The sequence below is a fragment of the Ranitomeya imitator genome, chromosome 6 (genome assembly GCF_032444005.1).
Source record: "Ranitomeya imitator isolate aRanImi1 chromosome 6, aRanImi1.pri, whole genome shotgun sequence".
NCBI classification, from domain to species: Eukaryota; Metazoa; Chordata; class Amphibia; order Anura; family Dendrobatidae; genus Ranitomeya; species Ranitomeya imitator.
In genome coordinates this window covers 528,864,509-529,008,687 of record NC_091287.1, presented here as the reverse complement: position 1 = coordinate 529,008,687, position 144,179 = coordinate 528,864,509, and the positions used below count along the sequence as shown (strand labels likewise).

General features: G+C 45.3%; 1 protein-coding gene across 3 annotated transcripts; it reads right to left on the bottom strand.

Moving 5' to 3' along the window:
* Window positions 1–37,520: 37,520 nt before the first annotated feature.
* Window positions 37,521–117,627, bottom strand: ZHX1 (zinc fingers and homeoboxes 1). Of its 3 annotated transcripts, XR_011314132.1 has the most exons (5): window positions 117,334–117,627; window positions 106,720–106,760; window positions 97,455–100,272; window positions 40,110–43,677; window positions 37,521–39,990 (listed from the first exon to the last, which is right to left on the bottom strand). XR_011314132.1 is itself a non-coding variant. In XM_069731860.1 (4 exons), the coding sequence occupies exon 3, from the start codon at window positions 100,080–100,082 to the stop codon at window positions 97,458–97,460; it is 2,625 nt and encodes an 874-aa protein (XP_069587961.1). In that variant the 5' UTR covers window positions 100,083–100,272; window positions 106,720–106,760; window positions 117,334–117,627; the 3' UTR covers window positions 37,521–43,677; window positions 97,455–97,457. The 3 variants fall into 3 exon arrangements, 2 of the variants coding, with proteins under 2 accessions (XP_069587961.1, XP_069587962.1); XM_069731860.1 differs by having other exon boundaries at window positions 37,521–43,677; XM_069731861.1 differs by lacking the exon at window positions 106,720–106,760 and having other exon boundaries at window positions 37,521–43,677.
* Window positions 117,628–144,179: the final 26,552 nt, after the last annotated feature.

Genomic DNA, 144,179 nt, shown 5'->3' with positions numbered 1-144,179 from the left:
GCGCAATTTTTTTTTTTTTTTTTTTAGCAAAGTTTGGATTTTTTTTTCACCACTTAGATAAAAAATAACCTAGTCATGTTAGGTGTCTATGAACTCGTACTGACCTGGAGAATCATAATGGCAGGTCAGTTTTAGCATTTAGTGAACCTAGCAAAAAAGCCAAACAAAAAACCAATGTGGGATTGCACTTTTTTTGCAATTTCACCGCACTTGGAATTTTTTTCCCGTTTTCTAGTACACGACATGCTAAAACCAATGATGTCGTTCAAAAGTACAACTCGTCCCGCAAAAAATAAGCCCTCACATGGCCAAATTGACGGAAAAATAAAAAAGTTATGGCTCTGGGAAGGAGGGGAGCGAAAAACGAACACAGGAAAACGAAAAATCCCCTGGTCATGAAGGGGTTAAGCTAAAAACCTGGCAGTAACATTTTCATGAATTGGGCCTGTAATGTTTTGTCTTAAAGGCAAAAAATGTTCATGCTAAATTTTAGCAGTTATTAAGGAAATATCTATAATACTACATTTGTAATGTGCTTTTCGGTAGCTTTTTCATGCATTAGAGGTTTCGTTTTTTCTGTAGGATTTAGGCCCAGTCCTTTAAATAGTTTTTGCAAGAATTCTAAAGTAAAATTTGAGATTGAAAATTTGGCGTTCTTATGCCAGTCCTGGTAACTTTTTGGTCTAGTGATCAACTAAAAATGAAAACTTCATCATATCAAAGATAACAACTGAAATACACACCAGTGCCTGAGTGGTCACACATGGCAACTACAAGATGCACCAAATTCATTAAAGGGAATCTATCAGCAGGTTTTTGCTTTGTAATCCGAGGGCAGCATAATGTAGGGACAAAGACACTGATTCTAACAATGTATCACATATTAGGCTGCTTAGTGTAATTTTGATAAAATCCCTGTTTTTTCAGCCGTACATTTAGCAGTGCTCAGAATGCCGAGCCCTAAATAGCCCCACCCACAGCCCTGATTGGCAGCTTTTTGTGTACACTGTGCATGGTCACCAAGCTGCCAATCAGTAGTGGGGTCGGAGTTACACAGATTAGCCTGACTGCCTGGCACAAGGCACCTAATGATAATCCCCTCTTGATGAAACACTGATTGTTTTGAAACTACAGCACACAGCCTAGTAAGTGACACATCCCTGGAATCATGCTGCTCTCCGATTAAAAAACTAAAACCTGCTGATAGATTCCCTTTAAGAAGTGCACGTCTTAATTAATTTGCCTCTTCCCACTCCAGTGCACTCTTCATAAAGTCTGGTGTACAAAAAGACTGATTTGATAAATTATAGCTTTATTATTTTTTATTCATAGATTTGTTTGTTTGTTTTTTTTTGGGGGGGGGGTTGGAAAAATGTGTGACAAAAATTAAAAGAAAAACATAAAAATATCTAAGAAATAAAAACGCCACACAAAAAATCTTGTAAAAAAAACAGGAAATGTTAATTTTTTTTTGTTCAGTACCAATATATTTTGCAGCAGTTTACAATTCAGAGAGGACTTGTGCAGAAAATTAAAGACGTTACAGAGTGACACATAATTTAACACAAACCAAGAGGAGTGAGGGCCCTGCTCACAAGCTAAAATATCAGGGGAAATAGTAGGAGACAAAAGCCAGTGATACAAAGAAAAACAAACTTGCTCAGGTGCCGCCACCCCGGATCCTGGCGCCCTAGGCACATGCCCTCAAGTGCCTAGTGGCAAATACGGAGCTGTACAAAGTGCTGCTGAGTGCATGGAGGGTGAGGAAACAGACAAAGGGACCAGAATTTGATGAAAAGTTATGAAGGGAGAAGAGAAATAGTTAGATTAGTGATGTGGAATGATAGGCCAGTCTTAAAGAGCACACTTAAAACTGTGGCTACTAAGAGTTGCTTAGCTTTGCTTGTAGGAAATAATTAAGCAAAATCTCTTGGTGGAGGTGTACATAGTCTTAAAACAGAAAAAGCAGTTCAGTTGCAGGCTGTAACAGTACGTTTCAGTTAAATGCGAAAACATGGGGTGATACCAGCCTTATGAGTACAGACGCTGCTGAATTTATTAGGAAGGAGGTCTAAACGCCACATGTAATTTTATAAATAGGTAATATCCCGGTGTATGATTGGTTATGTGTTCTGTATGGCACATCCGCCTTGTGACACTACATTATCATGTCACAGTTATCTTATAGCCAGTACTCACCAATAAATATTTCACTGTGCAGTTTGTCAATAAGTCTTGTAAACCAGAATTCTTTTCCTACCATCTAGAAACTCTGAAATTTGAAAAGATCGAGTACAGAAACCTAACAAAATTGAAAACATTTGTGCTTAAATCTGGAAAAATGAATGTCTACGGGCACAAAGTAACACGCAGGCAAACTGATTTTTAGGGAAAAAAATGAACAAGCAAATTTTTGCAGAATTTCTTTTTATTCTGAAGAGTTCTAAAGTAAACTGTCGTAAACTGGTTGGTCTATAGCTCTCTCTCCCAACCTAAGCCTAGACACAGTAGCTCAATCAATCACGTAAAAAGAGTGAAATAAGGATATGTGCACATTACGTTTGTTTGAGGAGATTGCTAGAGCTGGTCTGCTTCCAAAAACCGCCTGAAATATTGCTTAACTCCTTCATGATGGAGTCCATTTTCGTTATTGCGTTTCTGTTTTTCACTCCCCTTCTTCACAGAGCCATACCCTTTTTTTCCCATCAATATGGCCATGTTAGGGCTTGTTTTGTGGCGGGAAAAGTTGTACTTTTGAACAACACCATTGGTTTTACCATATCGTGTACTAAAAAATGGGGGAAAAAATTTCAAGTGCAGTGAAATTGCAAAAAAAGTGCAATTGTGCAACTGTTTCTTTTTTTTTTATTTATTTTTTACCATGTTAACCAAATGCTAAAACTGACCTCCCACTATGATTCTCCAGGTCATTACGAGTTCATGGGTACCAAACATGTCTAGGTAACTTTTATTTAAGTGGTGAAAAAAACTGTGTTAAAAAAATTGCATCATATTCCAAGATCCGTAGTGGCTCCATTTTTCGTGATCTCGGGTTGGGTGAAGGCTTATTTTTTTGCATGCCGACCTGATGTTTTTAATGATACCATTTTGGTGTAAATATTATCTTTTGATCACCTGACCAAAAAAACGTAATTCTGGCATTTTGACTTTTTTTCTCACTGCGCCATTTAGCGAGTGGGTTAATTCTTTTTTTATATTGAAAGATCGGACAATTCTGACCACGGCGATACCAAATTCGTGTATGTTTGATTTTTTTATTTTACTATGAATGGGTCGAAAGGGGTGATTTGAACTTTTATATTTACATTTTTTTAAATATTTTTTAAAACTTTTTTTTTTTTTTTTTACTTTGGGCATGCATCAATAGTCTCCAAGGGAGGGGTGGTCACTGATGGGCGGATTTCAGTCGCGATTGCCGGAAGCGCGCGTTAAATGCCGCTGTCAGAGCTTAACAGCAGTATTTTTTTTTAATTCAAATAAATTTTTGCTAAGAATAACAAGACAATTAACATGTTACATTCACATTTTCAATACAGAGTATTTCCCCCCCTCACCCTTCAAACAACCCCCTTCAATCCCAAGGCCCCCCGCCCCCACCCCACAAAGCAGCTCATCTTGTTAATTACTTCCATCATTAAGACAATAGACTATCTAATCCCTCAACCAATCGTATAAGCCACACTTCACATTACTATCCCATAGCTATCCATGAAGACCACATTTTATTGAACGTTTCAATTTTCCCTCTCTTTTTATAAATCCCTTTTTCTAGTGTCAGGCCCTGCTTCACATACTGGAGGAATTCTCCTCTTGACGGCGGCTCTTCCCTAATCCAATTTCGAGCTATCACCTTCCTAGCCATGTATAGCAATCTAGCTATAGCTATCTTTAGGTGTTTATCTACTCCAATCTCATCCACGCAACCCAACAAACAGACAACTGGATCCCTTGGCACCGTGCACCCATACGCACCTTCCATACGACTCAAAACTACCACCAAGAAGGCAGCCAACCTCGGACATGTCCACATCATATGGAGAATATCTGCATCCGCAGACCCACACCTCGGACATTCAGAGTCATTACGCAATCCTGCCTTATATAGCACCATTGGAGACTTATAAACTCTGTGTATCACATAAAGCTGTGACAGCCTATACGGTTCACTCAGCGACAGTCTTGGGACCCATTCCAACACCGACTCCCAAGTCTCATTATCCATTGGACCCAGATCCCTTTCCCATTTAGCTCTTGCCATTATTGGAAACCCCAATAGGAAAGTGTGCAACAGATCCCTATACAGCGTGGATATGACTCCTCCAGTCGTCCCATCATTACACACATACTCCAGTACTATATCCCTTTGAATCCTAATACCTCCGTTCCTACTCTGAGCTCCAAAGGCATGCCTCATCCGCAAATATTGATACTCCCCTGCAGTCCCACGACAAAATTCCGCCTGCAATTGGGAAAATGATTTCAGTTCACCTTGCTCAATTATTTGGTATACATACTGAATCCCTTTGCCCAACCACTCTATCAGTACCCCCAATGCCTCAAATTCTTTCAGATTGTTATTATGCCATAGCGGCGAGTATCTAGTCAAGTCCGTGATCCCACGTATGTGCCTCAATCTACTCCACAGCTTGCGTATCAACAGCACAGTCGGATGTAACTTCCCCAGACTCTCCAAGGATCCATCCTCCAAACATTGCACCACTGGCCTTCTTTTTGTCACCACCTCCATCAACCGCTGTACCGCCCCAGATGACCCTTCATGCGCCCAGCCCCTTAGATGCTGACTCTGGGCTGCAAGAAAGTACAATTCCGGGTTAGGCAATGCCAGACCCCCATCATCCTTGGGTCGCTGAAGTGTCTCCAGTTTGATACACGGATGCTGCCTCCCCCATATCAAATTCCTAAACAGAGAGTTGATCTGTCTAAATTTCCCGCGCGGTATCCAAACCGGTGCATTGTGGAGAATATACAGTATTTTCGGCATCAGAATCATTTTGATAAGATTCACCCTACCTACCACAGATAAATGCAGCTTAAGCCAAGCATCCGCCTTTGCCTTGAGGGCACCCAAGATTGGAGTCAGATTCTCATGTATATACTCAGTGACCGGCATAGATACCCATATTCCAAGGTATTTAAATTTACTCGTCACCTCCAGTCGTCCATCCTCCAATGGTTCCCCACCCTCATCGTCCACCTTAAACAAGATAGACTTACTCCAATTTATCCTAAGCCCCGACACTGATCCGAATCGTTCAATAATCCCCATGGCTCCCTCCAAGGATGCAACTGGATCAGCCAGAAACAACAAAATGTCATCCGCATACAACGCCACCCTTTCTTCAATCACCCCATATTTAAACCCCGTCATCTCATCAGACCGTCGAAGCGTAGCAGCCAGCGGTTCCACAGCCAGAGCAAACAAAAGGGGAGAAAGCGGACACCCCTGTCTCGTCCCTCTAGCCAATTGTATAGTCCGTGACAACTCCCCGTTTACCCTAACCCTGGCCATCGGCATCGAATACATTAGTTGAATCCAGGATATGAACTGCGGTCCAAACCCCATTTTTCGCAACACCTGCCAGAGATACCCCCACTCCACACTATCGAACGCCTTGTGAGCGTCTAAAGATGCAAGTTCATATACAGCCTTCGTAAGTTGATCGCAGTTGACCTATCAGGCATAAAGCCAGATTGGTCTGAGTGTATCAGGCCAGAGATAACACTTGTCAACCTCATCGCCAACACCTTAGCCAGGAGTTTAACGTCGATAGTAAGTAAAGAAATTGGCCGATATGAGTCCGGCTGTGTCGGGTCTTTCCCCTCCTTTGGAATCACCACTATTGTGGCCTCCCGCATAGATGCCGGTAGCCTTCCACCATTCCTAGCCTCCTCCAAGACCGCCTTCAATTTAGGGATCAACACTTCCCCCAAGCTTTTATAAATTTTGGCAGGAAATTTGTCTACGCCAGGTGCCTTCCCATTAGCCATCGACTGCAATGCCCGTCCCAATTCCTCCTCCATAATGGGAGCCTCCAAATCCTCCCTAGCTGTGTCACTCAGCCTCGGGAGCTCCAACTCCTCAAGGAACGCCACCGTGTCCTCCATTGACCCATCTACCCATCTAGAGGAGTATAAGTCTGCATAAAATTCTGCAAAAATCTCCAAAATCTCTGAAGTCTCAGAAACAGCAACACCACTCCCAGACACCAAAGAGTGAACAAAGGAAGTATTTCTCTGGGCAGATGCCACCAGCGATAGCAAATGACCCACTGATTCACCCTCCTGGTAGTAGGCCAGATTCATGAATTCCCTCTTCCTTTCAGCCTTACTCAGCAAGACCGCCACCAACTGACTCTGAGCTGCCTTTAACCTCCTCCCAGCCTCCAGAGTACCCGTTATTACCATCTCATCCTCAGCCACCCTCAGCCCATCAATCGCCAACCTCTCTGCCTCTCTCGATTTCCGCTTACACCTACTAATATCCCTGAACAACAGCCCTCTCAAGTACGCTTTCATGGCTTCCCACACAGTAAGCACGTCTACACTTCCCTCATTTATCTAAAAAAATTCCAACTCCTTCTTAATCTTCTCCAAGTCTATACTGTGTAGCCAATTAGGGTGAATTTTCCACTCCCTCCTGCTCCTGGTCTGCGTCCCCACTGGTCGAAATTCCACTTCAACTGGACTATGGTCTGAGAGAGCCCTAGGCAAATATCTCACATCCCCCACCATCGTATCTAATAATCGGTTACCCAGTGCCAGATCAATCCTAGACAACATACCATGAGCTGGTGAGTAGCATGAATATGCCCTTTCCCCGATATGCCTAACTCTCCATAAATCAACCATGCCCACTTCCCGGACATAAGTCCCAAACATAGTGATATGTCCCGCCGTCCTATTCTGGGGGGTTTTGTTCTTATCCCAAAAGTCATCACCTATATTATTAAGGTCGCCGATAATTAGTAATGGTAACGGTCCCCAACGCTCTACCCTCTCCAGCACCTCTCTTATCTTCTTGCTTGAGTATGGGGGCGGAATATACATTGCCGCTATACACATCAATACTCCATTCATTTTACATTTCACCACCACATACTGACCATCCACATCTTCCTTTACCGCTACCTCCTCATATTGCACCCCAGTAGGAATCAACACAGACACACCCCTAGAGTACGTCGAGAAAGTAGAATGATACGCCCTCTGTATCCAGCGCCTATTCAATACGTTTACCCTCTCCCGCACTAAATGCGTCTCCAGCAGGCAAATCATTGAGACCCTCTGCTCTCGAACATACTGCAAACTTGCCGCTCGCCGTGTTTTATCCGCCAGACCTCTCACATTCCAACTCAATATTTTAATACACTCTCCCCCCCTGTGGCTCATCATTTCTCATAATATCCAATTTCCCAAGTATGAGCTGCCCCACCCCTCCCATCCCCCCTACCCCCTCCCAACTTACCCCCCTATCCCTCCCAGTGTAACGCATTTTTCCTCTCAGCAAGAGTGGGGCTCCACTGCCCACTGCGAACACTCGCCCTCACTTAACCCTCTCCATTCGCGTCCCGCTGCCATATCAAACATAATTTCCCCCAACTTTCCACTTTATTATAACTTAACATTGCACTTATATAACATATAAGAAAAGTACCAAACCAGTTTACAGTACCCTCCATAGCCCTCCTCCCCCACATTTAGTAGACGGTACTATCCCCTTCGGCCAGTCCTCAACAAGGCCCAGCAAAACCCTCAGCAGTTGTTCAACTATTTAACCGACGCTAACAAGTGCAAAATGCTCCAACAATAGAGAAAACAATTTCTAATTCTAATTTCAGCCAAATCTCGCCGACATGTCAGTCGCCCATTCCTTTCAGCTTTTTCTCATTGGTGTCAAGCCACTGGGTAGCATCCTCCGGTGTCAGGAAAAAGTGGGTCTTATTAAAAGCCACCAGTCTCAGCTTGGCGGGAAACATCACTGAGTACTGCACTCCTAGCTCCCTCAGTCGCCGCTTGACTCCAGTAAACTTCATCCGCTGCTTCTGAACCGCAGCGGAATAATCCGGATAAATGGCAATTTTCTGACCTCCAGCCGTCAGATCCTCCATCTCTCTAGCCTTTCTAAGGATAATGTCTCTGTCCCTGTAATTGAGTATTTTAGCAAGCATGGTACGGGGATTCGCTCCTGGGGCAAGGGGCTGCGGCGGGACCCTATGAGCACGTTCAACAGCAAAGACTTTTGTCAACACTGTGTTCCCAATCTTCTCCAACAGCCAGTTCTCCACAAACTCAGTGGGATTTCTCCCCTCAGTCTTTTCAGGCAGCCCCACTATACGTATATTATTTCTTCTGGATCTATTTTCCAGATCCTCATTTTTGGCAGCGAGCTCGGCTATTGCTTGGGCGAACTTCTTTTCAGCTTTTTGTAATTTAACTATGTGATCTTCTGCCGTGCTCACCCTATCCTCCACCACTCCTATACGCAGGGGTGGATTAAGGGTAGCCAGGGCCCCGGGCTGTTCAGACACTGTGGGCCCCCCCGGTCATGTGACGGGGGTCATGTGACGGGGGTCATGTGACGGGGGTCATGATCTACCCGAACCAGATTATTCCAGAAAAAAGGCCGGGCCCTACTCTACTGTAACCTATTAAATATTTGTTAAAATCTGTAATACAATTTAGGTGTATTTTGACCAATAATATCACATACAAGGAACAAATACCACCGCACCATGACCAAACCACAAATTACCACCACAGTGATCAAATAATATCACATACAAGGAACAAATACCACCGCACCATGTCAAGACCACATATTACCACCACTTGGTGACCAAATAGCACATACAAGGGACAAATACTACACCATTTCCAGACCACATATTACCACCACATAGTGACTGAATACTACAATACTGGTCAGTAATAAAAAAAAAACAAAAAACACAATATTATCACCATAAGTGCCAGTATTCACAGGAGATCTGTACTTAGTATGCAGTGTCTGTGTAGCGGTAATACAGAGATCACTGGTGGTATTATACACAGAAGCTCTGTATATAATGTATAGGTAATACAGTGATCACTGGTGACATTGTACACAGGACCTCTGTATATAGTATACAGTGTATAGTGTCAGTGTATAGGTAACACTGACTCACCAGTGACGTCTCTAGGTGAAGTCCTTCATCTTTCATCCAGCACAGACCGCCATCATTTCATCCAGCCAGGACTCGTTTCTGCAGGAAATAACACAGTTATCTCGAGCTCCGCTTGCAGAACATTACTTAATTTTTCACAACTTCTACATTACACCACATGAAGAAAAAAAGGCGATATAGTGTCACTCTGCACAGTAACAGGACCGCCCCCCCATTTAAAACAGTATACTCAAAAAATAAAATAAATACATCACTGCAGTAATAATATCCCTTAATTAGCCACTATGGTAATAATATTCCCCACCCTGGCCCCATGTATCCAATTCCTCGCTCCAGCCATATGTTGTCCCATCCTGCACTCATGAGTATCCATTCTACACCATATGATCTCCCCATCCTGCCCCATCTGTCTCCATCGTATCAATCCTGCCCCATGATCCAATCCTGCCCCATGTCTTTCATTCTGCCCCGTGTCTACATTCTGCCCATGCCTCCAGTCCTGCCCCCAGTGTGTCCAGCAATCTGCCCCAGTGTGTCCAGCATATTACCCCCAGTGTGTCCAGCAATCTGCCCCAGTATGTCCAGCATATTGCCCCAGTGTCCAGAAATCTGCCCCCAGACAGTGTCTCCAGCAATCTGCCCCAGTGTCTGACTCCAGCATATTGCCCCCAGTGTGTCCAGCAATCTGCCCCAGTGTGTCCAACATTGCCCCTAGACAGTGTGTCCAGCAATCTGCCCCAGTGTGTCCAGCATATTGCCCCAGTGTGTCCAGCATTGCCCCCAGTGTGTCCAGCAATCTGCCCCAGTGTGTCCAGCATATTACCACCAGTGTGTCCAGCAATCTGCCCCAGTGTCTCCAGCATTGCTCCAGTGTCTCCAGCATTGCCCCAGTGTCTCCAGCAATCTGCCCCAGTGTGTCCTCCAGCATTGCCCCAATGTGTCCAGCAATCTGCCCCAGTGTCTCCAGCATTGCCCCAGTGTCTCCAGCAATCATCTGCCCCAGTGTGTCCTCCAGCATTGCCCCCAGTGTGTCCAGCAATCAGCCCCAGTGTCTCCAGCATTGCCCCAGTGTCTCCAGCAATCTGCCCCAGTGTATGCAGCAATCTGCCCCAGTGTGTCCTCCAGCATTGCCCCAGTGTGTCCAGCAATCATGTGTCCTCCAGCATTGCCCCCAGTGTGTCCAGCAATCTGCCCCAGTGTCTCCAGCATTGCCCCAGTGTCTCCAGCAATCTGCCCCAGTGTCTCCAGCAATCTGCCCCAGTGTGTCCTCCAGCATTGCCCCCAGTGTGTCCAGCAATCTGCCCCAGTGTCTCCAGCATTGCCCCAGTGTCTCCAGCAATCTGCCCCAGTGTCTCCAGCAATCTGCCCCAGTGTGTCCTCCAGCATTGCCCCAGTGTGTCCAGCAATCTGCCCCAGTGTCTCCAGCATTGCCCCAGTGTCTCCAGCATTGCCCCAGTGTGTCCTCCAGCAATCTGCCCCAGTGTGTCCTCCAGCGAGACAGAGAGCGACTGACAGAGAGCGACTGACAGAGAGCGACTGACAGACTGACAGAGAGTGACTGACAGACTGACAGAGAGCGACTGACAGACTGACAGAGAGGGACTGACAGACTGACAGAGAGGGACTGACAGACTGACAGAGAGCGACTGACAGAGAGGGAGGGAGACTGAAAGAGACCTCAGGGACTTGTCAGGAGGGGAACAGTGTGCTGCCTCCTCCTTACTGCACAGTGCAGTCACCTCCAGCCCCCGCAGCCTGAGCTCCTCTTCGTCCTATCTCCTGTCCTGCTCCTGTATGCAGGGCTCAGGGAGGGAAGAAGCAGCGTCCTGACTTTCTCCTGCTCCTCTCAGCAGGAAGAAGCCGGTGCCCTGTCATGTGAGGTCTCCCCTGTAGACACAGCCTGCAATGTGGGCGTGTCTGCAGTTTGACCCCTGCAGCAGAGGTACAGTTCCAGGCTGGCATTCAGCGTCCCGGTCTATAGAACAGACAGCTGTAGTGCAGGGAGATCATGTCTCTCTGCACTACAGTGGAGCTTACCTATATCGGCGTGTTGTGCTATGCTACTGGCCGGCGGGCATTCACAGACCATTATCAGAGGGTCAATATGGGCGGTAGCCCAGGGCCCCCCACACCACTGGACCCTGGGCTACCGCCCATATTGACCCTCTGATAATCCGCCCCTGCCTATACGTTTGTCCATTTTCTGCAGAGCCGCATTAATCTGTGCCGTGTCCCCTTTAACTTCCTGCATCTGCTGGGCCAAGGAATTCAGGGATTGCTGGCACGAGATAAGGGTAATTACATCCCTAAGGGTCGGCTCCTCTCCCTGCGGTATGCCTCCAGGTCCCCCACTAGCCCCCGCCATGCTGCCTCCTTCTTTCCCCCTCTGTATCTCATGCTGCTCGGCTGCGCTTGCTTCCTCCACCTCCTGGTCAGCTCCAGCTCCTGCCTCCTCAGCAGCCTCCACTCTGGCATACTGCTGCAGCTTTGCGGCCACCTCCATGCGCCGCTGACATGCGGCGTTCTCCTTCTCGGCGTCCTCCCTTACATCGGCGCCATCTTGTCCGGCTCCTGCATCGCCGGTGCCAGCGTCTTTCTGCCGCCTCCTGGTCATCGCCGCCAACTCCGGACCCACCGCTCTGCACCACTGCCCTCTCTGGACCTTCAGCCAGCCGGAGGAATGTAAGTATCCCCGCAGGTCGGGGTTAAAACAGGATTATTAGTCCTTCTGGCAGCAGGAGCGCTCTTCCCTGCGTCCGCTCACATGGCCAGCTAGGACACGCCCCTCTTAACAGCAGTATTTAACGGCTTAACAGCAACGGGTGGATTGCGATTTCACCCTCGGCTGTTCCGGGAACATGTCAGCTTTTCAAAAAGGGGGAGACACTGCATGTGCAGTACTAGTAAGGCGCATGTCGTGAATGGGTTACAATATCGCTGTAAAAATTCACATTAATTTCTATTTTAAGCCAATTTGCTGTCCATATGTACAGCATTTTGACAACTTTTTTTCTTACATTTCAGGTTTAGAAAAAAGCCTGGGGGAAAAAGAGAAAGTGCTTGTCACTTCTTTATCCACAATAATCAAAAGGTAGCAAAATAGCTTCTGTAAAAAAAACCTCTACCAATATGCTTCAGGAAATAAACTACTCCTCCAAAACCTTCCGAAAGAAGGAGCATTTCCTGAAGCAATTTTTACTAGGCAACGCATTATTTTTGAATGCCTCAAAAAAAAAAATGTATGTGCACATAACCTAATCCACCATGCAGTGGCTGGCTTATCCAAGTAGACCAAAAAATCAAGCAAGTTAAGACCACGCTACTCACAGTAGTACGAGCAACATGCAATCTGGTGCCGTCGTGTTGAAAAATGGCTCCTGGGACACTTTGGAGAATTGGCTGTACCACTGGTTCCAGGAGCCATGTTTCAACATGACAAAGCCAGGTCACATATTTCTTGTGCTACTGTGAGCAGCCTGTGTGGCCTAAACTTGGTCCCATGGCCACAGCATCTCCGTACTTGTCTCCCATTGAGCACATCTTGGACACAATTGGTCGGCAATTACACAGGAGATGCCAGCAGAGGATCTTGATAAATTGCTCAAGTGTACTCAGCAGAAGAAAATTCCTCAGACGACCATTAATAACTTTATTTAACAGTGTGGACAGTATTTCCTCACTTGGTTCTCATACTTGATACTGAATTTATAGGAGGTTTTCATAATTTTGTTTCCATTTTTCATCACTCCTATATCATTAAGATGTCTATCCATCCTGTGATTTCCAGAGTTCCATGACTTTTCCTTCTTGGTGTTGCAATTTAAATGTTAAGGAGAATATGGTAATGGTTATTTTTAGTGAATAAATTGCACTTTACAGTCTTATCTAAGTTTCAGATGTTTTTTTCTTGTGTGTCTTTCACAGTCATATAGGCGGTTCTAATTGTGTTGATGTATAATAATTGCTGTGATACTCTTTTATGCTGTTGTTATCCTATTTCTTTATCCTGTTTGTATGTTTACAATGTATGCCTTATTATAGGGAAAGTGCAGTTTCCTAGTTAGGACACTAGATGGGGCACAGTAGTGTACATAGTTAATTATAAGAGGGGTCAACTGCAGTTAAGATAGGGAAGACTTCCTGATTTCAGTCAGTTGGGCCAGGGTGCCCAAATCGCCTGCATGGGCTTAAGTGCCCGAGATGATAGCAGTGGCCTCGCAATGTTCACCAAGGGAGAAGCCCAGCCATCCACAGCATCGGGCCTGATCAGCAGTAGGCCAGTACAGCAGCAGGAAAGGAGAATAAAGGGAGAAACAGTGACAGAACTGGGACGCAGGTAGCTCTATGATGTAGCAGCTTATAGCATGGGCAGATGCCCTCAGAACTGTTGCAAAACAGCTGAGGGAACTCTCAAACGCAGTGACCTTGGACCAGGAGTGCGCTGTCACCGCAAAGTACAGTACAGATGGGCAGGTCGCTGATCAAGTGGCAACTGATTTCGAGGCTAATATTCTCTTGTCTGGGGGTGAAACAGACTAAGGAAGGTCTAACCATGGCAGAGCTGAATTGGGAGGACGCTGAGGGACCGTGCGGTATGGTACAACCTGGGTACGTGCTGTGTGACAGAAGAAAAAGTTCAGGGAAAGAAGAAATGTGAAATGTGAATCCTGTTGTAAATGCTGTGAAGCATATGGATGTGCTGCAAAATTAGTAAAGTTGTTTATTTGATGGGCGTGGCCTGAGAGTCCATGTGAGCGGACGTGCGGCTATGAGCTCCCGCCGCTGTACATTCTAAAATCCTGCAGAGCCGCTGCTGTTTGGTCCCTGTGGGGGCTTACCGGCTGCGGGGAGACTTGGAGGGTCCGGCGGTGCTGAGCGGTGGTGCTGGAGCCGGCGACCATGACCAGGAGAAGGCAGAAGGACGCGGGAGCCGGGGATGCAGGCGCAATCCAAGATGGCGCCGACACGAGGGAGAAGACAGACAAGGAGAACGCCGCATGTAGAAAGCGCATGGAGGTAGCGGCAAAGCTCCAGCAGTTGGCGAGAGCGGAGGCCGCAGAGGAGGGAGCCGGAGCAGATACTGAAGAGGAGGAGGAGAGCCCAGCAGGAGAACATGAGGTACAACAGGGGAGAAAGGAGAGTAAAATGGCGGTGGCAGAAGGGGGACCCGAGGAAATGGCGCCAGAAGCTGAGCCTACCCTAAGAGACGTTTTTGCGCTAGTTTCTTCATGTAAACAGTCTCTGACCTTACAGATACAGGAGGTTAAGGGGGATACAGCCCAGATAAACGCAGCCATGCAGAAGATTGACAAGCGTGTGGGGGAGGTAGAGGAGAGAGTGAGCACTGTAGAAGACCATATAGTGCAGCTGCAAAAAGCAGAGAAAAAGTTCACTCAAGCAATAGCTGAATTGGCTGCGAAAAATGAGGACCTTGAGAACAGGTCCAGAAGAAACAATATTCGCATAGTGGGCATCCCTGAAAAAGCTGAAGGGAGGAATCCAACGGAATATATTGAAAAATGGCTGTTAGAGACATTTGGAGATATGGCGCTAACAAAAGTGTTCGCGGTAGAAAGAGCGCATAGGGTCCTGCCGAAACCACCTGTCCCTGGAGCGAATCCCCGTACCATGCTCGCCAAAATTCTAAACTATAGAGACAGAGACATTATCCTGAGGAAGGCCAGAGACATGACAGATCTGACAGTTGAAGGCCAGAAGATTGCTATATACCCAGACTATTCTACTCTGGTGCAGAGACAACGGATGATGTTCACGGGTATCAAGAGACGGCTGAGGGAATTGGGTGTGCAGTATTCCATGATGTTCCCAGCAAGACTGAGGGTGGTGGCGTTTGATAAAATTCATTTTTTTCAGAAGCCGGAGGACGCTACCCAGTGGATCGATATTAATGCTAAAAAGCTTAAAGGAAAAGGAGACTGAAACTGTGGGAAGAGTCTGATCTTGTTTACTTATCTGTCAGTTGGCAAAGAGTCATGTGATTGACAACTCAGGGGGTATGGGGGGTGAAGAAGGGAGCTGGATTGTATTCAGTTAAGTTAAAGGGAGAGTGTAATGGTTGCTGGGAAAGGGGGAGGAAGGGTATGCGGCATATTTTAAGTGTATGCAGGTTTCTTGCGTGTGTAAATAATTCTACGTTAAAATGTTTTGTGATATGTTAATTTTCAAAATGTCTGAAATCCTGTTATGTACAGTGGTGGGAGGAGGGTTGGGAAGGTAATGCCAAACGGAGTGTTCGCTATGGGCGATGATGCCCCACTCTTGAAAAGAGGTGGAACGGTTAGATGTGAGGGGGGAAGGGTGGGTGGGGGAGTTGGGAGGGGGGGAGGGTAGTTAGACAGCTTGGGCTCAAAATTGACGATATTTATAGTGAAGATGAGCCAAGTGATGGGGAACCGTTTTAAGATTTTGTGCTGGAATGTGAGAGGTCTAGGGGAGAAATCTAGACGTGCCGCGTGTTTGCAATATGCAAGAGACCAACGGGCCTCAATGATATGCTTGCTGGAGACGCATTTGGTAAGGGAAAAGGTGGATGTTCTGAATAGACGGTGGATCCAGAAGGGATATCATTCTACCTTCTCCACGTATGCAAGAGGAGTCTCAATCTTGGTTCCAGCGGGAGTTCAGTATGAGGAGGTGAAGGTTTGTGTGGATGTGGATGGGCAGTACGTACTAATACGGTGTATACTGTATGGAGTGAGGTTGTGTGTTGCAGCGATGTATATTCCGCCTCCCTACTCTAGCAGGAAAATTAGAGAAGTAATGGAGCGAGTGGAAAGATGGGGGCCGACACCGTTAATAATTATCGGGGATCTAAACAATATCTGTGATGAATATTGGGACAAAAATAAAAATACTCAGAATAGGTCAGAGGGACATATAACAACATTTGGCACCTATATACAGGAGATAGGTTTGATTGATCTTTGGAGGGTTAGACACGTTGGAGAGAGAGGGTACTCATGCTATTCACCGGCGCATGCCACGCTCTCTAGGATTGATATGGCTCTGGGTAACAGGATTTTGGACACATTGGTTGGGGAGGTGAGATATCTGCCAAGGGCCTTGTCGGACCATAGTCCAATTGAAGTAGAGGTTAGATTGGAGGGGGCTCACTCGCTAAGGGGGAGAGAATGGAAGATTCATCCTAATTGGTTACAGAGTATTGAGTTGGAAAGTATAGGACGGGAGGTAGAGGAATTCTTCCTCTTAAATGATGGAAGTACTGATGCTCTTACGATTTGGGATGCAATGAAGGCGTATCTGAGGGGACTACTGTTTAGGGACATTAGTAGGTGTAAGCGGAGGACGAGAGAGGCAGAAAAAGTGGCAGTTGAGGAGTTGAAGGAAGCAGAAGACGGGATGGCTACACTGGGAACCCCTGAGGCAGAGAGAAGGATGAAAAACGCACAAAATCATTTGGAAAAAATTCTGTTAGGCAAAGCAGAGAGGAAGCGGGATTTCCAAAGGGTATTGTTCTATCAGGAGGGAGAAACAGTGGGACATATGCTGTCGGTAGTGGCTGCTGCTCAGAGAGGTTCTTCATATATACACTCTTTGGACTCTGCTAGTGGAGGTAAAATAACGGAAATGCCTGAAATCTTGAGAGCTTTTGCGGACTTCTATGCAGATTTGTATTCCTCTCAGGTTGGTGAATCGGTCGAGGACACACTGACTTTCTTGGAAGGTCTGGATCTGCCGAGACTGAGTGAGACAGATAGGGAGAGCCTTGAGGCCCCTATCACTGAGGAGGAATTGAGTCGGGCATTGATGTCTATGGCTAATGGGAAAGCGCCTGGGGTCGATGGGCTACCCGCTGAGATCTATAAAGGGTTGGCAGAAGTGTTGATTCCTAGATTAAAAATGGTATTGGAGGAAGCTAGGTCCTGTGGGTGCTTGCCAGCCTCTATGAGAGAGGCCATAATAGTGGTCATTCCAAAAGAGGATAAGGACTTGGGGAAACCGGAGTCGTACCGCCCAATTTCTTTACTAACTATTGATGTCAAGCTTCTGGCCAAGGTGTTGGCTCTCCGCCTCTCTAGTGTTATTGTGAGTCTGGTGCATTCGGATCAGTCTGGCTTTATGCCGGATAGATCAACGGCGATCAATTTGCAGAGGTTATATGTAAATTTGCAGGTAGAGTCTGATAACTGTGGTCGAAGAGTGATTGTATCGCTAGATGCACATAAGGCGTTTGACAGTGTCGAATGGGGGTACCTCTGGCAGGTGCTGGAATGTATGGGGTTTGGTCCGCAGTTTGTGGCCTGGATACAGCTGTTGTACTTATTACCGTCCGCTAGAATTAGAGTAAACGGGGAGCTATCTCGACCTATAGGGCTGGCTAGGGGTACTAGGCAGGGATGCCCGCTTTCACCCCTCCTGTTCGCGTTGGCTGTAGAACCTCTTGCTGCTAAGATTCGGCAGTCGGATGGGGTCCCTGGGTTTAGGTATGGGAAAGTAGAGGAAAAAATAGCGTTATACGCGGATGATGTTTTGCTGTTCCTGGCGGATCCAGATGAGTCACTAAGAGGGGCCGTTGAAATTGCTGAGAGATTTGGTACTGTGTCGGGACTAACAATTAATTGGGATAAGACGGTTCTTTTTAGAGTGGATGACGTAGGAGAGAATGTGAGTGAGGATGTTGGGGATGAGAGGCTGAAGGTGGTTTCCCAATTTAAATACCTTGGAATATGGATTTCGGTGCCAGTTGCGGAGTTCCTGCAAAGAAATTTGACTCCTGTTATGGGGGTACTCAGGGCAAAGGTAGATGCCTGGAATAAGCTACATCTATCGGTCGTCGGTAGGGTAAACCTTATTAAAATGGTTCTGATGCCTAAAATTCTTTATGTTCTACATAACGCACCAATTTGGATCCCTCGGGGGAAGTTCAGGCAGATTAACGCCCTTTTTAGAAGTTTGATATGGGGAAGACAATATCCACGTATTAGCCTGGAGACGCCTCAGCGACCCAAGGAAGATGGTGGTTTGGCTTTGCCCAACCCAGAAATATACTTCCTTGCGGCCCAGAGCCAGCATTTGAAGGGCTGGGCGCGAGGGGCGTCATCCAGTGCAGTACAACAGCTAATGGAAGAGGTGACGGACCGACGACCGATGGCCAGGTGTTTGGAAGATGGCTCTTTGAGCGCTCTGGGGAAAGTATACCCAACCCTGTTCCTGATTCGTAAATTGTGGAATAGACTAAGGCAGATTCGTGGGGTTACGGGGTTGACTAAATTCACACCGATATGGTCTAACCACAATTTAAAGGAATTTGAGGCCTTGGGAGGACTATTGGAATGGCAGAATAAGGGAATTTGCTTTGTTCACCAGATAATCCAGCGACAGGAACTGAAGTCCTTCTCCCAATTGCAGGAAGAATTTGGTTTGCGATCCACAGGGGAATATCAGTATGCGCAGATGAGACATGCCTTTAGAGCTCAGAATAAGAAGGCTGATATCAGGGTTCAAGATGATATAGTGTTGGAGTATGTGTGTGGTGACGGAACTACAAGGGGAGTTATTTCTACTCTGTACAAGGACCTTATGCACACGTTCCTGTTAGATTTCCCTATAAAGGCGAGAGCTAAGTGGGAGAGAGAAGTGGGACCGATGGAAAATGAAACCTGGGAGTCGGTGATGGAGTGGGTTCCGCGACTATCCTTGAGTGAACCATATAGGCTCTCGCAGCTATACATTCTGCATAGGGTATATAAATCTCCGGAAGTGCTATACAAAGCGGGATTGCGTGCCAATTCTGAGTGTCCGAGGTGTGCGAGTGAGAATGCAGGAATATATCACATGATGTGGACGTGTCCGAGACTGGCTGCCTTTTGGGTGGTGGTTTTGAGCCGAGTTGAAGCTGCGTATAAGTGCAGAGTTCTTAGAGACCCGATAGTATGCGTGCTGGGATATGTGGAAGAAATTGGAGTTGACAATACTTGGAAGATTGCAATCGCTAGGCTACTCTACATGGCCAGGAAAGTAATAGCACGAAATTGGATAAATGCGGAACCACCTGTGAGAAGGGAATTTCTCCAATATGTTCAACATGGTCTGAAATTGGAAAAGGGGGTGTACAAAAAAAGGGGGAAATTAGAAACGTTTAATAAAATATGGTCTCCTTGGCTTGATTTGGATTGAGGAGTATAGTCGTCGAGTTTCCTAGGACTTGGATGAGGATAAATTATACGAGGCAGAGAAGGCCTCAGTGGGGTGAAGATTGAGACTGAGCTGTCGTAGGGGGGAGGGGGGTAGTTGGGGTAATGTTGGGGTTTATTAAAATAAGAAAACGTGTATGTGATATAATGCAATGTAAATGGCATTCTGATGTTTTTCCTTATTTTGTTAATAAAAATCTATTTAAAATTAAAAAAAAAAAAAAAGTTGTTTATTTGAAAGTTGAAAAAGACTGTGTCTCAATCTATGCAACACCATCTAAAGGGAGCCTACGGGACAGTAGAGAGGACCCTGACGGAGCAGAAAGTGAAGCCACAGGTATGCAAAATATTGGACATTGTTTCTATGTGATGGGATGCCCCAGTTTCCTCGGCCATGACTATGGCCCTGGCACTCTCTCACATTAGATTCATGCCATATTTAACTGAATTGGGTAGGAGAAAGCAATGGACTTTGGTTGCTTATAGGGAAGGGCACTGTGCCTAGATGTGGTCTAGTTAGGACGCAAACTGTACAATCACTCTTGTTCATAGCGAGTGCAGAGTATCTTACCCATTCTAGCCAATAATTGGTATCAGAATATCCCGTTTACACATTTATTTTATCCTCATAGGTTAGGGGCAATAGGAACGAGTCTTTGGAAGCCTTAGGTTGTGGGTCTCAGTTTTATTTAGAATAGGCCGGTCCTTGATATTCTTTAGATAAAAGTGTCCTAATTGGTCAGTGCCCCTTGGAATATTTATGTCCCATCACACATAGGCCAGAGTCCGTAACAGAGGGGTTCTCTATTGTAAAATATACAAGTATGTGAAGACAGCAGCCAGACTTACAAGTGAGACAGGAACCTTCTGTACAATGTTTGGATACATATTCTGGTTTAACAAAGTAATTCTAGTAAGAAGGCTTCTACACTTGCTTTCTGTCTTTTCTTAGGCTACGGAAGATTTGTAGGCCCACTTACCCAGTGTTTCATACCAACATATTTGAGGACTCACAATCAGATCCATAGGCAGTATTGGCGATGGTGACACATACAGTTAGGTCCATATATATTTGGACAGAGACAACATTTTTCTAATTTTGGATATAGACGGTACCACAATGAATTTTACACAAAACAATTCAGATGCAGTTGAAGTTCAGACTTTCAGCTTTCATTTGAGGGTATCCACATTAAAATTGGATGAAGGGTTTAGGAGTTTCAGCTCCTTAACATGTGCCACCCTGCTTTTAAAAGGACCAAAAGTAATTGGACAATTGACTCCAAGGCTATTTCATGGACAGGTGTGGGCAATCCCTTCGTTATGTCATTCTCAATTAAGCAGATAAAAGGCCTGGAGTTGATTTGAGGTGTGGTGCTTGCATTTGGAAGGTTTTGCTGTGAAGTAAACATGCGGTCAAAGGAGCTCTCCATGCAGGTGAAAAAAGCCATCCTTAAGCTGCGAAAATAGAAAAAAAAACATCCGAGAAATTGCTACAATATTAGGAGTGGCAAAATCTACAGTTTGGTACATCCTGAGAAAGAAAGAAAGCACTGGTGAACTCATCAATGCAAAAAGACCTGGGCGCCCACGGAAGACAACAGTGGTGGATGATCGCAGAATAATCTCCATGGTGAAGAGAAACCCCTTCACAACAGCCAACCAAGTGACCAACACTCTCCAGGAGGTCGGCGTATCAATATCCAAATCTACCATAAAGAGAAGACTGCATGAAAGTAAATACAGAGGGTTCACTGCACGGTGCAAGCCACTCATAAGCATCAAGAATAAAAAGGCTAGACTGGACTTTACTAAAAAAAACATCTAAAAAAGCCAGCACAGTTCTGGAAGAACATTCTATGGACAGATGAAACCAAGATCAACCTCTACCAGAATGATGGAAAGAGAAAAGTATGGCGAAGGCGTGGTACAGCTCATGATCCAAAGCATACCACATCATTTGTAAAACACGGCAGAGGCAGTGTGATGGCTTGGGCATGCATGGCTGCCAGTGGCACTGGGTCACTAGTGATTATTGATTATGTGACACAGGACAGAAGCAGCCGAATGAATTCTGAGGTATTCCGAGACATACTGTGTGCTCAGATCCAGCCAAATGCAGCAAAACTGATTGGTCGTCGTTTCATACTACAGATGGACAATGACCCAAAACATAAAGCCAAAGCAACCCAGGAGTTCATTAAAGCAAAGAAGTGGAATATTCTTGAATGGCCATGTCAGTCAACTGATCTCAACCCAATTGAGCAGCATTTCACTTGTTAAAGACTAAACTTCAGACAGAAAACCCCACAAACAAGCAGCAACTGAAAACCACCGCAGTGAAGGCCTGGCAGAGCATCAAAAAGGAGGAAACACAGCGTCTGGTGATGTCCATGAGTTCAAGACTTCAGGCAGTCATTGCCAACAAAGGGTTTTCAACCAAGTACTAGAAATGAACATTTTATTTAAAATTATTTGAATCTGTCCAATTACTTTTCGTCCCTTTAAAAACAGAGAGGCACATGTTAAAGAGCTGAAACTCCTAAACCCTTCATCCGATTTTAATGTGGATACCCTCAAATGAAAGCTGAAAGTCTGAACTTCAAATGCATCTGATTTCTTTTGTTTAAAATTCATTGTGGTGATGTTTATAACCAAAATTAGAAAAATGTTGTCTCTGTCCAAATATATATGGACCTAACTGTATATCCTTTTGGGTGAGTCTATAGGTGTCCCCATGCTGACACTCCACCCTAGACTATCTGAGGTATTAAAGCAGAAAGTACAAACTACCTCCCCATTCTTTCTCTCTTGGGACATAGCCCTCAATGTGCCCCCACTCATCAAGGCAAAAAGGATAAGGCACAGGGTGTGCATCCACATCACTTGGTGGCTTTCTTGGGCTCAGCTGTCTTCTTACAGTGTGAGGCGTGAATCCAGTTTGGCTTTCCCTCAAGCTTTACTACCATCTCAGTTGTCAACAAAAGTTGGGAGGACCCATCAAATTGAGGCTAAAGGGCTCTTCCAACGTGTCTTTTGACCACCACCCAGTCTCTGGGCTGCAGGAAGTGGCTCCCTTCCACAGAATCTGGATCTGTAAGAGAAGAGTAAACTTGAAAGCATAATGTTAGACAAACATTTTGTGAGTGCAATAACATAAGAAGACAGCCTATCATGTTGCATCTGGAGCTGCTGTGCAAAATACAATCCTAGCCTAGGGTCTGACTCAAATAACACCTTATATGGGCCTAGGGCTGTCTTTTTGTTAGGAGTATATTTGATTGAGAAGAGTGCAAGGGGCAAGCATTCTGTCCATGGTCTGCCCGTTTCAGCCATGGCTTTTTGGATTTTCATTTTCAGGGTCCCATTCAATGTTTCTACTCTACCGCTACTTTGCGGATGTTACAGAGTGTAAAATGTCTTTACTCCCAGGGAGGACATGATTTCCTGCATCACTTCTCCAGGTAAATTGGGTGCCTCTTTCACTCTCTATTGTCTCAGGCACTCTGTATCTGCAGATGACTTCTCAGATTAGTTTGCCATCTGCAGCCATAAGGTACTGTCACACTAGACGATATCGCTAGCGATCCGTGATGTTGCAGCGTCCTCGCTAGCGATATCGTCCAGTGTGACAGGCAGCAGCGATCAGGCCCCTGCTGTGCTGTCGCTGGTCGGGGAAGAAAGTCCAGAACTTTATTTCGTCGCTGGACTCCCCGCAGACATCGCTGAATCGGCGTGTGTGACACCGATTCAGCGATGTCTTCGCTGGTAACCAGGGTAAACATCGGGTAACTAAGCGCAGGGCCGCGCTTAGTAACCCGATGTTTACCCTGGTTACCATCCTAAAAGTAAAAAAACAAACACTACATACTTACCTACCGCTCTCTGTCCTCCAGCGCTGTGCTCTGCACTCCTCCTGCTCTGGCTGTGAGCGTCGGTCAGCCGGAAAGCAGAGCGGTGACGTCACCGCTCTGCTTTCTGGCTGCCCGGCGCTCACAGCCAGACCAGAGAAGCAGAGCGCCGAGGACAGACAGCGGAAGGTAAGTATGTAGCGTTTGTTTTTTTACTTTTTAGGATGGTAACCAGGGTAAACATCGGGTTACTAAGCGCGGCCCTGCGCTTAGTTACCCGATGTTTACCCTGGTTACCGGGGACCTCGGGATCGTTGGTCGCTGGAGAGCTGTCTGTGTGACATCTCTCCAGCGACCAAACAGCGACGCTGCAGCGATCCGGATCGTTGTCGGTATCGCTGCAGCGTCGCTATGTGTGACGGTACCTATAGCAGTGGCTTCACACATGGAGTACCCTTCTGGTAATCCTGAGAAAAGATTAACACATACAGGTACTTACTAATAGGTTTGCATCTTGGGAAGTTGAATGTAGTCTATCTGAAGACCCTGGAACAGGAACAGGGGCCTCGGTGTGTGTCTCATAGGTGTCTTGGTGATCCGACCCACATTGTTGAGTGCACAGGTCAGACAGGTTTGAATGTGTTTAGCTGCAGTGACACTGAACCCAGGAGCATACCAATGGGGGTGGATGAGGTCTGCCATGGCAGTCTTCAATTGGTGGGCATTGCCGTGGGTGGCTTGAACCATCATGAGATAAGGACCCGTGGAAGACAAGATTTGTCCCCCATGTGCCACAGTCCTACTGGTGACTGTTCAGCTCCCTTCTTTTGCCATCTGGCGAATTCCTCAACAACAACCTGTTGTAGCTTCTGGAGGTTATATGTCACAGGTGGGTCTGTGGCAGAGGCCAACTGCGCAGGATTCTTTCTTAGTTGATAAGCTAGAGATTTTGAAGCCTGGTCGGCCATGTGGTTGCCTTTAGTTGTGGTCGAGTTGTCCTTTCCATGGTGTCTGACTTTCACTATGGCAACTTTCTTGGGTAGGGTCTCCATCACGCGTTGGATGGATTTATGATTCTTGGTAGGTTTGCCTCCTGCTGTGAGGAAAGATTGAGCTCTCCATATAGGTCCATAGTCGTGAGCTATGCCAAAAGCATAGCAGCTGTCTGTATAAATGATGGCATTTTGGTGTTTAGCATGTCTGCAGGCTTCTTGTAGGGCAGACTTCAGCTTCCTGGGCAGACATGTGTGGAGGCAGAAGTTCTACTTTTATGGTTTCATGGAGGGAAACAACAGCATATCCAATGTAGAACCGGCCATGCATGCCATACCGTGATCCATCCACAAAGAGCTCATGGTCTGGGTTATCTACTGGGATATTGATAACCTGATTGAAACCAACTGTTTCCCGGGGCATTGGTTGTATAGTCATGTTCCTCTTCTGGCTCAACTAGCAGGTCACCCAGGATAGCAGTATAACTCCCCTCCCCCTCCAGAGGCAATAAGGTGGCTGGATTTACAGTAGTACAACAGTGAATGGTGATGCTATCAGGAATAAAGAGGGCATATTGAAGCCTAAGATGGCGAACAGCACCAAGATGCTTTGGTTGTACTTGAGAAAGAATGGCAGTATAATCATGAAGGACATAGTCAGAAAAATTTCAGCAGACTTATCCAAGAGAGCTGCACAGCATTTTTGGTTTAGTGGGACCCTGGCTCCCCCGCTGGAGAAGGGGGTTATTATGCTTTCTTCTGGGTCTAGGAGAGAGCCTTCAATTTCTTCTTATGTGTCCAGGCTTTTTACATTTATAACATGTGATGGTTCGTCATCCTTGTTGGGTCTGGTCATACATAAGAGGGGTTCTGGACCAAGTTTTTGCCTTGCTATTTAGGGTATTTGTTGCTTTCACGCCCTTACCTACTTGGGGTATCATGGCTGGGGACATAGTCCGGTACTCTGGGAAGGACACTATGCTTGACTCTTTTTTTTTTACTTCGTTTATTGAAAATATACATAAGAACAAACACATTTCCTATGTCCGTAAACAGGAGTACACTTTGTTATTACACTGATCTACAAAATTAAAAGCAACAATGTATGAATTAGTAGTGTTCATTCCCATGTCTGGTCATTAACCATCCAGCAATGTTACAATGTGTTTATATATTTCACATACACCTAACCACACATTCTAACTTGTCATCTCAGTATACATTTACTGGATCGCATATAACGTCGACCTCGAAACTTGGAGATCGATACTCAATAACTATTTACATAACAATAACTAAAAATTAAAATTTCTGCTGGAAGAACTGACGCATCTGTAAATGTGGTTTGGGCACCCCCCAAACGTCAATATTCTTAGGTACTTGTTAGATAGTGATGGGTATTGAGTTCCAGAAGTCACATATTTTATAGAATTTCCCAGGGCACCCTCTATTTTGTTTTCATATGGAATCACTGAATTGACAGGTTCTACCCAGGATCTCAGTGTTGGGTGTAAACTACCCATCCATCTCAGAGCAATTCATTTCCTGGCCAAAAATAGCATCTCTTGGAGAAATATTTTAATATAATGGTCCCAATTATCTTCTTCCACAACCCCAAACAGGCACACCAAAAGATCCAGGATAATTGGTATTGCTATTAGGGATGACAAGAAGGAGGTAACCTCCTGCCAGAAAGTATGTATTACTGGACACCTCCACATCATGTGTATGAAGTCAGCCTCCAGCACATGACACCTCGGGCATTCTGAGGTCTGAGAATGACCCATTTTTGCTCATTTTGCTGGTGTAAGATATGTTTGATGGATTATATATAATTGGGTCATTTAGTTGTTAGCTGGTGGGAAACCTTGATTGAGGACTCCAGAATCTCCTCCCAGTCCTCCTCCAGAATGTTAGGAATCAAGAGCTGCCATTTTCCCTTAACCGCCAAAGGAGTAGAGTCCATGTTTGCTGAAAGTAGATAGGTGTATAGAGTGGAGATAAGACCTTGTGGTCCCTGTGATTTAAGTATGCAAATCAGCAGGAGATATCTGCGTGCCTGTACCTACGTGGGATTGGATCGCTGACCTAAGGGTACCATCACACTATACCATTTCGATCGCTACGACGGTACGATTCGTGACGTTCCAGCGATATCGTTACGATATCGCTGTGTCTGACACGCAGCAGCGATCAGGGATCCTGCTGAGAATCGTACATCGTAGCAGATCGTTTAGAACTTTCTTTCATCGCTGGATCTCCCGCTGTCATCGCTAGATCGGTGTGTGTGACACCGATCTAGCGATGCGATCCAGCGATGCGTTCGCTTGTAACCAGGGTAAACATCGGGTAACTAAGCGCAGGGCCGCGCTTAGTAACCCGATGTTTACCCTGGTTACAAGCGTAAAACTAAAAAAAAAAAAACAGCACATACTTACATTCTGTTGTCCGTCAGGTCCCTTGCCGTCTGCTTCCCGCACTGTGACTGCCGGCCGTAAAGTGAAAGCAGAGCACAGCGGCTGTGCTTTCACTTTCACTTTACGGCCGGCAATCACAGTGCGGGAAGCAGACGGCAAGGGACCTGACGGACACCAGAATGTAAGTATGTGCTGTTTGTTTTTTTTTAGTTTTACGCTTGTAACCAGGGTAAACATCGGGTTACTAAGCGCGGTCCTGCGCTTAGTTACCCGATGTTTACCCTGGTTACCCAGGGACCTCGGCATCGTTGGTCGCTAGAGAGCTGTCTGTGTGACAGCTCCCCAGCGACCACACTACGATTTACCTACGATCACGGCCAGGTCATATCGCTGGTCGTGATCGTAGGTAAATCGTAGTGTGACGGTACCCTAAGTTGTAGGTACATGAAGAATTGAGCTCTTGGGCCTGCGTTATGAGTCTGTATTTGTTCACAAGACATTAGAATATTTTAATTATGTCTTTTACTTTCAATACATTTCTGGGGCTCCAGAAAACACAGGAGGGATGTAGCAGAGGAGGGATGTATGCTTGACTCTTTAATCATAGGTTTAAAACCTTCAACAAAGGCACAGTACAGTAAACGAGTGTGGACTTCGGACGTGCTCTCGTATCCCAAGTCCTGCCATCTTTGCCAGAGTTGGGTGTAATATTTTTCTACTGACTTTGTAGCATCCTGTTGGATATCATGAAGAGTGGCTGACTGGGAAGCTAAACTGGCCTGCCCTCACTGTGTGAGGTAAGTTTCCTTACATACTGCTTCCCCGAATTCAGTGAAGTATCATCTGCGGGTGGTGCCCCTATTGCCCCCACATCAAGGGGGTAGAAGGTATGCCCTGCCTTTGCTGACACCAGGTCCTCTAAATCTTGCTGACAACAGAAGGCCTTTCTAATTTTCTCTTCTTCTCTACTCATCATGGCCAGCATTTCAGTAGGACTCCAGGGACCTCATACACCCTCCTGTGGCTCTTCAGTATCTGGTCCCTGCCAGCGCTGCGGAGGACCAGCAGGGGTTGAGGTGAGCTGCCCACCTTGACTAATTGCCCTAATGAGTCTCGGATGGCAGTGAGAGATTGACATATAACTGTGTCATCCATTTTGGTTGTGTAAGGGGAGGAGCTGAAGGCAGCGCAGGGCTCAAAGGGGCGTTGACCCCATCCAGTGCAGGCATGATATTCATTGAGGATGGAGACTTGTGGGGGAGTAGCACTTGGGGCACTGGTCAGGGGGCTACACCGGCTTGACCGGGCTATGGGGGCTTATAGTATGATTTTGGGGCAATTAAGAGTACAAACCTGTCTTAGGAGTAGGAGCTTTAAGAGTTTCTATGTGCCAACAGGGGGCACCACATACACGTCAGGTCTCCACACAATCTGAATTTTGATTCCTGCATACAGAACATATCAATCCTTTAGAGACAATGTAAGGGGGTGGATTCACTATGTGAGTGGCAGGGAGGTCAGTGCTATCTTTGTAACATACAAACTTTTCACCATGTTTTTCTTCCACCACATCTCAGCCTGATCTAGCAAGCCAGCGTCGTTTAACCGTCCTCTCTTTTCCTTCAACACACTTTTCCAGAAATCTTCATTAACCCTGCCACCACTGCGGTGAACAACCAGATGCTGAATAAAACCTACACATTTTGTGCACAAATTTCTTTTCTTCACCAATTCGATAGCATCTCTACCTTGCTCAGTCTGTCACTTAGACGAGGACAGATTACCCATTTTCTTTCTTTTACAACAGGAATACTGGACTAGAGAGGTAAACAAGTGATGACTCTTGCTTTTCACTGAGGTTTCCTACTCTTTAACCCCTTTGTGACGGAGCCAAATTTTTTAAATCTGACCAGTGCCACTTTATGTGGTAATAACTCTGCAACGCTTCAACAAGTCCCAGTGATTTTGAGACTGTTTTTTCGTGACACATTATACTTTATGATAATGGTAAATTTAGGTCAATATGTTTTGTGTTTATTTATAAAAAATATCAAACATTTGAGAAAAATGTTAAAAAGTTAGCATTTTTCAAAATTTGAATGATTATCCCTTTAATCCAGATGGTCATACCACAGCAAACCATTAATAAATAACATTTCCCACATGTCGGCTTTACATCAGCATCATTTGTAAAATGTTTATTTTTTTAGCATTTTAGGAGGTTTAAAAATGTAGCAGCAATTTTTCATTTTTTTCAAGGAAATTAACAAAATTTTTTTTTGGGGGGACTTATCCATGTTTGAAGTGACTTTAGGGGTCTCATATATTTGGAAACCCCCAAACGTGATACCATTTTAAAAACCGCACCCCCTGACATATCGAAAACTGTTGTCAGGTAGTTTATTAACCCTTCAGGTGCTTTACAGGAATTAATGCAAAGTGGTATGACAGAAATGAAAATGTGTCTTTTTACCACCTAAATGCCTCTAACTTCTGAACAGATTACTATAGCCGTCAGACTCTAAGGCCGCTATTTGGTCATGAATTGCCATCGCAAACATCAGGACCACAAAATCATGATCTGAGGGCACCATTTGGGATAAATAGGAAGCCCCCACACTCTGTTAACCATTTATAATGATGTAGTCATTATTTACAGCAGCATCTAATGGGTTAAACAGATTTGGACGGTGCAAATACTGAGAAAGTTGTCAGCTATAGTGAACAGCTGACAGCTGCTGGATTGTCTCCTGTATGGGGAGGCTATTCTCTTATATGTCAGGTCAGTTAAAAGGCGTATTGGCTGTCATTAAGGGGTTAACCCCATGCCTGACATATATAATCAGACAAAAACAGTTGTCCCCTATGTCTATGGGTCAGACCCATGTGGGTTTCTTTAGCACTACAAAAAGTTCCTGCCAGCAATCACGGGAACAATCAACTAATTGTTACAATCCAGCCCCATAGACAGATGACCAGTAAAATGCCAAATCTACACTTCCCATACAACAAAGGAATTCAACCCAGTACACAAGGTCTCCTCAAGGTTCTATGTCTAACAATAATGGACCCACTTACTATGATCAGATTGAATGACCTGCAACACACTTACACAGAACACACCGGGGCCAAGATATGCTATGTTCACATTTGCGTTGTTGGGCGCAGCGTCGTCGACGCATGCATTCAACGTTTACCTGAAATATGACGCAGAAAAACTGCATCATGTAGCGTCGGCTGCGCCCTGACTGTTGCGCCCAAAAGACGCATGCATCAGACGCTAGACAACGCATACCGGCGCATGCCCATGCGCCCCCCATGTTAAAGATAGGGGCGCATAACGCATGCGTCGGTATCCGTCGACGACGCTGCGCCCAACAACGCAAATGTGAACATAGCAATAGAGGTACAAATTCAGGTAGTGGAAGTACATGTGCAAAGAGAGAAGTACCACACGGACACTCTTGGTATCAGAACAGAAATCTATTTATTACATCATTGGTCAGTGTTTATATAGCTTATATTCAGCTTATTTCTACATATGTGCTGGCATTAGAGTACATACATCTAATTGGCGAAATTTACTTGGTTACGTTGCTCTTACTTCTTTCTTGTACTTTCCTGTTATTTCCAAGCCCCATTAGGAGAAAGAAATTCCTGAGAATCCCTTAACTCAAAACATGTACAGACTCCATTTTGGAAAGCAAGGAGATGCCCATACAATAACCAAACTGGAGTTAGGATAGACAAATAACTCCTGCTTTCAGATGTCCTTCCCTCGGCAGCAATTGACTTATGGCTTTTTTTCCTGATTATTTACCACTCGTCCAGAAGGCATTGTATTCCAGAGGAACGTAGGTGCCCGGAGCAAAAGCCTTTCAGTGTGATTTTATTTTTTGTATTCCAAATTTCACAACGCTGACCAATATCCGGGTTTCTTGTCATTGCAAAATATTGCAATCTTTAGTTTTAAGAGCCTATGTGACGGTTGCAATGGTGATGTTGCTTTGGATGGTTCATTTGTGCATGGTAATTAGTGAATACTTCTTAAGCTAAATTCACAAGCAGCATTTTTCTTCTGCAGCTAAAACCTGCTCTCCTGGCAGTAAAAATGCTGCATGCTGTGATTTACATGTGTGATTTGTCTACAGTACAGGTTTAATAAATTTAATTTTATTGACCAAAAAAGCTGCAGAAATGCAACAAAACCTGTGTGATGCGTTTTTTTTTTTTTTGCACTTTCTCATTGCTGAAAAAAAAAAATGCTTAAACAATAGACGTGTTGCAGATTTCCAAAACACAAAAGTTGTCAAATTCAGTCAGGCAAAAAAAACAAACAAGTGTAGGAGAATTCTAAAATCGCATTGCTTTTGCTGGTAATGTGAAATGCAGCTTAATTTCTTCATTTAAAAAAACCAAAACACTAGCGTTAGGGTATTTGAACACGTATAGGATTAGCTGCTTATACACTTAGGCCGGCGTCACACTAACGTTTTTACGGACGTATGAGAGGTGCAGAAAATACGGATTGCACACGGTACAATGATTCTCTATGGCCCATCTCCTATCTGCCGTATTTTACTGATCCGTATTATGCGGTATTGTACGGGCGTAGAATATCGCAGCATGCTGCGTTTGTCACCGTATTGCGCAAAAAAAATCGCCAATGAAAGTCTATGGGGACGAGAAAAATACTGATTACACACGGACCAGCAGTGTGACTTGCGAGAAATACGCAGCAGTGTTCTATAGAAAATCTCGCAGTACGGATGCCATACGGATTACATACGGAGGATGCCATGCGCAAAATACGCTGACACACCCTGCCTATGGATGACATACGGATCACTATTTTGGGGACTTTTCTGCATATTACAGCCGTACATAACGGACCGTATTTCCCTACGCTGAGTGTGAGGCCGGCCTTATACATCAAGAATGGGTTCTCTTGTCAGGAAAAATGTTGCATAAAAAAATGCATGTGTTTTTCCCATTATAATGGGGGGGGGGGGGGGGGGAATAACCGGATTACTTACGGTAATGAACTTTTAATGAGTCCATGACAGCACCCACTGGAGAGATAGGGATCCGCCCCAAGGAACAGGAAACCTACAGAGACATAAAAGGGGGCGGTCCCCCTCTCCTCCTCAGTTTAATTTCAGAGTACCCGGAGGACCGCCAGTGTTAGTCATATATTGCAACATATTATCAGGTTATAAACTTCATAGAAGTAATTACATTTTTCCTCTATTAGGGAGGGATGTGACTGGGTGCTGTCATGGACTCATTAAAAGAGCATTACCGTAAGTAATCCGGTTATTTACCCTTCGTCATGACAGCACCCACTGGAGAGATTTCCAGAGACCAACACCTAGGGGGGGACCACCGTGCTGAGGATAGTCCTGCCAAAGTGTAGGTCAGAGTCTGATGAAAGATTAAGCCTGTAGTGATTATAGAAAGTGGAAGGAGCCAACCAGGTTGCGGCCTTACATATGTCCTCAATTGGAACGTTCCCTTTTTCGGCCCAGGAAGAAGCCATGGCTCTAGTGGAATGTGCTTTAATGCCCTCCGGAGGTTCTATATTCTTGATGGAGTAGGCCAGCCGGATAGCATCTCTTATCCACCAGGACAATGTTGCTTTCGTGACTCCATACCCTTTCTTTCTACCCTGAAAGGAAATGAACAGAGCCCTACTCTGCCTCCAACTACTAGTTTTCTCAATATATTGTAAGACTATTCTCCTGACATCTAAAGTGTGAAATTTTTGTTCTTCAGGAGTAGAGGGGTCTTTAAAGAAAGTAGGAAGGTGTATTTCTTGTGACCTGTGGAATTTCCCTGCTACCTTAGGAAGGTATAAGGGGTTTGGTTTTAAAACTAGTCTGTCATGAAATGTGAGAAGGTAAGGTTGATCTATCGACAAGGCCTGAATGTCGCTGACTCTTCTAGCCGATGTTAAGGCTACTAAGAAGGCTGTCTTTAGCGATAAGTGTTTCAGGGATATTGTGTCTATAGGCTCAAATGGAGGTTCCGTTAGAGAGTCTAAAACTAGGTTTAGGTCCCAAGGAGCTATTCTAGGTATGTGGACCGGAGTAACTCGCTCACAAGCCGTGATGAATCGGGATACCCATTTATTACCCGCAATATTATGGACATAGAGGGCTCCTAGAGCGGACACCTGTACTTTTAGTGTGTTAACTGACAGACCTAATTCTTTCCCTTTCTGTAGAAACTCTAGGATAGATTTTATTGGAACCTCAGAGGGGTTTGAACCTGTATGGAACTGAAGAAACTTTTTCCATATTTTGGTATAAATTTTAGTTGTAGATGGTTTCCTGCTGAGCAGGAGTGTATCAATGAGGCCTTTTGAGAACCCCCTGGAATTTAGTATCTGCCTTTCAAATTCCAGGCCGTCAAGTGGAGGCTGTCCACTTGAGGGTGGAAGAAAGGTCCCTGAGAGAGAAGGTCTGGGATTGAGGGAAGGACCCATGGATCTGTCACCGACATTGACTGCAGGCACGAGAACCATGGTCTTTTGGGCCAGAATGGTGCGATCAATATTATCCTGGCTTGTTCTTCCCTGATCTTCCATATTACTTGCGGAAGCAGAATTATCGGAGGGAAGGCATATGCCAGCTTGAATTGCCAGGGTGTTTGAAGAGCATCTAGAATGTCCGGGTGGTCTGCACGGAACCGAGATGCAAATTTCTGGACCTGTCTGTTCTGTTTCGTAGCAAACAGGTCTATCTGGGGCCTGCCCCACAATACTGTCACTTTGTGGAATATGTGAGGATTTAGACACCATTCTCCTTGATGTAGAGTGTGTCGACTTAGAAAGTCTGCTTGTTGATTGTTCTCTCCTTTGATGTGGACCGCAGAGAGGGACAATAGATGATTTTCGGCCAGGGTTAAGGTATTCTTTGCGGAAGACATTAGAGCGTCTGATCGTGTGCCGCCTTGTTTGTTTAAATATGCCACTGTCGTAGTGTTGTCTGAACAGACTCTGACGTGGTTTCCTCGTAGCTGTGGGAGAAATTGATGCAGTGCATAGTTTACTGCCTTCAACTCTTTCAAATTGGATGAATCTAAAATCTCCTTCTTATTCCATATTCCCTGGCAGAATTTATCTCCCATGTGTGCACCCCACCCGTGGGGACTAGCATCAGTGGTTACCGTGTGGGATGGTGTTATCACCCAAGGGACACCTTCCGTTAAGTTTTTGCTATCCAACCACCACGACAAGGAAGATAACACTTTTCCTGATAATGTTATTTTTGATTCGAGGTGCCCTAAAAATTTCCTCTGTTCCCGAAGTATCTGATGTTGCAATGTTCGGGTATGGAGTTGTGCCCACTGAACGGCTGGAGTACAGGAGGAAAGGGATCCTAGTAAGGACATACCTGCCCTCAAGGACATATGGGATTTTTGAATGGCCGCTGCTACTTTCTCCTCTATTAGTGATATCTTTACTTGTGGGAGTAGACATTTTTGTTTTGTGGAGTCTAGATTGAAACCTAGGAATGTCTGGAGAGAAAGTGGGATGAGTCTGGACTTTTCGGAGTTGATGATCCAGCCCAGGTCTTTTAGGGATGAGACAGTGTCAGCTAACCGCTCAGCACACTGAAGGGATGAATTTCCAACAACTAAAAAATCATCCAAATAGGGGATGATTAAGGTGTCTTTTTGGCGGAGGTAGGCCATCACTTCTAACATAACTTTGGTGAAAATCCTTGGAGCTGTAGAGAGACCAAAGGGCATAGCCGTGTATTGGAAATGATGTATCTCCCCCTCAAGAGTTACCGCCACTCTTAAGTATTTTTGATACCTGTTATGAATAGGGAGATGGTAGTAGGCATCTTTTAAATCAATGCCGCCCATTTTACAATTTGGATACAGGAGTTTAATGGCAGATCTAATAGATTCCATTTTAAACGTATAATTTTTTATAAACGTATTGAGTTTTTTTTAGATTTATAATCGTTCTAAAGGAACCATCGGGTTTAGGGATTAAAAATAACAGAGAGTAGAACCCCCTACCCTTTTGTCCCTTCGGCACCCTAAGACATTTTTAATTATCAGACTTTGGATTTCCAGTTCAAGGGCCCTTTGTTGAACTGGTGAGGAAAGGGCTGTTAAAACAAAAGAATCATGGGGAATTTGGAGGAATTCTATTTTCATTCCTTCTTTAATAATATTCAGAACCCAGGAATTTAATGTAATCTTCTGCCATTGGGGAAAGAAAAATTTTAACCTGCCCCCTATTGGGGTAACTGGCCCTTTAATATTTGTTGTCTCTACGGAAGGGGGGCCCTTTAAACATAGTGCCACTCTGTTTTCCCTCTCTTGTAGCCCACCGTGACGGTCTTTCATTTTGCGTTCTTTTCCCGAACGGTCTCCTCCTAAAGGTCTTCCTATAGAAAGGAATTGAGGGGTCAGGGAAGGCTTTTTTCCTCTCTTTTGCTTTTTTGAGGATGTCATCTAAAGCTTTTCCAAAAAGAAACTCACCCTCACACGGGATACCACAGATCTTAGCTTTCGAATGTGTATCCCCCTTCCAACTCTTCATCCACAATGCACGTCTGGCATTATTCACTAGGCCTGCTGACCTCGCTGCAAGGCGTAGAGAGTCGGCTGACGCATCGGCCATGAATGCTGCTGCTCCTCTAATTAATGGCAGTGCATCCCGCAATTTTTGTCTGGAGATCCCCTGCTCAATCTGTTGATCTAACTGATCGATCCAAACAAGCATAGATCTAGCTGTGCACGTGCTGGCAATCGTAGGCTTAAATATGCCCGTGGAAGCTTCCCATGACCTTTTCAGTGACGACTCTGCTTTCCGATCTAGAGGATCAGAGAGTAGCCCTGCATCCTCGACTGGTAAGGCTGACTGTTTAGAAGTGGAGGCCACCGCAGCGTCCACTTTAGGAATTTTGGTCCATGTGTTTAATTCCTCGTCGCTAAAGGGGTACTTCCTTTTGGAGGCTGATGGGAGAAAGCCCCTCTGGTCCTGCTTTTCCCATTCCCTCCTTATTAGTGCCTTAACCGCAGGAATTACTGGGAAGGCTCTTCTCTTCCTCTCTGCCAACCCTGCAAACATGATGTCTTGTGCAGTTTGGTCGTCTTTTGCATCCTCACAACCTATGGTATTCCTAATAGATTTTACCAGGTTGTCAACCCCATCAAGGGGGAAACAAGCTCGACCTCCAATGTCAGATTGTGTCGAGGATGAGGATGATGAACGTGAGGAATCAGAGTGGATGACGCCTTCCTCATCAGACTCAGAGCTGGATACAGCCTTTTCCTTACTGGATTTTTTAGGAGGTGCACTGGCTTGTGTAATGGCCTGCAACTCTTCCCTAATTATGGCCCGTATATCCGTAACCGACATGGATTGACTCTGCATTGTTTCGGTGATACACTGGTTGCAGAGTTTTTTGGGGTGGGCGTCTGGGAGAGGCTCGTCACATAATGCACACTGTTTGTGTTTAGACTTTTGTCTCCTTTTGGCCTGGGTGAGGAAGATATTGTGGAAAAGTGTGTCAGCTTTATAGGCAGAGGGATTTTAACACTCACCCAGTGAAGCTGTACGGTACCGGATCAGGTTGTTGAAGCGTCTTCCTGGATCTGGAATCTGTGGCTTCACCTCTACGGCTGGCATCTGAGGACCTCCTGCTGGATGGCTCACCTGCTGGGTCCACTGACTTGCTTGGGGACGACATGTTGCATCGCCTGTGCGTTTGCAACCATCCCCTTTTAACTGCCAGGATCCGGTCTTTTTTTTTTTTCCCCCTTCCCCTTCACACAGCGGTGTACTGCGCATGCGCGAAACCGCGCTTTCCCTCACCGCTGTGTGAGTGACCCGGAAGTAGTCCAACACCTCCGGGTCAGTAAGGGGAATCTTCCACCGCTCCCCGCATGCGCGGCCGCCATTATTCCGGCCTGCGTCTCGGAGCGGTGTGCCGGCTGCCGCTGCTGCAGAGCCACGGATTGCGGACCCCAAATAAGCCGGTCCAGCGTCCGGCGTCTCCTTCGGCCGCACTCCCGCAGCGTCGTACCAGGATTCGGCCGGCCTCCATGGACCCAGCCATCCCACATGCCGGCCAGACGAGGGGGGAGCCGTCTAACGGAGTCTCCCCCGACGCTGCTACTGGACCGCATCCCCTGCCGTTCCCGCAGAGACCGCACAGGTGGATACTTATGGCCCAGGTATGATTTTCTGTAAGTCTTCTTGGAGAATCCAGAGATCCTGTCCCCTGGGAACAGGAAACCTAAACTGAGGAGGAGAGGGGGACCGCCCCCTTTTATGTCTCTGTAGGTTTCCTGTTCCTTGGGGCGGATCCCTATCTCTCCAGTGGGTGCTGTCATGGCGAAGGGTAAAATACAAATTCTTTGAAAGAGATGACGTGCTGCAGACATAAAACTGCAAGGAAAAAATAGGTAATGTGTGCAGTAGACTTCATAAATGTCATTCACTTTGCTGGGACAGTGAAATGCAGTTTTCTGTGGCCATAACATGGTGTATGAACATACCTTTCTTCTGAAAAAGCTTAGCTTAGGCTAGTTGCACACTACAATCCTTTTCATTTTTTGGCTCTCATCTGGACAGCATGTGTCTACATACCATACACCTGGATGGAAAAGTGCAGCAGATTTTGCAAAAAAAAAAAAAAAAAAAAAATAATGCCTCCATGATGGATGGATCCCTAGTATCCAGACCAGGTTCACTGAGCCGGATGTTGGTGGCTCTATACACCTAAACCGAATCAGCTCTTTCTGCCGGGGTCCTGTATTCTGGATACAATAGACTTTTGTACTTAGTGCAAATGTATTTTACAAAAGGCAAATACGAGGCAAATAAAAAAAAGCATCAGTACGCAGCAAATTAAACAAAGTATATGTTTATTCTTCTCTGAAGAAAACTGACAAAACAATGAAATGGCTTTAAAAGTGTGGAGGAAAAACGGAAGGAAAATACAACCTTACTAAACAGTTTTTTTTTTTCCATGAAATACAATTTTGCGGTGTAATGGTACGATTGTGAATTAAACCAAAAGAAACCGTTCGTCATCCACCCCATAAACAAAGATAGTCTGTCGAGGTGGCGCCAACCATATAAAGTGGTAAAATATCAAAGTAAGCTGCGGTCAAGGAAATCTATAGGAGTATAATAAAATCAAACAATGAACCAAAAAGAGGAAGACAAAAAAAGCAGCGCAGTACAGCTAATATTAAAGGGATTGTTTCAGCGTTCTAAAAAGCTTGTTAGATCGAAACTACACAAGTCCTGCTTCTCCAACGAGACCACTAGCTGTTAAGACAGAGACTAGGTCAAGTGGCCAAAGGTTGCGATGTTCCACTGCCGCATTGCCGTATAATGTATGTGAATGGTGTGGCATTACGACGACAGTCGGCACAAATAATCCAACTTTTTGCGACCTACTTGTCGTGGCACAAAAGGAGTCGCAATGTGGCCCCATTCACCTGCACTGTGGCAGAGCAGAATTGCAAGCAAAACTGACGTCTAGACACATCCTTATGGTTGAAGCGAAAAAGTACAACAGTATTACACGGAGTCCATTCAAAATAAGCCGTCAACCATGTAATTCTTGTAAGTCCACTGGAGTACTACTAGATGCCCCAGTAAGGAGCCTGGGAAGATATTGTGCAAACTGGGCGATTCTTTAAGATCCAGTTTCTAAAAGTTGCAGGGTGCACGTCATAAACTCTATTATTAAGGGTATGTGCACACGTTGCGGATTCTCTGCGGATCCTCAGCGTTTTTTAAGCTGCTGAAACGCTGCAGATCCGCAATTGATTTACAGTACAATGTAAATCAATGAGAAAAAAAAATGCTGTGCACACTTTGCGGAAAATCCGCTGCGGAAACGCTGCGGTTTAAAAGAAGTAGCATGTCACTTCTTTTTTGTGAATCTGCAGCATTTTTGTACCCATTCCATTATAGAAACCCGCAGGGGTAAAAAACGCAGCAAAACCGCAAGAAAACCGCAGCAAAAAATGCACAAAAAACGCGACAAATCCGCAGGTGTGTTTTCTGCCAGGAGAGGCAGAATCCGCACCAGAAATTCCTAAGCCTAATCCGCAACGTGTGCACATAGCCTAAAAGGAATTTACATATACATATGTATTTTTACAAATGAAAACCGAATAGCGTTACATATTTTTATTTTCTGATTGTACTTGTATTCTGCACGCGATTATGAGCAGAATTATAATTATGTTGCTCAGGTGGTCTCCGAGTATTTGCTAGTGTTCGGAGATTTAGTTTTCGTCGCCGCAGCTGAATGATTTACAGCTATTAGCCAGCTTGAATACATGTGGGGGTTCCCTAGCAACCAGGCAACCCCCACATGTACTCAGCCTGGCTAGTAGCTGTAAATCATTCAGCTGAGGCGATGAAAACTAAATCTCCGAACACTAACAAGTACTCGGAGACCACCCGATCATGCTCGAGAAAACTCGAGCAACGAGTATATTCGCTCATCACTAGTCGTCTGCTCTTCACAACATTGAGATTTGCTTTAATACGGCCACAAAGACCACGGATGCAGGTGCCACTGACGTCTGATTTAGGGGAAGGAGTGTTGTGTGACCGGCACAATAGCCATTGTGCAAATTAGGTTTAACAAAAGCACGTTTTAAACAATAGGTTATTTTCGGATGATACGTAAACTTTATAATGAATGAATCATTTTATAAAAATTGTTAAAAGGGTATTCTGATAATAGGAAGTCATTGCCTATTCACAGGATGGGTGATAACTTTTAGATTGGTCACACTGATTGCTTTTTCTTGTCCCTCATTTTAATGTGGCAGAGGTGTGCATGCCCTATTCATTCTATATGGGACTGTTGATGAAAGTCGAGCTTCATACTCAAAATTTTATTCTGATGATAGTAGTTATTTCCAATATGTATTTAAAGGGGACCTGTCAGCAGGATTGTGCACAATAACCTACAGTGTCAGTTCGGCGCCGTTATACTGATTAAAATGATACCTTGGTTGATGAAATCCGTCTTGTGGTTGTTGTGTAATCTTTATTTTCAGTTTTTAGTTAATGATATGCTCGTGCACCGGAGCGGCCTGTGGGGGGTCTTCATGTGGTGCTCTGATTAGGTATTCATAATGTGATCCCTCACTGACCTGCACCCTAGTTTGCATAATGAATTATCTGTACATACTTAAAAAAAAAAAGAGAGAGAAAAGAACCCTTCTGCACGCAGGAGCCAGCCGAGGCACCTGCTCTGCAGCATAATCGCATGTTTCATGTGCCAATAACTGTTTCTCATGTTATTCAGCTAGAAACAAAAAAAAAATCAATTTGAAAATGGCGCCTGCGCAGTAGCAGCTATCGGTGTATATAGCTGTGCCCTGAGAGCTGCTACTGCGCATACGCCGGCGGCGCCATCTTCCTGGAGAGGAAAAAAACCTTCCTCATCCAAGATGTCGCCACCTGCGCAGTAGCATCTCTTGGCTATATCCAAACCTTTTTTTTGTTTTGATGAAGGAGGTTTTTATAATATAATTCACTACCTTATTTGTCTCATTTTCCTTTTCATTGTGCCATGAAAGCCGTAGAACTGCAAAAGTTTTGCCGCCATTTTGTAACACGATTGACGCAGAAACAAACAAAACAAAAAACAGCGTGGCTGTAAAGTGTGAAAGCAGCCTCACACTTTGAGCCAATAAATATGCTTTATGGTGAGGAAGACAAACAGAAACAGCAAAAGATGAAATAGCCACTTTAGGACAGGAGCAGCAGGTAGGATAATGTGGAGACATGTTCTGCCTCACTGCATTTCTGAAGGGGGACAAGAAGGAAGTGCGCAAAGCACAGGATAATCGGCCACCGATTCCAGCTCTGCTCGTACGAGGGAAGAGCGCGTCCGCAAGTCTGTCTGTATTCTGATCGCAGGTCTAGAGAGAGGACAGATGTTCTAATGCAGCAAAGGAAGATGAAATCCAGCCATAAGACCAGCACCGCATTTCACGGAGAAGAAAACCAAAATCGGGTAAGTATTTTACAAAATCTCTTAGAAATTGATTATACAAAACAAAGTTTAGTTACTCTAAGGCCGGGATCACACATGCGAGAAATACGTCCGAGTCTCGCATGGTAATCCCCGGCCCTGCACCCGACACTCAGGAGAGGAGCGTGCGGTTCCATGTATTGCTATGCGGCCGCACGCTCCGCTCCGGAGTGCAGGGCCGAGGGTTACCATGCGAGATTCTGACGTATTTCTCGCATGTGTGATCCCGGCCTAACTTCCACCACTCCAAATAACAAAAGGATGTCTGAATGAGGATTTAAAAAAAAAAAAAAGAAATACGGTACATAATGCAGTGAAATAATTTTTAAACCATTTCTTGGAATCTCTTAAAACACTGTCCGCTTACTGCAACTTTTGAAACCAGTGCGGTTAAATATTCCTCTGTTACATGCAGATTTGTTCCATATTTTGCATTGTAAAGTTTGTTATGAAAATTCACAGCATATTTAAGGATTTAAAATCCACAATGCAGATCATTTTTCACTGAGGATTTTTTTTTGTTTTTTTGCAGAAAGCGGATGAGATTTGATTAATATTTCTTCCACTGTGCCGATACAGTAATACACTGCAAATTCAGATGAAAAAAAACTCTACCGGGTATGAACATACTCAAAAACTGCTACTGGATGGCGCTTACTTCATACATTGATCTAAATAACCCAGGGATACAGGGAGCTCCCTCTAGAGGCGGCTGAAGGCCCCCAGAGTTGTTTTAGTAATCTAACTCGAGGCAAAGAATTTGGAGCCCAGACAAGCAGAATATGAATCAATGCAGAATACTGGTCCTAAAAGCGACAACGTTCAAACAGAAACAAAAAAAAAGCATATTTTCTTTTCTGGTGCATTTATGTGCAGCAATTTTATATAAATCTACAATACAACTGTGCTTCTGGTAACAGCTGTAACATCTGAATGAATATGGGGCGTAGCTTCCTGCTAAAATCTATTTTAGCAAAGGCACTTTATTTTTGTAAAACATATAGATCTATACTTGCGTCGTGTTTTGGCGGACCGCCGGCACAAAAAAAGTTCCATGTAAAGTTTTCTTGTGCGTCGTGTCCGCCATTTTCGACCGCGCATGCGCGGCCAAAGCTCCGCCCTCTCCTCTCCGCAACTCACAATGGGGCAGCGGATGCGTGGAAAAATTGCATCCATGCCCCCGTTGTGATTTTATTTCACAGTATGCGTCGGTACCTCGGCCCGACGCACTGCGACGGGCCGAGGCCGACGCTAGTGTGAAAGTAGCCTTATACTTTTCCTCTAAGGCCGGCGTCACACTGGCGCTTTAAACGGCCGAGTGCAATGCGATAAAAAATTGCATTGCACCCGAACCAATGATAAGTTATGGGCCAGCTCCCAGCAGCTGCGATTGTCTCGGACCGAGGAAAACTCTCAGCTCACTCGCACCCATATAAGCCTATGGGTGCGAGTGAGACAGCGCACACCACTCGGATATCATCTGAGTGATGTGCGCTGTAAGCGGACCCCGGCAATGGAGGAGATGGAGAAATTCATTTCTCCGCCTCCTCCGCAGCTGTGCTCCGATCCTCCCTGTGCGAGAGAATTGGAGCACAGACGCATTACACTCGGCTCCTGCTCTGCTGCGAGCCGGAGCCGAGTGTCATTAGCATATCGCATCCGATGATCTCGCATCGGATGCAATACGCTAGTGTGACTCCGGCCTAATTGTTCCACTCCTGGTTTTGGCTTACAAATACTGTTGTAAAATACTGACCAAATACTGCTAGTGTGACTGCAGCCTAATGCTGTCATGTTCTTGAATACAGCAGACATTGACATCAGAATAGAAGAAAGTTATCAGGTACCTCAGATGGCTAGTCTTCTTGTAGTGAAGGAAATTATGCAGAAAAAAAAAATTACCGTATGTACAATTTTCAGATTTATCTTGAGTTATGATCTTGTAAATACATTTAAAACCCCCCACATATCTAAAGTGCAAGAGACTAATTACATTTGGGAAAATCACAATGTGCTTTATGATAAAAAAAAAAGGAAAAGAAAAAGCAGAACGACCTAGAAGTTGTGCAATTCTTCAGAAATTTCAACAAGTCAATTTTCAGAAAGTACAAAGCTGAACATACATACGTATAAGACACCGTTTATTGGCAGGTGCAAGTCTAATTATTTTTTTTTTTTTTTTTTTTGCCACGCAGATTTACAGAGCCATTTTTAGAAAAAATAAAGAAACAAAAACCATTGTTTTCCTGCAAAAAAACAATGACACTTGGCAACCCCACAGAACAGCAATAAAATACAAAGGAGAATACCAAAAGTTTCTCACCTGAAAAAAGAAACAAAAAAAAACCTTTTTAGTCGTATTTGTACTACTTGCTTATAGACTGTATAGTATTAACAATATCATCTGAAGAGGGGGAACTGCAAAATACAAATCACAGAGAACAAAATCAACAGATGCTGTTTAATGTGGGGTAGCTCTCTCTTTAGGCAACCACAGAAAATAACTTTTGGTCAGTGGTCACTCAAAGCTAAAAGCTTCTTTTTTTTGTTACATATCAAAAAGGAAAAATATTAGATTTACCAACTGTGTAACTAGCACATAGTAATGTTAAACAGATGTAGCAAAAAGCAAGAAAAAAAACAAAAAAGAAAAACTAGTGGTCACTGTGTTGTCTGCCATTTCTGTCCTCTCATACAAAGGAAAAAAATACCAGCAAAAAAAAAAAAAAACAAACAAGTCAGTAAAAATGTATTAAAATCTTCTTAATTGTACAAGTTATGTGCTGCCCACATTATTAATTCTGTATTTACAGTAAAATCCTCTGCAGTGTGGCTACTACTTTGGCACAGCATGCAGATCGACTACTCCACGACAGCAGAGATCGCCGCCGCCGCTCCTCCACATCGCACTGTGGTTTTCAAGAGAGGATCTCCATGCACTTCACAGTAAACTGGACACCGCTGTCTTCTCCGCTGACGTCGCTTTCCTTCCTGAAAGAGCGAGAGAAGCAATATAAGCCCGAGTGTGAACTTGCAAAAACATTACCTAACTCTCCTCACTGCCAAGATTCACAATTCTGAAGAGCACAATCAAAACCTAAAAGGCAAAATGGCAGAAAAATGGACAAAAACGAAAAATTATTTTAATACTGAACTTTTATTATACCAATTAAAATTTAACCCCTATTAAGAGACTTAAATAGTCATTGACTAAACTACAAATTTATGCTACATGTGCGGTAAATATTGAAACCGCCTGCCTTTTGTTTGCGCGGAAGTTTCAATATTTGGATATTTCCGAATAGGGTTACCTAACGAAGTCCATTTTTTACACTAAGGCCGGAGTCACACATGCGAGAAACACGTCCGTGTCTCGCATGTGAACAGCAAGCTCTGGCGCCGGCACTTGCGCCTCCATGTGTTGCTATGCGGCCACACGCTCCGCTCCGAAGTGCCGGCGCCAGAGCTTGCTGTTCACATGCCAGACACGGACGTGTTTCTCGCATGTGTGACTCCGGCCTTAGTCTCGTGTTTTAGTCGATGACTATCTGAAGCTCCCTAATAGGGGTTCATTTTTAAGGTAGATTTCAATAAAAGTTTTTTTTGTTGGTCATTCTTCTGTTATTTTGGATGTTTGCTTTATTTAACACTTCTGCGCCAGAGCCTGCTTTCGCCTTCATGACCAGGCCAATTTTTTCAATTTTGACCAGTGTCACTTTATGATGTAATAACTCTGAAACGCTTCAACGGATCCCACTAATTCTGATATTGTTTTTTTCGTGACATATTGTACTTAAATTAGTGGGAAATTTAGGTCAATATTTGTATTTATTTGTGAAAATTTGACAAAAATGTCGAAAATTTTGCATTTTTCAAACTTTCAATTTTTACGCCCTTAGGCTTCTTTTACACTTACCGTTTTTTTGCGGCCCGTTATTGCGGGTCTTTTTTTCAAGGTCTGCAGCAATATCGGATCGCAAAAAAGTTGGGAATCGCTGTTTTCAGGTTCCCAATACTATAGCAAAAGTATTGGGAATAATAAATGTCGGTCCGCAAAACCGGAAGTCACGGCGCACAGCAAAAACAACCTTCCTTTGTTTTTGCAGCCCCATTGATTTACAATGGGGGCCGTGTCCGTAAGTCGTGAAAAATGTCGAGCAAGCTCCATATTTTTTCACGGTCGTAAATACGGCCTTCATGGCCATACGGCGCTCCAACAATTTTTCGCAGCCCGTTTTTGCGGCCTCATAGAAATCTATTGGGGCCGCAAAAACACGGCAAGTGTAAAAGAAGCCTTAGGGTATGTGCACATGTTGTGGATTTGGCTGCGGATCCGCAGCAGTTTTCCATGCGATTTACAGTACCATGTAAACCTATGGAAAACCAAATCTGCAGAGCCCATGGTGCAGAAAATACCGCGCGGAAACACTGCGGATTATTTTCCGCAGCATGTCAATTTTTTGTGCGGATTCCGCAGCGTTTTACACCTGCTCAATAGGTGAAATCCACCCCAAAAACGCAGAAATCCACGGGTAATACGCAGTGTGTTTTACCTGCAGATTTTTAAAAAAACAGTGCGGAAAAATCCGCACACGAATCCGCAATGTGGGCACGTAGCCTAAAGCTAGATATTTATACCACACAAAACAGTTAATAAATAACAATTCCCACATGTCTATTTTCCATCAGCACAATTTTTCAAATTTTTTTTCCGTTAGAAGGGTTAAAAATCTATCGACAATTTCTGATTTTTCAAACAAAATGTTTGAAGTGACTTTAAGGGGCCTATATGACAGAAAATAATCAATCAATGTCAGTTTTAAAAACTGCACCCCACAAAGTGCTCAAAATCACAATCAAGAAGTTATTAACCTTTCACAAGAATTAATGCAATGTGGAAAGAAAAAACGAACATTTTATTTTTTGCCCCAAAAATGTTACTTAAGCCCCAAAAGTTAAACTTTCGAAAGGGTAACAAGAGAAAATGCATCATGCAATTTCTCCAGAGTTGTGCAATTTCTCCCGAGTACGCTGATGCTCCACTATGTGGGTGGAAAACCATTGTTTGGGCGCACGGCGGGGAAAAAGCACAGCATGACTTTTGGAACACAAAATTCGCTGGAATAGATAGCGGACGCCATGTCATGTTTGGGAGCACCAGGGGCTCTTCAAACAGTGGAAATCCCCCACAAGTGACCCCATTTTGGAAACGACACCGCTTGAGGAAGTCATCTGCTGGTGTGATTACTATTAAACTATTGGGTTGTGAAAATGAAGTATTACATTTGTTTTCACAAAAAAAGTTGATTTGGCCTCAAATTTCTCATTTTCACAAGGGTAAAAGGAGAAAGTAGACCACACAACCGAATGTTCAATTTCTTCAGAGTACACCAATACCCTATATGTGGGGAAACCACATTGCAACCACAATACAAAGCTCAAAAGGGATCAGGGGCTTATCTACAGCATTCTGTAAAGCTGTAACTAAGTCTCCGATGTATCCTGAAAGGTAAGAAAAACAGGTTATATTATACTCACCCAGGGGCGGTCCCGTCCGATGGGCGTCACGGTCCAGCTCCTCCTATCTTCATGCGATGACGTCCTCTTCCTGTGTTCCTGCCGCGGCTCCACAGGCGCCGGGAAAGGTCAGAGAGGCCCGGCGCCTGCGCACTGCAGTACTTTGCTCTGAACTCAACAGGGCAGACAAAGTACCCCTGCGCCGCAAGAGAAGAAGAGGACGTCATCGTATGAAGATGGGAGGCACCGGACCTGGACCGCGACGCCCATTGGACTCGGACCGCAGCGGGACCGCCCCTGGGTGACTATAATACCGTATAAGCTGTTTTTCTTACCTTTCAGGTTACATCGGGGGCTTATCTACAGCATTACAGAATGCTGTAGATAAGTCCCTGATGCCGGTGGCCTTAGCCAATATACGATTTGTGGGGTGACAGATTCCCTTTAAAAACATGAGTCTGTGAGGAAGATTTTAAAACAGTCAGTGAGGCATAAGGCTATGTGCACACGTTGCGGATTTTGCATGCGTTGTACAGCACCATGTAAACGTATGGAAAACTAAATCCGCTGTGCCCATGGTGCGGAAAATACAGCGCGGAAACGCTGCGTTGTATTTTCCGCGGCATGTCAATTCTTTGTGCGGACTCCGCAGCGTTTTACACCTGTTCCTCAATAGGAATCCGCAGGTGTAAAACCGCAGGTGGAATCCGCACAGAAACCGTAGGTAATCCGCAGTGCGTTTTACCTGTGGATTTTGCAAAAACAGTGCGGAAAAATCCACACACGAATCCGCAACGTGTGCACATAGCCTAAGGCTGGTAACAATGGGCAATAATAGCGGGTATAACGCCTCATTCTTCTCTTGGTACATACACATCTTCTCTGGAGGTTCTTTCTTGTTTCTGTTGCAGGAATGAGTACAATAAAATGTCGCTCAGTGAGTCTTTTGATATCTTCAGATTCTAATGGATGAACAGGGCCTTACATTGCAAAAACAAGATTTTCAATTACCTTTTCCTGGTAATCAAGGAAAGTATCTGAATTTCCTGATTTTTTGTTTAACACAAAAGAATTATATATGGCCACTTGAAACAAGTAAATGACTAACTTTTTATACCAGTTACCGTATATGATTTTCTTGATACCTGATATGGCTGTAGAACCTGGTCTGCAAGGTTCAGCCCCTCCCCCGAGATGTATTTGTTGCAATCAATGACAGACACGGGTTTTTGCTTTGAAGTAGTGGATCCTAGTTCTACAATAGCCCTTGTGGCATCTGTGTGGATCGAGAAGAGGATAAAAATATATTTCGTATCCTTATACTTGAGGCCAAGCAGCTCTCCATTGCATACAGCCCCTGACTGCCCCTTTTGGAACATTTCATTGACCAATGATTGTAGAAACCCCTAACGGTTTTTACAAATGATCCAAAACCATTTTAAATAGGGGAATACTGGTGTAGTAACTGTCTGCATACAGGATAAGTCCATTTTTTTAACCCCTTCCCGACCCATGACGCCACGTAGGCGTCATGAAAGTCGGTGCCAATCCGACCCATGACGCCTATGTGGCGTCATGGAAAGATCGCGTCCCTGCAGGCCGGGTGAAAGGGTTAACTCCCATTTCACCCGATCTGCAGGGACAGGGGGAGTGGTAGTTTAGCCCAGGGGGGGTGGCTTCACCCCCTCGTGGCTACGATCGCTCTGATTGGCTGTTGAAAGTGAAACTGCCAATCAGAGCGATTTGTAATATTTCACCTATTATAACGGGTGAAATATTACAATCCAGCCATGGCCGATGCTGCAATATCATCGGCCATGGCTGGAAATACTAATGTGCCCCCACCCCACCGATCGCCCCCCCAGCCCCCCGATCTGGCCGGTACACTGCTCCGGCTTCCCTCAGTACAGGGCTCCGCTCCCCCCCCGTGCTCTTGTCCGCTCCCCCCGTGCTCCAATCACCCCCCCGTGCTCCAATCACCCCCCCTGCACTCCGATCCACCCCCCCCGGTGCTCCGTTCCACCCCCCCGTGCTCCGTTCCACGCCCCCCGTGCTCTGTTCCACCCCTCCCGCGCTCCGATTCCCCCCCCCCCCCCCGTGCTCCGATCCCCCCCCCCCCACCCCATCATACTTACCGATCCAGCCGGGGTCCCGTCCGTCTTCTCCCTGGGCGCCGCCATCTTCCAAAATGGCGGGCGCATGCGCAGTGCGCCCGCCGAATCTGCCGGCTGGCAGATTCGTTCCAAAGTGCAATTTGATCACTGAGATATAATCTATCTCAGTGATCAAAATAAAAAAAATAATAAATGACCCCCCCCCCTTTGTCACCACCATAGGTAGGGACAATAAAAAAATAAAAAAAATTTTTTTTCCACTAATGTTAGAATAGGGTTAGGGTTAGGGGTAGGGTTAGGGCTAGGGTTAGGGTTAGGGGTAGGGTTAGGGCTAGGGTTTCGGTATGTGCACACGTATTCTGGTCCTCTGCGGATTAATCCGCAGTGCTAAACCGCTGCGGATTTATGGCGGATTTACCGCGTTTTTTCTGCGCATTTCACTGCGGTTTTACAACTGCGATTTTCTATTGGAGCAGTTGTAAAACCGCTGTGGAATCCGCACAAAGAAGTGACATGCTGCGGAATGTAAACCGCTGCGTTTCCGTGCAGTTTTTCCGCAGCATGTGTACAGCGATTTTTGTTTCCCGTAGGTTTACATTGAACTGTAAACTCATGGGAAACTGCTGCGGATCCGCAGCGTTTTCCGCAGCGTGTGCACATACCTTTAGAATTAGGCTATGTGCACACGGTGCGGATTTGGCTGCGGATCCGCAGTGGATTGGCCGCTGCGGATTCGCAGCAGTGTTCCATCAGGTTTACAGTACCATGTAAACATATGAAAGACCAAATCCGCTGTGCCCATGGTGCGGAAAATACCGCGCGGAAACGCTGCGTTGTATTTTCCGCAGCATGTCAATTCTTTGTGCGGATTCCGCAGCGTTTTACACCTGTTCCTCAATAGGAATCCGCAGGTGAAATCCGCACAAAAAACACTGGAAATCCGCAGTGCCTTTTACCCGCGGATTTTTCAAAAATGGTGCGGAAATATCTCACACGAATCCGCAACGTGGGCACATAGCCTTAGGGTTAGGGTTGGAATTAGGGTTGTGGTTAGGGTTGGAATTAGGGTTGTGGCTACAGTTGGGATTAGGGTTAGGGGTGTGGGGGGGTTAGTGTTGGAGTTAGAATTGAGGGGTTACCACTGTTTAGGCACATCAGGGGTCTCCAAACGCAACATGGCGCCACCATTGATTCCAGCCAATCTCGTATTCAAAAAGTCAAATGGTGCTCCCTCACTTCCGAGCCCTGACGTGTGCCCAAACAGTGGTTTACCCCCACATATGGGGTACCAGCATACTCAGGACAAACTGCGCAACAATTACTGGGGTCCAATTTCTCCTGTTACCCTTGTGAATCTAAAAAAATGCTTCCTAAAACATAATTTTTGAGGAAAGAAAAATTATTTTTTATTTTCACGGCTCTGCGTTGTAAACGTCTATGAAGCACTTGGGGGTTCAAAGTGCTCACCACATATCTAGATAAGTTCCTTGGGGGGTCTAGTTTCTAAAATGGGGTCACTTGTGGGGGTTTCTACTGTTTAGGCACATCAGGGGCTCTGCAAACGCAACGTTACACCCGCAGACCATTCCATCAAAGTCTGCATTTCAAAAGTCACTACTTCCCTTCTGAGCCCCGACGTGTGCCCAAACAGTGGTTTACCCCCACTCATGGGGTATCAGCGTACTCAGGAGAAACTGGACAACAACTTTTGGGATCCAATTTCTCCTGTAACCCTTGGGAAAATAAAAAATTCTGGGCTAAATAATTTTTTTTTTTGAGGAAAGAAAACGTATTTATTATTTTCACGGCTCTGCATAATAAACTTCTATGAAGCGCTTGGGGGTTCAAAGTGCTCACCACACATCTAGATAAGTTCCTTTCGGGGTCTAGTTTCCAAAATGGGGTCACTTGTGGGGGGTTTCTACTGTTTAGGCACATCAGGGGCTCTGCAAACGCAACGTGACGCCCGCAGAGCATTCCATCAAAGTCTGCATTTCAAAACGTCACTACTTCACTTCCGAGCCCCGGCATGTGCCCAAACAGTGATTTACCCCCACATATGGGATATCAGCGTACTCAGGAGAAACTGGACAACAACTTTTGTGGTCAAATTTCTCCTGTTACCCTTGGGAAAATAAAAAATTGCAGGCTAAAAGATCATTTTTGAGAAAATAATTTTTTATTTTTATTTTCATGGCTCTGCGTTATAAACTTCTGTGAAGCACTTGGGGGTTCAAAGTCCTCACCACACATCTAGATTAGTTCCTTTGGGGGTCTAGTTTCCAAAATGGTATCATTTCTGGGGGATCTCCAATGTTTAGGCACACAGGGGCTCTCCAAACGTGACATGGTGTCTGCTAATGATTGGAGCTAATTTTCCATTTAAAAAGCCAAATGGCGTGCCATCCCTTCCGAGCCCTGCCGTGCGCCCAAACAGTGGTTTACCCCCACATATGGGGTATCAGCGTACTCAGGACAAACTGTACAACAATATTTGGGGTCTAATTTCTCCTATTATCCTTGGCAAAATAGGAAATTCCAGGCTAAAAAATCATTTTTGAGGAAAGAAAAATTATTTTTTATTTTCATGGCTCTGCGTTATAAACTTCTGTGAAGCACCTGGGGGTTTAAAGTGCTCAATATGTATCTAGATAAGTTCCTTGGGGGGTCTAGTTTCCAAAATGGGGTCACTTGTAAGGTTGCTCCAATGTTTAGGCACACAGGGGCTCTCCAAACGCGACATGGTGTCCGCTAACGATGGAAATAATTTTTCATTCAAAAAGTCAAATGGCGCTCCTTCCCTTCCGAGACCTGCCGAGTGCCCAAACAGTGGTTTACCCCCACATATGAGGTATTGACGTACTCGGGAGAAATTGCCCAACAAATTTTATGATCCATTTTATCCTACTGCCCATGTGAAAATGAAAAAATTGAGGCGAAAAGAATTTTTTTGTGAAAAAAAAGTACTTTTTCATTTTTACGGATCAATTTGTGAAGCACCTGGGGGTTCAAAGTGCTCACTATGCATCTAGATAAGTTCCTTGGGGCGTCTAGTTTCCAAAATGGGGTCACTTGTGGGGGAGCTCCAATTTTTAGGCACACGGGGGCTCTCCAAACGTGACATGGTGTCCGCTAAAGAGTGGAGCCAATTTTTGATTCAAAAAGTCAAATGGCGCTCCTTCCCTTCCAAGCCCTGCCGTGCGCCCAAACAGTGGTTTACCCCCACATATGAGGTATCAGCGTACTCAGGACAAATTGGACAACAACTTTCGTGGTTCAGTTTCTCCTTTTACCATTGGGAAAATAAAAAAATTGTTGCTAAAAGATAATTTTTGTGACTAAAAAGTTAAATGTTCATTTTTTCCTTCCATGTTGCTTCTGCTGCTGTGAAGCACCTGAAGGGTTAATAAACTTCTTGAATGTGGTTTTGTGCACCTTGAGGGGTGCAGTTTTTAGAATGGTGTCACTTTTGGGTATTTTCAGCCATATAGACCCCTGAAACTGACTTCAAATGTGAGGTGGTCTCTAAAAAAAATGGTTTTGTAAATTTCGTTGTAAAAATGAGAAATCGCTGGTCAAATTTTAACCCTTATAACTTCCTAACAAAAAAAAATTTTGTTTCCAAAATTGTGCTGATGTGAAGTAAACATGTGGGAAATGTTTTTTTTTTTTTTTAACTATTTTGTGTCACATATCTCTCTGGTTTAACAGAATAAAAATTCAAAATGTGAAAATTGCGAAATTTTCAAAATTTTCGCCAAATTTCCGTTTTTATCACAAATAAACGCAGAATTTATTGACCTAAATTTACCACTAACATGAAGCCCAATATGTCACGAAAAAACAATCTCAGAACCGCTAGGATCCGTTGAAGCGTTCCTGAGTTATTACCTCATAAAGGGACACTGGTCAGAATTGCAAAAAACGGCAAGGTCTTTAAAGGGAACCTGTCACCTGAATTTGGCGGGACTGGTTTTGGGTCATATGGGCGGAGTTTTTGGGTGTTTGATTCACCCTTTCCTTACCCGTTGGCTGCAATATTGGATTGAAGTTCATTCTCTGTCCTCCATAGTACACGCCTGCACAAGGCAAGATTGCTTTGCGCAGGCGTGTACTATGGAGGACAGAGAATGAACTTCAATCCAATATTGCAGCCAGCATGCAGCCAACGGGTAAGGAAAGGGTGAATCAAACACCCAAAAACTCCGCCCATATGACCCAAAACCAGTCCCGCCAAATTCAGGTGACAGAGTCCCTTTAAGGTCAAAATAGGCTGGGTCATGAAGGGGTTAAAAAAAAGGCTAAATCATCTTCCAAATGATTTTTCCAGATGTCCCCACATAAGTAGGACATCCTGGTGGGTTTAGTTGTCTATCTTTATCCTTATTAATGTGAAAAGCTGATGTTTATCCTGTTGAACTCTCATACATTATTTATAGAGGTTTATACCGAATGTAGTAATTTCTAGAGGCTTTTTTTGCGGCAAAAAAACGTATTGCTGTGTATGTAAACGCATGCGTTTTTAAGCACATGCGTTTGCTTGGGTTTTTAAACGCATGCGTTTCAATAGAAAAACACAATACACACTGATAAGCCACCCCCCAACCCTAACCCTAAAGGGATCCTAACCCTAGGGATCCTAACCCTAACCCTAGCTATTTCTGTTTATAGTGGGTTTTCTAGTTGATTTTGATGATTGGCAGCTGTCACACACTTCTCATCATGCGTTTCAAAAACGCAAACGCAGGAAAAAACGCATGTAAAAGCCACGTTTTTTTTACCACATGCAAAAACGCACGCGTTTACATGCGTTTTTTTTCACCACCTGCATTTGCGTTTAAAACGCTGCGTTTTTAAACGCAAATGTGACACTAGCCTAAGATGGAATAAATTGATTGACGTGCTGTCTTCCTTTGAATTTTACAAGCAACTCATTAATATAAATGTTTCGTGTTGAGGTGTGCAGCCTTGAGAACATTTCTGTCAATTTTACGATGATGGGACTGATTTTATACAGTCTGTCATGTTCTGAGGCATTTCTGTGCAGGAATTAACCATTGTCGTTAAAATACCAAAATCTCACAATCATTTCATAGCAGGTCCTAGGAAGGGGGAGCTTGAACAGGGTGGTTGGACCAGTAAGACCAAATGCTCGTTTTTTTAACAAACCCCCTTGCAAATTTAAGTCCTAAAAATTTTTTTATTTCAGGAAGATTAGTTGACGCCCAAAAATTTGAGGTAGTATAATAGAATTGTGGATTCTGACTGATAAAACGGTACATAAATAAATTTGTTTGGAGGACAATATGCCTCTTTGACAATATTCATTCTTCGTTTCATTGCAGCCATTTGGTAAATTAAAAAAAGTTCATTTTTTTTACATTAACCCCTTACCGGCATCGGACGTACTATACCGTCCGATGCCGGCTCCCCTGCTTTGATGCAGGGCTCCGCGGTGAGCCCGCATCAAAGCCGGGACATGTCAGCTGTTTTGAACAGCTGACATGTGCCCGTAATAGGCGCGGGCAGAATCGCGATCTGCCCGCACCTATTAACTAGTTAAATGCCGCTGTCAAACGCAGACAGCGGCATTTAACTACCGCTTCCGGCCGGGCGGCCGGAAATGACGTCATCGCCGACCCGTCACATGATCGGGGGTCGGCGATGTGTCTCCATTGTAACCATAGAGGTCCTTGAGACCTCTATGGTTACTGATGACCGGTGGCTGTGAGCGCCACCCTGTGGTCGGCGCTCAAAGCACACCTCCATTTCTGCTACATAGCAGCGATCAGCAGATCGCTGCTATGTAGCAGAGCCGATCGAGTTGTGCCTGCTTCTAGCCTCCCATGGAGGCTATTGAAGCATGGCAAAAGTGAAAAAAAAATTTTAAAAAAATGTGAAAAAAATAAAAAAAAACATAAAAGTTTAAATCACCCCCCTTTCGCCCCAATCAAAATAAATCAATAAAAAAAATATCAAATCTACGCATATTTGGTATCGCCGCGCTCAGAATCGCCCGATCTATCAATTAAAAAAAAGTATTAACCTGATCGCTAAACAGCGTAGCGGGAAAAAAATGTGAAACGCCAGAATTACGTTTTTTTTGGTCGCCGCGACATTGCATTAAAATGCAATAACGGGCGATCAAAAGAACGTATCTGCACCGAAATGCTATCATTAAAAACATCATCTCGGCACGCAAAAAATAAGCCCTCAACCGACCCCAGATCATGAAAAATGGAGACGCTACGAGTATCGGAAAATGGCGCAATTGTTTTTTTTTTTTAGCAAAGTTTGGAATTTTTTTTCACCACTTAGATAAAAAATAACCTAGTCATGTTTGGTGTCTATGAACTCGTACTGACCTGGAGAATCATAATGGCAGGTCATTTTTAGCATTTAGTGAACCTAGCAAAAAAGCCAAACAAAAAAACAATGTGGGATTGCACTTTTTTTGCAATTTCACCGCACTTGGAATTTTTTTCCCGTTTTCTAGTTCACGACATGCTAAAACCAATGATGTCGTTCAAAAGTACAACTCGTCCCGCAAAAAATAAGCCCTCACATGGCCAAATTGACGGAAAAATAAAAAAGTTATGGCTCTGGGAAGGAGGGGAGCGAAAAACGAACACGGAAAAACGAAAAATCCCCTGGTCATGAAGGGATTAAAGTACAGCAGAAATTCTATTGTAACCTTGGCCAGATCTGTGCCTTGCCACAGTTCTGTCTCTGAGCTCCTTGGCCAGTTCCTTTGACCTCATGATTCTCATTTGGTCGGACATGCACTGTGAGGTCTTATATAGACAGGTGTGCGCCTTTCCAAATCAAGTCCTATCAGTTTAATTAAACACAGCTGGACTCCAAAGAAGGAGTAGAACCATCTCAAGGAGGATCGCAAGGAAATGGACGGCATGTGGTTTAAATATGAGTGTCTGAGCAACGGATCTGAATACTTATGACCATGTGTTATTTCAGTTTTTCCTTTTTATTAAATTTGCAAAAATTTGTACATTTGCTTTTTTCAGTCAAGATGGGGTGCAGAGTGTACATTAATGTGAAAAAATTAACTTTTTTGAATTTACCAAATGGCTGCAATGAAACAAAAAGTGAAACGTCTGCCGAGACGTTTCAATGGCCCTTGAGGAAGCAGCTCTTGCTTCTCTTTCTGTACTTCTTTCAGTAAGTCTTGCCTCCCTTTCTTCTTTCAGTAAGTCTTGCCTCCCTTTCTTCTTTCTGTAAGTCTTGCTCATTGAGGTGTAATACAGTTTTTATCTTAGAAAAAGCAGCCTTGTGGGAGTGTAATACTATTGAGTTACAAATTTTAAAGAAGGACATATTTAGAGTGTCATTAGTTGTAGCCGTATAAATAATTTTAAGGTGAACCGGTCATCAGGATTTTGTTAAGTAAACTACAGGCATTGCTAGGTTGGTGCTGTTACACCGATTTAAATGAAACTTGGGTAGGAGAAATCCGTCTTATGTTTCTTTTTTCGACCTATGCTTGAAGTTTTAAATTAATGAGCTTGAAGTTTTAAATTAATGAGATGCTGGTGCTCTGGGGCGTGCCGGTATGCAGATCTTTTTTGGTGCTCTGGCCTCATCATGACCATTCTGGGCTTAAATGACAGGTCTCTGAACCTTCAGTGATGTACTTCCTATTTTAAATACTGTGCCTGTGCATTTAATATTGTGGTCTTCAACAACAAAAAGAAAAATTTTGCTTCAACAAAACAGTGCTGGCGCATGCGCAATAGCATCTATTGGCAAGCAATACTCTCAATCTGAACATGCGCAGCTCACTGTGTTCCGAGGACCAGTGTTGGAATGCGCACAAGAAATTGTCGCTGTTCAACATAGCAACTTGGCTCCCGCACTGGTACAGGGAACCCAACTGGTGCCATTTTGTTGAAGCAAAAGGGTTCTTTTAACTCAATGACAACTGCCAATACAACTTTTAACAGCGGCAATTAAGGGGCCTTATTCCTCCTGCACCTTTTTACACAGCCTCCTCCTGCACCTCACTCTCCTCCTGCACCGCACGCTCCTCCATTAGACACAGCCTCCTCCTGCACCTCACTCCCCTCCTTTATACACAGCCTCCTCCTGCACCTCACCCTCCTCCTTTATACACAGCCTCCTCCTGCACCTCACGCTCCTCCTTTATACACAGCCTCCTCCTGCACCTCACCCTCCTCTTTATACACAGCCTCCTCGTGCACCTCACGCTCTTCCTTTATACACAGCCTCCTCCTGCACCTCACTCCCCTCCTTTATACACAGCCTCCTCCTGCACCTCACTCTCCTCCTTTATACACAGCCTCCTCCTGCACCTCACGCTCTTCCTTTATACACAGCCTCCTCCTGCACCTCACTCCCCTCCTTTATACACAGCCTCCTCCTGCACCTCACGCTCCTCCTTTATACACAGCCTCCTCCTGCACCTCACTCCCCTCCTTTATACACAGCCTCCTCCTGCACCTCACGCTCTTCCTTTATACACAGCCTCCTCCTGCACCTCACTCCCCTCCTTTATACACAGCCTCCTCCAGCACCTCACCCTCCTCCTTTGTACACAGCCTCCTCCTGCACCTCACCCTCCTCCTTTATACACAGCCTCCTCCTGCACCTCACTCTCCTCCTTTATACACAGCCTCCTCCTGCACCTCACTCCCCTCCTTTATACACAGCTTCCTCCTGCACCTCACTCTCCTCCTTTATACACAGCCTCCTCCTGCACCTCACACTCCTCCTTTATACACAGCCTCCTCCTGCACCTCACCCTCCTCCTTTATACACAGCCTCCTCCTGCACCTCACTCTCCTCCTTTATACACAGCCTCCTCCTGCACCTCACTCCCCTCCTTTATACACAGCTTCCTCCTGCACCTCACTCTCCTCCTTTATACACAGCCTCCTCCTGCACCTCACACTCCTCCTTTATACACAGCCTCCTCCTGCACCTCACACTCCTCCTTTATACACAGCCTCCTCCTGCACCTCACGCTCCTCCTTTATACACAGCCTCCTCCTGCACCTCACGCTCCTTCTTTATACACAGCCTCCTCCTGCCCCTCACTCTCCTCCTTTATACACAGCCTCCTCCTGCACCTCACGCTCCACCATTATACACAGCCTCCTCCTGCACCTCACTCCCCTCCTTTATACACAGCCTCCTCCTGCACCTCACTCTCCTCCTTTTTACACAGCCTCCTCCTGCACCTCACTCTCCTCCTTTATACACAGCCTCCTCCTGCACCTCACGCTCCACCATTATACACAGCCTCCTCCTGCACCTCACTCCCCTCCTTTATACACAGCCTCCTCCTGCACCTCACGCTCCTCCTTTATACACAGCCTCCTCCTGCACATAACTCTCCTCCTTTATACACAGCCTCCTCCTGCACATCACTCTCCTCCTTTATACACAGCCTCCTCCTGCACCTCACACTCCTCCTTTATACACAGCCTCCTCCTGCACCTCACGCTCCTCCTTTATACACAGCCTCCTCCTGCACCTCACACTTCTCCTTTATACACAGCCTCCTCCTGCACCTCACTCCCCTCCTTTATATACAGCCTCCTCCTGCACATCATTCTCCTCCTTTATACACAGCCTCCTCCTGCACCTCACGCTCCTCCTTTATACACAGCCTCCTCCTGCACATCACTCTCCTCCTTTATACACAGCCTCCTCCTGCACCTCACTCCCCTCCTTTATACACAGCCTCCTCCTGCACCTCACACTCCTCCTTTATACACAGCCTCCTCCTGCACCTCACACTCCTCCTTTATACACAGCCTCCTCCTGCACCCCACTCCCCTCCTTTATACAGCCTCCTCCTGCACCTCACCCTCCTCCTTTATACACAGCCTCCTCCTGCACCTCACACTTCTCCTTTATACACAGCCTCCTCCTGCACCTCACCCTCCTCCTTTATACACAGCCTCCTCCTGCACCCCACTCCCCTCCTTTATACACAGCTTCCTCCTGCACCCCACTCCCCTCCTTTATACACAGCCTCCTCCTGCACCTCACACTTCTCCTTTATACACAGCCTCCTCCGACACCTCAAGCTCCTCCTTTATACACAACCTCCTCCTGCACCTCACACTCCTCCTTTATACACAGCCTCCTCCTGCACCTCACACTTCTCCTTTATACACAGCCTCCTCCTGCACCTCACACTTCTCCTTTATACACAGCCTCCTCCTGCACCTCACGCTTCTCCTTTATACACAGCCTCCTCCTGCACCTCACACTTCTCCTTTATACACAGCCTCCTCCTGCACCTCACGCTCCTCCTTTATACACAGCCTCCTCCTGCACCTCACACTTCTCCTTTATACACAGCCTCCTCCTGCACCTCACGCTCCTCCTTTATACACAGCCTCCTCCTGCACCTCACGCTCCTCTTTATACACAGCCTCCTCCGACACCTCAAGCTCCTCCTTTATACACAGCATTTTTCTGCAGCACAGCTTTTCTACTTTATAGTCGCCTCCTCCGGCAACGCCTCACACTCCTCCTCTTCGATATACAATTGGAAACAATTGATCTCAAGAGAAATTGAAGTAATTGCAATAAAGCATATCATATACACAGCCTACTACTTCTTCTGCAGCACCACACTTTTCTCCTTTGGACCTCGTTCACACGTTATTTGGTCAGTATTTTTACCTCAGTATTTGTAAGCTAAAACTTGAGAGTATATCAATCTGAGGAAAAGTATATTAGAAACACGTCACCACTTCTGTATTTTTCTCCCACTCGTGGTTTTGGCTTATAAATACAGAGGTAAAATACTGACCAAATACTGAACGTGTGTCTGTGGCCTTATACACAGCCTCCACCTGCAGAGCCTCACTCTTCTCTATACACAGCTTCATACAGCAGCACCTTACTTCTCTCATTTTCCCCCTCACACCTCTCATTTTCCAATCACTCTACTATTTTCCACTCACACCTATTTTCCCCTCCCTCGTGCACAGCAACTTCCTGTTATGAGCACAGTGGTGTAATCCATGAGGCTCCTCTCTTTGACTCACAGGAGCAACTCCATTCTAGACACGACGGAGCTAGATGGGGCCTATGCCTGCCGCACACTGATACTCTGAATCTACACCTGAAAACACAAAAAAAGCACAGTAAAACCAAAAACACACTGTTGCAAAAAAATCACAGTGGACAGCAAGTGCAAGTAAAAAGATGGAAAAAACAGGGTATTTGGTTGATACGTTTTTTGCAAAAAAATGTATATTAAGCCGCTCTACACCTGTAGATAAATTTGCAAAACAGGGTCATTTGAGGGGAATTCTGCTCTAATGGCACTTAGGGGCTTTGTATATGGTATGGAGTCACCAAACTATTCTACGATAATTTGTTCTCCAGGAGTCAAAGAGCGCTCCATCCCTCCCGAGTCTCACCATGTAGATAAGCAGTACTGTACAGCCACATATGGGGGTATTGTCCCATTCAGCAGAAATTATGACAAATTTTGATGAAATTTTTACCCATTTACTCATATGAAAATCTAAGACCAAACAAAAAAATTTTGGTAAAAATTTAATTATTTTTTTCTTCACCGCCCAATGGTGTAAAATTTTATGACACACCTCTGGTGTCAATGGGATCATTGCACACTTAGATGAAATCATTCAGAGGTGTAGCTTGTAAAAAGGATCACTTGAGGGGGTCATGGCACCCGCAAACCTTAAGGCTATGTTCACAAGTTGCTTTTTTGCCGTTTTTCTGCAGCCAAAACCTGATCTCATGGCAGCAAAAAAGCAGCAAAAAAAAAATGCAGTCTAAGGCCGGCGTCACGCTAGCGAGTTATACGGAAGTATGAGAGGCGCAGAAAATACGGATTGCATACGGTACAGTGATTCTCTAAGGCCCAGCTCCTATCTGCCGTATTTTACTGATCCGTATTATACGGTCTTCTACGGCCGTAGAAAATCGCAGCATGCTGCGTTTGTCACTGTATTGCGCAAAAAATACGCCAATGAAAGTCTATGGTGGCGAGAAAAATACGGATTACACACAGACCAGCAGTGTGACTTGTGAGAAATGCACAGCAGTGTTCTAGAGAAAAGCCGACAATTCAGCGTGGTGTACAGTAAAATCACACTGACAGGTTAGAATAGAATAGCTAAAATAAATGTCTACACATAGTATAGGTTATATATATATATATATATATATATATATATATATTTCATATAGCGCTAGATAGCAGAAAAGCCGGTAATTCTCTTTCTGAAACCTGACATGATATGAGACATGGTTTACATACAGTAAACCATCTCATATCCCTCCTTTTATTACATATTTCTCTTTAGTAATGGAAGAAGTGTCTGTATGTTACATTTGGGCGCTGTAGCTATTAAAATAAAGGGTTAATACGCGGAAAAAGTTGGCGTGGGCTCCCGCGCAATTTTCTCCGCCAGAGTGGGAAAGCCAGTGACTGAGGGCCGATATTAGTAGCCTAGAGAGGGTCCACGGTTATTGGCCCCCCCCCCCCCCCCCTGGCTAAAAACATCTGCCCCCAGCCACCCCAGAAAAGGCACATCTGGAAGATGCGCCTATTCTGGCACTTAGCCTCTCTCTTCCCACTCCCCTGTAGCGGTGGGATATGGGGTAATGAAGGGTTAATGTCACCTTGCTATTGTAAGGTGACATTAAGCCAGATTAATAATGGAGAGGCGTCAATTATGACACCTATCCATTATTAATCCATTAGTATGAAATGGTTAAAAAAAACACATTATTACAAAGTCTTTTAATGAAATAAATACACCCTATGGGAGGTGGAGCCGCATATTCATCACTGTAATGAGCGGTGCCACGTGACCGCTCACACAGGACAAGCTGCGGCGCTGAGAGGAGTCATCGCGGGAGCTGGGTGAGTATTTTAATGCCAGTGGGCGGGCGCACAGGGGGAGGGAGGTGACCACAAACTTTATTTTAACCCCTTAGCGACCGCCGATACGCCTTTTAACGGCGGCCGCTAAGGGTACTTAAACCACAGCGCCGTTAATTAACGGCGCTGTGGAAAAAGTGAATAGCGCCCCCCAGAGGCCGATTTTCTCCGGGGTCTCGGCTGCCGGGGGTAGCAGAGACCCCAGAGAACATGATTCGGGGGGTTTTTAACCCACCCCGCATTTGCGATCGCCGGTAATTAACCGTTTACTGGCGATCGCAAAAAAAAACAAACGAGATCTCTTTAATTTCTCTGTCCTCCGATGTGATCGCACATCGGAGGACAGAGAAAAGGGGTCCCAGGTGGCCCCCCAATACTCACCTATCTCCCCCGATGCTCCTCGTGTCTCCCGGTGGGCGCCGCCATCTTCAAAATGGCGGGCGCATGCGCAGTGCGCCCGCCCCTGCGAGAATCTTTGGGGTCTCGGCTGCCGGGGGTAGCCGAGACCCCAAAGAGCATGATCGGGGTCGGTTTTACCGACCCCTGTTTTGCGATCGCCGGTAATTAACTGTTTACCAGCGACCGCAAAAAAAAAGTAAAGTGTAATTCTCTGTCCTCTGATGTGATCGCTAGAGTTGAGCGACCTTGACCTTTTTAGAGTCGAGCCGGGTTTCGCGAAACCCGACTATCTCAAAAGTCGGGTCGAGTGAAATCGGCCGATTATGACGTAAAGTCGGGATCGACCGAAACACGAAACCCAATGCAAGTCAATGGGGCAGCATAGTCGGCAGTGAGTGGGGGCCAGGAAAACACCTAGAGTGCCCATTTTAATGTCAAAACCATCCATTCTTCTTAATGAAGATTGTCAAGCGTAATTTACCTCATAATAATTGGAAGGCATTTGAAATTGGGGGTCATTTGGCTAAAGTTGTGGTGGGTAGGGCTGGTTCAAGTAATTAGTGGGCCCAGGAAATCTGGACCACGTCACGGCAGTGGAGCAGGGAGAGGTAAGTATTTCAACTTTGCAAGTGCTGTGAACCTGAGCAAGCAGGGGGGGCCCACTCGTTGGCATTGGCACTGGCACAGGGCCCCTCAAAGTACAGCGGTGTGTTTGCACGGCGGGGGCGCCTCCCACCGGCAGCAACACTTTTGCGTACCATGAGAGGCCCTGTGCCAGTGACGTCGCCAACTAGTATTCCTCCCCCCACCTGATGAAGGAACCTGCACTTTCATCTGCACCTTCCTGTTTGTCCCCGTGTAAGGTGGTATGGTATGCGGGAAGGGGGACCTGACTTTCAGCAGGGTCACAATCTTGCAGTGTAGCGTGCACGGGAAATGTTGCGTTATGGGTCAATGTACCAGCAGACTCATCTATCACTGGCTGGGCAATGGGCAGGATGAGGAGGAAACACAGATATAGGCCCAAAGAATAAAGTGGGCTAAATGCAGTTCAAAATTGGTAACACAGGACTAATCAGGGGGCATTGCAGTGGAGGACAACTGGAATGAGAGGCTGACACAGAGAGTAGGCCCAAATCAGTAAGTAGTCGAAATGCAGTTCAAAATTGGCAACAGTAGTAAACAGGCGGCACAGCTTTGTTCAGTGGAGGAGAACAGCAAGGAGTGGCAGACACCGATAGTAGGCCCCAACCCAACTAGTAGGCCAAATGCAGTCTAACATTAACAACTACTTAACGAGCGCCTGAAAACGGAATTTCAGGACAGGAAACCAGGAGAACAGCAAGGAGCGGCAGACACCGATAGTAGGCCCCAAACCAACTAGTACGCCAAATGCAGTTGTTCCGTTTAACCACAATTTAATGAGAGCCTGAAGATAGAAGTTCAGGAAAGGCAACCTGGAGAACACCTTGGAGTGGAACACACCATCTCTCTACACCCCATACCCAATTTGTAGGCCTAATGCAGCGTAGTTTCCAACAACTACTAAACGAGAGCCGGAAGATCGAAGCAATGGAGAGGAAACCTGGGGAACACCTTGGAGTGTAACACACCATCTCTCTACACCCCATACCCAATTTGTAGGCCTAATGCAGCGTAGTTTCCAACAACTACTAAACGAGAGCATGATGATCGAAGCATTGGCGAGGAAACCTGGGGAACACCTTGGAGTGGAACACACCATCTCTCTACACCCCATACCCAATTTGTAGGCCTAATGCAGCGTAGTTTCCAACAACTACTAAACGAGAGCATGATGATCGAAGCATTGGCGAGGAAACCTGGGGAACACCTTGGAGTGGAACACACCATCTCTCTACAGTGGAACACACCATCTCTCTACACCCCATACCCAATTTGTAGGCCTAATGCAGCGTAGTTTCCAACAACTACTAAACGAGAGCCGGAAGATCGAAGCAATGGAGAGGAAACCTGGGGAACACCTTGGAGTGTAACACACCATTTCTCTACACCCCATACCCAATTTGTAGGCCTAATGCAGCGTAGTTTCCAACAACTACTAAACGAGAGCCGGAAGATCGAAGCAATGGAGAGGAAACCTGGGGAACACCTTGGAGTGTAACACACCATCTCTCTACACCCCATACCCAATTTGTAGGCCTAATGCAGCGTAGTTTCCAACAACTACTAAACGAGAGCATGATGATCGAAGCATTGGCGAGGAAACCTGGGGAACACCTTGGAGTGGAACACACCATCTCTCTACAGTGGAACACACCATCTCTCTACACCCCATACCCAATTTGTAGGCCTAATGCAGCGTAGTTTCCAACAACTACTAAACGAGAGCCGGAAGATCGAAGCTCAGGAAAGGCAACCTGGAGAACACCTTGGAGTGGAACACACCATCTCTCTACACCCCATACCCAATTTGTAGGCCCAATGCAGCGTAGTTTCCAACAACTACTAAACGAGAGCCGGAAGATCGAAGCAATGGAGAGGAAACCTGGGGAACACCTTGGAGTGTAACACACCATCTCTCTACACCCCATACCCAATTTGTAGGCCTAATGCAGCGTAGTTTCCAACAACTACTAAACGAGAGCCGGAAGATCGAAGCAATGGAGAGGAAACCTGGGGAACACCTTGGAGTGTAACACACCATCTCTCTACACCCCATACCCAATTTGTAGGCCTAATGCAGCGTAGTTTCCAACAACTACTAAACGAGAGCCGGAAGATCGAAGCAATGGAGAGGAAACCTGGGGAACACCTTGGAGTGTAACACACCATCTCTCTACACCCCATACCCAATTTGTAGGCCTAATGCAGCGTAGTTTCCAAAAACTACTAAACGAGAGCCGGAAGATCGAAGCAATGAAGAGGAAACCTGGGGAACACCTTGGAGTGTAACACACCATCTCTCTACACCCCATACCCAATTTGTAGGCCTAATGCAGCGTAGTTTCCAACAACTACTAAACGAGAGCATGATGATCGAAGCATTGGCGAGGAAACCTGGGGAACACCTTGGAGTGGAACACACCATCTCTCTACAGTGGTACACACCATCTCTCTACACCCCATACCCAATTTGTAGGCCTAATGCAGCGTAGTTTCCAACAACTACTAAACGAGAGCCGGAAGATCGAAGCTCAGGAAAGGCAACCTGGAGAACACCTTGGAGTGGAACACACCATCTCTCTACACCCCATACCCAATTTGTAGGCCCAATGCAGCGTAGTTTCCAACAACTACTAAACGAGAGCCGGAAGATCGAAGCAATGGAGAGGAAACCTGGGGAACACCTTGGAGTGTAACACACCATCTCTCTACACCCCATACCCAATTTGTAGGCCTAATGCAGCGTAGTTTCCAACAACTACTAAACGAGAGCCGGAAGATCGAAGCAATGGAGAGGAAACCTGGGGAACACCTTGGAGTGGAACACACCATCTCTCTACAGTGGTACACACCATCTCTCTACACCCCATACCCAATTTGTAGGCCTAATGCAGCGTAGTTTCCAACAACTACTAAACGAGAGCCGGAAGATCGAAGCTCAGGAAAGGCAACCTGGAGAACACCTTGGAGTGGAACACACCATCTCTCTACACCCCATACCCAATTTGTAGGCCCAATGCAGCGTAGATTCCAACAACTACTAAACGAGAGCCGGAAGATCGAAGCAATGGAGAGGAAACCTGGGGAACACCTTGGAGTGTAACACACCATCTCTCTACACCCCATACCCAATTTGTAGGCCTAATGCAGCGTAGTTTCCAACAACTACTAAACGAGAGCCGGAAGATCGAAGCAATGGAGAGGAAACCTGGGGAACACCTTGGAGTGTAACACACCATCTCTCTACACCCCATACCCAATTTGTAGGCCTTATGCAGCGTAGTTTCCAACAACTACTAAACGAGAGCCGGAAGATCGAAGCTCAGGAAAGGCAACCTGGGGAACACCTTGGAGTGTAACAAACCCTCTCTCTACACCACGGAAGGGCTGATTCTTAGGAAGGAAGGCTGTCGGAAAGAAGCAGGGCGCGTCCGAGGGTGATTATATTCTTATTAGGTATATACTCACCCTCGGACACGCCCTGCTTCTTTATTTGTAATGAATGTTTATTTGCAATGTGGTTTTGACTTACTCTATTTTTTTGGTAAATAATGATTTTATTATTTTCATTGTTTTGCATCTTCTTGGCAATAAAATAAAGAAGACGCGACAGGACAACACTCGGTGGATGCCATATCTGTGTTTAAAATTGAAAAAACCTTTCAGTTAACTACTTGCAGGAGAAAGTTATTGTAGCTGGTGGCCATTTTTAGTACTGTACCAGATTTTTGTTGTATGTGTTTGTTTTTAATGTTAAAATGTCTGCATTTGATATCTCTCCAGTATTTTCTTTTTTATAAGCAAAATACTTATTTTTATATTTTCTGATGTTGGTTCCAGGGGTACACGGGCAGCAGTGGTGTGGTCAGTGGAGGCCTAGTGGAAGGAGTGACCGCAGACAGGCATCGAAGGCCTAAAATAATAACACATGGCTGTAGGCAATTTTAAATTGGTTCCAGGGGTACACGGGCAGCAGTGGTGTGGTCAGTGGAGGCCTAGTGGAAGGAGTGACCGCAGACAGGCATCGAAGGCCTAAAATAATAACACATGGCTGTAGGCAATTTTAAATTGGTTCCAGGGGTACACGGGCAGCAGTGGTGTGGTCAGTGGAGGCCTAGTGGAAGGAGTGACCGCAGACAGGCATCGAAGGCCTAAAATAATAACACATGGCTGTAGGCAATTTTAAATTGGTTACAGGGGTACACGGGCAGCAGTGGTGTGGTCAGTGGAGGCCTAGTGGAAGGAGTGACCGCAGACAGGCATCGAAGGCCTAAAATAATAACACATGGCTGTAGGCAATTTTAAATTGGTTCCAGGGGTACACGGGCAGCAGTGGTGTGGTCAGTGGAGGCCTAGTGGAAGGAGTGACCGCAGACAGGCATCGAAGGCCTAAAATAATAACACATGGCTGTAGGCAATTTTAAATTGGTTCCAGGGGTACACGGGCAGCAGTGGTGTGGTCAGTGGAGGCCTAGTGGAAGGAGTCACCGCAGACAGGCATCGAAGGCCTAAAATAATAACACATGGCTGTAGGCAATTTTAAATTGGTTCCAGGGGTACACGGGCAGCAGTGGTGTGGTCAGTGGAGGCCTAGTGGAAGGAGTCACCGCAGACAGGCATCGAAGGCCTAAAATAATAACACATGGCTGTAGGCAATTTTAAATTGGTTACAGGGGTACACGGGCAGCAGTGGTGTGGTCAGTGGAGGCCTAGTGGAAGGAGTGACCGCAGACAGGCATCGAAGGCCTAACATAACAAAAATGTCAATACAATGGTATTGTCAGTGGCAGGCATTGAAGGATGTCAGCGCATAGACTAAACATTGGTGGAGCTGTGAGATAATTTTGCAAGTGGTAGAGCACTGTTTGAGCTGGGGTCGGGGGAAACTGTCTTGTGGCCGGCGGTACAGGCCCAGGGCCCCTCATATTACAACGGTGTGTCTGACGTTGGGTGCGCACCACCACCGCCAGAGACACTTTATTGTACTAGGAGGGACCCAGTGGCAGTGCCGTCGACCAAAAGCGGGCTCACCCACCTCTTCAGACAAACTGCACTCTCACGGGTGCTGTCGCCAAGTGTCGATACCACGGCCCCGTGTGGGGAGTTTGGCCATTTAGTGAGGTGTAAACATGTCGTATGCTGGACAATCAGGTGCAGAAAATTACGAGATTGGAAAAGGCATTCAGAATAGTCCACAGGCAAGACCTTTTCATAGGAAAGCTAGGTGTCAGCCGGGCAAGGTGGGGCAAAAGATTTCGAAATCCAGTTGTGGTTCATTTTAATGAAGGTTAGATCATCTACATTTTGGGTAGCCAGACGAGTCCTTTTTTCTGTTAGTATTGAACCTGCAGCACTGAATACTCTTTCTGATAGGACACTAGCTGCCGGGCAAGCAAGCTCCTGCAATGCATATTCTGCCAATTCTGGCCAGGTGTCTAATTTTGATGCCCAGTAATCAAATGGGAATGACGGTTGAGGGAGAACATCGATAAGGGATGAAAAATAGTTTGTAACCATACTGGACAAATGTTGTCTCCTGTCACTTTGAATTGATGCTGCAGTACCTGTCCTGTCTGCGGTCATAGCAAAATCACTCCACAACCTGGTCAGAAAACCCCTCTGGCCAACGCCACTTCTGATTTCTGCCCCTCTAACTCCTCTGGTCTGCTGGCCCCTGCAGCTCGTGTGAGAACGATCACGGGCGCTGTGTGCAGGGAATGCCAGAAGCAAACGGTCAACAAGAGTTGATTGTTTGGTTGCTAATATTAGTTCCAAGTTCTCATGTGGCATTATATTTTGCAATTTGCCTTTATAGCGAGGATCAAGGAGGCAGGCCAACCAGTAATTGTCATCATTCATCATTTTAGTTATGCGTGTGTCCCTTTTGAGGATACGTAAGGCATAATCCGCCATGTGGGCCAAAGTTCCAGTTCTCAAATCTGCGGTTGTGCTTGGTTGAGGGGCAGTTTCAGGCAAATCCACGTCACTTGTGTCCCTCAAAAAACCAGAACCCGGCCTTGCCGCGCCACCAATTTCCAGTGGCCCCGGAAAAGCTTCCTCATTAAAAATATAATCATCCCCATCATCCTCCTCGTCCTCCTCCTCCTCTTCGCCCGCTACCTCGTCCTGTACACTGCCCTGGCCAGACAATGGCTGACTGTCATCAAGGCTTTCCTCTTCCTCAGCTGCAGACGCCTGATCCTTTATGTGCGTCAAACTTTGCATCAGCAGACGCATTAGGGGGATGCTCATGCTTATTATGGCGTTGTCTGCACTAACCAGCCGTGTGCATTCCTCAAAACACTGAAGGACTTGGCACATGTCTTGAATCTTCGACCACTGCACACCTGACAACTCCATGTCTGCCATCCTACTGCCTGCCCGTGTATGTGTATCCTCCCACAAAAACATAACAGCCCGCCTCTGTTCACACAGTCTCTGAAGCATGTGCAGTGTTGAGTTCCACCTTGTTGCAACGTCTATGATTAGGCGATGCTGGGGAAGGTTCAAAGAACGCTGATAGGTCTGCATACGGCTGAGTGTACGGGCGAACGGCGGATATGAGAGCAAAGTCCACGCACTTTGAGGAGCAGGTCGGATAACCCCGGATAACTTTTCAGGAAGCACTGCACCACCAGGTTTAAGGTGTGAGCCAGGCAAGGAATGTGTTTCAGTTGGGAAAGGGAGATGGCAGCCATGAAATTCCTTCCGTTATCACTCACTACCTTGCCTGCCTCAAGATCTACAGTGCCCAGCCACGACTGCGTTTCTTTCTGCAAGAACTCGGACAGAACTTCCGCGGTGTGTCTGTTGTCGCCCAAACACTTCATAGCCAATACAGCCTGCTGACGTTTGCCAGTAGCTGCCCCATAATGGGAGACCTGGTGTGTAACAGTGGCAGCTGCGGATGGAGTGGTTGTGCGACTGCGGTCTGTGGACGAGCTCTCGCTTCTGCAGGAGGACGAAGAGGAGGAGGAGGGGGTGCGAACGGCTACAGCCAATTGTTTCCTAGACCGTGGGCTAGGCAGAACTGTCCCAAACTTGCTGTCCCCTGTGGACCCTGCATCCACCACATTTACCCAGTGTGCCGTGATGGACACGTAACGTCCCTGGCCATGCCTACTGGTCCATGCATCTGTTGTCAGGTGCACCTTTGTGCTCACAGATTGCCTGAGTGCATGGACGATGCGCTCTTTAACATGCTGGTGGAGGGCTGGGATGGCTTTTCTGGAAAAAAAGTGTCGACTGGGTAGCTCGTAGCGTGGTACAGCGTAGTCCATCAGGGCTTTGAAAGCTTCGCTTTCAACTAACCGGTAGGGCATCATCTCTAACGAGATTAGTCTAGCTATGTGTGCGTTCAAACCCTGTGTACGCGGATGCGAGGCTAAGTACTTCCTTTTTCTAACCATAGTCTCATGTAGGGTGAGCTGGACTGGAGAGCTGGAGATCGTGGAACTAGCGGGGGTGCCGGTGGACATGGCAGACTGAGAGACGGTGGGAGATGGTATTGTTGCCACCGGTGCCCTAGATGCAGTGTTTCCTACTACGAAACTGGTGATTCCCTGACCCTGACTGCTTTGGCCTGGCAAAGAAACCTGCACAGATACTGCAGGTGGTGCGGAAAATGGTGGCCCTACACTGCCGGAAGGGATGTTGCGTTGCTGACTAGCTTCATTGGCCGAGGGTGCTACAACCTTAAGGGACGTTTGGTAGTTAGTCCAGGCTTGCAAATTATTATTATTTATTATTATAGCGCCATTTATTCCATGGCGCTTTACATGTGAGGAGGGGTATACATAATAAAACAAGTACAATAATCTTGAAAAATACAAGTCACAACTGGTACAGGAGGAGAGAGGACCCTGCCCGCGAGGGCTCACAATCTACAAGGGATGGGTGAGGATACAGTAGGTGAGGGTAGAGCTGGCCGTGCAGCGGTTTGGTGGTTAAATGGTGGTTAAATGTCTATACATGCAACTTGTATTGAGACTTTTCAGATTCTGTCCTCTGCTTAAGGTAGTTGAACATTTTTGACAGATGACTTTGCGCTGATCAATTGGATGTTGTTTAAAAAAATGCCAGACTGCACTCTTTCTAGCATCGGATACCTTTTCAGGCATTGCAGACTGAGCTTTAACCGGATGGCCACGCTGTCCTCCAACAGGTTTTGGCTTTGCCACGCGTTTTGGGCAAGATACGGGCCCGGCAGATGGAACCTGTTGCGATGTTGATGCCTGCTGCGGCCCCTCCTCCTCCGCTTCAGAACTGCTGCCGCCTGCACCCTGTTCCCCCAATGGCTGCCAATCGGGGTCAAGAACTGGGTCATCTATTACCTCTTCTTGTAGCTCGTGTGCAACTTCGTCTGTGTCACCGTGTCGGTCGGTGGTATAGCGTTCGTGATGGGGCAACATAGTCTCATCAGGGTCTGATTCTTGATCAGCACCCTGCGAGGGCAATGTTGTGGTCTGAGTCAAAGGACCAGCATAGTAGTCTGGCTGTGGCTGTGCATCAGTGCACTCCATGTCAGATTCAACTTGTAATGGGCATGGACTGTTAACTGCTTCACTTTCTAAGCCAGGGACGGTATGTGTAAAGAGCTCCATGGAGTAACCCGTTGTGTCGCCTGCTGCATTCTTCTCTGTTGTTGTTTTTGCTGAAGAGGACAAGGAAGCGACTTGTCCCTGACCGTGAACATCCACTAACGACGCGCTGCTTTGACATTTACCAGTTTCACGAGAGGAGGCAAAAGAGCTAGAGGCTGAGTCAGCAAGATAAGCCAAAACTTGCTCTTGCTGCTCCGGCTTTAAAAGCGGTTTTCCTACTCCCAGAAAAGGGAGCGTTCGAGGCCTTGTGTAGCCAGACGACGAACCTGGCTCCACAGCTCCAGACTTAGGTGCAATATTTTTTTTCCCACGACCAGCTGATGCTCCACCACTACCACTACCCTCATTACCAGCTGACAATGAACGCCCCCGGCCACGACCTCTTCCACCATACTTCCTCATTGTTTTAAAAACGTAAACAAACTAACGGTATTTGTTGCTGTCACACAAATTACACGGTGAGCTATAACTTCAGTATGATTTAGCTACCCCTTTACAGGTGAGTGAGACCACAACGAAAATCAGGCACAATGTTACACACTCTGTTGTTGGTGGCAACAAATGAGAGAGATGCCACACACGCAGGACTGTCACTGAAGCACAAATGTAAATATTAATCTCCCACTGATTTGATTTTTTTTTTTTTTTTAAGGGAGACTTTAGGAAAAAAAAAAATAGAATAAAATGATTTTTTCAGGAAGAATTTAGAAACCAAAGAAAATAAAATGATTTTTTTCAGGGAGAATTTAGAAAACAAAAAACAAAAAAAGGCTTTCTATGGCCCACTGAGTGAGAGATGACGCACACAGGAGTCAGGAGTGGCACACAAGCCCAGAGGCCAATATTTATCTCCCACTGATTGATGTAGTGATTTTTTCAGGTAGATTTTGGAACCCAAATCAAGCTAAAAAAATAATAGGCTTTCTATGGCCCACAATTGGAGAGAGAGAGAGAGAGATGGCACACCCAGGAGTCAAGACTGGCACACAAGCAGAAAGGGCAATATTAATCTCCCACTGATTTGTTTTTTTTTTTTTTTTTTTTCAGGGAGACTTTAGGAAAAAAAAAATAGAATAAAATGATTTTTTCAGGGAGAATTTAGAAAACAAATAAAACAAAAAAAGGCTTTCTATGGCCCACTGAGTGAGAGATGACGCACACAGGAGTCAGGAGTGGCACACAAGCCCAGAGGCCAATATTTATCTCCCACTTTTTTTTTTGTTCCAGGGAAAATTTATAAACCCAATAAAAAAAATAATAAATAGGCTTTCTATGGCCCACTATCTGAGAGACAGAGAGAGATGGCACGCTTAGGACTGGCACACAAGCCCAAAGGCCAATATTAATCTCCATTTTTTTTTAAGGGAGAATTTATAAAACCAAAAAAAAAAAAAATAAATAGGCTTTCTATGGCCCACTATTTGTGAGAGAGATGGCACGCTCAGGACTGGCACACAAGCCCAGAGGCCAATATTAATCTCCCACTTTTTATTTTTTTTTCCAGGGAAAATTTATAAACCCATTAAAAAAAAAATAAATAAATAGGCTTTCTATGGCCCACTATCTGAGAGAGAGAGATGGCACGCTTAGGACTGGCACACAAGCCCAAAGGCCAATATTAATCTCCCACTGATTGATTTATTGATTTTTTCAGGTAGAATTTAGAACCCAAATAAAGCAAAAAAAAAAAAAAAAAAAAAAATGGGCTTTCTATGGCCCACTGAGTGAGTGATGATGCACACAGGAGTCAGGAGTGGCACACAAGCCCTGAGGCCAATATTTTTCTCCCACTGATTGATGTAGTGATTTTTTTCAGGTAGATTTTAGAACCAAAATCAAGCAAAAAAATAAATAGGCTTTCTATGGCCCACTGAGTGAGTGATGATGCACACAGGAGTCAAGAGTGGCACACAAGCCCTGAGGCCAATATTTTTCTCCCACTGATTGATGTAGTGATTTTTTCAGGTAGATTTTATAACCCAAATCAAGCAAAAAAATAAATAGGCTTTCTATGGCCCACTGAGTGAGAGATGACACAGACAGGGATGGCACTCTAGCAGAAATGTCAATCTTAATCTCCCACAAAAAAAAAAAAACAGGGAGTGTCCTTCAATTACTATCTCCCTGCAGTAATCTCAGCCAGGTATGGCAGGCAGCAATAAGGAGTGGACTGATGCACAAATTAAATAAAAAGTGTGTACAAACCAAAAAGATAGCTGTGCAGAAAGGAAGGAACAAGAGGATTTGTGCTTTGAAAAAAGCAGTTGGTTTGCACAGCGGCGTACACACAGCAATGCAGCTATCAGGGAGCCTTCTAGGGCAGCCCAATGAGCTACAGCGCTGAGGGGAAAAAAAAAAAATGTAGCTTCCACTGTCCCTGCACACCGAAGGTGGTGTTGGGCAGTGGAAATCGCTACAGCACAAGCGGTTTGGTGGTTAATGGACCCTGCCTAACGCTTTCCCTGCTTCTGACGAAGCGGCAGCAACCTCTCCCTAAGCTCAGATCAGCAGCAGTAACATGGCGGTCGGCGGTAACTCCCCTTTATAGCCCCTGTGACGCCGCAGACAGCAAGCCAATCACTGCAATGCCCTTCTCTAAGATGGTGGGGACCAGGACCTATGTCATCACGCTGCCCACACTCTGCGTTTACCTTCATTGGCTGAGAAATGGCGCTTTTCGCGTCATTGAAACACGACTTTGGCGCGAAAGTCGCGTACCGCATGGCCGACACCGCACAGGGGTCGGATCGGGTTTCATGAAACCCGACTTTGTCAAAAGTCGGCGACTTTTGAAAATGTTCGACCCGTTTCGCTCAACCCTAGTGATCGCACATCAGAGGACAGAGAAATAGGGGGATTCGGGGACCCTACAATACTCACCTGTGTCCCTGGATCCTCTTGCTGCTCCTCCTGGCCGCCGGCAGAAGAAAATGGCGGGCGCATGCGCAGTGCGCCCGCCATCTGTCTCCATCTGCCGGCCGGCAGGAGAACAGCAGTTGGGGCTAAAATTAGGGTTAGGAGTAGGGGTAGGGTTAGGGCTAGGGTTGGGGCTAAATTCAGGGTTAGGGTTGGGGCTAAATTTAGGGTTAGGGCTAAATTTAGGGTTAGGCTTCTTTCACACTTACGTCGGTACGGGGCCGTCGCAATGCGTCGGCCCGACATACCGACGCACGTTGTGAAAATTGTGCACAACGTGGGCAGCAGCTGTAGTTTTTCAACGCATCCGCTGCCCAATCTATGTCCTGGGGAGGAGGGGGCGGAGTTACGGCCACGCATGCGCGGTCAGAAATGGCGGATGCGACGTACAAAAAAACGTTTCATTGAACGTTTTTTGTGCCGACGGTCCGCCAAAACACAACTGATCCAGTGCACGACGGACGCGACGTGTGGCCATCCGTCACGATCCGTCGGCAATACAAGTCTATGGGCAAAAAACGCATCCTGCGGGCACATTTGCAGGATCCGTTTCTTGTCCAAAACGACGGATTGCGACGGAATGCCAAACGACGCAAGTGTGAAAGTAGCCTTAGGGCTAGGGTTAGGGCTAAAGTTAGGGCTAGGGTTGGGGCTAAAGTTAGGGTTAGAGCTGGGATTAGGGTTAGGGTTTGGATTAGGGTTGGTATTAGGGTTAGGATTGGCATTAGGGTTACACTTGGGATTAGGGTTAGGTTTGGGATTAGGGTTAAGGTTAGGGTTGTGATTAGGGGTGTATTGGGATTAAGGTTAGGGTTGAGGTTAGGGTTGAGATTAGGATTAGGGGTGTGTTGGATTTAGGGTTTTGATTAGGGTTATGGTTAGGGTTGACATTACGGTTGTTTTGGGGTAAGGGTTGTGATTATGGTTAGGGTTAGTGATTAGGATTATGGATCAAGTTGGGATTAGGGTTAGGGGTGTGTTGGGGTTAGGGTTGGCGCTAGAATTGGGGGGTTTCCACTGTTTAGGTACATCAGGGGGTCTCCAAACACGACAGCCAATTTTGCGCTCAAAAAGTCAAATGGTGCTCCCTCCCTTCTGAGCTCTGCCGTGCGCCCAAACAGTGGTTTACCCCCACATATGGCGCATCAGCGTACTCGGGATAAATTGGACAACAACTATTGCAGTCCAATTTCTTCTGTTACCCTTGTGAAAATAAAAACTTGGGGGCTACAATATCTTTTTTGTGGAAAAAAAAATATTTTTTATTTTCACGACTCTGCATTCTAAACTTCTGTGAAGCACTTGGGCATTCAAAGTTCTCACCACACATCTAGATAAGTTCCATGGGGGGTCTAGTTTCCAAAATGGGGTCACTTGTGGAGGGTTTCTACTGGTTAGGTACATCAGGGGCTCTGCAAACGCAACATAATACCCGCAGACCATTCTATCAAAGTCTGCATTCCAAAACGGCGCTCCTTCCTTCCGAGCTCTGCCGTGCGCCCAAACAGTGGTTTACCCCCACATATGGGGTACCAGCATACTCAGGACAAATTGGACAACAACTTTTGGGGTCCAATTTCTCTTGTTACCCTTGTGAAAATAAAAACTTGGGGGCTAAAAAATCTTTTTTGTGGAAAAAAAAATCTTTTTTATTTTCACGGCTCTGCATTATAAACTTCTGTGAAGCACTTGGGCATTCAAGGTTCTCACCACACATCTAGATAAGTTCCATGGAGGGTCTAGTTTCCAAAATGGGGTCACTTGTGGGGGATTTCTACTGTTTAGGCACATCAGGGGCTCTCCAAACGCGACATGGCGTCCGATCTCAATTCCAGACAATTCTACATTGAAAAAGTAAAACGGCACTCCTTCTCTTCCAAGCTCTGCGGTGCGCCCAAACAGTGGTTTACCCCCACATATTGGGTATCGACGTACTCAGGAGAAATTGCACAACAACTTTAGTGGTCTAATTTCTCCTGTTACCCTTGTGAAAATAAAAATTTGTGGGCAAAAAAGATCATTTTTGTAGAAAAAATGCAATTTTTTTTTTTTCACGGCTCTACGTTATAAACTTCTGTGAAGCACATGGGGGTTCAAAGTGCTCGCCACACATCTAGATAAGTTCCTTAAGGGGTCTAGTTTCCAAAATGGTGTCACTTGTGGGGGGTTTCCACTGTTTAGGCACATCAGGGGCTCTCCAAACGCGACATGGCGTCCAATCTCAATTCCAGCCAATTCTACATTGAAAAAGTCAAACGGCGCTCCTTCACTTCTAAGTTCTGCGGTGCGCCCAAAAAGTGGTTTACCCCCACATATGGGGTATTGGCGTATTCAGGAGAAATTGCATAACAAAATTTATGGTTACATTTCTGTTTTTACACTTGTGAAAATAAAAAAAATGGTTCTGAATTAAGATGTTTGCAAAAAAAAGTTAAATGTTCATTTTTTCCTTCCACGTTGTTTCAGTTCCTGTGAAGCACGTAAAGGGTTAATAAACTTCTTGAATGTGGTTTTGAGAACCTTGAGGGGTGTAGTTTTTAGAATGGTGTCACACTTCATTATTTTCTATCATATAGACCCCTCAAAATGACTTCAAATGTGATGTGGTCCCTAAAAAAAAATGGTGTTGCAAAAATGAGAAATTGCTGGTCAACTTTTAACCCTTATAACTCCCTAACAAAAAAAAAATTTATTTCCAAAATTGTGCTGATGTAAAGTAGACATGTGGGAAATGTTATTTATTAACTATTTTTCGTGACATATCTCTCTGATTTAAGGGCATAAAAATACAAAGTTTGAAAATTGCAAAATTTTAAAAATTTTCGCCATATTTCCGTTTTTTTCATAAATAATCGCAAGTAATATCGAAGAAATGTTACCACTAACATGAAGTACAATATGTCACGAAAAAACATTCTCAGAATCAGCGGGATCCGTTGAAGCGTTCCAGAGTTATAACCTCATAAAGTGACAGTGGTCAGAATTGAAAAAATTGGCCTGGTCATTAAGTACCAAATTGGCTCTGTCACTAAGGGGTTAAACACAATTTTTTTTTAAAAAAAACCTGATTTATCATTCTTTCTCTCCAGCGAACGCTGCTGGGGAGAAGGAATGAATGCCGGCTTCAGCACCAAAAGCAGGGGACAGCGCTTAACTGTAGCGCTGTCTCCTGCACGGTCCGTGTGGTCCTCAGTTGGAACACAAGCGGCACACGGCTGCCACACGTGTGCCACACTGATGTGCCATGTGAGCACACGGACACGGATAACTTCGGTACCGGAATTACCTGGACGTGTGAGACCGGCCTAATGTGTATGGGAGTATCGGTTGACTGATGTTCGGGAGAGATGTTGATCGCGCATACAGTGCCTTGTGAAAGTATTCAGGTCCTTGGAACTTTTCAAACTTTTCCCACATATCATGCTTCAAACATAAAGATACCAAATGTAAATTTTTGGTGAAGAACCAACAAGTGGAACACAATTGTGACCTTGAACTTCAATATTCTTTAAAATATTCAAGATGCGGCTCTGAAACCCGTGGCCGACCGACCCATCCTCATTTAAGTCAATCCACCACAAGTTTCAGAACCACATCTTGAACACCCCAAAAAATACCAAAGTTCAAAATCGGTCTCCCCAGACCGAAGACAACAGCAGTGTTAAGGCATGGGTCAACAGCTCTACTTCACATAAACAGTGGGGGAAATAAGTACCGTATTTGATCCCTTGCTGATTTTGTAAGTTTGCCCACTGACAAAGACATGAACAGTCTATAATTTTAAGGGTAGGTTAATTTTAACATTGAGAGATAGAATATCAAAAATAAAATCCAGAAAATCACATTGTATAAATTATATAAATTTATTTGTATTTTGCAGTAATAAATAAGAACCTAGACATGTTTGGTGTCTATGAACTTGTAATGACCTGGAGAATCATAATGGCAGGTCAGTTGTAGCATTTGATGAACATGATAAAAAAATCCAAAAAACAACTCCAGAATTACACCTTTTTTGCAATTTCATCGCACTTGGAATTTTTTTCCCCCATTTTTGAGTACACAATATGGTAAAACCAATCGCGTCGTTCAAAAGTACAACTTGTCCCACAAAAAACAAGCCATCACATGGTCATATTGATGGAAAAATAAAAAAATTATACCTCTGGGAAGAAGGGGAGCGAAAAACAAACGCAAAAACGATGGGGTTAATACTTGGTGGCAAATCCCTTGCTGGCAACAAATGTTTAAAAACATTTTTTTTTTTTTTTACTTTTCGCATGCTTCAATAGTCTCTATGGGAGACTAGAAGCTGCCTTAACCTGACGGACTCTGCTACATACAGGCAATGATCAGATCACCTGTATGTAGCAGAATTGCTGACTTGCTATGAGTTCAGTACTAGTCTTGTTTGCCAGAGGGATCAAAGTTATTTATCACTGCAAAATGCAAAAACATTTATATAATTTATACAATGTAATTTTCTGGATTTTATTTTTGATATTCTATCTCTCAATGTTAAAATTTACCTACCTTTAAAATTATAGACTGTTCATGTCTTTGTCAGTGGGCAAACTTACAAAATCAGCAAGGGATCAAATACTTATTTCCCCCACTGTAATTCACATTGAAGTTAATAAAATTTCTCTTAGGAAAACGATTTTATAATTGGAAAAGCTCTTTAGTATGTCCTCTTCAGTTTCATTGAAAAACAAAATAAAATAGGGTTAAGCACTACTTAACCTCTGAAGTCCCTGCTGCTCCTGAATAGCCCTTCCTAAACTAGACAACCCTTTCAGTCATAGATGACAATTGTCTCCTTTTCCAGTTTTTTCTCTTTTTACATAGGAGATATAAGGTCACATCCCTTTCATTCTAGCAGGTTCTCTGGCAATCATTAGGACCACCTGAACATTGCACCTCTGGGGATCTTGTGTAAATACCCCAGGTCCCCATAGTTTCAGAACAATCAGAGATCCCTGGACCAAGATTGCTCGGCTATTCACACCCTTTATTCCCAATAAAAAGGTAGAAAGAGGTATTACATCAACGCACACAAAGCAATATTGTATTTTGAAACGTTCCTTCACTACAATCTTAATTACCAGCAGCGAGACACTAAAAAATAAAATACATCCAATTGCCAACACCTACATACATCACTTACAGCTACAAGAGCTGTGGTATGCCAGTTACACCCTCAAATTACCAGGAAAATCTCATCAAAGTTCATTATGATGCAATTATCCATGTAACAAGACTTCACCTTCACAACATTAAGGACGTGCCATATTGCAAGACTCTAGATAAAGGCTGCGTGCACACATTGTGGATTTTGTTGCGGATCCGCAAAGGGCAGCTCAAGCAATGTTAATCAGTGGGAATCCAGAATTGGTGTGCACATGCTACAGAACATTCCGCACTGATTCGCAGTGTTTTATTTTCCACAGCATGTCAATTCTTTTTGCGGATCTGCAGCGTTCCTGCACCCATTGAGTCAGTCAAATCCGCAGCTAAACCGCAAGTGTAAAAAGGTCTGCGGATTCGCATGTCATAACACTGCAGAAAGGAAGGAGGAAGAGTGTGTGAGACTATATGCGTGTCTGTCTGCGTGTGTGTGTATAGCCAGGCATCGTCTGATGGGACTACTACCCCATCCGGATATGTCTGCTGTCACATATAACAGTGACAGCAAGAGATGATGATGGGACTCCAGTCTCATCGTCTAGCAACTGTGTTCAATTGTAAAAAAAAAAAAAAAAAAAAAACATTAAAACTCACAAAACACCTATAATCCACGACGCCCGCGTCTCCTGCAACAAAAATTAAAATAATAAACCACCATATACTCCGTGTCCATCGTAGACCATTTAATAACAAATGTTCCATGACGATCTCACGCAGTGGCGTAGGAAGGGGGGTGCGGGGGGGGGGGGGGGCGGTCCGCCCCGGGCGGCACAATGCGGGGGGCGGCCGGCGCTGCTGGAGAAGAAAAAAAAAAAAAAGACGCCCCTTTAAATCTTCGGGCGGCGCCGTCCGCCGCCACGACCAGGGCCAGCTCCCCCCACCACCGGACCCCGCTCTATACTCACCTCTCCTGGTTCCTGCGGCGCCGGCAGCTACAGCGTCCTCTGACTCTGCGACGTCTCAGAGCAGAGGGCGCGATGACGTCACTACTGTGCGCGCCGCTCAGCCTCTCTGTCCTGAGCGTCGCAGAGCCGGAGAGACGCTGACTGCACCGGACCTGCGCTAGGAACGGGAGAGGTGAGGATTTTACTTTTTTTTTTTTTCTTTATGTCTGACTGTCTGGGGCTGGGGCAATGCTGGACACACTGGGGCAATACTGGAGACCATGGGGCAGATTGCTGGACACACTGGGGCAATACATGAGACCATGGGGCAGATTGCTGGACACACTGGGGCAATACATGAGACCATGGGGCAGATTGCTGGACACACTGGGGCAATACAGGAGACTATGGGGCAGATTGCTGGACACACTGGGGCAATACTGGAGACCATGGGGCAGAATGCTGGACACACTGGGGCAATACTGGAGACCATGGGGCAGAATGCTGGACACACTGGGGCAATACAGGAGACCATGGGGCAGATTGCTGGACACACTGGGGCAATACAGGAGACCATGTGGCAGAATGCTGGACACACTGGGGCAATACAGGAGACCATGTGGCAGAATGCTGGACACACTGGGGCAATACAGGAGACCATGGGGCAGATTGCTGGACACACTGGGGCAATACTGGAGACCATGGGGCAGAATGCTGGACACACTGGGGAAATACTGGAGACCATGGGGCAGAATGCTGGACACACTGGGGCAATACAGGAGACTATGGGGCAGATTGCTGGACACACTGAATACTGGAGACCATGGGGCAGATTTCAGGACACATTGAGGCAATGCTGGAGACCCTGGGCAGACTTCTGGACATACTGGGGCAATACTGGAGACCATGGGGCAGATTGCTGGACACACCGGGGCAATACTGGAGACCATGGGGCAGAATGCTGGACACACTGGGGCAATACAGGAGACCATGGGGCAGATTGCTGGACACACTGGGGCAATACTGGAGACCCTGGGGCAGATTTCTGGACACATTGAGGCAATGCTGGAGACCCTGGGGCAGACTTCTGGACACACTGGGACAATGCTGGACACTGGGGCAGATTGCTGGACACACTGGGGGTAATATGCTGGACACACTGGGGCAATGCTGGACACTGGGGGTAATATGCTGGACACACTGGGGCAGACTGCTGGACACACTGGGGCAGATTGCTGGACACACTGGGGGCAGTGCTGGACATACTGGGGCAGATTGCTGGACACACTGGGGGTAATATGCTGGACACACTGGGGCAGATTGCTGGATAACATGGGGGTAATATGCTGGACACACTGGGGCAGATTGCTGGACAACATGGGGGTAATATGCTGGACACACTGGGGGCAGGACTTGAGGCATGGGCAGAATGTAGATACGGGGCATGATTGGAGACACGGGGCAGGATTGGATCATGGGGCAGGACGGATACGATGGAGGCTGGTGGGGCAGGATGTGGAGATCATATGGGGTAGAATGGATACTCATGAGTGCAGGATGGGAGAACATATGGCTGGAGCGAGGAATGAGATACATGGGGTGGGGAATATTATTACCATAGGGGCTAATTAAGGGATATTATTACTGCAGTGATGTATTTATTTTATTTTTTTGAGTATACTGTTTTAAATGGGGGGGCGGTCCTGTTACTGTGCAGAGTGACACTATATCACCTTTTTTTCTTCATGTGATGTAATGTAGAAGTTGTGAAAAATTAAGTAATGTGTTCTGCAAGCGGAGCTCGAGATAACTGTGTTATTTCCTGCAGAAACGAGTCCTGGCTGGAAGGAATGATGGCGGTCTGTGCTGGATGAAAGATGAAGGACTTCACCTAGAGACGTCACTGGTGAGTCAGTGTTACCTATACACTGACACTATACACTGTATACTACATACAGAGGTCCTGTGTATAATGTCACCAGTGATCTCTGTATTACCTCTACACAGACACTGCATACGAAGTACAGATCTCCTGTGAATACTGGCACTTATGGTGATAGTATTGTGGTTTTTTTTTATTACTGATCAGTATTGTAGTATTCAGTCACTATGTGGTGGTAATATGTGGTCTGGAAATGGTGTTGTGGTATTTGTCCCTTGTATGTAGTATTATTCGGTCACTATGTGGCCTGGTCATGGTGTGGTGGTATTAAGTCACAGGTGTGGCATGTGGGGGTGACACCATTAGGCCCAGTTTAAGTTCTACAAAACAGGAAAACCGTTTTTGGTAACCTTTGTGTGTATTGAGCCGGGGGGGGGGGGGGGCGCCAAACTCGGGAACAGCCCCGGGCAGCAAAAGCTCTAGCTACGCCTCTGATCTCACGTGTATAACAGTCGCATCGGGAGACGTGACTGCTGTACTCGGCCTCCGGCGATACACTTTTGTTCATAACAAAATGAGAGTTTGGACTAAAGTTGTTGCAGGCAAACTGTTTAGCTCACATTTCTGTGGTTTTAATTTGATATGTGCTGTTGATCTGCGACTCTATGCATTTATTGTACTCTGCTGTTTTGCTCTCAATAAAAGATTTTGGATAAAAAGAGGTCACCGGAGTTCGTGCTGTCACTTGCAGCACTGCTGCGTGAGAAACTTCTCATGCAGAGCTGCCATAAAGTGAGAGCATGAACTCCGGTGAACTCTCAGTGATGCACTGCTGGAGAGATTACCCCCTGTCAGTGAATCACCAGAGCCGTGTAGAGCAGTGATATGACTGTTCTACAAGCGAGATTGTTGTGGGACACTCGGTAATTGAACTACGGCGGACAGGGAGTATTTGTGTTGGTTTATTTTATTTTTGCTGCCGGAGATCGAGGGATTCGGAGATTAGGCATTCAGTAAGTATCGCAAATTAAGATTAATAAAGGAGTCTGTGTGATTATTTCAAATAAAGGATTTTATTCTGGTTGTGTGTTTATTTACCATATAACTATAGGATTAGCAATGGATAGGTGTCTTATTGATGCTTCTCCATTACTAATTGGTAGGCTTGATATCAATGGACAATAAAAAGGTGATATCAACCCCACAAATATTACCCCACTTGCCACCGCTACAGGGCAAGTGGGAAGAGCGAGGCTAAGTGCCAGAATTAGTGCATCTATAAGAGATGCGCCATTTCTGGGGTGGCAGAGAGCTGATGTTTTTAGCCTGGTTTTTGGGGCTGTGGCAATATACATGGCCCCTTCCCAGGCTATTAATATCAGCCCACAGCTGTCTGCCTAGCCTTTGCTGGTTCGATTTTATAGGGGGACTACATGTCAATTTTTTTCTGGGGTTCCCCTGTAAACTAGCCAGTAAAGGCTAAGCAAACATGTGAACAGATATTAATAGCCTAGGAACCTCTATGGCTATTGGCTCCTTCCCAGAATATTAACATCAGCCCTCAGCTTTCCCTCTGCTGGATATGAAAATTATGCGGGAGCCCACACAATTTAAAAAAAAATGTTTTTAAAAAATAAACAGATATTGCATTTCATGCAAATTCCGTGTGTCTCTTATTTAACTCTTTATATACCTGTATCTGGCTGACACATTATATATATATATTATATTCACTTATATTTGTTTTGTGTGTGTAAACATTATATTTGAAAATGGTATGTAATGATGTTATGGTCTTCAATTGAGAATGTAAAACAAGGGGTTGGACAAGCAAATTACATCACAATTCTTTTTTTTTTTGTTAAATAATATATCTTTATTTAGCCTGCAAATGTGCAGACAAATCTGCATTAAAAAAAAAAACCCATGAGAATCCGCATCAAAAACCGTGTGGAATTTCAACTGCTTTTTCTGCCAAGAGTGGGAGAATCCGAGCAGAATTTTACAAAAGCAAATCTGCAACATGCGCACATACCCTTAGGCATATACCCTTACCACACTGTGATGTACAGTACAATGTAAATCAATGGGATAAAAAAAATAGCTGTGCAGATGGTGCGGAAAAATCAGTGCGGAATTGTTGCAGATTTCAAAGAAGTGCATGTCACTTCTTTTGTTCGGATCTGCAGCGTTTCTGATCCCCTCCATGATAAAAATCTGCAGTGGCAAAAGCCGCGCAAAATCTGCATCAATTCCGCATAAAAACCGCACAAAAACTGCATAAAAACCGCGGCAAATCCACAGCTGCGAATTCAGCCAGGAGATGCGGATTTTGTGCAGAAAATTCTGCACCACTTTTCCTACGTGTGAACATAGCCTTATACAAGTTTCTGTGCTGATCTAACGGATGAAGAATAAACTATAGTAAAATGAAAATACATCCATATAAGAATACACCTCACAGAGAAATCTGTCACCAATGCTGTGGACATATCTTGATAATATCTATAGTACTTGAAGCAAATTGGATATCAAACTTTTTTTCTTGGAAGCACCTTTTTATTATATTTTGTTACATCATTACTGTATGGCATTCAATTTTACAAAAGTAATGCATTCAGACCAGTATTTTTCACGTATGACAAACCCGGACCAATATCAGAGTGTAGTCCATTTTTTTCACGGACCCATTACCGATTTAGATCTAATCCTGGGATCAGAATCTGACGTGTCACCAATATTTTCTGCGGACTATTAGGTCCCGTGGGGTTGGGGGGAATCAGACGTGCCCAGCCTCAAAGAGTATTACAGATAACAGTGCTCTCAGTGAAAACCTTAGATACCACTCATACGAGAAAATCGCACGTGTGAACGAGTCATCAATGTGAGGAACAAGTCAGGAGAGTTCATTCAAACAGCGCTCTTGCAGATACATGACGTACAGGATCCACAATCCAGCACTTATAGACCTTCGTGGGCCGGCACTCTACTTCCATGTGAGTCCAATGTTCTTCCTCCAAAATCATTCAGAATTGGTGAGAAAAATAAAATAACATTATGTCCATTTATTTTTTTAGCTGACAAACAAGAAGCTACATGGACCAAAAATATGAAGCCTTAGGCTGTCTCCAGAGGGACAAGTTTCAACATCTAAGCTGTCCATTGCTTTACTATACTAAACCCAGATCACCAAAAGGTAAAGGTGAGGGAATTGTTGCTGTCATACGATCAATAACATATGATTGTATTTTAACCCCTTAATGACCGCCAATACGTCTTTTAACTGACCTGAGATATAAGAGGATAGTATCCCCATACTGGTGACAATCCAGCAGCTGTCGGCTGTCCACTATAGCTGACAACTTGCTGCATCAGCCATGATCAGTGTTTGCACCGTACATATCTGTTTAACCCCTTAGATGCTGCTGTCAATAGTGACTACATCATTATAAATGGTTAACAGAGTGTGGGGGCTTCTTCTTTATCCCAATTGGTGCCCTCAGATCATGATTTTGTTGTCCTGATGTTTGCGATGGCAATTCACGACCAAATAGCGGCCTCAGAGTCTGCCGGCTGTTGTAACCTGTTCAGAAGTTACCGAGATTTAGGTGGTAAAAATACACATTTTCATTTCTGTTATGCCACTTTGCATTAATTCCTGTAAAGCACCTGAAGAGTTAATAAACTATCTGCCCGCAGTTTTCAATATGTCAGGGGGTGCTGTTTTTAAAATAGTATCACTTTTGGGGGTGTCCCAATATATGAGACCCCTAAAGTCAATTCAAACATCGATAGTTCCCTAAAATAATAAATGTTGTAAATTTCCTTGAAAAAATGGAAAATTGCTGCTTCATTTTTAAACCTCCTCAAATGCTAACAAAATAAAAGAACATTTTACAAATGATGCTGATGTAAAGCCGACATGTGGGAAATGTTATTTATTAATGGTTTGCTGTGGTATGACCATCTGGATTAAAGGGATAATCATTCAAAGTTTGAAAACTGCTAATTTTTTAACATTTTTCTCAAATTTTTGATATTTGTTATAAATAAACACAAAACATATTGACCTAAATTTACCATTATCATAAAGTATAATGTGTCACGAAAAAACAATCTCAAAATCACTGGGATTTGTTGAAGTGTTGCAGAGTTATTACCACATAAAGTGACACTGGTCAGATTTCAAAAATTTGGCTCGGTCACTAAGGGGTTAAAACTCCTCAAATGGTCATATTCAGCCGGCCCTAACATGTTCTCCCATACTGCAATAGTTCCCTAGACATCAAAGAAGCGCAGCGCGATGCTATACAAGTCATTGATGGACCGGTTACATCACGTTTTGAGGACAAGAGTAGGGAAAGGCTTTACTAACAAAGCTGTGTGGTTTGCCAGTGTAAAGATCATCTGACTTATATTAGGAAATTAGCTATATTTTCCATTTACAAAACATTTATAAATATTATACAGTACAGACCAAAAGTTTGGACACACCTTCTCATTTAACCCCTTTCTGCCATCAGACGTACTATTGCGTCCATGGGGGGTGGGCCCTACTTCCCAAGGACGCAATAGTACGTCATATGCGATCGGCAGCGCTCACGGGGATAGCGGCGCCGATCGCGGCCGGGTGTCAGCTGCCTATCGCAGCTGACATCCGGCACTATGTGCCAGGAGCGGTCACGGACCGCCCCCGGCACATTAACCCCCGGCACACCGCGATCAAAGATGATCGCGATGTGCCGGCGGTGCAGGGAAGCACCGCGCAGGGAGGGGGCTCCCTGCGGGCTTCCCTGAGACCCCCGCAGCAACGCGATGTAATCGCGTTGCTGCGAGGGTCTTGCCGCCCTCCCTCCCTGCTCCAGGTCCCGGATCCAAGATGGCCGCGGATCCGGGTCCTGCAGGGAGGGAGGTGGCTTCACAGAGCCTGCTTAGAGCAGGCACTGTGAAGGCTGCAGCACTGCATGTCAGATCAGTGATCTGACAGAGTGCTGTGCAAACTGTCAGATCACTGATCTGTGATGTCCCCCCCTGGGACAAAGTAAAAAAGTAAAAAAAAAAATTTCCAAATGTGTAAAAAAAATTAAAAAAAAATATTCCTAAATAATGAAAAAAAAAAAAAAAAAAATATTCCCATAAATACATTTCTTCATCTAAATAAAAAAAAAAACAAAACAATAAAAGTACACATATTTAGTATCGCCGCGTCCGTATCGACTCGCCCTATAAAACTGGCACACTAGTTAACCCCTTCAGTAAACACCGTAAGAAAAAAAAAAAAAAAAACGAGGCAAAGAACGACGCTTTATTATCATACCGCCGAACAAAAAGTGGAATAACACGTGATCAAAAAGACAGATATAAATAACCATGGTACCGCTGAAAGCGACATCTTGTCCCGCAAAAAACGAGCCACCATACAGCATCATCAGCAAAAAAATGAAAAAGTTATAGTCCTGAGAATAAAGCGATGCCAAAATAATTATTTTTTCTATAAAATAGTTTTTATCGTATAAAAGCGCCAAAACATAAAAAAATGATATAAATGAGATGTCGCTGTAATCGTACTGACCCGAAGAATAAAACTGCTTTATCAATTTTACCAAACGCGGAACGGTATAAACGCCTCCCCCAAAAGAAATTCATGAATAGCTGGTTTTTGGTCATTCTGTCTCACAAAAATCGGAATAAAAAGCGATCAAAAAATGTCACGTGCCCGAAAATGTTACCAATAAAAACGTCAACTCGTCGCGCAAAAAACAAGACCTCACATGACTGTGTGGACCAAAATATGGAAAAATTATAGCTCTCAAAATGTGGTAACGCAAAAAATATTTTTTGCAATAAAAAGCGTCTTTCAGTGTGTGACGGCTGCCAATCATAAAAATCCGCTAAAAAACCCGCTATAAAAGTAAATCAAACCCCCCTTCATCACCCCCTTAGTTAGGGAAAAATAAAAAAATGTATTTATTTCCATTTTCCCGTTAGGGCTAGGGTTAGGGCTAGGGTTAGGGCTAGGGTTAGGGTTAGGGCTAGGGTTAGGGCTAGGGTTAGGGCTAGGGCTAGGGTTAGGGTTGGGGCTAGGGTTAGGACTAGGGTTAGGGCTAGGGCTACAGTTAGGGTTGGGGCTAAAGTTACAGTTAGGGTTTAGATTACATTTACAGTTGGGAATAGGGTTGGGATTAGGGTTAGGGGTGTGTCAGGGTTAGAGGTGTGGTTAGGGTTACCGTTGGAATTAGGGTTAGGGGAGTGTTTGGATTAGGGTTTCAGTTATAATTGGGGGGTTTCCACTGTTTAGGCACATCAGGGGCTCTCCAAAAGCGACATGGCGTCCGATCTCAATTCCAGCCAATTCTGCGTTGAAAAAGTAAAACAGTGCTTCTTTCCTTCCGAGCTCACCCGTGTGCCCAAACAGGGGTTTACCCCAACATATGGGGTATCAGCGTACTCAGGACAAATAGGACAACAACTGTTGGGGTCCAATTTCTCCTGTTACCCTTGGGAAAATACAAAACTGGGGGCTAAAAAATAATTTTTGTGGGAAAAAAATTTTGTTTTATTTTTACGGCTCTCCATTATAAACCTCTGTGAAGCCCTTGGTGGGTCAAAGCGCTCACCACACATCTAGATAAGTTCCTTAGGGGGTCTACTTTCCAAAATGGTGTCACTTGTGGGGGGTTTCTACTGTTTAGGTACATTAGGGGCTCTGCAAACGCAATGTGACGCCTGCAGACCATTCCATCTAAGTCTGCATTCAAATGGCACTCCTTCCCTTCCGAGCCCTCCCATGCGCCCAAACAGTGGTTTCCCCCCACATATGGGGTATCAGCGCACTCAGGACAAATTGGACAACACATTTTTGGGTCCAATTTCTCCTGTTACCCTCGGGAAAATACAAAACTGGGGGCTAAAAAATAATTTTTGTGGGAAAAAATTTTTGTTTTATTTTTACGGCTCTCCATTATAAACCTCTGTGAAGCCCTTGGTGGGTCAAAGCGCTCACCACACATCTAGATAAGTTCCTTAGGGGGTCTACTTTCCAAAATGGTGTCACTTGTGGGGGGTTTCTACTGTTTAGGTACATTAGGGGCTCTGCAAACGCAATGTGACGCCTGCAGACCATTCCATCTAAGTCTGCATTCAAATGGCACTCCTTCCCTTCCGAGCCCTCCCATGCGCCCAAACAGTGGTTTCCCCCCACATATGGGGTATCAGCGCACTCAGGACAACACATTTTTGGGTCCAATTTCTCCTGTTACCCTCGGGAAAATACAAAACTGGGGGCTAAAAAATAATTTTTGTGGGAAAAAATTTTTGTTTTATTTTTTACGGCTCTCCATTATAAACCTCTGTGAAGCCCTTGGTGGGTCAAAGCGCTCACCACATATCTAGATAAGTTCCTTAGGGGGTCTACTTTCCAAAATGGTGTCACTTGTGGGGGGTTTCAATGTTTAGGCACATCAGTGGCTTTCCAAACGCAACATGGCATCCCATCTCAATTCCTGTCAATTTTGCATTGAAAAGTCAAACGGCGCTCCTTCCCTTCCGAGCTCTCCCATCCGCCCAAACAGTGGTTTACCCCCACATATGGGATATCAGCTTACTCAGGACAAATTGTACAACAACTATTGGGGTCCAATTTCTTCTCTTACCCTTGGAAAAATAAAAAATTGGGGGCGAAAAGATAATTTTTGTGAAAAAATATGATTTTTTATTTTTACGGTTCTACATTATAAACTTCTGTGAAGCACTTGGTGGGTGAAAGAGCTCACCACACCTCTAGATAAGTTCCTTAGGGGGTCTACTTTCCAAAATGGTGTCACTTGTGGGGGGTTTCAATGTTTAGGCACATCAGGGGCTCTCCAAACGAAACATGGCGTCCCATCTCAATTCCAGTCAATTTTGCACTGAAAAGTCAAATGGCGCTCCTTCGCTTCCGAGCTGTGCCATGCGCCCAAACAGTGGTTTACCCCCACATGTGGGGTATTGGCGTACTCAGGACAAATTGTACAACAATGATTGCGGTCCATTTTCTCCTGTTACCGTTGGTAAAATAAAACAAATTGGAGCTGAATTAAATTTTTTGTGAAAAAAAGTTAAATGTTCATTTTTATTTAAACATTCAAAAAATTCCTGTGAAGCACCAGAAGGGTTAATAAACTTCTTGAATGTGGTTTTAAGCACCTTGAGGGGTGTAGTTTTTAGAATGGTGTCACACTTGGGTATTTTCTATCATATAGACCCCTCAAAATGACTTCAAATGAGATGTGGTCCCTAAAAAAAAAATGGTGTTGTAGAAATGAGAAATTGCTGGTCAACTTTTCACCCTTATAACTCCCTAACAAAAAAAAATTTTGGTTCCAAAATTGTGCTGATGTAAAGTAGACATGTGGGAAATGTTACTTATTAAGTATTTTGTGTGACATATCTCTGTGATTTAATTGCATAAAAATTCAAAGTTGGAAAATTGCGAAATTTTCATAATTTTCGCCAAATTTCCGTTTTTTTCACAAATAAACGCAGGTACTATCAAAGAATTTTTACCATTGTCATGAAGTACAATATGTCACGAGAAAACAATGTCAGATTCACTGGGATCCGTTGAAGCGTTCCAGAGTTATAACCTCATAAAGGGACAGTGGTCAGAATTGTAAAAATTGGCCCGGTCATTAACGTGCAAACCACCCTTGGGGGTAAAGGGGTTAAAGATTTTTCTGTATTTTCATGACTATGAAAATTGTACATTCACACTGAAGGCATCAAAACTATGAATTAACACATGTGGAATTATATACTTAACAAAAAGTGTGAAACAACTGAAAATATGTCTTATATTCTAGGTTCTTCAAAGTAGCCACCTTTTGCTTTGATGACTGCTTTGCACACTCTTGGCATTCTCTTGATGAGCTTCAAGAGGTAGTCACCGGGAATGGTCTTCCAACAATCTTGAAGGAGTTCCCAGAGATGCTTAGCACTTGTTGGCCCTTTTGCCTTCACTCTGTGGTCCAGCTCACCCCAAACCATCTCGATTGGGTTTAGGTCTGGTGACTGTGGAGGCCAGGTCATCTGGCGTAGCACCCCATCACTCTCCTTCTTGGTCAAATAGCCCTTACACAGCCTGGAGATGTGTTTGGGGTCATTGTCCTGTTGAAAAATAAATGATGGTCCAACTAAACGCAAACCGGATGGAATAGCATGCCGCTGCAAGATGCGTGTGCACAGGTGTCTTTTTATATTGATAACAAGTTTAAACAGGTGCCATTACTACAGGTAATGAGTGGAGGAAAGAGGAGACTCTTAAAGAAGTTACAGGTCTGTGAGAGCCAGAAATCTTGATTGTTTGTTTCTGACCAAATACTTATTTTCCACCATAATATGCAAATAAAATGTTAAAAAAACAGACAATGTGAATTTCTGGATTTTTTTTTTCTCAGTTTGTCTCCCATAGTTGAGGTCTACCTATGATGTAAATTACAGACGCCTCTCATCTTTTTAAGTGGTGGAACTTGCACTATTGCTGACTGACTAAATACTTTTTTGCCCCACTGTAATTTCAGATGTTTCACACATTTTTCTTAAAGGGAACCTGTCATCCCCAAAATCGAAGGTGAGCTAAGCCCACCAGTATCAGGGGCTTATCTACAGAATTCTGGAATGCTGTAGATAAGCTCCCGATGAATCCTGAAAGATGAGGAAAAGAGGTTAGATTATACTCACCCTGGGTCAGTCCCGGTACGATGGGCATCGCGGCCCGGGGCCTCCAATCTTACGATGACTTCCTCTTCTTGGATTCACACTGCGACTCCGGCGCAGGCGTACTCTGTCTGCCCTGTTGAGGGCAGAGCAAAGTACTGCAGTGCGCAGGCGCCAGGCCACTCTGACCTTTCCTCGTGCCTGTGCACTGCAGTACTTTGCTCTGCCTTCAACAGGGCAGACAGAGTACGCCTGCGCCGGAGCCGCAGCGTGACTACAAGAAGAAGTCATCATAAGAAGATGGGAGGCCCCGGACCGTACTGCGACGCCCATCAGACCGGACCGCAGTGGGACCGCCCCTGGGTGAGTATAATCTAACCTCTTTTTCTCATCATTCAGGATACATCGGGGGCTTATCTACAGCATTCCAGAATGCTGTGGAAAAGCCCCTGATGCTGGTGGGCTTAGCTCACCTTCGATTTTGGGGGGTGACAGGTTCCCTTTAAGTATATAATTCCACATGTGTTAATTCATAGTTTTGTTACCTTCAGTGTGAATGTACAATTTTTATAGTCATGAAAATACAGAAAAAAATCTTTAAATGAGGTGGTGTGTCCAAACTTTTGGTCTGTACTGTATATACAGTATATTCCTATACTATGTGTAGACATTTATTTTATCTATTCTAAGCTGTCAGTGTGATTTTACTGTACACCAAAACAAATGCCAGCTTTTCTACAGAACACCGGTGCGTATTTCTCGCAAGTCACACTGATGGTCCGTGTGGTGTGTGAGTTTTTCTCGCACCCATAGACTTGCATTGGCGATTCTCGGCCGAATTACGCTGACAATCGCAGCATGCTGTGATTTCCCTGGCACGTATAATACGGGCGAGAAAATATCGGATGATGGGAGATGCCCCATAGATTAACATTGGTCTGAGTGCTATGCGATTTTTTTATCGCATAGCACTCGTCCATATTACGCTCTAGTGTGACACAGCCTAAATCACATCCAGAGTGATCAATTGCCTCTGAAGTCACAATATACATACACTTTTTCAAGGCACTGTACTTGCACTGATACTTCAAACCATTTTTTCGGGTTCTCCAACCTTACAACGCATATCCTTAGAATAGGTCATCAATATCCGTCTGGTTTATAGCAGTTTTCAGCTACAGCCGGATGTAGACAGTGAACAGCATGGCCTCGTACCTGAAAACAGCTAATTGTGAGGTGCCGGGTGTTGGCCCTCCAACAATCTGATATTGAGGACCTATAATCAATATCATAAGACGAGACAACCTCTTTAATCTTGTACAAACAAAATAATATGCCAGGCAAGAGAAATCACATACAATAGTAAAAAAAAAAAAAAAAAAAAAAAAAACTTTATCGTGTATATACAAGTCACAACACGATTAAAAGAAATTAAAATGGCAATGTGACGGCACTTCACATGACCTGGCTTAGGACACATGGGTCTCCGGGTGATGCCTGATGCTGCAGGGTAGGTGGATTGGTGTAGTGGCACATGCGCCCAGACCCTAGCACTTTATTCCAGTACGCTCAGGTGGGGAATGGTCTAATCAATGGATCCGGACTCCTATTTAAAGTGACCCCTACGGAGATGATGCCACACAATGACGAACACTTAACATTTTAGTTCATTATATTGTACTTTCTTCTTTGTTACCCTATTTATGGCAGTTGTACTAGTTACATTCGTGTACGTTTGGTTTAGCTTATATTGATGCTATATCATATTGCGCTTTTTTTTGCGGTTTGCTGCCCTCTTGTGCTTATTTATAGACATTGTGCCCTTGGCCATACTGTATATATTTTTTTGTCCATTTATTTCTACTACTTGGACTGTATAAAATAAGATGGTGCAAATAATAATATAAACTGCAATGTAACCTACAATGTATTTACAGGTTGCTCTATTACGCTGCACTATGTAGATTTATTTAATTGAGATAGTACCCATTACCCTCTCTATTATCCATTCTCTTCTGGATTATTGCAACTCTCTACTGATCGGTCTCCCTCTAACTAAACTCTCCCCTCTCCAATTCATCCTGAATGCACCAGCCAGGATCATATTCCTATCCCACCACCACCTATGCCTCTTCTCTGTGCCAGACACTACACTGGTTACCTATCCGATACAGAGTCCAATATAAACTTATCACTCTCACTCACAAAGAGCGCCATGGTTCGGCACCACCCTACATCTCCTCCCCCATCTCAGTCTACCACCCAACCCATGCCCCTCGCTCTGCTAATGACCCAATACTAACATCCTCAATAATCCAAACCTCCCATTCCTGTCTCCAAGACTTCTCAGGTGTTGCTCAAATTCTTTGGAATGCACTACCTCGGACAACTCGATTACCGTATATACTCGAGTATAAGCAGAGCGTTTCAGCCCATTTTGGGGGGCTGAAAGTGCCCCTTTCGGCGTATACTCAAGTCGTTGTCCCGGGGGTCGGCGGGGGAGGGGAGCAGCGGCTGTCAAATCATACTTACCTGCTCCCGGCGCGTTTCTGCATGTCCGATGGTCTCTAGGCGCCAGCAGCTCTTCCTGTGTTCAGCGGTCACGTGGTACCGCTCATTAAAGTAATGAATATGGACACATATTTATTACTTTAATGAGCGGTACCAGTGACTGCTGAACACCGGAACAAGCTGCCGGCGCCCGGAGACCATCCGTCACTGAGAAGCAGGGACCGCAACGGAGCAGGTGAGTATAATGGGGGAGGTGAGCATTGTGCGATATTCATCTGTGCCTGTTCCACCGCTGTCTTCGGCGTCCTCTGGCTGTGATGTTCAGGTCAGGAGGGCGCGATGACGTGTTTAGTGTGCGCGTCTGCTCTGAACAGTCAGAGCCGGAAGACACAGCGGCGCCCGGCGGTTGAACGGGGACAGGTGAATATCGCAAGAGTTGGGGCCTGAACGACACGAGGTGAGTATGTCATTTTTTTTTTATCGCAGAAACAGCATATGGGGCATAATCTATGGAGCATCTTATGGGACCATCAACCTTTGTGCAGCATTGTATGGGGCAAATGTTTCTATTTAGCATCTTATGGGGCCATAATCAACCTTTATGCAGCACTGTATGGGGCAAATGTTTCTATGGAGCATCTCATGGGGCCATAATCAACCTTTGTGCAGCATTATATGGGGCAAATGTTTCTATGGAGCATCTTATGGGGCCATTATTAACCTTTGTGCAGCATTATATGGGGCATATTGTTGTATGAAGCATCTTATGGGGCCATTATTATCCTTTGTGCAGCATTATATGGGGCATATTTTAATATGGAGCATCTTATGGGGCCCATCAAGAACTGTATGGAGCATTATATGGGGCTCCCGATTCAATATGGATATTCAAAAACACTTAACCTACTGATGTCTCAATTAATTTTACTTTTATTGGTATCTATTTTTATTTTTGAAATTTACCAGTAGCTGCTGCATTTCCTACCCTAGGCTTATACTCAAATCATTAAGTTTTCCCAGTTTTTTGTGGCAAAATTAGGGGTCTCGGCTTATACTCGGGTCGGCTGATACTCTTGTATATACGGTAATCCCCAAAGCCCAGTTTTAAGTGTTGCCGAAACTACGCATTTCTTTAGACTAGCCTATCACCCAATCACACTTATCTAACTTTCTGTGTTTGGTCAATAGAAAATTTCCTTAAAAAACTTGACCCTGTAACATCTGTTCACACACTCTCCATGCACTTAATAGGCCTCCGAGTCTGTGCTGTACACATACTGGCTGGTGACCGATTCATGTAGCGTTATGTAAATACCCAATTTATTACACTGACAGCTGGACAATACAATACAAACACTTTTTACCATTCACCTTAAGGTACTGTCACACTAGACGATATCGCTAGCGATCCGTGACGTTGCAGCGTCCTCGCTAGCGATATCGTCCAGTGTGACAGGCAGCAGCGATCAGGCCCCTGATGGGAGATCGCTGGTCGGGGAAGAAAGTCCAGAACTTTATTTCGTCGCTGGACTCCCCGTAGACATCGCTGAATCGGCGTGTGTGACACCAATTCAGCGATGTCTTCACTGGTAACCAGGGTAAACATCGGGTAACTAAGCGCAGGGCCGCGCTTCGTAACCCGATGTTTACCCTGGTTACCAGTGTAAAAAAACAAACAGTACATACTTACATTCAGCAGTCTGTCCCTTGCCGTCTGGTTCCTGCACTGACTGCTGGCCGTAAAGTGAAAGCAGAGCACAGCCACAGTGGTGAGTCACCGCTGTGTGACTCACCGCTGTGCTGTGCTTTCACTTTCACTTTACGGCCAGCAGTCAGTGCAGGAACCAGACGGCAAGGGACAGACAGCTGAATGTAAGTATGTACTGTTTGTTTTTTTACGCTGGTAACCAGGGTAAACATCGGGTTACTAAGCGCGGCCCTGCGCTTAGTTACCCGATGTTTACCCTGGTTACCGGGGACCTCGGGATCGTTGGTCGCTGGAGAGCTGTCTGTGTGACAGCTCTCCAGCGACCAAACAGCGACGCTGCAGCGATCCGGATCGTTGTCGGTATCGCTGCAGCGTCGCTAAGTGTGACGGTACCTTTACATGTCTCCCCTATTTTCTCATAGATTGTAAGCTTGTGAGCAGCAGGACTCCCACTCCTCTTGGCATCTAAGGCCTCTTTCACACTTCAGTCTTTTGGCGTCAGTTTGAATCCGCTGTTTTCATCAAATAGCGGATCCGCAATTTTTGGGGGGCGGATACGCTATTTTCCCATAGACTTGCATTAGTGACGGATTGTGGCGGATGGTCGTCCGTTCCATCCGCCATGTGAATCCGCCATCCGTCGCGTCCGCCATTTCATAGAATGGCCGCCTACAGGCGACGGACCCGTCGCGAGCGTCATTTGGCGGATCCGTCGCCCTAATCCGCTTTTTTAATTGAGCATGCTCCAAAAAGTACATACTTTTCCCAGATACACGGATGCGTCAAAAAATATGGATCCGTTAGCTCAACAATTTTGACGGATCCGTTGATCCGTCACAATGTCGGAGCAGACTGACGCCAAACAACTGAAGTGTGAAATAAGCCTTAAATTGTGTATTATTCTGTAATGTTTTTATTGTCTGTACAAGTCCCCTCTGAAATGTAAAGTGCTATTGCGTTCCCCATCTTCTGCCACCTACGCAACATTATGATTTCACAGTAATTTGGAGTGGATTCTGTGATGTGCTATTAGGGTCCATGTACCTTTAAAAGGGTTCTCTATAAGATATTTGGTTAGCCTTTATGTATTACATAGTACATATGCCATTTTTTTGTATTCTCTTGTATTAGCACTATGTTATTTTCATAGTTAGGGTATGTTCAAACGTTGCATTTCTTTTTTTCATTTGAAAAAATGCTTTTCACACAATCATTTGAATGGGTGAAAATTGCTGGGGAAAAAAAAAAAAAGCTGAGCGAATTGACTTGTTACTTTTTAGAAGAAAAAAAACAGCAAGGTTCAAAATACTTGCGGAAAAAAAAAGGAAATAAAAATTGCAGGATGTGCATGAGATTTCAGAAATGTCTATTATGCTGAAAATACATACCAAATATGTTGAGTAAAATACGCATCAAAAAGGCCAAGTGTGAACATACCCTAAAGTGGACAAAGAACCTAATCCAGACTGTAAAAAGTGTACTTAATAATAACATAAGCCATAATACAATGCGCACAACTGCGCTAGGATTACATTGTCTTCACTTATATGTCAATTCGATATCTGAAGACTGCGCTTGCCAGGAATAAAACAGAAAAAAAAGTATTGCTCCATAAACGTAATAAAATACACAAGAAGTTGAAACATTGCGTATTTTATTACATTTATGGAGCAATAAAGGATTTTCTCTACATTCTTCCTGACAAGCGCTGGCTTCAGAAATTGACTTGGGATTAGCACCGAGTGGATTTCTCGGAAGTATTACTACATTTTTTTTGCATATTTACTTACATGTCAGTCTTCTATTTTTGACAGTTTCCGTTTAACATGTCTGGGTGGTTCCCAGGTATCGCTATCGTCAGTGTCAATTTCTTCCTCTTCGTCCTGATCATCCAAAAAGTCTTCCTCTTCCTCAATTTCAAATGGATCAAGCCCGGCGTCCTCTCTCTGCAGGCGATCTGCAAACCATTCTCTCACCTGCTCATAACCCATCCGAGATTTTGCCACCAGGTCATCCAAGTCTTCCTCGTTAAGATATTTGTGCATTAGGTAGTAGTCTTTGAGTAACGCTTTTCCCGTCTTGTGTTTAACTGGAGCTGGTGTCCATTCCCAGCTATTTCCTTTTCGTGATCCTTTGGGACGACCTCTCGGTCTACCTCTCCCTCTACCCCTGGGTCGGCCTCGCCCTCTCTTTCGTACAAAGCCTTGCCCATTGACGGCATTAGGGGACAGATTGCCGTTCACTTGATATTGGTAAAACCACTTCAAATGATTGTTTTTAGCAGCGTACCTGGAGTCTCCAAACCACCCAATAATATCACATCTTGCAAGACCTGTCTCCTCTGACAGTTTATCATAGTCATCCCCTGTAGGCCACTGGTTACGTACAAAGAAATTTTTAAGCATGTTTAGTTGCTGTGGGGTCTTTTTCCCAAGTTTACTAGCAAGAGCAGCTCCGGCCTTTACATAAGCGTTTTCAGAATCCATCTCTTCCTTAATGCCTTCTTCCTCAATAAAAACTCTGGGCTCTTCCTTTATGCTGGTTCGCCTTTTGTCAGCAAACCAAGCATCGATTTCTCGTCTTGTTAGTTTGCTAAGGACCCTTAACTTGTTTAACTCTTCGTCCGTCGGTATGTCATTTCGGTGATAGCTTTCCTCCAGGACTTGCAACTGTTCCAGTGTCTTTTCTTTGAATCTCTGGGGGGTAAAATCCGGGAAAGCTTTCCAGTTTTGCCTACGCTGTGGTGTTACGACGGGAGGAGTCGGGGATTCTGTTGTTTCGTCACTAGAATCAATAATTATAGTTCCGCTATCGTTAGGGAAATGAATGCCGTGGCTTCCCTTGGAATTTCTTTGGTTGTATCTAGTGTCGCTAAACCATTTCTTGATTTCACCTTTTGTCAATCCTGTGAACCTTATTAACCGGTCAATTTCATAATTACTTGGAAATGGGTTCTTTAGATAGCTAATTTTGAGGGCGGTCAGCTGTTCTTTCGATTTCTTTGAGCGCATATTAAATATGTCGGTTATCATGGTGGGCTCCTGCTTGGGAAGCTGAGCGCTGGGAATAGCGGCCACTCTCTTTGTTTCTGACACCGCTTGGGTTTGGGGAAGTTGGCTCGCCTGGAAATGGGCGGTAGTTGGGACACCGGCCACCGTCAGAGCTATTGGTGTGGTGACGGGTATTGTGTTGGTTCCTCCGACTTGGGCAAGCACAAGGCTAGGCTGGCCAACTATTTGGCACGTCTGTAAGATAGAAGGCAGACCATTGGCAGCTGAAGAAATATGAGCTGGGAAAACAGTAATTGTCTGTGGGACCGTATGTACTGTGCCATTAAATTGCTTTCTTCTAGCTTCCTCTACTTCTTCGGGTGTCCAGCTAACGCCGTGCTTTAGTCGTTGTGCCGAAAACCAGATTTTAATTTGTTCCTCTGTGCATTTGGTTTGTGAAGCGAGAAGGGTTATTTCGGAAACGGTTGGGTATGGAAACTTGTTGTAGTTACTCAGAAGAAGAGGGTTGCTGTCTAACGCGGCATTGTATGTGGGAATGCTATTGATAGGGATTAAGACTTTGGAAAGGATGTTTTGTTGCGCCTGTAATGTCGTAATCACTTGTGCCACTCCTGGCTGCAGAATATTAGCAGGTGTGATAACAGTACTTGGTAACTCTTGAGCACTTGTTACGACAATAGCGTTTTTTTTCACGGGCTCATGAGCCACGGTAGTTGGCTTTGAATCTTTATTTTCTTGTGATTTTACTTTAGGCTCCTTTTCCTTTACCAAGTCATTTTCTTCGGTGCCGTCTTCGGATGAGCTTTGCTGTACACTGATTCGCTTCTTTTCAGACTTGTCCTTCATTATTTTCATTATTGGGGTCTTGCTTATGGATATTGCGGAGGAGTTTGACTCCGATTGTTCCTGGTTTTCCTCTTGGACGAAGCTTCCGTCGAATGTTAGATCGTTGACAGTTTGCTCGAATATCGATTGATTGTTGCGCTTAACCATAGTCAACTTAAAGTTCTCCTCTCCCGGATGATATTTCGTGTTGTGCTCAGAAAGTGAATCATACCGTTTGGTGAGAAAATTACACTCCACGCAAAAATAGGAAGAATTTAATACGACGTTGGGATGCTCGGAGTCCACGTGAAAGGTAAACATATTTAGGTCAGTTGTCTGAAATGAACAGTATTTACATTCGTAACCGCCTTCTACCACTTTATTTTGCTGATTGTCAGAATCGTGATCTAGTGCATCGTCCTCGCTCGACACGCTCTCAGGCACTGTGCTCTCTGGCACGGGTTGCTCCGCTGGAGGTGGAATCGGTGGACATTCCTCCCCGTCAGAGAGGACTCCTAGATCGGTATCGTGCTCGCTGGTCAGCACCATGCAAGGAGTTTTTGTTTTCCGTTTACTTGCCATAGTGCTTGAGAACTTATTATAAACTTGAAAAAAAATAAAAAAATAAAAATCAAGTGTAAATCCAACCAGACACCAGCTGGTAAAATGTTTCTATGTTCCAAACAGCGTCTTAAAAATAGAGCTACAACCTCTTGATGATATGATGCAATGATGTAGTGCAGTAGTTTCAAGTTAAGTTCATGATGAATGTCTAGAAAAAAAAAAAGGGGATAAAACGTATTAAACATTAGGCACATGTGACAGAAAATATGTTAATGTAACGAACCATTGCAAGAATATGTTTGCACAGACTGAAGGCATATGACCAAAAATGAGCAAGCATTATCATAGTGGTAAGTGTGCACATAACAGTAAGCCTGATGGGGTTCTGACCTCTACTATCAATTCCTAACCCCCCACTACTACTACCGTGCATGCAGAGAACTAAACATATGTGTCCAGCACTGCAGCCCCTTCACTATGATGATTGTATTTTGATTTCCGTCCACAATACTGGATGCCTAAGAAAAAATAAATCAGTACTAGCATGGACATGGTAATTTCAGCGATAAAGCCATGTTACCTGCTCATCAAAAGAGTAATTGTAAATGTACCCTGTACCCAAAACAAAGTAAAAAAGGCAGAAATTGAATCGTCAAGGAGCCCTAAACGCAAAGAAAAAAAAAAAATAGCAAAAAAGTTTTGCTGCCAGTATCCTCTTTTTAGTAAATTTCCTGATCTGTACAGTTCATTGTTAAAAAACAAACTGTTCTTTACATAACCTCCTGGGGTCCAGTGCAGTCTTTACCGCTGCCTCTGTCTTTGTTTGGCTGCAGTGGTGACATCACTGTAGCCAGTGACTGCACATTGGCTCATGCTGCCAACATGGGCAAAGTCTCTGAGCTCAGAAATGGGCTGAGGCGAAGAAACTGCGCTTGGCCCCAAGAGGGTAAGTAAAGCACAGTGAGTGGGTTTTTTATTCCGACAACAAACTATTAGATTGCTCTCTTGCCATTATCCAGTATCGGCCATAGGAACGCTAGTTTATGCGGTTGTGGAGTTTTTGGACAATATTAATTGGTGGTCCTCATCATAATTATGAAATCCTGACCAAGTCTCTGTTTTTTCCTTCACCTATGGATCAAAACCTTCTATACCCATATAAAATTTTATATTGTTAATGTATATCTTTGTAATAATAAAATCTTTATAATTTTTGTATATTATGACTCAGGTCCTCCTTTTAAAATTAAGCTATTAAAGTATATTTAAAAAAAATATAATTCAAAAGGCATTAAACGTACAAGAGCCTGTGAATAAAGAACTAATCATAGGCATACCTTCAAACACTGTCTTGCTATATACCTTTGATTGATTACAAAAAAGACATTGTCTGCATTATTCATAGCAGGAACTGGATGTTCACAGCAAGAACTGAAATAGGTCTGTAAAACGTCCATCGAACTACTTAGAGGTCATCATATAGCGAACGTGATGGTTAAAGAAAATTTATTTAGGTTTTAGAGGATTGTTGGGGGGTGGGGGGTATACTGGGCTTTGCGGATTTTAGAGGATTGTCGGGGGAGGTATGCCGGGCTGCGGTGGTTTCAGGGACGGATTGTAAGCGGACGTATGCCAGGCTGAAATGGCTTTTTGGAAGAATTGTCAAAGGAGGTATGCCAGGCTGAGGTCGCTTTAGGGAATTGTCAGGGGAGGTATGTCAGGCTGTGGTGACTTTAGGGAAGAATTGTCAGAGGAGGTATGCCGGGCTGCGGTGGTTTTAGAGGATTGTTGGAGGAGGTATGCTGGGCTGTGGTTATTTTAGGGAAGGAGTGTCAGGGGAGGTTTGCCAGGGCTGCGGTGGCTTTAGGGAAGGATTGTCAGTGGAGGTATGATGGGGCTGGGGTGGCTTTAGGGAAGGATTCTAAGTGGAGGTATGACGGGGCTGGGGTGGCTTTAGGGAAAGATTGTCAGTGGAGATATGACGGGGCTGGGGTGGCTTTAGGGAAGGATTGTCAGTGGAGGTATGACGGGGCTGGGGTGGATTTAGGGAAGGATTGTCAGTGGAGGTATGACGGGGCTGGGGTGGCTTTAGGGAAGGATTCTCAGTGGAGGAATGATGGGGCTGGGGTGGCTTTAGGGAAGGATTGTCAGTGGAGGTATGATGGGGCTGGGGTGGCTTTAGGGAAGGATTGTCAGTGGAGGTATGACGGGGCTGGGGTGGCTTTAGGGAAGTATTCTCAGTTGAGGTATGACGGGGCTGGGGTGGCTTTAGGGAAGGATTGTCAGTGGAGGTATGACCTTGCTGGGGTGGCTTTAGGGAAGGATTGTCAGTGGAGGTATGACGGGGCTGGGGTGGATTTAGGGAAGGATTGTCAGTGAAGGTATGACGGGGCTGGGGTGGCTTTAGGGAAGGATTCTCAGTGGAGGTATGATGGGGCTGGGGTGGATTTAGGGAAGGATTGTCAGTGGAGGTATGACGGGGCTGGGGTGGCTTTAGGGAAGGATTGTCAGTGGAGGTATGAAGGGACTCGGGTGGCTTTAGTGAAGGATTGTCAGTGGAGGTATGACATTGCTGGGGTGGCTTTAGGGAAGGATTGTCAGTGGAGGTATGACATTGCTGGGGTGGCTTTAGGGAAGGATTGTCAGTGGAGGTATGACGGGGCTGGGGTGGCTTTAGGGAAGGATTCTCAGTGGAGGCATGACGGGGCTGGGGTGGCTTTAGGGAAGGATTCTCAGTGGAGGTATGACATTGCTGGGGTGGCTTTAGGGAAAGATTGTCAGTGGAGGTATGAAGGGGCTGGGGTGGCTTTAGGGAAGGAATCTCAGTGGAGGCATGACGGAGCTGGGGTGGCTTTAGGGAAGGATTCTCAGTGGAGGTATGAGGGGGCTGGGGTGGCTTTAGGGAAGGATTCTCAGTGGAGGTATGACATTGCTGGGGTGGATTTAGGGAAGGATTGTCTGGGGAAGTATGACGGTGCTGCAGTGGCTTTAGGGAAGGAATGCCAGTGGAGGTATGACGGGGCTGGGGTGGCTTTGGGGAAGGATTGTCAGTGGAGGTATGACGGGGCTGGGGTGGCTTTAGGGAAGGATTGTCAGTGGAGGTATGACGGGGCTGGGGTGGCTTTAGGGAAGGATTGTCAGTGGAGGTATGACGGGGCTGGGGTGGCTTTAGGGAAGGATTGTCAGTGGAGGTATGACGGGGCTGGGGTGGCTTTAGGGAAGGATTGTCAGAGGAGGTATGACGGTGCTGGGGTGGCTTTAGGGAAGGATTCTCAGTGGAGGTATGACATTGCTGGGGTGGCTTTAGGGAAGGATTGCCAGTGGAGGTATGACATTGCTGGGGTGGCTTTAGGGAAGGATTGTCAGTGGAGGTATGACGGGGCTGGGGTGGCTTTAGGGAAGGATTGTCAGTGGAGGTATGACATTGCTGGGGTGGCTTTAGGGAAGGATTGCCAGTGGAGGTATGACATTGCTGGGGTGGCTTTAGGGAAGGATTGTCAGTGGAGGTATGATGGGGCTGGGGTGGCTTTAGGGAAGGATTCTCAGTGGAGGTATGACGGGGCTGGGGTGGCTTTAGGGAAGGATTCTCAGTGGAGGTATGACGGGGCTGGGGTGGCTTTCGGGAAGGATTCTCAGTGGAGGTATGACATTGCTGGGGTGGCTTTAGGGAAGGATTGTCAGTGGAGGTATGATGGGGCTGGGGTGGCTTTAGGGAAGGATTGTCAGTGGAGGTATGACGGGGCTGGGGTGGCTTTAGGGAAGGATTCTCAGTGGAGGTATGACATTGCTGGGGTGGCTTTAGGGAAGGATTGCCAGTGGAGGTATGACGGGGCTGAAGTGGCTTTAGGGAAGGAGTCTCAGTGGAGGTATGACATTGCTGGGTTGGCTTTAGAGAAGGATTGTCAGGCGAGGTATGACGGGGCTGGGGTGGATTTAGGGAAGGATTGCCAGTGGAGGTATGACGGGGCTGGAGTGGCTTTAGGGAAGGATTCTCAGTGGATATATGACGGGCTGCAGTGGCTTAAGGTAAGGCTTATTAGGGGAGGTATGACAGGGCTGCAGGACTTTAGGGTAGGATTGTTGGGGGAGGAATGCCACGGCAGCTTTAGGGAAGGCATGCCTGGCTGCGTTGGCTTTAGGGTAGGACTGTCGGAGGATGTATGCCTGGCTGCGTTGGCTTTAGGGTAGGACTGTCGGGGGATGTATGCCTGGCTGCGTTGGCTTTAGGGTAGGAGTGTCGGGGGATGTATGCCAGGCTGCAGTGGCTTTAGGGTAGGAGTGTCGGGGGAGGTATGCCAGGCTGCAGTGGCTTTAGGCATGAATTGTTAGGGGGAAGTACAGTATGCTGGGCTGCAGTGGTTTTAGGGTAGTATTGTCAGGGAGATATGCCGGGCTGTGTTGGCCTTTAGGGTAGGACTATGGGGAGGTATGCCGGGCTGCGGAGGCTTTAGGGATAGATTGTCGGGATGCTTCATTGAAACAGCATAGTAAACCAATGCCAATCACTATGTACAATGAGATCAGGTGCTGAAATTCATCATTCTTTTTTCCCCTAACACCATCAAGTCAGGAACCACCATACACTTTAGACGATAGGCCAGTGCCACCAAAATTTGTGCATACGATTATTTGTTTACAGGCCGCTAAAGGTGTATGGTTGCCATCACATGTATTTGATTCACGTGCACAGATTGAAATAAGGAGCACATTTCGAATCAAGAGATTGTGAAGCAGCTGGTGTATATATATATATAGCACTTTAAAAATATTGTCACGGCTGCTGAAGATCGGAGAGGAAGAGGAGGCTTCAGGTCAATCAGAAAAACGTCTTTATTTTGGAGTTTCTGAATTATTTCCTCAAAAAGATGCTGCAATATCTGAGGCATGAGATGTGCATCACTGTATACTGTCATGCTGCTGCATAAATTTGTTGGTTTTTTTTAGGCTATGTGCACACGTTGCGGATTTACTACGGATCCGCAGTGATTTTTTCTGCACAGAAACGCTGCAGATCCGCAAAGTGATTTACAGTACAATGTAAATCAATAGGATAAAAAAAAAATGCTGTGCTTGTGTGAAAAATTCCGCATGGAAAACGCAGCGGATTGAAAGAAGGAGCATGTCACTTCTTTTGTGCGGATCTGCACCGTTTCCAGTGCCAGGCAGCAGCTGCCAAGGCAAACAGGATCATGGGGTGCATTAAAAGAGGTCTGGATACACATGATGAGAGCATTATACTGCCTCTGTACAAATCCCTAGTTAGACCGCACATGGAGTACTGTGTCCAGTGTTGGGCACCGGTGCTCAGGAAGGATATAATGGAACTAGAGAGAGTACAAAGGAGGGCAACAAAATTAATAAAGGGGATGGGAGAACTACAATACCCAGATAGATTAGCGAAATTAGGATTATTTAGTCTAGAAAAAAGACGACTGAGGGGCGATCTAATAACCATGTATAAGTATATAAGGGGACAATACAAATATCTCGCTGAGGATCTGTTTATACCAAGGAAGGTGACGGGCACAAGGGGGCATTCTTTGCGTCTGGAGGAGAGAAGGTTTTTCCACCAACATAGAAGAGGATTCTTTACTGTTAGGGCAGTGAGAATCTGGAATTGCTTGCCTGAGGAGGTGGTGATGGCGAACTCAGTCGAGGGGTTCAAGAGAGGCCTGGATGTCTTCCTGGAGCAGAACAATATTGTATCATACAATTATTAGGTTCTGTAGAAGGACGTAGATCTGGGGATTTATTATGATGGAATATAGGCTGAACTGGATGGACAAATGTCTTTTTTCGGCCTTACTAACTATGTTACTATGTTTCTGCACCCTTCCATTATAGAAATCCTCAGGGGTAAAAACGCATGAAATCAGCAGCAAATCCGCAACAAAAACGCATAAAATCCGAATAAAAACGCATCAAATCTGCACCTGCGTTTTTTGCCAGGAAATGCAGATTTTGTACCGAAAATTCTGCTCCCAAATCTGCAACGTGTGCATATAGCCTAAAGAAAAAAAAAAAAAAAAAAAAAAAATGGGGGAGGGGGTGGCAAATGGCGATGGGAAAATCGATTTGCGCGAGTCTGGCCCATGAAAGTTTATGTTTACGATTTCTGGATCAGTGCTGTGAAGAAATAGAAATGTCCATAATGGCTAAAGACCCTTCATTCTGTTAAATGATGTTTTGGGAAATGGAATCGACCAGTGGAGAAGCTCCAGTGGGAATAGCTGTTGGATACTTGAGTCTGTGTCTATAGGACTGGCCAGCTTATTTCTGTAGACAACTATTTTCATATAGAAGCATATGTAGTACTAATCCTGAGACCCCGGTAGATAAATAATCATGTGCTGGGAGGAACCATTCAAGCAAATTTATACTACATGGCCATTTATGTAATATGAACTGCAAAATCTCACAGTCATCCTCAGATCCAAAGCACACAGATATAAGGGCTTATTATGACCACCACGAGACATCCCCCTCAGAACGCTGATCTCGCTTATAGGGAAAATGTTCTGATGGGCTCTCTGAGCACTCCACTTCCTAAGCCTCTGGCGGTTTTAATCATAGCAGGATCCTATCTACTCACATAAACGCAGGCTTCAACCTAGGAGAGGATTCACATTAGATAGGGGTTCCCAGCGATTCTCACCTTATCGCGGCTGACACTGCCAATTTTGCAAGTTTTCCCACCTACAAAGAATGGAGAGGGCTGTCATTTTTAATCGTAGGTGCACTTCACCTGTGAGACAGAATCTAAAAATGAACAAAAACTGAAGATCACATTGATTGATTTTTCGATAATTAAATTGCATTTTATTGCATGAAATAAGTATGTGATCACATACCAACCAGTATGAATTCTGGCTCTCACAGACCTGTTAGTTTTTCCTTAAGAAGCCTCCTACTCTGCACTCATTACCTGTATTAATTGCCCCTGTTTGAACTCGTTACCTGTATAAAAGACACCTGTACACAAAATCAAACACACTCCAATCTCTACACCGTGGCCAAGACCAAAGAGCTGCCTAAGGACACAATTGTAGACCTGCACAAGGCTAAGATCGGCTACAGGACAATAGGCAAGCAGCTTGGTGAGAAGACAACTATTGGCACAGTTATCAGAAGATGAAAAAAAAATAAAAAAAAAATAAAAAAAATGGAAAAAAACACAAGACTGTCAATCTTTCCCGGTCTGGGTCTCCATGCGAGATCTCGCCTCCAGGGGTTAAGATAATTCTGAGAAAGGTCAGGAATTAGCCCAGAACTACACGGGAGGACCTGGTCAATTACCTCAAGAGTGACAAAAGACTGACTGGCACATTCAAGATAGTGTGAGTAGGTGCAAATTTAGGAGCAGCTACCTCCATATACAATATACAAACAAAAATACAAAAACATTTGCACTCTACTGTGCTAAAGTATGTCAATGTGAAATATATAAAATATGAATAGCAATACAGCTTCCGAATACTAGAAAATTCACATTGACATGCTTTGGCATGATAGAGTGCAACGTTTTTTGTATATTGTTTGCACCTATTCACAGTTAGCTTGCATGTGCCAGTCAATCTTTTGTTATCTGCATGTTAGCTTACTGACCGAGCACTCCGCCCTTCAACACGTGGTGATTTTAATTACAGCAGGTTCCTACCTACTCATAAATGCAGGCATTACTGCGAGAGGTGTCCATATTCACCCAGAAAATCAGATACCGGCCTAAGAGCGGTATTCAACTTGATAGGGACCCATCAGTATTTGAAACCACCTTGAAGTTGGTTGATGGGCAGGTATGACTTGGTCAAATTATGTGCAAAGCGTCTCAGTTTCTTCTAGTATTCAGAAGCCGTATAGCTATTCATATTTTATTTATTTCACATCGACATGCTTTAGCACAATAGAGTGCAACTTTTTTTTTTTGTATGTTTTTGTATAATGACCTGAAGAGAACTGAGAGTCTCAATCATTACCGTCAGTTAGTCATAGCTTAAAATCCTGCAGGGCACGCAAAGGTCCCCCTGCTCACGCCAGCACATGTCCAGGCCAGTTTGAAGTTGGCCAATGACCACCTGGATGATCCAGAGGAGGCATGGGAGAAGATCATGTGGTCAGATGAGACAAAAATAGAACTTTTTGGCTTCAACTACACTCACTATGTTTGGAGGAAGAAGAATGAGTACAACCCCAAGAACACCATCCCAACAGTGAGGCATGGTGGAGAAAACATCATACTTTGAGGGTGCTTTTCTGCAAAGGACAGGATGACTGCATCGTATTGAAGGAAGGATAGATGAGATTATGTATCTTGAGATTTTAGCAAACAATCTTCTTCCCTCAGAATGATGGGTCATTGATGGGTCTTCCAACATGACAATAACCCGAAACGCACAGCCAGGATAACTAAGTAGTGTAAGAAGCATTTCAAGCTCCTGGAGTGGCCTAGCCAGTCTCCAGACCTGAACCCAACAGAAGATCTTTGGAGGAAGCTGAAACTCAATGCTGCCCAGAGACAGCCCGGAAACCTGAAAGATCAGTATGTAGAAGGGGCCAAAATCCCTGCTGCAGTGTGTACAAACTTGGTCAAGAACTACAGGAAACGTGTAGTTTCCTTTGCAAACAAAAGGTTTATGTACCAAATATTAAGTTATGTTTTCCTATTGCATCAAATACTTATTTCATGCAATAAAATTCAAATTCATTATGCAAAAATCAGACAATATGATTTTCTGGTGTTTATTTTTAGATTCTGTCTCTCACAGGGGAAGTGTACCAACTACGATAACAATTACAGACCTCTCCAATCTTTGTAGGTGGGAAAACTTGAAAAGGTGGAAGTGTATCAAATACTTATTTTCCCCACTGTATATCTACTATATAATTGTCTAAGGGTCACTTCCGTCTTTCTGTCTATCCTTCTTTCTGTCACGGATATTCATTGGTGGCGGCCTCTGTCTGTCATGGAATCCTAGTCGCTGATTGGTCTCGCCAGCTGCCTGTCATGGCTGCCGCGACCAATCAGCGAAGGCCACAGTCCGATTAGTCCCTCCCTAGTCCCCTGCAGTCAGCGCCCGGTCCATACTCCCTGCAGTCACCGCTCACACAGGGTTAATGCCAGCGGTAATGCACCGCATTATGCCAGGGGTAACTCACTCTGTTACTATTAACCCTGTGTGTGCCCAACTTTTTACTATTGATGCTGCCTATGCAACGTCAATAGTAAAAGGATCTAATGTTAAAAATAATAAAAAAAAATAAAAAATCATTACATACTTACCGTCCGCCGCCTTTCCCGCTCCTCACGACGCTCTGGTAACCGCTCCGGTAACCGCTCCATGCAAGCGGCAGGTTCCGGTGGCAAGGATGGTATGCGACAAGGACCTGCCATGATGTCACGGTCATGTGACCGCGACCTCATCACAGGTCCTGCTCGAGAAGGGCCTGCCATGACGTCACGGTCATGTGACCGCGACGTCATCACGGGTCCTGCGCTACCAACCCTGGGACCAGAAGCTGCCGAGTGCACCGCACACAGGCAACATAACTACAAGGGCTCCCTTGGAAGGTGAGTATATGTTTATTTTTTAACCTGTGACATACGTGGCTGGGCAATATACTACGCAGCTGGGCAATATACTACGTGACTGGCCAACATACTACGTGGCTCTGTGCTGTATATTACGTCACTGTGCAATATACTACGTGGTTCTGTGCTGTATACTACATCACTGGGCAATATACTACGTAACTGGGCAATATACTACGTGGCTGGACAATATACTACGTGGCTGGACAATATACTACGTGGCCATGCATATTCTAGAATACCCGATGCGTTAGAATCGGGCCACCATCTGGTAAGGTATATAACTATAGGATAAAATAGTAATGTCTTTAATGTGATTTATAAAAATAATGGGGTGTACATGTCATTACTACTGTATAACTTAGTGACATCACTAAATCAATATCACAGATCTGATCTACTATATTATACAGTAGTAAATCACGTACATCCAATTATACTCATTACAAACTACATCTGGGCTCCAGTATTACATATATTAGTTATATATACGACGTCCTCCTCCATTATTAGGCGTCATATACTACGTCCTCCTCCATTATTAGGCATCATATATGACGTCCCCCGTTATTAAGCATCATATACGGCGTCACCTCGCTAAAAGGCGTCCACTATGTTATTAGTCATGAAAATACAGAAAAATCTTTAAATGAGGTGTGTCCAAACTTTTGGTCTGTACTGTTCGTCCCCCTCATTATTATGCGTCATATACAACGCGCCCCCCAGTTATTAAGCGTCATATAAGACGTCACCTCGTTATTAGGCATCATATATGGTGTCCTCCCCGTCATTAGGCTTCATATACAATATCTTCTCCGTTATTACGCGTGATATACGACGTCCCCTCCTCCCCCATTATTAGGCACTAGATGGTGGCCCGATTCTAACGCATGGAGTATTCTAGAATATGCAGGTCCACGTAGTATATTGCCCAGCCACGTAGTATATTGCCCAGCCACGTAGTATATTGCCCAGCCCACGTAGTATATAGCACAGCCCATGTAGTATATTGCCCAGCCACGTTGCACAGCCCACGTAGTATATTGCACAGCCCACGTAGTATATAGCAATGTGGGCATCATATCCCTGTTAAAAAAAAGAATTAAAATAAAAAAATAGTTATATACTCACCTTCCAGAGCCCCCGGATCCAAGCGAAGCGGTTACCGACGCTCCTCGCGCGCTCTGGTCTCAAAAGTGCATTGCGGTCTCGCGAGATGATGATGATGTAGCGGTCTCGCGAGACCGCTACGTCATCATCTCGCGAGATCGCAGCATGGACCGGTTACCGGAGCGTCGCGAGCGGGAAAGGCCTGTTGTGGATCCGAGGGGCCGACGGACGGTGAGTATATAACGATTTTTTAAAATTATTTTTAACATTAGATCTTTTTACTATTGATGCCGCATAGGCAGCATCAATAGTAAAACGTTGGTCACACAGGGTTAATAGCAGCGTTAACCGAGTGCGTTTTACACCGCGGCATAGCGCGGTCGGTTAACGCTGCCATTAACCCTGTGTGAGCGCTGACTGGAGGGGAGTATGGAGGGGGCACTGACTGCGGGGAGGAAGGAGCGGCCATGTTGCCGCCGGACTGTGCCCGTCGCTGATTGGTCGTGGCTGTTTTGCCCAGGGCTGTGGAGTTGGAGTCGTAGTTAGTTTTGGTTGGAGTCGGTAGAAATGTAACGACTTCAGCTTTAAAAAAAAAAAAAAATGGATTAACCCCTTACCGGCATCGGACGTACTATACCGTCCGATGCCGGCTCCCCTGCTTTGATGCAGGGCTCCGCGGTTAGCCCGCATCAAAGCCGGGACATGTCAGCTGTTTTGAACAGCTGACATGTGCCCGCAATAGGTGCGGGCAGAATCGCGATCTGCCCGCACCTATTAACTAGTTAAATGCCGCTGTCAAACGCAGACAGCGGCATTTAACTACCGCTTCCGGCTGGAAATGACGTCATCGCCGACCCCCGTCACATGATCGGGGGTCGGCGATGCTTGTATATTGTAGCCATAGAGGTCCCAGAGACCTCTATGGTTACTGATGAGCGGTGACTGTGAGCGCCACCCTGTGGTCGGCGCTCACAGCACACCTCCATTTCTGCTACATAGCAGCGATCAGCAGATCGCTGCTATGTAGCAGAGCCGATCGTGCTGTGCCTGCTTCTAGCCTCCCATGGAGGCTACTGAAGCATGGCAAAAGTTAAGAAAAAAAGTTTAAAAAAAAAGTGAAAAAAATAAAAAAAAACATAAAAGTTTAAATCACCCCCCTTTCGCCCCAATCAAAATAAATCAATAAAAAAAATATCAAATCTACACATATTTGGTATCGCCGAGCTCAGAATCGCCCGATCTATCAATTAAAAAAAAGTATTAACCTGATCGCTAAACAGCGTAGCGGGAAAAAAATTCGAAACGCCAGAATTACGTTTTTTTGGTCGCCGCGACATTGCATTAAAATGCAATAACGGGCGATCAAAAGAACGTATCAGCACCAAAATGCTATCATTAAAAACGTCATCTCGTCACACAGAAAATAAGCCCTCAACCGACCCCAGATCATGAAAAATGGAGACGCCACGAGTATCGGAAAATGGCGCAATTTTTTTTTTTTTTTAGCAAAGTTTGGAATTTTGTTTCACCACTTAGATAAAAAATAACCTAGTCATGTTAGGTGTCTATGAACTCGTACTGACCTGGAGAATCATAATGGCAGGTCATTTTTAGCATTTAGTGAACCTAGCAAAAAAGCCAAACAAAAAACCAATGTGGGATTGCACTTTTTTTGCAATTTCACCGCACTTGGAATTTTTTTCCCGTTTTCTAGTACACGACATGCTAAAACCAATGATGTTGTTCAAAAGTACAACTCGTCCCGCAAAAAATAAGCCCTCACATGGCCAAATTGACGGAAAAATAAAAAAGTTATGGCTCTGGGAAGGAGGGGAGCGAAAAACGAACACGGAAAAACGAAAAATCCCCCGGCCATGAAGGGGTTAATATTTCATAATTGAACTTTCATATGAATTTTATAAATGTTACTCAAATATATATGTTCTATCAAACTATGAACAACAGCGATAAGCAGTTCTGCTGGAGATAGACATTTCTTACTTCTTGGGTGTCACTGTTCTCCACTGCCCTTATCTAATCTTATACTTGGTTAACCTCATGCTTCCCCAACCCGGGTCAGGCATCAAAAATAACTGCAACAAGCGATTCCTCTGTATCCTGACATTGTCAGAGATGTTACCCGAGTGGTTACTGCTTTGCCACCAACCCAAGTTAGTGTAGAGAGGTTGTTCTCTGCTCTCAAAATAATTAGATCAGATTTGAGGGCATCCATGAAGGAGGATCTGACAGAGGCAATACTTTTTCTGAGGACAAATTTATAGATTTCTTCTTATTAACTGCATAACAGTGTTTATTGCATATTTACTTACAAGAGTTTATAAAAGTTTATAAAAGTTATTTGCTATATTCTAATTGTATTCTAATAAATATAGTTTTTGCTCTAAGTGGTCTGATTACTTATATGATGGTGAGAAACTGAATAAGAACGATGTTAATATTTGACAACAGTAAATTTATTGTTACGAATTGGCCATTTATGAAGGAGTCGGTGCCGGAGCCGGAGTCGGAACCTGATAAAATCCAGGAGTCGGAGTCGCAACCGTGGCTTACCGACTCCACAGCCCTGGTTTTGCCGCGACCAATCAGCAACTTGGATTTCCATGACAGACAGAGGCCGCGACCAATGAATATCCGTGACAGACAGAAGGACAGACGCAAGTGACCCTTAGACAATTATATAGTAGATCATATATGGTATCTTCATTGTTATTAAAGTTGGTACGGAAAGTATTCGTACCCCTTTAAATTTTTCACTCTTTGCTTCATAGCAGCCATTTGGTACATTCAAAAAAGTTCATTTTTTTCTCATTAACCCCCTTCTGCCATCGGACAGAATAATAAGTCTGATGGCAGCTCCCCTGCTTTGAGGTGGGCTCTGGCGGTGAGCCTGCATCAAAGCCGGGACATGTCAGCTGTTTTGAACAGCTGACATGTGCCAGCAATAGGTGCGGGTGGAATCACAATCCACCCACGCCTATTAACTAGTTAAATGCCGCTGTCAAACGCTGACAGTGGCAATTAACAAGCGCTTGCAGCCATCCGGCCGGAAATCCGTGCACCGGTTCACATGATTGGGGGTCATCGGTACTTCGGCATGACAACCAGAAGTCTCCTTAACACCTCTATGGTTGTTGATGCCAGATTGCTATGAGCGCCACCCTGTGGTCGACGCTCATAGCAAGGCTGTAATTCTACTACATAGAGGCGATCTGAGCATCACCTCTATGTAAAAGATCTGATCAAGTTGTTGCATCTTCTAGCCTCCCATGGAGTCTATTGAAGCATGCCAAAAGTTACAGACAAAAAAAAAAGTTTATAAAAATATGAAAAAAAATAAAAAAAATATAAAAGTTCAAATCACCCCCCTTTTGCCCCAAAATAATAGAAAAAAATCAAGCCTACACATATTTGGTATCGCCGCATTCAGAATCGCCCGATCTATCAATAAAAAAAAAAGGATTAACCTGATCGCTAAATGGTGTAGTGATAAAAAAAAGAGTAAAAAACGCCAGAATTACTATTTTTGGTCGCCGCGACATTGTATTAAAATGCAATAACGTGTCTGCACCAAAATGGTATCATTAAAAATGTCATCTCATCACGCAAAAAATAAGCCCTCACCCGAGCCCAGATCATGAAAAATGGAGACGCTACAGGTAATAGAAAATTGCACAATTTTTTTTTTTTTTTTTTAGCAAAGTTTGGAAAAAAAATTCGCCACTTGATAAAAAAAGAACGTAGACATGTTTGGTGTCTATGAACTCGTAATGACCTGGAAAATCTTAGGCTTGGTTCATATTGCATTAATGTGACATCGCTAACGGACAGCGTTGCACGGCGAAATTAACGCCGTGCAACGCGTCCGTTAGCGCGCCCATTAACAGCAATGGGGACGCGCATCACTAGCGCGTGCCATTTTCGGCACGCGCTGGCGATGTGCCGGTGTTTTGTGGCGCGCCGCGGACGCTGCTTGCAGTGTCCGCGGCGCGCCTGAGGTCCGTTCCCTCGGTCACGTTTAACGCGACCCCATAAAACAACATTGCGTTTAGCGCAATCTGCTAGCGCTAGGCGCTAAACGGATTGCACTAACGCAATATGAACCTAGCCTTAATGACAGGTCAGTTTTAGCATTTAGTGAACCAAGCAAAAAAGCCAAACAAAAAACAAGTGTGGGATTGCACTTTTTTTTTTGCAATTTCACCGCACTTGGAATTTTTTCCCCCCATTTTCTAGTGCACGACATGGTAAAACCAATGGTGTCGCTCAAAAGTACAACTCATCCCGCAAAAAAAATACGCCCTCACATGGCCATACTGATGGAAAAAATAAAAAAGTTATGGCTCTGGAAGGGGAGTGAAAAACAAAACCAAAAAAAGCTCCGGGGGTTAATGTACACTCTGCACCCCATTTTGACTGAAAAAAAAGGTAGATATTTTTGCATATTTATTAAAAAAAGAAAAACTGAAATATCAAATGGTCGTAAGTATTCAGACCCTTTGCTCAGACACTCATATTTAAGTCCCATGCTGTCCATTTCCTTGTGATCCTCCTTGAGATGGTTCTACTCCTCCATTGGAGGCCAGCTGTGTTTCATTAAACTGATAGGACTTGATTTGGAAAGGCCAACACCGGTCTATATAAGACCTCACAGCTCACAGTGCATGTCAGACCAAATGAGGATCATGAGGTCAAAGGAACTGGCCAAGGAGCTCAGAGACAGAATTGTGGCAAGGCACAGATATGGCCAAGGTTACAACACAATTTCTGCAGTACTCAAGGTTCCTAAGAGCACAGTGGCCTCCATAATCCTTAAATGGAAGAAGTTTGGGACCACCAGAAGTCTTCCTAGACCTGGCCATCCAGCCAAACTGAGCAATCGTGGGAGAAGAGCCTTGGTGAGAGGTAAAGAAGAACCCCGAGATCACTGTGGCTGAGCTCCAGAGATGCAGTAGGGAGAAGGGAGAAAGTTCCGCAAAGTCAACTATCACTGCAGCCTCCACCAGTCAGGCCTTTATGGCAGAGTGGCCTGATGGAAGCCTCTCCTCAGTGCAAGACATATGAAAGCCGCATAGTTTGCTAAAAAACACATGAAGGACTCCCAGACTATGAGAAGTAAGATTCTCTGGTCTGATGAGACGAAGATAGACCTTTTTGGTGATAATTCTAAGGGGTATGAGTACTTTCCATACCCACTGTAGACGTCGTCCTCCCCCTCAATTATTAGGCATCATATACGGCATCCTTCCCGCTATTATTACATTAATAATACGGCGTCCTCCGTTATTCCGTCTTATATACGGCGTCCCCCCCCCGTTATTACATCTTCTATACAGGATCCCCCCCGTTATTTCATCTTCTATACGGCGTCCCCCCCCCCCCGTTATTACATCTTCTATACAGCATCCCCCCGTTATTACGTCTTCTATACGGCGTCCCCCCCCCCGTTATTACGTCTTCTATACAGCATCCCCCCCCGCATCCCCCCCCCGTTATTACGTCTTCTATACGCCGTCCCCCCCAGTTATTACGTCTTCTATACGGCGTCCCCCCATATTACATCTTCTATACAGCGTCCCCCCGTTATTACGTCTTCTATACAGCGTCCCCCCTTTTTACGTCTTCTATACGGCGTCCCCCCCCCCGTTATTACGTCTTCTATACGCCGTTCCCCCCCCCCCGTTATTACGTCTTCTATACGGCGTCCCCCCATATTACATCTTCTATACAGCGTCCCCCCGTTATTACGTCTTCTATACAGCGTCCCCCCTTTTTACGTCTTCTATACGGCGTCCCCCCCCCCCCGTTATTACGTCTTCTATACGGCGTCCCCCCCCGTTATTATGTCTTCTATACGGCGTCCCCCCCCCCGTTACTACGTCTTCTATACGGCGTCCCCGTTACTATGTCTTCTATACGGCGTCCCCCCGTTACTATGTCTTCTATACGGCGTCCCCCCGTTACTATGTCTTCTATACGGCGTCCCCCCGTTACTATGTCTTCTATACGGCGTCCCCCCGTTACTATGTCTTCTATACGGCGTCCCCCGTTATTACGTCTTCTATACGGCGTCCCCCCCACTATTACGTCTTCTATACGGCGTCCCCCGTTATTACGTCTTCTATACGGCGTCCCCCCATTATTACGTCTTCTATACGGCGTCCCCCCGTTACTATGTCTTCTATACGGCGTCCCCCCATTATTACGTCTTCTATACGGCGTCCCCCCCACTATTACGTCTTCTATACGGCGTCCCCCCATTATTACGTCTTCTATACGACGTCCCCCACTATTACGTCTTCTATACGGCGTCCCCCCATAATTGCACCCAGCACACAGGCTCCTCAGGGCAGATTCCTTCCTCTCTTTACACACACACATATGCAGGCGGACATGTCCGTGTCCAGGAGCCGCAGGCCACAGTCACGTCGTCCTCTCATTGTGCGCAGTGTAATGGCGGCCGGGCCTGTCCCCGGTCACCGCGGCCTCACACAGGCCCGGGGGAGGGGAGGAGGTGACATGGCCGCCGTCCTCAGCGCTCATCCTCTCCATTACCTGCTCCCGCCGTCAGCTCAGCTCTCCTCCGCCGCCTCCTCCTTCATGGCGGCCATCTTACACATGGCGACGACACAGGGGCGGCTGCTGCCACTACTGCCGAGGGGAGACTTCTCCGCCCGCAGCCACAAAACCGGCGAACATCAATTTATTCCTTATAGCTCCAGTGCCGATAAATTAATGACGGGCGAGGAAAAAAAAAATGTTTGTTATTATGGGTTTTTTTTTCCGGGAATGTCGCTGATGGCTGCGAGGGTCGGATTTTTTTGGCGGTAATTGTAGGCGGGGATAAAAAATGGATTCTGTGGTAAATGGCTGTAACGTGAACTCTCCTCCCACCGTGTGATAAAAAAAAAGGCTAAACGTAGTGGAAAAATCACAGAAAGCACGGGAATCACATCTCCATATGTGAATATTAGTCAAAACTATAAAGTACTTTATGATTATTCATTACATGAGGGGGCAAAAAATGGAGAGGAAGGTGATGGCTATGCAAATTAGGTGTGGAGAGAGGAATGGGGGCTGTAAACTTATCAGGGGGCTGTAAACTTATCAGGGAGCTTTGGGCAGGAAAGGGTTGAGCAACACCACACCTCTGCCCTCCACCCCCCAAACAAAAAAAAAACAACATTTCCTGCCCCCCAAAAATACTAAACCTTCAACCCATTTGATAAATAATGGGGTCTTTTAATGGCAAAATAAGCACTTATCCTGAGAGATATGTCGAAATTTAAGGGTTAACCCTTAAATATCCTTGTGGGGTCTAATCACACCTCAATCACAAGAATGGAAGCAACACTGATTGACAATCAATTTCACACGCTGTTGTGCAAATGGAATAGACAACAGATGGAAATTATTGGCAATTATCAAGACACACTCAATAAAGGAGAGGTTCTGCAGGTGGGGACCACAGACCACATCTCAGTACCAATGCTTTCTGGCTGATGTTTTGGTCACTTTTGAATGTTGGTTGTGCTTTCACACTCGTGGTAGCATGATACGGACTCTACAACCCACACAAGTGGGTCAGGTAGTGCAGCTCATCCAGGATGGCACATCAATGCGAGCTGCGGCAAGTAGGTTTGCTGTGTCTGTCAGCGTAGTGTCCAGAGGTTGAAGGCACTACCAGGACACAGGCCAGTACACCAGGAGACGAGGAGGGGGCCGTAGTAGGGCAACAACCCAGCAGCAGGACTGCTACCTCAGCCTTTGTGCAAGGAGGAACAGGAGGAGCACTGCCAGAGCCCTGCAAAATGACCTCAAGCAGGCCACAAATGTTGATGTGTCTGCACAAATGTGCATGTGTCTGCACAAATGGTTAGAAACCGACTCCATGAGAGTGGTCTGAGTGCCCGACATCCACAGATGGGGGTTGTGCTCACAGCCCAACACCGTGCAGGACGCTGGGCATTTGCCACAGAACACCAGGATTGGCAAATTCGCCATTGGCGCCCTGTGCTCTTCACAGATAAAAGCAGGTTCACACTGAGCACGTGACAGATGTGACTGAGTCTGGAGACGCCGTGGAGAGCGTTCTGCCTGCAACATCCTTCAGCATGACCGGTTTGGGGTGGCATTTCTTTGGAGGGCCAAACAGCCCTCCATGTGCTCGCCAGAGGTAGCCTGACTGCCATTAGGTACCGAGATAAGATTCTCAGACCCCTTGTGAGACCATATGCTGGTGCGGTTGGCCCTGGGTTGCTCCTAATGCAAGACAATGCCAGACCTCGTGGCTGGAGTGTCAGCATTTCCTGCAAGATGAAGGCATTGGAGCTATGGACTGGCCCGCCCGTTTCCCAGACCTGAATCTGATTGAACACATCTGGGACATCATGTCTTGCACCATCCACCAACGTCACGTTGCACCACAGACTTGTCCAGGAGTTGGCGGATGCTTTAGTCCAGGTCGGGCAGAAGATCTATCAGGAGACCATTCGCTGCCTCATCAGGAGCATGCCCAGGCATTGTAGGGAGGTCATATAGGCACGTGGAGGCCACACACACACTACTGAGCATCTTTTCCTTGTCTTGAGGCATTTCCACTGACGTTGGATCACCTGTAATTTTCCACTTTGATTTTTGAGTATCATTCTAAATCCAGACCTCCATGATATACGAGTATTTATTTTGATTTAACCCCTTCGCGACATGCGCCGTACTAGTACTGCGCTGCCAGCACTGCATTTGTGCCAGCAGCAGTACTAGTACGGCGCACCGATCACCGCGGTCTCGCGCTGAGCGCCGCGGTGATCGGGTGCGGGTGTCAGCTGTATATGACAGCTGACACCCCGCAGCAATGCCCACGATCGGCGCTATCGCCGATCGCGGGCATTTAACCCCTCTGATGCCGTTGTCAGTAGTGACAGCGGCATAGAGGGGGATCGCGCAGGGACGGGGGCTCCCTGCGCTCTCCCACCGGAGCAACGCAATGAGATCGCGTTGCTCCGGTGACCCGGAAGGAGTCCCCGGATCCAAGATGGCCGCCAGACTCCTTCCGGGTCATGAAATGACCTGGCTAGCCGGCGCCTGCTGAGAGTTGCTGAGAGCAGGCGCCGGAAAGCCAGCTAAACTTGCCTGTCAGATCGTTGATCTGACAGAGTGCTATGCACAGTGTCAGATCAACGATCTGATCTAATAATCTTTATTTTTTTCTTTATTTTTATATAGCGCTAACATATTCCGCAGCGCTTTACATTTTTGCACACATTATCATCACTGTCCACGATTGGGCTCACAATCTAAATTCCCTATCAGTATGTCTTTGAAATCTAATACAGAGATGTCCCACCCTGGGACAATGGTAGAAAGTTAAAAAAAAAAAAAATAGAATGTATAAAAAAAAAAAAAAAAAAAAAAAATCCCCAAATAAAGAAAAAAAAAAAACATTTCCCAGTAAATCCATTTATGTAAATTAAAAAAAACAATAAAAGTACACATATTTGGTATTGCCGCGTCCGTAACGACCCGCTCTATAAAACTATCCCACTAGTTAACCCCTTCAGTGAACACCGCAAAAAATAAAAATAAAAAACAAGGCAAAAAACATTGCTTTATTATCATACAGGTGAACAAAAAGTGGAATAACACGCGATCAAAACGACGGATATAAATAACCATGGTACCGCTGAAAACATCATCTTGTTCCGCAAAAAAAAAGCCGCCATACAGCATCATCAGCAGAAAAATAAAAAAGTTATAGCTCTCAGAATAAAGCGATGCAAAAACAATTATTTTTGTATATAAAATAGTTTTTATTGTGTAAAAGCGCCAAAACATAAAAAAAATTACATTAACGAGGTATCGCTGTAATCGTACTGACCTGAAGAATAAAACTGCTTTATCAATTTTACCACACGTGGAACGGTATAAACGCCCCCCCCCCCCCCCTAAAAGAAATTCAGGAATTGCTGGTTTTTGTTCATTCCGCCTCCCAGAAATCGGAATAAAAAGCGATCAAAAAATGTCATCTGCCCGAAGATGTTACCAATAAAAACGTCAACTCGTCCCGCAAAAAACAAGATCTCACATGACTCTGTGGGCCAAAATATGGATAAATTATAGCTCTCAAAATGTGATGATGCAAAAACTATTTTTTGCAATAAAAAGCGTCTTTTAGTGTGTGACAGCTGCCAACCCTAAAAATCCGCCAAAAAACCGCTATAAAAGTAAATCAAACCCCCCTTCATCACCCCCTTAGTTAGGGAAAAATAATAAAATGTAAAAAAATGTATTTATTTCCATTTTCCCATTAGGGTTAGGGCTAGGGTTAGGGTTGGGGTTAGAGTTTCAGTTAGAATTGGGGGTTTCCACTGTTTAGGTACATCAGGGGCTCTCCAAACGCGACATGGCGTCCGATCTCAATTCCAGCCAATTCTGCTTTGAAAAAGTAAAACAGTGCTCCTTCCCTTCCGAGTTCTCCTGTGCGCCCAAACAGTGGTTCCCCCCAACATATGGGGTATCAGCGTTCTCAGGACAAGTTGGACAACAACTTTTGGGGTCTAATTTGTCCTGTTACCCTTGGGAAAATAAAAACGTGGGGGCTAAAATATCATTTTCGTGGAAAAAAAAATATTTTTTATTTTCACGGCTCTGCGTTATAAACTGTAGTGTGTTAGGTCTCGAGTTCCCACTTCTGCACAGGGGGAATCTCGGGCCGTCTCCGCTGCAGTCTCCCATTCCTATCCAGCCGCAGTGGAGTCTGCTCAGCAGGGACGTCGGTCCCAGCGTCTTGCTCGGTCTCGCTCTGTACAGAGAGTTACTGCTGCTTCTTCAGCTCCTGCCATTAAAGTCAGTGCTGGTCAGCAGCGAGCGGACTTCTCTGGGACTAAGTCCTTATTTGCGCACACTGAGCATGCCCAGGGCAAGATCTCCCGTTGGAGATCGAGGGTCATGTGCTCAGGCTCTGCAGCGCATTCCATTGGTCCTCTTGGCAGGTCTTGGAAGGGCAAAGTTTCTGTGGCCACTTCCTGTCCTGCAACTATATAAACTGCGCATGACCGCACGGCCATGCGCTAGTGTACAATTATTATGTGTGTGTGTAGATGGATGTATGTCGATGGATGAAAGCTCCTAAGTATCCCTCCCTAGAGTTGTTGATTGCTCGCGGATGATGGTAGCTCTCTAGCGCCCGACTATCCATCTGTATGTTACACACATCACAGCGTCCTATAGCTGTGCCTGCCAGTACGGCGCCGTGCGCTTGCCTTGCGCTTTCCATACCCAAGCCTGGGTGGTTAGTGGCGTCCGTCAGTGCGGCATCGCACGCACTCTTGTGCTCATATATTGCTGATAAGGTTCTTTACACACCCAGTTGCGGTGTTGTGCCAGCAAGGGTCTAATCGGACTTCAATCCCTTTTGGGGTTAAGTTCGCTGACTACTTGCTCGCGCTCTATGTGCGGTACCGCGGTCCTGTGACTTAACAGGATCGCTTTCTTCACGTTGGGTGAGGTTTAACCCACGTGTTTATACTTTTAAGTACCGCCATATAGTCTGCCATTTACTAGCAGCGGGTTTCGCCTGCACGGTGGACCCCAGACTGCGAACGCATCTATATCATCTTTCTTGGTGCGTTCCGCCAGTCCTAACATTACACTAGCGCCAGGGTCTGGCTAGTGATGACACACAGCAATCCTTCCGGTATATCCAGCAGCTGGAGGGTAGGTTGGCGGCTCTCGAGAGCGCAACCTCAGCTGTGGATGTTACCGCAGTTGCTGTACAGGCTGCCAGCGTGGCTGCAGCAACTTTGTCCATTGCCACCCCTGTTCCGACATTTTCTCGCCTCCCGCTGCCAGAAAAATTTTCTGGTGATAGCAAATTTTGTAGGGGATTTGTGAGTCAGTGCTCTATTCATCTTGAGCTCCTGGCTGCACGCTTCCCCACAAAGCGGGCTAAGGTGGGATTTATTGTATCTCTATTGTCGGACAGGGCGTTGGAATGGGCTACGCCGCTGTGGGAGCGTGGCGATCATGTGGTGCAGAGTGCTCCGCTGTTTTTGAGCACTCTGAAACAGGTCTTTTTAGGACCTCAAGTCACCCATGATACTGCGCTCCAACTGCTGGCATTAACTCAGGGTGAGTCCTTGGTCAGTCATTTTGCCGTCCAATTCCGCACTCTAGCATCTGAGCTGGAATGGTCGGATAAAGCTCTTATCCCCATATTTTGGAGGGGCTTGGCTGACCACGTAAAGGACGCTCTGGCCACTAGGGAGATTCCTGCCACACTGGAGGAGTTAATAACAGTCTCCACTCGAATTGATCTCCGTTTTAACGAGCGGAGGTTAGAGCGAGCCCAGTGTAGGCAGAGGTTTCGGCTGGCTCCTACTTTCGCCAAACCTCTGGAATCTCCGGTCCTGGTTCCTGAGTCACATGAGGCCAGAGAAGTGTCACAAGCGGGATCTAAGTCCCGGACCGCTTGTGCACTCAGGGTCTGTCATGTTTGCCAGCAGTCAGGACATCTAGCCACCAGATGTCCTCAGCGGTCGAGGAAACGTCAGCGTCTAGTGGTCGTAGGTGGAGGTACACTAGACACGGCGACTGTGACGGGGTGTACGGCAGAGCAAGAAGGGACAACAGGCCGAGGGATGATTCAACAGATTTATTATCAAGAACGCTGGAATAACACATGCAGGTAGATCTAAAGAGTCCACAATTAGTCCAATGGAACAGGTTCGGGGGCACCTCCCGATAATCCTTGTGCCAAGTAACAAAGCAATAGTCCACACGAGTCCAATAGATCCCAAAACAATCCCACAAACGACGAGATATGTCCTCAGCTCAAGATACGCCCCGTTCGCTTACGCAGTCCCAGATGGACATGGGGTCTTGCCTCAGCTAAGAATCCCCACTCCTTCTCCTTCAAGGATCAACACACATCTGATCTCAAAATAAGAATGGATTGTCTGAGCTCCAGGGATCCACCCAAGAAGGGGGTAGGGGTTACACCTTCTATTCAATGGTTGGGTCCACCAGAAGATTCTAGACTGGTGGGCTCCAGGCAGTCTATGTAATATGTACATTTGACTAGCCACCTGCTGTGAGGAAGAATGGCTATTCCTCCACTAGTGATGTTGACAAAGCTTAATTACATTAGAGCTTAGGGCTGCAAGTATTGGGGGAAGGAGACATATTGTTGCAGGTGAACTCCCAGCACAAGAGAATACATAAATTACAGCTAATAGAAACCAGAGAACAGTTACATACATCAAATGGCATATTATTCAAATACAGGACAGGGAAAAAGTACAGATCATGACAATCCCTTCCCCTCCCAATTTGTGTACATACCAGGGACCTCTACAGGTCGCTGGTTAAGTACATACAGGCAGAGCGTAACTTACATGTGGCTTCATGCAGCTACGAATTGGCATCGTAGCTCTCCCACATCATTGCCCAGGAGAACATCTGCAGGCAGACCACCCATCACCCCAACCACACATCGCCTGACCCCAAAACCAAAGTTCAGATCCACAGTGGCTGTGGGAATAGTCCTCCATTGTCCACCAGCCAGTTCAATGACAATCCCAGGTCCTCGATGGATTGCCTCAGGCCGAACCACTCGGGGATCAGCCAGTGTGAGGAAAGCCCCTGAGTCACAAAATCCAATAAGTCTCTGTCCATCCAGCACGACCTCCTGCAAGTTCTTACCTCGATGAGCAGAAGTCGTCATAGCTGCGGGTCACACACCATAAACTCCTAGTGGTGCAACATGGGTGGGTGAGGCACTAGGCCAGTCCTCACGTAGTGGTGACATTTCGTCCTCCATGGCACTTGGGTGTACATAATTAATAATACGACTGGGTACAGGATTAATCCTCATTTGAACAGCTGGGCAGGAGGCTTGCAGATGCCCCGGCTGTCCACATCGATAGCATCTCTGCTGGGTCTCGCTCCATCCAAGGCGTCCTCTTGGGCGAGGGGTAAGGGAACCTGGAGGCCGGCTTCCACCTGAAGGTGCTGTAGGGGTTTGAGGACGACTTCTCCATGAGCTGGCTGGGCATGAGGCCTGCAGATGCCCCAGATGCCCACAACCATAACACCTGCGCTCTGCTACTTCCTCTCCTCGTCGTATTCCAGAAAACGCGGTAGAAGCAACTGGAGGCACATTTACACGGGTATCAGCATGAGGTGGTGGCTTAGAGGAACGGGGAACAATGGGGACAGAAGAACAGGGGGCCACCTGTGTTGTGGAGCTGGTAGGCCTCTCTCCATCCTCCAACAGAACCCTCCACTGAGGCTCGATGGTGAGAGCCTCATCAGCTAGAGCTGCAGCTTCCTCCACAGTGGCTGGTCTCCTCTCACGCACCCATTCCCGGATCTCAGCAGGGCACTTGAAGTAAAACTGCTCTTTTAAGATAATCTGGAGGAAGGTCTCCCAGGTTAAGGCCTCCTCTGCCTCCAGCCAGCGATGACATATTTGTTTGAGTCTGTGGGCATACATCTTGAAAGACACTTCCTCATCACAGGCTAAAGAACGGAACTGAGTCCTGTAAGTGTCTGGGGTAACAGCATAATGTTCTAGAATAGTCCGTTTAATCTCTGCATACTCACAGTTTCCCTGAGAGTCCATAGCTCTATAGGCTGCGGCAGCTCTACCCTCTAAGAGCCCTACCAGATGTCGGACTCGGTCCCTTTCCGGGACTTCCATTAATCGACACTGATGCTCAAAGTCCTGGAAGAAGCCCTCAATGTCGCCTGCAGCCTCATTAAAGGGCTTGCAGTCTTTGCGGGACACTCTGGGGAGTTCCCTCATGGTGGGTGCTGGGGTTACAGTGTGTCTGGAGCTTCTAGCTGCTTCCAAAGCGATCTGCCTCTCCAGCAATGCCATCTCCTGAGCTCTGTCCTCGGCTCTGTGAATGGCCTCCCTCTCCCTCTCCTTGGCTCTGTGAATGGCCTCCCTCTCCCTCTCCTCGGCTCTGTGAATGGCCTCCCTCTCCTCGGCTCTGTGAATGGCCTCCCTCTCCTGAGCTCTGTGAATGGCCTCCCTCTTATCGTCCATGGTGGCCTCTTCTCCCAGCAATGCCAACTCCTCCTCGTACCACACAACCCACTGACTTTTTTGGGTATTTACCTCCGGCTGCAGTCTTTCCTCCATTTGCTGTGAGGGTCCTTCCTCAGCGTCATCTTGCAGGCGAACTCCTTCCAAAGCCTCAATAAGCTGCTCCTTGGAGAGTCCCTTAAAACGGACTCCTACTTCACGGGCCTTTGATTGTAGGCTCCCCAAAGTCCAGTTCTTGTACTCTGCGGTGTTGGTTCCCGATGTTGGGCCGGCATTGTCCTCCATTCCTTCTGCTCTGGTCCCACTGCTTGCCACCAGTTTGTGACGGGGTGTACGGCAGAGCAAGAAGGGACAACAGGCCGAGGGATGATTCAACAGATTTATTATCAAGAACGCTGGAATAACACATGCAGGTAGATCTAAAGAGTCCACAATTAGTCCAATGGAACAGGTTCGGGGGCACCTCCCGATAATCCTTGTGCCAGGTAACAAAGCAATAGTCCACACGAGTCCAATAGGTCCCAAAACAATCTCACAAACGACGAGATATGTCCTCAGCTCAAGTCTCGCCCCGTTTGCTTCCGCAGTCCCAGATGGACATGGGGTCTTGCCTCAGCTAAGAATCCCCACTCCTTCTCCTTCAAGGATCAACTCACATCTGATCTCAAAATAAGAATGGATTGTCTGAGCTCCAGGGATCCGCCCAAGAAGGGGGTAGGGGTTACACCTTCTATTCAATGGTTGGGTCCACCAGAAGATTCTAGACTGGTGGGCTCCAGGCAGTCTATGTAATATGTACATTTGACTAGCCACCTGCTGTGAGGAAGAATGGCTATTCCTCCACTAGTGATGTTGACAAAGCTTAATTACATTAGAGCTTAGGGCTGACAGAATAACAAATCTGCAGGTGGTCGGGCATCTAGGAAATAGCGACCACAATATTGTACAGTTTCACCTGTCTTTCACTAGGGGGACTTGTCAGGGAGTCACAAAAACATTGAACTTTAGGAAGGCAAAGTTTGAACAGCTTAGAGATGCCCTTAATCTGGTAGACTGGGACAATATCCTCAGAAATGAGAATACAGATAATAAATGGGAAATGTTTAAGAACATCCTAAATAGGCAGTGTAAGCGGTTTATACCTTGTGGGAATAAAAGGACTAGAAATAGGAAAAACCCAATGTGGCTAAACAAAGAAGTAAGACAGGCAATTAACAGTAAAAAGAAAGCATTTGCACTACTAAAGCAGGATGGCACCATTGAAGCTCTAAAAAACTATAGGGAGAAAAATACTTTATCTAAAAAACTAATTAAAGCTGCCAAAAAGGAAACAGAGAAGCACATTGCTAAGGAGAGTAAAACTAATCCCAAACTGTTCTTCAACTATATCAATATTAAAAGAATAAAAACTGAAAATGTAGGCCCCTTAAAAAATAGTGAGGAAAGAATGGTTGTAGATGACGAGGAAAAAGCTAACATATTAAACACCTTCTTCTCCACGGTATTCACGGTGGAAAATGAAATGCTAGGTGAAATCCCAAGAAACAATGAAAACCCTATATTAAGAGTCACCAATCTAACCCAAGAAGAGGTGCGAAACCGGCTAAATAAGATTAAAATAGATAAATCTCCGGGTCCGGATGGCATACACCCACGAGTACTAAGAGAACTAAGTAATGTAATAGATAAACCATTATTTCTTATTTTTAGTGACTCTATAGCGACAGGGTCTGTTCCGCAGGACTGGCGCATAGCAAATGTGGTGCCAATATTCAAAAAGGGCTCTAAAAGTGAACCTGGAAATTATAGGCCAGTAAGTCTAACCTCTATTGTTGGTAAAATATTTGAAGGGTTTCTGAGGGATGTTATTCTGGATTATCTCAATGAGAATAACTGTTTAACTCCATATCAGCATGGGTTTATGAGAAATCGCTCCTGTCAAACCAATCTAATCAGTTTTTATGAAGAGGTAAGCTATAGCCTGGACCACGGTGAGTCATTGGACGTGGTATATCTCGATTTTTCCAAAGCGTTTGATACCGTGCCGCACAAGAGGTTGGTACACAAAATGAGAATGCTTGGTCTGGGGGAAAATGTGTGTAAATGGGTTAGTAACTGGCTTAGTGATAGAAAGCAGAGGGTGGTTATAAATGGTATAGTCTCTAACTGGGTCGCTGTGACCAGTGGGGTACCGCAGGGGTCAGTATTGGGACCTGTTCTCTTCAACATATTCATTAATGATCTGGTAGAAGGTTTACACAGTAAAATATCGATATTTGCAGATGATACAAAACTATGTAAAGCAGTTAATACAAGAGAAGATAGTATTCTGCTACAGATGGATCTGGATAAGTTGGAAACTTGGGCTGAAAGGTGGCAGATGAGGTTTAACAATGATAAATGTAAGGTTATACACATGGGAAGAGGGAATCAATATCACCATTACACACTGAACGGGAAACCACTGGGTAAATCTGACAGGGAGAAGGACTTGGGGATCCTAGTTAATGATAAACTTACCTGGAGCAGCCAGTGCCAGGCAGCAGCTGCCAAGGCAAACAGGATCATGGGGTGCATTAAAAGAGGTCTGGATACACATGATGAGAGCATTATACTGCCTCTGTACAAATCCCTAGTTAGACCGCACATGGAGTACTGTGTCCAGTTTTGGGCACCGGTGCTCAGGAAGGATATAATGGAACTAGAGAGAGTACAAAGGAGGGCAACAAAATTAATAAAGGGGATGGGAGAACTACAATACCCAGATAGATTAGCGAAATTAGGATTATTTAGTCTAGAAAAAAGACGACTGAGGGGCGATCTAATAACCATGTATAAGTATATAAGGGGACAATACAAATATCTCGCTGAGGATCTGTTTATACCAAGGAAGGTGACGGGCACAAGGGGGCATTCTTTGCGTCTGGAGGAGAGAAGGTTTTTCCACCAACATAGAAGAGGATTCTTTACTGTTAGGGCAGTGAGAATCTGGAATTGCTTGCCTGAGGAGGTGGTGATGGCGAACTCAGTCGAGGGGTTCAAGAGAGGCCTGGATGTCTTCCTGGAGCAGAACAATATTGTATCATACAATTATTAGGTTCTGTAGAAGGACGTAGATCTGGGGATTTATTATGATGGAATATAGGCTGAAGTGGATGGACAAATGTCTTTTTTCGGCCTTACTAACTATGTTACTATGTTACTAAGTATTGGGGGAAGGAGACATATTGTTGCAGGTGAACTCCCAGCACAAGAGAATACATAAATTACAGCTAATAGAAACCAGAGAACAGTTACATACATCAAATGGCATATTATTCAAATACAGGACAGGGAAAAAGTACAGATCATGACCGACGTTTGCCTCTAAATTGTCCTTTAAGGGGACAATTACTATAGGCTCATTCTCCCACTAGGTAGAGCTCTGCGTGGATTCTGGGGAGGAGGGCAATTTTATGTCTTCTGCCTTCGCCCAACGTCACACAATACCCCTGGTTATGCTAGCTCAACCTGTAACGGTACGAGTGGTGAATGGGTCGACACTGCCCTCACAGATAACACACCAGACCATCCCTTTTACACTGTCCATGTCGCCATCTCATCAGGAGATTATTTCTCTGCTCGTCATTCCAGAAGGAATTGATGAGGTCCTGTTGGGAATACCTTGGCTACGGTACCACTCTCCTCATATCGAGTGGTCCTCAGGCAGAATTCTGGGATGGGGTGAATCTTGTGGGGGTAGGTGTCAGAGGGAGTGCGTTCAGGTTGCTACAACAGAGGTACCCGCAGATCTATTTTCTCTCCCCAAGCAGTATTGGTCTTATGCAGACGTGTTCTCCAAAAAGGCGGCGGAGACCCTTCCGCCCCATCGCCCCTATGATTGTCCTATTGACCTCTTGCCTGGTGCTGAGCCTCCCCGGGGTAGAGTCTATCCGCTATCTCTCCCGGAGACGGAGGCAATGTCACAGTACATCCAGGAAAATCTGGCAAGAGGGTTCATCAGGAAGTCAGTGTCACCTGCTGGGGCAGGATTCTTCTTCGTGCAGAAGAAGAATGGGGAATTGCGTCCATGCATAGACTACAGGGGTCTTAACGCCATCACCGTTAAGAATAAGTACCCTTTGCCTTTGATATCTGAGCTATTCGATAGGCTTCGGGGAGCAAGGGTATTTACTAAATTAGATCTGCGGGGTGCTTACAACCTGATTCGCATCCGTGAGGGGGACGAATGGAAGACGGCGTTTAACACCAGGGATGGGCACTATGAATATCTGGTGATGCCCTTTGGGCTCTGTAATGCCCCAGCCGTTTTCCAAGACTTTGTGAACGATATCTTCCGGGATATGCTTTCCACCTCGGTCGTAGTCTATCTGGATGATATTCTCATCTACTCTCCAGATATTGACTCCCACCGGAGAGATGTTTGCAAAGTCTTCGACCTCCTACGGGCAAACTCCCTCTATGCCAAGTTGGAGAAGTGTATGTTTGAGCAGGAGTCCTTACCTTTCCTAGGCTACATCATCTCAGCCCAGGGATTGGCTATGGATCCTGCCAAACTACAGGCTGTGATGGACTGGCAGGAACCCCATTCTCTTAAAGCGGTGCAGCGCTTTATGGGATTCAATTATTATCGCCAGTTCATCCCGCACTTCTCAACTTTGGTAGCTCCCTTGGTTGCCCTCACCAAGAAGGGGGCGAATCCCAAATTGTGGTCTGAGGAGGTCTCCAAGGCCTTTATCTCTATAAAGTCACACTTCGCTAGCGCTCCCATTCTACATCGCCCCGATGTTGATAAGTCATTTATCATGGAGGTGGATGCCTCTTCTGTTGGTGCTGGAGCAGTCCTCTTCCAAAAGGATGCTCAAGGTCGGAAGCATCCTTGCTTCTTTTTCTCCAAGACCTTCTCACCAGCAGAGAGGAATTATTCCATCGGGGACAGGGAGTTGCTAGCCATGAAGTTGGCTTTCTCGGAGTGGAGACATCTCTTGGAGGGAGCACGTTTTCCCTTCCAAGTCTTCACAGACCATAAAAATTTGGTGTACCTGCAGACAGCTCAGCGGTTGAATTCTCGCCAGGCCAGATGGTCCTTGTTCTTCTCCCGGTTTCATTTCACCCTCCATTTCCTTTCTGGGGAGAAGAACATTCGGGCCGACGCTCTCTCTCGGTCCGTTGTGTCATCTGCGGAGGAGGAGGAGGAGCCTCGGCTTATTGTCCCCACTGAGAGCTTGAGAACTGTGGCTCCGGTTTCGCTGGAGTCTGTGCCCCCGGGCAAGACTTTTGTTCCATCCAGTTTGCGACCGGAGGTTCTTTCTTGGGCGCACTCGTCCAGGGTGGGTGGACATTTTAGTACTAAAAGGACATCTGAGTTACTGGCGAGGACATACTGGTGGCCGCATATGGCCCGTGATGTCGCGGAGTATGTTCGGGCGTGTGTCTCTTGCGCCAGGAACAAGACTCCTCGGCAACGGCCAGCTGGTTTGCTTTATCCTCTGCCCGTGGCAGACAGGCCCTGGGAGATGGTCGGGATGGACTTTGTGGTGGGCTTGCCCAAGTCTCGTAACTGCACCATTATCTGGGTGATCACTGACCATTTTTCCAAAATGGTGCATTTGGTGCCTCTTCCACGGCTACCATCTGCACGGGCGTTGGCTGTCTTGTTTATCAAGCATATCTTTCGCCTACACGGTATGCCAGACAAAATTGTTAGTGACCGGGGTCCCCAGTTTGCGTCTCGATTCTGGAGAGAGCTTTGTCGTCTACTCAGTATTGAGTTAAATCTCTCTTCGGCATATCATCCAGAGACGAATGGGTTGGTTGAAAGGGCCAACCAGACCTTGGTCACATATCTGCGACATTTTGTTTCTGCCAGGCAGGATGACTGGGCATCCTTGCTACCGTGGGCAGAGTTTGCACTTAACAATGCCGTAGCCGACTCCACCGGTCAGACTCCATTCCTCTTAAATTACGGCCAGCATCCGCGTGTTCCTGTGCCCATGCCTGTGTCTTCCGCTGATTCCAGGGTGGCAGACTGGGCTGTGGAGGCAGTTGGGATCGCACGCAGGATGCCATTCGGGCCTCCAAGGAGAGAATGAGGTCCTCCGCCGATGTTCATCGGCGCCCCGCTCCGACCTTTGCCCCTGGCGACTTGGTGTGGCTCTCCGCCCGTAACATCAGGCTGCGAGTTGAGTCCACTAAGTTTGCTCCTCGCTACTTGGGTCCCTTCAAGGTTCTCGAACAGGTTAATCCCGTGGTCTACCGTCTGGCTCTTCCTCCACGCTTGGGTATCACCGACACCTTTCACGTGTCCCTCTTGAAACCCGTATACATGTCCCGGTTTTCCGAGTCATCTGCAGGGACATCGGGTTCGTCTACGGACGATTATGAAGTGAACGCTATTTTGGGGTGCAAGGTGGTACGCGGCAAAAAGTTCTATTTGGTGGATTGGAAGGGTTATGGCCCAGAGGACAGGTCATGGGAACCTGCTGAAAACATTCGGGCCCCGCAGCTCATTGCTGCCTTTGAGCGTAGCGAGGCCCAAGGGGGGGGGGGCCCTAGGAGGGGGGGTAATGTTAGTTCTCGAGTTCCCACTTCTGCACAGGGGGAATCTCGGGCCGTCTCCGCTGCGGTCTCCCATTTCTATCCAGCCGCAGTGGAGTCTGCTCAGCAGGGACGTCGGTCCCAGCGTCTTGCTCGGTCTCGCTCTGTACAGAGAGTTACTGCTGCTTCTTCAGCTCCTGCCATTAAAGTCAGTGCTGGTCAGCAGCGAGCGGACTTCTCTGGGACTAAGTCCTTATTTGCGCACACTGAGCATGCCCAGGGCAAGATCTCCCGTTGGAGATCGAGGGTCATGTGCTCAGGCTCTGCAGCGCATTCCATTGGTCCTCTTGGCAGGTCTTGGAAGAGCAAAGTTTCTGTGGCCACTTCCTGTCCTGCAACTATATAAACTGCGCATGACCGCACGGCCATGCGCTAGTGTACAATTATTATGTGTGTGTGTAGATGGATGTATGTCGATGGATGAAAGCTCCTAAGTATCCCTCCCTAGAGTTGTTGATTGCTCGCGGATGATGGTAGCTCTCTAGCGCCCGACTATCCATCTGTATGTTACACACATCACAGCGTCCTATAGCTGTGCCTGCCAGTACGGCGCTGTGCGCTTGCCTTGCGCTTTCCATACCCAAGCCTGGGTGGTTAGTGGCGTCCGTCAGTGCGGCATCGCACGCACTCTTGTGCTCATATATTGCTGATAAGGTTCTTTACACACCCAGTTGCGGTGTTGTGCCAGCAAGGGTCTAATCGGACTTCAATCCCTTTTGGGGTTAAGTTCGCTGACTACTTGCTCGCGCTCTATGTGCGGTACCGCGGTCCTGTGACTTAACAGGATCGCTTTCTTCACGTTGGGTGAGGTTTAACCCACGTGTTTATACTTTTAAGTACCGCCATATAGTCTGTCATTTACTAGCAGCGGGTTTCGCCTGCACGGTGGACCCCGGACTGCGAACGCATCTATATCATCTTTCTTGGTGCGTTCCGCCAGTCCTAACAGTGAAACACTTGTTGGTTCAAAGCTCTCACAACACATCTAGATAAGTTCCTTGGGGGGTCTAGTTTCCAATATGGGGTCACTTGTGGTGGGTTTCTACTGTTTAGGTACATTAGGGGCTCTGCAAACGCAATGTAACGCCTGCAGACCATTCCATCTAAGTCTGCATTTCAAACGGTGCTCCTTCCCTTCCGAGCTCTGCCATGCACTCAAACGGTGGTTCCCCCCCACATATGGGGTATCAGCGTACTCAGGACAAATTGGACAATAACATTTGTGGTCCAATTTCTCCTGTTACCCTTGGGAAAAAAAATTGCGGGCTAAAACTTCATTTTGTGGAAAGAAAAAATGATTTTTTAATTTTCACAATGCTACATTCTAAACTTTAGTGAAACAATTGGGGGTTAAAAGTGCTCACCACACATCTAGATAAGTTCCTTAGGGGGTCTTCTTTCCAAAATGGGGTCACTTGTGGGGGGTTTCCACTGTTAAGGCACGTCAGGGGCTCTCCAAATGCGACATGGCGTCCGATCTCAATTCCAGCCAATTTTGCATTGAAAAGTCAAATGGCACTCCTTCCCTTCCGAGCTCTGCCATGCGCTCAAACAGTGGTTTATCCCCATATATGAAGTATCAGCGTACTCAGGACAAATTGCAAAACAACTTTTGGGGTCCAATTTTATCCTGTTACCCTTGGGAAAATAAAAAATTTGGGGCAAAAAGATCATTTTTTGTGAAAATTAATATGAAATTTTTTTTACGGCTCTACATTATAAACTTCTGTGAAGCACTTGGAGGTTCAAAGTGCTCACCACACATCTAGATTAGTTCCTTAGGGGGTCTACTTTCCAAAATGGTGTAACTTGTGGGGATTCCCACTGTTTAGGCACGTCAGGGGCTCTCCAATCGTGACATGGGCTCCGATCTCAATTCCAGCAAATCTTGCATTGAAAAGTCAAATGGCGCTCCTTCCCTTCCGAGCTCTGCCATGTGCCCAAACAGTGGTTTACCCCCACATATGGGGTATCGGCGTACTCAGGACAAATTGTACAACGACTTTTGTGGTCCAATTTCTCCTGTTACCCTTGGTAAAATGAAACAAATTGGACCTGAAGTAAAAATTTTGTGAAAAAAAAGTTAAATGTTCAATTTTTTTAAACATTCAAAAAATTCCTGTGAAGCACCTGAAGGGTTAATAAACTTTTTGAATGTGGTTTTGAGTACCTTGAGGGGTGCAGTTTTTAGAATGGTGTCACTTTTGGGCATTTTCTGTCATATAGACCCCTCAAAGTCACTTCAAGTGTGAGGTGGTCCGTAAAAAAAAATGGTTTTGCAAATTTTGTTGCAAAAAGGAGAAATTGCTGGTCAACTTTTAACCCTTATAACTCCCTAACAAAAAAAAATTATGTTTCCAAAATTGTGCTGATGTAAAGCAGACATGTGGGAAATGTTGTTTATTAACTATATTATGTGATATAACTCTCTAATTTAAGGGCATAAAAACTAAGAGTTTGAAAATTGCTAAATTTTCATAATTTCCGACAAATTTTTGTTTTTATCACAAATAAATGCAAGTCACATCGAAGAAGTTTTACCACTATCATGAAGTACAATATGTCACGAGAAAACAGTGTCAGAATCACCAGGATCCGTTGAAGCGTTTCAGAGTTATGACCTCATAAAGTGACTGGTCAGAATTGTAAAAATTGGCCCTGTCACTTAGGTGAAAACAGGCTTTGGGGTGAAAGGGTTAAATTTATCATTTTTTTTGTTTTATTGTTCTCAACACGTTCCACTATGTAATGAATAAAGATTTACAACTGGAATATTTCTTTCAGTGATATCTAGAATGTGGCATTTTAGTGTTCCCTTTATTTTTTTGAGCAGTGTACATTTAACCAACGACCTGTAGGAGCAGGTGTCACCGATAAGAGAACAACGCATTTTGGAAAATTAGTTTCAGGCAGATTCGATTTGGTCCGAATTGAAAATGCTCCGCTTTGCTGTGAAAATACCTTTACAATATTTTCTCCAGACTCCAATAAAATAAATGAAGGGAAAGTGTTAAAAAGTATTAACATATATTACGCTCGCTGGATTCGTTATGCCGCCGCAGCGTCCCGGTTCTCCGTGCCAGTGATTGGCCTCACACGGTCATGTATAGGTGCGGCGCACTGGCGCCAGAATCAGGAGAAACAAAGTCCGGTGTGGAAAACTTGTCAGATGCGAAGGTTACGTAAAGATGGGCTTGTGTAATGTATTTCATTATTTTAACCCTTGTCTGTCCCTCAAAAGGAGACAGCAAAATAGTGGCTGACTGGCCGCCATTTTGCTGGATTCCTATGAAATGTCGGTTTTAGATCTCCCATGGCTCGCAGGACATTGTTATGCTACGTGAGCCCTGAAGCTACTTCACATCCGCTATTGTACTATTTCTGCCTGTCTGAGGTTCCTACAAAGATGTAAAGAAATATATATATGTTTTTAATCCCTTCATCACCTTGGGGCTTTTTATTTTTGCATTTTTTTGTTTTTTGCTCCCCTTCTTCCCAGAGTCATAACTTTTTTATTTTTCTGTCAATACGGCCTTATGAGGGTTTCGTTTTTGCAGGGAGAGTTGTACTTTTGAATAACACTATTAATTTTACCATGTAGTGTACTGGAAAGTGGGAAACATTACAAGTTTTGGTCAAAGTGAAAAAAAAAGTGCAATCCCACAAATATTTTTTTGCGGATTTTATTTATCATGGTCACTAAATGCTGAAAGTGACCTGCGTTTGCAGGTACCAAATATGTATAGTGTCTTTGTAATTTAACCCCTTTACCCCCAAGGGTGGTTTGCACGTTAATGACCAGGCCAATTTTTACAATTCTGACCACTGTCCCCTTTATGAGGTTATAACTCTGGAACGGTTCAACAGATCCTAGTAATTCTGACATTGTTTTCTTGTGACATATTGTACTTCATGTTAGTGGTAAAATTTCTTTGATATTACCTGCGTTTATTTGTGAAAAAAATGGAAATTTGGCGAAAATTTTGCAATTTTCCAACTTTGAATTTTTATGCCCTTAAATCACAGTTATGTTACACAAAATACTTAATAAGTAACGTTTCCCACATGTCTACTTTACATCTGCACAATGTTGGAACCAACATTTTTTTTGTTAGGGAGTTAGTTATAAGAGTTAAAAGTTGACCAGCAATTTCTCATTCTTACAACACCATTTTTTTTAGGGACTACGTCATCTTTGAGGGGTCTATATGATAGAAAATACCCAAGTGTAACACCATTCTAAAAACTGCACCCCCCAAGGTGCTCAAAACCACATTCAAGAAGTTTATTAACCGTTCAGGTGTTTCACAGGAATTTTTGGAATGTTTAAAAAAAAATGAACATTTACTTTTTTTCACAAAAAATTTATTTTAGCTCCAATTTGTTTTATTTTGCCAAGAGTAACAGGGGAAATTGGACCCCAAAGGTTGTTGTACAATTTGTTCTGAGTATGCTGATACCCCATATGTGGGGGTAAACCACTGTTTGGGTGCATGGCAGAGCTCGGAAGGGAAGGAGCGCCGTTTGACTTTCCAAGGCAAAATTGACTGGAATTGAGATGGGACGCCATGTCACGTTTGGAGAGCCCCTGATGTGCCTAAACATTGAAACCCCCCCACAAGTGACACTACTTTGGAAAGTAGACCCCCTAAGGAACTTATCTAGATGTGTGATGAGCACTTTGAACCCCCAAGTGTTTCACTACAGTTTATAACGCAGAGCTGTGAAAATAAAAAATCTTTTTCCACACAAATTATTTTTTATCCCCTAGTTTGGTATTTTCCCAAGGGTAACAGAAGAAATTGGACCCCAAAACTTGTTGTCCAATTTGTCCCGAGTACGCTGATACCCCATATGTGGGGGGGAGCCACCGTTTGGGAAGGGAAGGAGCTCAGTTTGGAATGCAGACTTAGATGGAATGGTCTGCAGGCGTCACGTTGCATTTGCAGAGCCCCTGATGTACCTAAACAGTAGAAACCCCCCACAAGTGACCCCATATTGGAAACCAGACCCCCCAAGGAACTTATCTAGATGTGTTGTGAGAACTTTGAACCCCCAAGTGTTTCACTACAGTTTATAACAAAGAGCCGTGAAAATAAAAAATCCTTTTTTTTTTCACACAAATTATTTTTTAGCCCCCGGTTTTGTATTTTCCCAAGGGTAACAGGAGAAATTGGACCCCAAAAGTTGTCCAATTTGTCCTGAGTACACTAATACCCCATATGTTGGGGTAAACTGTTATGACCTGGTGGTTAGGACAATAATGGACCTGGTGGTTAAGAGCACACGGAATGACCTGATAGTTACTAATAATATAGGACGAGCTCTGAGACGTGGGAACTCTGCTGACCGCAATCCCTAATCCTATCACACACACTAGAAATAGCCGTGGATTGCTCCTAACGCTCCCTATGCAACTCGTCACAGCCTAAGGAACTAGCTAGCCCTAAAGATAGAAAAATAAAGCCTACCTAGCCTCAGAGAAATTCCCCAAAGGAAAAGGCAGCCCCCCACATATAATGACTGTGAGTAAAGATGAAAATCACAAACACAGAGATGAAATAGATTTAGCAAAGTGAGGCCCGACTTACTGAACAGACAGAGGATAGGAAAGGTAACTTTGCGGTCAGCACAACAAACTACAAACAGACCACGCAGAGGGCGCAAAAAAGACGCTCCGCACCGACTCACGGTGCGGAGGCGCTCCCTCTGCGTCCCAGAGCTTCCAGCAAGCAAGACAAAAATTAAAATAGCAAGCTGGACAGAAAAATAGCAAACATGAGAAAAACAAGCAGGAACTTAGCTTCTGCTGGGAAGACAGGTCACAAGAACGATCCAGGAGTGAACTAGACCAATACTGGAACATTGACAGGTGGCATGGAGCAATGATCTAAGTGGAGTTAAATAGAGCAGCCAGCTAACGAACTAACCTCGTCACCTGTGGAAGGAAACTCAGAAGCCGCAGCCCCACTCACAACCACCAGAGGAAGCCCATGGACAGAACCAGCCGAAGTACCATTCATGACCACAGGAGGGAGCTTGACAACAGAATTCACAACAGTACCCCCCCCCCTTGAAGAGGGGTCACCGAACCCTCACCAGAGCCCCCAGGCCGACCAGGACGAGCCAAATGAAATGCACGAACCAGATCGGCAGCATGAACATCGGAGGCAAAGACCCAGGAATTATCTTCCTGACCATAACCCTTCCACTTGACCAGGTACTGGAGTTTCCGTCTTGAAATACAAGAATCCAAAATCTTCTCCACCACATACTTCAACTCCCCCTCAACCAACACCGGGGCAGGAGGATCAACGGATGGAACCACAGGCGCCACGTATCTCCGCAACAACGACCTATGGAATACATTATGGATGGCAAAAGAAGCTGGAAGAAACGACACAGGATTGAGAACCTCATAAATCTTATACGGACCAATGAAACGAGGCTTAAACTTAGGAGAGGAAACCTTCATAGGAACATAACGAGACGACAACCAAACCAAATCCCCAACACGAAGTCGAGGACCCACACAGCGCCGGCGGTTAGCGAAACATTGAGCCTTCTCCTGGGACAATGTCAAATTGTCCACCACATGAGTCCAAATCTGCTGCAACCTATCCACCACAGTATCTACACCAGGACAGTCCGAAGACTCAACCTGCCCTGAAGAGAAACGAGGATGGAAACCAGAATTGCAGAAAAACGGCGAAACCAAAGTAGCCGAGCTGGCCCGATTATTAAGGGCGAACTCAGCCAAAGGCAAAAAGGACACCCAATCATCCTGATCAGCAGAAACAAAGCATCTCAGATATGTTTCCAAAGTCTGATTAGTTCGTTCAGTTTGGCCATTTGTCTGAGGATGGAAAGCCGAGGAAAAAGACAAATCAATGCCCATCCTAGCACAAAAGGCTCGCCAAAACCTCGAAACAAACTGGGAACCTCTGTCCGAAACGATGTTCTCCAGAATGCCATGTAAACGAACCACATGCTGGAAAAACAATGGCACCAAATCAAAGGAGGAAGGCAATTTAGACAAGGGTACCAAATGGACCATCTTAGAGAAGCGATCACAAACCACCCAAATGACCGACATCTTTTGAGAGACAGGGAGATCCGAAATAAAATCCATAGAGATATGCGTCCAGGGCCTCTTCGGGACCGGCAAGGGCAAAAGCAACCCACTGGCACGAGAACAGCAGGGCTTAGCCCGAGCACAAGTCCCACAGGACTGCACAAAAGAACGCACATCCCGCGACAAAGACGGCCACCAAAAGGATCTAGCCACCAAATCTCTGGTACCAAAGATTCCAGGATGACCAGCCAACACCGAACAATGAACCTCAGAGATAACTCTACTAGTCCATTTATTAAGGAGAAACAGTTTCTCCGCTGGGCAACGGTCAGGTCTATTAGCTTGAAATTTTTGCAGCACCCGCCGCAAATCAGGGGAGATGGCAGACAAAATTACCCCCTCTTTGAGAATACCCGCCGGCTCAGGAACACCCGGAGAGTCGGGCACAAAACTCCTTGACAGGGCATCAGCCTTCACATTCTTAGAGCCTGGAAGGTACGAAACCACAAAATCAAAACGGGAGAAAAATAGCGACCAACGAGCCTGTCTAGGATTCAACCGTTTGGCAGACCCGAGATAAGTCAAATTCTTGTGATCCGTCAAGACCACCATGCGATGCTTGGCTCCTTCAAGCCAATGACGCCACTCCTCGAATGCCCACTTCATGGCCAACAACTCTCGATTGCCAACATCATAATTGCGCTCAGCAGGCAAAAACTTTCTAGAAAAGAAGGCACATGGTTTCATCACCGAGCCATCAGAACTTCTTTGCGACAAAACAGCCCCTGCTCCAATCTCAGAAGCATCAACCTCGACCTGAAACGGGAGCGAAACATCTGGCTGGCACAACACAGGGGCAGAAGAAAAACGACACTTCAACTCCTGAAAAGCTTCCACAGCCGCAGAAGACCAATTGACCACATCAGCACCCTTCTTGGTCAAATCAGTCAACGGTTTAGCAACACTAGAAAAATTACTGATGAAGCGACGATAAAAATTAGCAAAGCCCAGGAACTTTTGCAGACTCTTCACAGATGTCAGCTGAGTCCAATCATAAATGGCCTGGACTTTAACAGGGTCCATCTCGATAGTAGAAGGGGAAAAAATTAAACCCAAAAATGAAACCTTCTGAACTCCAAAGAGACATTTTGACCCCTTCACAAACAAAGAATTTGCAAGAAGCACCTGGAACACCATTCTGACCTGCTTCACGTGAGACTCCCAATCATCCGAGAAGACCAAAATATCATCCAAATATACAATCAGGAATTTATCCAGGTACTCTCGGAAGATGTCATGCATAAAGGACTGAAGTACTGATGGAGCATTGGAAAGCCCGAATGGCACAACCAGGTACTCAAAATGGCCCTCGGGCGTATTAAATGCTGTTTTCCATTCATCGCCCTGTTTAATACGCACAAGATTATACGCACCACGAAGATCTATCTTGGTGAACCAACTAGCCCCCTTAATCCGAGCAAATAAATCAGACAGCAGCGGCAAAGGGTACTGAAATTTGACTGTGATCTTATTAAGAAGGCGGTAATCAATACAAGGTCTCAAAGAACCATCCTTCTTGGCCACAAAAAAGAACCCTGCTCCCAATGGTGACGACGACGGGCGAATATGACCCTTCTCCAAGGATTCCTTTACATAACTCCGCATAGCGGCGTGCTCTGGCACAGATAAATTGAACAGTCGGCCCTTAGGAAACTTACTACCAGGAATCAAATTGATAGCACAATCGCAATCCCTATGAGGAGGTAGGGCACTGGATTTGGGCTCATCAAATACATCCCGGTAATCCGACAAAAACTCCGGGACTTCAGAAGGGGTAGATGACGAAATAGACAAAAATGGAACATCACCATGTACCCCCTGACAACCCCAGCTGGACACAGACATAGATTTCCAATCCAATACTGGATTATGGACCTGTAGCCATGGCAACCCCAAAACGACCACATCATGCAGATTATGCAACACCAAAAAGCGAATATCCTCCTGATGTGCAGGAGCCATGCACATGGTCAATTGGGTCCAGTACTGAGGCTTATTCTTGGCCAAAGGCGTAGCATCAATTCCTCTCAATGGAATAGGATACTGCAAGGGCTCCAAGAAAAAACCACAGCGCCTAGCAAACTCCAAGTCCATCAAATTCAAGGCAGCGCCTGAATCCACAAATGCCATAACAGAATAGGATGACAAAGAGCAAATCGGAGTAACGGACAAAATAAATTTTGACTGTACCGTACCAATGGTGGCAGACCTAGCGAAACGCTTAGTGCGCTTAGGACAATCGGAGATAGCATGAGTGGAATCACCACAGTAAAAACACAGCCCATTCCGACGTCTGTGTTCTTGCCGTTCAGCTCTGGTCAAAGTCCTATCACACTGCATAGGCTCAGGTCTATGCTCAGATAATACCGCCAAATGGTGCACAGCTTTACGCTCACGCAAGCGTCGATCGATCTGAATGGCCAAAGACATAGACTCATTCAGACCAGCAGGCGTGGGAAATCCCACCATGACATCCTTAATGGCTTCAGAGAGACCCTTTCTGAAAATTGCTGCCAGGGCACATTCATTCCACTGAGTGAGTACAGACCACTTCCTAAACTTCTGACAATATATCTCTACCTCATCCTGACCCTGACACAGAGCCAGCAAGATTTTCTCTGCCTGATCCACTGAATTTGGTTCATCATAAAGCAATCCGAGCGCCAGAAGAAACGCATCAACATCACGCAATGCCGGATCTCCTGGCGCAAGGGAAAATGCCCAGTCTTGAGGGTCGCCACGTAACAAAGAAATAATAATTTTCACTTGTTGAACAGGGTCACCTGAGGAGCGAGGTTTCAAAGCAAGAAACAATTTACAATTATTTTTGAAATTCAGAAACTTAGATCTATCCCCAAAAAACAAATCAGGAATTGGAATCCTAGGCTCTAACATCGGATTCTGAACCACAAAATCTTGAATGTTTTGTACCCTTGCAGTGAGTTTATCCATACAAGAGGACAGACCTTGAATGTCCATATCTACACCTGTATCCTGAACCACCCAGAGGTAAAGGGGAAAAGAGAGACAAAACACACTGCAAAGAAAAAAAAATGGTCTCAGAACTTCTCTTATCCCTCTATTGAGATGCATTAATACTTTGGGCCACCTGTACTGTTATGACCTGGTGGTTAGGACAATAATGGACCTGGTGGTTAAGAGCACACGGAATGACCTGATAGTTACTAATAATATAGGACGAGCTCTGAGACGTGGGAACTCTGCTGACCGCAATCCCTAATCCTATCACACACACTAGAAATAGCCGTGGATTGCTCCTAACGCTCCCTATGCAACTCGTCACAGCCTAAGGAACTAGCTAGCCCTAAAGATAGAAAAATAAAGCCTACCTTGCCTCAGAGAAATTCCCCAAAGGAAAAGGCAGCCCCCCACATATAATGACTGTGAGTAAAGATGAAAATCACAAACACAGAGATGAAATAGATTTAGCAAAGTGAGGCCCGACTTACTGAACAGACAGAGGATAGGAAAGGTAACTTTGCAGTCAGCACAAAAAACTACAAAAAGACCACGCAGAGGGCGCAAAAAAGACCCTCCGCACCGACTCACGGTGCGGAGGCGCTCCCTCTGCGTCCCAGAGCTTCCAGCAAGCAAGACAAAAATCAAAATAGCAAGCTGGACAGAAAAATAGCAAACATGAGAAAAACAAGCAGGAACTTAGCTTCTGCTGGGAAGACAGTTCACAAGAACGATTCAGGAGTGAACTAGACCAATACTGGAACATTGACAGGTGGCATGGAGCAATGATCTAAGTGGAGTTAAATAGAGCAGCAGCTAACATAGTAACATAACATAGTAACATAGTTAGTAAGGCCGAAAAAAGACATTTGTCCATCCAGTTCAGCCTATATTCCATCATAATAAATCCCCTCGTCACCTGTGGAAGGAAACTCAGAAGCCGCAGCCCCACTCACAACCACCAGAGGAAGCCCATGGACAGAACCAGCCGAAGTACCATTTATGACCACAGGAGGGAGCTTGACAACAGAATTCACAACAGTAAACCCCTGTTTGGGCGTACAGGAGAGCTCGGAAGGGAAGGAGCACTATTTTACTTTTACAATGCAGAATTGGCTGGAATTGAGATCAGACGCCATGTCGCTTTTGGAGAGCCCCTGATGTGCCTAAACAGTGCAAACCCCCCAATTCTAACTGAAACCCCAACCCAAATACACCCCTAACCCTAATCCCAACCCTAACCACACCCCTAACCCTAATCCCAACCGTAAATGTAATCCAAACCCTAACTTTAGCTCCAACCCTAACATTAGCCCCAACCCTAACCATAACTTTAGCCCCAACCCTAACTTTAGCTCCAACCCTAACTTTAGCCCCAACCCTAACACTAACCCTAATGGGAAAATGGAAATAAATACATTTTTTTAAATTGTATTGTTTTCCCCTAACTAAGGGGGTGATGATCGGAGGGCTTGATTTACTTTTATAGTGGGTTTTTTAGCGGATTTTTATGATTGGTAGCCATCACACACTAAAAGATGCTTTTTATTGCAAAAAATAGTTTTTGCGTCTCCACATTTTCAGAGCTATAATTTTTCCATCTTTTGGTCCACAGAGTCACGTGAGGTCTTGTTCTTT

Excerpts from the sequence above, each read along its gene's own strand:
- ZHX1 (XM_069731860.1), bottom strand. The coding sequence starts at position 100,082 with ATGGCAAGTAAACGGAAAACAAAAACTCCTTGCATGGTGCTGACCAGC.